Source organism: Thunnus albacares, chromosome 9, assembly GCF_914725855.1.
Source record: "Thunnus albacares chromosome 9, fThuAlb1.1, whole genome shotgun sequence".
Taxonomy (NCBI): domain Eukaryota; kingdom Metazoa; phylum Chordata; class Actinopteri; order Scombriformes; family Scombridae; genus Thunnus; species Thunnus albacares.
In genome coordinates this window covers 32136194-32280372 of record NC_058114.1, presented here as the reverse complement: position 1 = coordinate 32280372, position 144179 = coordinate 32136194, and the positions used below count along the sequence as shown (strand labels likewise).

At 39.8% G+C, this 144179-nt stretch overlaps 2 protein-coding genes and 2 long non-coding RNA genes across 19 annotated transcripts in view; 3 read left to right on the top strand and 1 right to left on the bottom strand.

The window, feature by feature from the left end:
- mcf2l2 (MCF.2 cell line derived transforming sequence-like 2) overlaps positions 1-29762 on the top strand; it is a 156543-nt gene extending 126781 nt beyond the window's left edge. For 5 of the 10 annotated variants that reach the window (XM_044362745.1, XM_044362744.1, XM_044362748.1 and 2 more), the window contains exons 28-33: positions 8428-8526; positions 11153-11224; positions 11653-11763; positions 12347-12456; positions 14691-14806; positions 26147-29762. In XM_044362745.1, the coding sequence (XP_044218680.1) occupies positions 8428-8526; positions 11153-11224; positions 11653-11763; positions 12347-12456; positions 14691-14806; position 26147 (509 nt within the window). In that variant the 3' untranslated portion in view covers positions 26148-29762. The remainder of the gene's footprint in view (positions 1-8427; positions 8527-11152; positions 11225-11652; positions 11764-12346; positions 12457-14690; positions 14807-26146) is intronic. The other 5 variants (XM_044362750.1, XM_044362749.1, XM_044362751.1 and 2 more) reach the window with 4 other exon arrangements.
- A 10033-nt stretch (positions 29763-39795) lies between these two features.
- ect2 (epithelial cell transforming 2) lies at positions 39796-97453 on the top strand. 6 transcript variants are annotated; one of them, XM_044361780.1, is made up of 27 exons: positions 39796-39881; positions 42941-43107; positions 45058-45137; positions 51071-51163; positions 54206-54388; positions 55255-55344; positions 56254-56361; positions 58057-58130; positions 59816-59946; positions 60061-60176; positions 60837-60899; positions 62779-63004; positions 63179-63352; positions 65695-65819; positions 68133-68252; positions 68368-68436; positions 68963-69073; positions 70465-70561; positions 70852-70933; positions 73085-73163; positions 73312-73431; positions 75159-75297; positions 79020-79174; positions 81118-81225; positions 83345-83479; positions 87544-88138; positions 95819-95907. In XM_044361780.1, exons 2-26 carry the CDS (start codon positions 42975-42977, stop codon positions 88105-88107), a joined length of 3375 nt encoding a protein of 1124 aa, XP_044217715.1. In that variant the 5' UTR covers positions 39796-39881; positions 42941-42974; the 3' UTR covers positions 88108-88138; positions 95819-95907. The 6 variants fall into 6 exon arrangements, with proteins under 6 accessions (XP_044217715.1, XP_044217714.1, XP_044217718.1 ...); XM_044361779.1 differs by lacking the exon at positions 39796-39881 and adding an exon at positions 41818-42191; XM_044361783.1 differs by lacking the exons at positions 39796-39881; positions 87544-88138 and adding an exon at positions 41818-42191 and having other exon boundaries at positions 95819-97453.
- Positions 97454-104080: 6627 nt separating this feature from the next.
- Positions 104081-114316, top strand: LOC122989244. 2 transcript variants are annotated; one of them, XR_006404989.1, is made up of 4 exons: positions 104088-104165; positions 106951-107141; positions 107283-107515; positions 113181-114316. It is a non-coding gene; the product is annotated as an uncharacterized LOC122989244 (long non-coding RNA). The 2 variants fall into 2 exon arrangements; XR_006404991.1 differs by lacking the exon at positions 106951-107141 and having other exon boundaries at positions 104081-104165.
- Positions 114317-124244: 9928 nt separating this feature from the next.
- LOC122989552 lies at positions 124245-126175 on the bottom strand. The gene is made up of 5 exons (XR_006405093.1): positions 125993-126175; positions 125205-125546; positions 124906-125088; positions 124621-124730; positions 124245-124378 (listed from the first exon to the last, which is right to left on the bottom strand). It is a non-coding gene; the product is annotated as an uncharacterized LOC122989552 (long non-coding RNA).
- Positions 126176-144179: the final 18004 nt, after the last annotated feature.

Sequence of the window (144179 nt, the reverse complement as noted above, 5' to 3'; positions counted from 1 at the left end):
CCCTCTCTCTCTCTCTGCTGTGTGTTCTGCTTTTTATCTTTCTATTTCTCCTCTCTCTCTCTCTCTCTCTCCTTTTTTCTCACCACACCTCATCCTCTACTATCCATTGTTCCATTCTGCCTCCTCACTCCCCTCCCTTCATCTCATCTCGCCTTTCAGACTGTTTTATTTCCTTTATGATGCATTATTGGCTCTAAATTATAGCACTGTGTGAGTTGAGCTTTATGCTATGATGTAGAGTTTCTCACCCACACACACACACACACACACACACACACACATACACATGCTGAGAAGACACAAACACACTTTTCACTGACTTCTCAGCACTGGTTAGCTGCTTCTCACTGATGAACACACACACACACGCACACACGCGTGTGCATCCCTGATGTCTCAGTATTTGTCAGCTGATTCAGGAGGTGTTGGCTGATCAGTTTGTACCAGGCCATGTGACGCAGTGTGTTTGCATCAAAGGTGTTAATTTCAGATTCTGGTGAAAGACATGTCATTTACACCTGATGTTAAACTCTGCACTGCATCTGGATGTGCTATAACAAACCTTCCAATTACATCCTGTCTCATAGCCAGGGTGGTGAGTCACCGGAGCAAGTTCAGGTCAAGTCTTGAGTCTGTCAGAGCAAGACCAAGTCGTATTTCAAGTCTTTTAGAGCAATCCTCTTAAGTCTTAAGTCTTAAGTCATTTGGGACAAGCCCAAGTCGAATGTCAGGCCATTTGAGACAAGTCTCATATCTGTCAAAGCAAGTCCAGGTCAGTTATCAAGTCAATTCAAGACAAGTTCAAGTGAAGTCAGCATTTCTCAAATCAAGTCTCAAGTCATTTTATACAAGTCCAAATCAGGTTTCATGTCGTTTGAGTCACCTCCCAGTGAACTTTCAAGTAAATGTCTTGTCTCATGTCTGTCAGAGCAAGCCTTAGGTCAAGTCTCAAGTCTCTCAGAGAAAGTCTCAAGTCGTGTTTTGGGGCATTCGAGTCAAATCTCAAGTCAATATGAAGAAGTGCTTCAGGGCATTTTATAGTCTTTATTAAGTCCTTGTTAGTTTCAAGTGTGGAAAGGTTTTGCTGTAAGTCAAGTCAAGTCTTTAAGCAGTCATGTCCAAGTCGGGTCTCAAGTCCTTATTTTTTTGACTTGAGTATTACTACATTCTACACATCTGGTATCTACCCACAGCGAAAATATTTCTACATGTTGCAATGACGTTGTCACCATGGTGATGTTGCTTCTGTCAATTTTAAGATTAGAACTTTAAACAAAACAATGTCAATGATGTTTCTTCCCATAATGCACATATTTACATCAGCACTGATGGCATTTTAACCTGTAATGATCTTTTCTTCCTGCTGTTCCGTGCTGCGTGCGCTTTCACACTCGTATTCAGACGCGCACCACAGTTTATTACCCAAGGCTGCGATCAATGTGCAAAATAAGTAATTGTGTGTTATGTTGTAGCCAAATTTTCTTCCCTTTCTCATCATCTGCCATCTCCCTGCGCCTCCCTGCTCCTCTCGCTGCCTTATTTTCTCTCCGTCTGTGTGATAATGATGACAGCAGTAGTATAAGCAGTTAGAGAGCTAATCCCACCACAGGGCACAGACTGAGCTGTGCTTGAAACGCAAAACCTCTCATAAAGACGTCATATGTCATCCCACTCAAACAGAAAATCAAACAAATGTGATGCAATATAGAATCGCTATGTTGTTGCTGCGACTTTGTTTATTATGCTCCATGATCCTTAGTATAAAAGGTAAATCCAAAACATAAGCTCTAAGAATTCGTCTTATTCTTGCGTAGAATTGACTAAACATAGATGAGATGACGTCCAGATGATGCATGAATATCAGGTTTCGATGTCAGGAGTAAAGCTTTTAGAGCTGCCAAGATGTAAACAAGTCATACAACGAGAAATGAATCCCAACAAATAACAGATACCAATGTTTCCAATGACAGAAGCCTCAGATCAGTCATTGTCACTGTCTTCATGGCTGACTTTTAAAAAACACTGCTGTGAGAAATGACTCCCTAAAGACTTGACTTGACTTGAGACTTGAAGGTAAAACTATTCAACTCTGGAGTTTTGACAAGGCAAAGTCTTGGAACAATACAAATGTGATTTGACTTGGACTTATTTCGATTGATGTGACACCTGACTTGCACTAACCCCAAAACTTAGTTCACATTCTCTTACCAGTTGTCTTTTCCTAACCTCCTCCTAACCTCCTCCTGGATCATTCAAGACAAGTCCAAATCAAGTCTCAAGTCTGTTAAATCACGTCTCCAGTAAAGTCCAAGTCTTCTGAGACAAGTCCAACTCAAGTCTCAAGTTATTTGAAACAAGCTCAAATCAATAGTCAAGCCGTTCGTCTCATGTCAAAAGTCTTTCAGAGCAAGTATCGAGTCATTTTAGAGAATTAAATAAGGAGGCAATTCTCAAGTCAGAACACATCTCAAATAAAGCTTCAAGTTATTTGAACATGCCTGATTCAAGAAGCAACTCATTCAACTCATGTCCAAGTCAAGTCTTGAGTCATTTTAGAGAATTCCAACTCAAGTCTCATGTCACTTAAGACGAGTTCAAGTCAAGTCACATAAGGGACAAGCAGAGACGTCTCCGCTTGTCTAATAACCTGTTTGTACCTGGCCCTGCTGAGCTGATTTCCTCCCTTCCATCCATCCATAGTCATTAATAAACAGATCACTGCTGTGTTCTCATGTAGGAGGATGAGGAGTGGGCTGGATGTGTTCAGTATGCTTAGCTTTGACACATATGGGTCTGTGTTTATTTACTGCTCCCGTTGTAAGGAAAATTAAATTAAACACTTGCACAAGCACATGTATTTACCCGTGCATGTATGTGTGTATGTGTGTGTGTGTGTGTGTGTGTGTGTGTGTGTTGGCCCTTTGGTTAAGGACGAGACAGATAAAGCTCCATCTGTTAGCTCTGTCCACATGCAAACCTGCTTGAACAGCTAACCAGGCCGACAGACTCGGAATGCTCTCCCACAGCGAGGTCACTGTGCCCTTCAGCCCAGACACACACACACACACACACACAGATGGATAGATGGAGCAGGAATAGATGAGTCTCTCTCTGATGTACAGATCAGAATACTGGAAGGCTGTACTGTACAGTGACTCTATTTTAAATAACTTTTTCATGGATGAACAGGAAGTTTAAATGGATGAGTGATTTGATTTAGCGTCTGTCTTTTCTTTTTTTTTGCTGGCAGGCTGCTCCCTCAGCTTCTTTTCATCTATATTCTCATGTGTATATATCCTTTTTTTTTTTTTTTTTTTTTTACCAGAATCCTGGCTCGTTCTCTCTTGTATTTGGCCACTATCGAGCAGCTTCACTTGCTATTCAGGGTTTATAGCCTTGCTCAAGGGCTATTCAGCCACAATTGTTAAGTGAGGGTAAAGTACGGTCATTTCTTCCTCCCAGACTGTTCCAGAGTCTGTACGGTGTGGTTGTGATGAAACCACAGTAGTTATAAAGTAAAAGTGGCCTGATAAAATTGACATAATCTGCCAAAATGACCATTTTTACCATTAATTCCACTGAGTTTCAAGGACCTGCCTGGAAGCAGTAATTTGACCAAATAGATCTTGACTCAAGGTCCACTTACTTGTTTTTTCCATAGCTTTCAATTGCATTTCACGCTCATGCTGCACGCTCAACTAACGCTAACTGAGTTACAGTTATCTCCATTCCATGAGTTATCTCTGTGTTAACTTATCAAAATCCACCTGCTGAGGAAGATTATGAGATACAGTTGAAAGCTCCAGAAGTGGATCTTGAGTTAAGATTTTTATGCTATATTATTCCTAATGCTAATACCTGATACATTACTTTTTTTTTTTAACACATTCTCTCTTTTTTAAGGCTGGGTATCAAACATCAATACAGACTGAAATGTGTTTGTATCATAGAGGGTTGAAAAAGTATGAAAAGTTGACATGAATGCTTTGATGTAAATGAGGAAACTTACTCTATGGTTTATTAGTGCTGGGCGATATAAATGATATTACTCACTGTTATAGACACATTTCCTCAATAAAAAAAAATGGAAGTTTGATATACTGTTAATAGTATTTCAAAGGGAGACAAAGTCTTCGTCAGAGGAAACTTTAAATGCTGTCAAAGGAAGCGACAGCTTAACAGTCAGAGACGCATCACACATGCAAGACATGAGGTTGATACACAACGCTGGAGAATGAGGGATTTTTAACTGAATAATTTATACTGACAAGATGGAAGATTTTTGTTTATTTTTGCAGAATTCATGCATTTAGATAGCCTCTCTCTTTGCAGATCATATAACATCAGGGTTTTGAATCTATTACAAGGGAATTCCAAGTGTAAGAAAATCATTAAGCTGAACAGAAATAGACTGACTGACTGAATTTTTTTTAATGAATCTTGACTGATATGAAAAACACAAAAAAAATTCTTAACTGTAGCACCTATCCCCATATTTTATTAAGCCAGTCCTTAATTTATCACTGACACATTGAGCAATTTGGCATATTTTGTTAAATGAAAAAAAAAAAAGTATTGTTTTGGTGTCTGGACCAAATATCAGGTATTGCACTGACACAGATATGGAACATCTTCAAACTCATCCCTACTACTCTTCTGTCCTTCCTGTACTAACTCTGGCTCCCTTTTGCTTTTCCCACTCAGCTGATGCTTCAGCCAGCCAATCAGGCCACTCGGCTGTTAACGCTAGGAAACGCTTCACCTTGCAGGGTCTTTCCAACAGGAGGTCGCTTCCCGCAGGTAACGGCATGACCTCGCCGCGTCGTGTGCTCGCTCATTGTCTTCATCGTCTGTTCTTTGATTTCTTTATTGTTGACAACAGTGTCACAGTCATCATCATCATCATCAGCGTCTTCGGACATAGTCTTCATCAGTCATTTATTAGAATGAAACAGCAGCAGCGTCCACCTTCTTTCTGCTTCAGTCTCAATTCTTCAGTCACATAACCACTGTTGTCCTCTTTTTCCCCTCAAATGTTATATAAATTTCTGTGTCAGCGTGTGTCCCGTCGTCAGGCAGATCTCTCCATTGCGTCCCGGTGCCGGCGGTGTCTCGGCATAATAAAGGCCATATCTTCCTCTACTCCCCTTTCTCTCCTTTCATCTGTTTATATCAGTATCATCTGCATCTGCCCACACTATAACAAGGAAAGTGTGATTTAGGAGAAAGAGAGGGACAGGGCACGGTGGAGGAGACAGCTTTTGGAGACAGGGAGACAGCAGGAGATAGATATATGGACAGACAGAGAGAGAGAGAGAATGTGCCAGAGTCCCGGCAGTGGTGACACCGCGGTGAGGCTAAATTCTGCGGCACAGCGCTGCACTAAATGTCACACTCTAATATTCAAGCCCTCTTGACATTTGGAAGGGTATTAACATTTTTAGAGGACGGGCCTTGATTCCAGGTCCTGCTTTCCATATCACAGCGGTCCGGCCAGTCTTCAAGCCACACGTGCCCCTGATGAGACTAGTAAGTGAGGTGTGGGGGGGGGGCGGGGAGGGGCGGGGGGGTCAGGTAGTGGAGTGGATTGACCAGTTAAGTAAAGATGTCCAGAAAACCCACAGAGATCCAACAACCTCATGAGGGAAGGAAGTGAAAATGAAATGTAGTAGTTTCATGGAATTTCCAACTACAACGCAACTGGAATCACTGTAAATTCATGATTTCATGCAAACTCAACACTTCCTCTGTGTTAACCTGTTGTCTTAATAAATCACTAATCACTAATTCCATCAGTGCAACAACAGTCATATCTATAACCACTGTGTCTTAGTTTTAACAGAAATACTGTTGTCATGGGCCGTACAGTGGTTTTAGTGGATGAGATGCATACCATACAGCTGCAACATCTGCAATGCAGCTCCGATCGGATCCACTGTTGTTCCATGTCCTTGCTCTCCCGTCAAATAAAGGCAAAATGCCCCCAAAAAAAATCTATGAACAAGAGGAAATCTTGCTTTCCTCCACAAGCTTTTCACTGTCTGTAATCTCCTGTCAATAAAACACAGCACAACACACCTGCGCAGATGTTTTCAGATTGAAAACCTTCGATGCACCAGCTCAAAGGGCGTAATCTCTCCTTGTAGGTTTCTAATGTGAAACATCTGCAGGACGGTTGAGTTTGATTAACACCAAATGAAAGAACTACAAAGCAAATGAAAGAATGAGACTAGTACATGGCTCTGTTGTTGTACTGATGGAACTGGTGGAAATGCAGTGTATATTATGTTGAATTTACCATGTGAGCCATTAGATTACAGGTAATTCCTCCCCCAACACTCAATATTTTTTTTTACCCGACTTCCACTGAGAGACACAGTCAGCTGAATCTGCCGCATCAATACATCCAGTCTTGTTAGCATATGACCAAGGCCGCGCATTGATTAGACATCTTGATGTATGTGAGAAGAGAAAGAGTAGAAGGAAATACTGTATATGGCCAATAGTATGTGGACACCCTTACTTTTTTAAAGCAATTTTAATGTGGATGAAAATCCCCAAAACCCCTGCAGCCAGGCTCCAACATGTAGTAGAAAGCATCAAATAAATGTATTTGGAATAACAACGTGTTATTCTAGCAACTTATCGTAGTAGCCTTCTCTTGTGCAGTGGGGTTTATGGGAGATGCAGCCTTAAAAGCTGTCTGTTATGCTGGACTTAAACTAGAAAAGCCATGTCCATTTTCTTTTAAAAGAAAGAATTCATGACACTGACTGCCATCTAGTGGTGCAGTGGTGTTCTAGTCCATAACTAGAACATAACAAAACTAAATTTCCCATTACTTTCCTAACCCTAAACCAAAAATTTAACAATGATCCTTGTAGAAATGGCTGATTTTCTTCATTTTGTCAGTTTACATTTGCACACATACAATTTATGCGCACGCTCCTGAGCACTGCCCTGAGCGATGAATGCTCTGTCTGCTGTATGAGATGGAAATCAATGCTGAGTCGATGGCAGGTGTCCTACCGCTGAATAGACTTTCCATTAACAGGAGTGCTCTCTGCAGCTTCCTGCGCTTTACTGCTATGTACGTCCGCTCAATAAGCCCAATGTGTTGGATCGCTAAAGACAGGACTGAAATCAAGGGCCACTCCGTCTACTCTGCTCTGTGACTTGCAAGCACCCTGACATTCACACCATGGCTCAGCTGTCTTTTTTTTTTTTTTACAGTGACACAATGAGAAGGATTCGGATGCCTCAATTAAGTCACTAGATGGCAGGCGCATCTACTGATGGAAAAGCTCCTTTAAAATAAGTGACAGCTGCTCCATTGTTGTGTTGCAGTGGTGTTGCGTCAGGTGTAATGAGACGTCCAAGCTTAAAAGTCACAGATATTCAATTAGTGATGGCTGACAGCTGTTTATATGAAGCCTAATACTTTGTCCTGAATTTGTCATCTCAATCCAATCTGACTCCTCCCTCGATGTCACTGAACTGCACATAGAAAAGTGTGTGGTAGAGTTTCATTTTCCCTAAGATGTACAGAACGTTCGCTGTACATCAACATGTCTTAAGAATTCATTTAAATTCAACAAAGTCAACAAGACGTGTTTGGATTGACAGTTGTTGGCTGTTTTAAGTATAAATGCATAGTTCAAGCACATGATCAAGCTCACATGTTGACCTTGTACTGAAGTCATGATGAATATATATATGTTTTATCACAAAACTGTCTTTCTTACGTATCCCTTTTGGCACACTCGACACACTTGGTGTTTTTGACTGTGATACTTCATTCTTGACTTTGGAAACAGTAGTTTGACTCAAAAAAAGAAAAAAAAGTCAACTCAGGGCTCACTTACTAGCTTTTTCTGGAGCTTTCAACCACACTCATGATCTGCCACAGCAGATGGAGTTTGCCAGGGTTTATGATACAGAGCCGTTCCATACTGAGCAAACTCCATCTGAGTAAAACCATGAGATGTGGTTCAACAGTAAAAAAAATCTAGTAAGTAGACCTTGAATGAAGATATATTTTTTAAACTTTCTGTCAAACTTGGTGTTTTTGTTGACATTGTTTCATGGATTCCCCCTCCTGCATGTCTGCTTGCACTGTCGTTACTTCATTGTTCATATTTTTAAGTCTTCTGTGAAGCACTTTGTAACTTTTGAGAACTGCTCAGCAGATAAATAACTGCCATTTCATTTTTAAGACTTTATGAGCTTTGTGTTTTGATGCTTGTCAAAGTTGATTTTCAGAGAGTCAAAACAATCTGCTTATTTTATTCTCTCTTGTAATCCTCTCTCTGTCCTCCCTTCACTTTTTGTCCCTTTTCACTCCTCGTCCTCCACGGTTTTCTCTCCGTTTGTCCCTCGCTGCCTCTCCATGTCTGTCCCTCCTTGCCAACCGCTCTCTGGCTGTAGAGCCTGCTGCTAAGGAGGCAGAGGTCCCCCGCCGCTTCTCTCTCACCTCCTCTCTCGCCTCCTCTTCCTCCTCCTCCTTTGCAACGCGACGCACAAAAGGTACCTGATTAGCTGTTCAAGGTCTTCCTGCCTCCACCTTTTTCTATATTTCTCTTGCCTTACACTCATTTTCTATTCTGTTCACATTCACCACTCTTACACACACACACACACACAGCCAGACAATAAATGTACACATATACAGTTGTGTAGCTCAAATAAAGGCCAATATGAACAAACATATTCTTTGCTTTCTACAACTTTTATCAAAAAGTATGTTTTTTTTCTGCTACAGCTTACAAATCTTCTCAGTTAGTACACAAAAGAGAACTCTATATGTGCATATACTGTACCCATCAGAATGCTGTTGTTTGAATGAATCTCTGCTGAGATGTGATGAAATCATTTATGACAGATCCAAGGTCCATTTACCACAATGTGCAAATAATAATCAATCTAGAACCAAACCATCTGCCTACTATTTCACTATTTCAGGGAGAAAGAAAACAAAAAAACGTTATGTCTCAAAATGATTGTATGTCAAGGGTATTTTAGAATTAGTTATCATACTTCATTTAAAGGGCAAAATTATCATTCAAATACAATAATGATAATACATGTGGCAACACTGATCACACATGAATTAAGCAGTAACATCACCATTACTGTGTCCCGTTTACAGCAGCCTGCGGCAGACAAAAAGAGCCACAAGGGACTTTCATCTTCAACCATGTTCTAGCTAATGTCTAATAATTCTTATCTGCAAACATGAACTCAAAATACAACCAAAGACCACTGTGGAAGACTTCACTGCTAACGTCTGTCAAATATCAATAGTTTTAGATGCTCCTGCCTCTTGAGTCAGCTCTGCTCAGAGGCTTGGAGACAAATTGACCATTTCTATCATTATTTTTTCTCTAATAAAACCATACATTTAAAAATCACTTTAATGTTAAATTCATTTTTGACTTCAAATAAAAGATTCCTAATTGGACTCTAAAGACAACATCCTCATACAATTGACATACAGTACACGTATAGAAAGGTTTATGTCGGTAGGATGAAAGCTAATCATTTATATACGTTCAAGGTTAATGTCAGGGTAGGAAGATAAAGACGCCACATTTCCTATTAAAAGATGAGTTTATGTTGGTTTACCCTACAAGTTACCCTTTTCCAAACACTCTTTTGCACAATTCTGCATCAGTCATAATGATAATACACATTGGAATTGAATCAGTAGTGAGAAATGTGTCTTCGTGTGTGCATGTATAGAGCGGGGGCAAAAAAAAGCTATTTTCTTAATACCTTCTCCCCATTTACTGTGCTCTTGAAATTTATGAGATGCATACAGAAAGTCAAGCCTTTACTGAGAATCAAAACATGTTCAAGGGGGGGAGAAAAAAGCAGCAAATGAGTAGACATACATATTCTTTTTAAAAAAGTGACGGTAAGGAAATAAGAATTTTGATAAGCTGACATTTGGAACGTAGGGTGACATTCAAAGTGGCAGTACAAGTGCAATTTACCGTAGGAATACAGATGAGAAGTTCATTTTCAACCAGGCAGGGGAGGGAATTAAAAACACAAAGAAGAGAGAGAGCTATTGAAGGTTTCTCTTGAACTCTCTCCATTCAGTCTGTTCTCTGCTTTGATTGTATTTCTTTTTCCTGTGTGCAGTCGAGAAAGTTTCAATAACATACGACCGATGAGAGTGCTGCAGGTCACCATGCCTGTATGTGCTGTGGGTTTTTGGCCTCTGATGTTAATTCTCCTCTACCTTGTGCACTAATGTCAGGCAAAAATATAGTATATTATAGTAGATTTATGAAACACGCACACATAACACTTATGTCATGCAGATTTACTATAGGCTTTCCTAATCTCTGCCTTTTATTTCCATGCACAAACTGAATTATTCAAAGAGTAATTGCATTTTTTTTTTTTTTATAACATGGGTCTTATTTTTGTAGATGTTTCATTTCAAAAACGTACTCACCAAGTTGAGACCTGTGAACATAGTGATGTCACTAAAAAGAAGCACAACACGATCAGTCAGACGATCAGGTGGATTTTAAACAAACTCTGACGTCAGCCAAACTTATTTGGGGGAGAAAGCAAAGGCTTATGGTAAAATGATTTAAATCCATCACAGTGTAAAGACTCACTTCCTGCTTCAGCTTTGACCTGCTGTACTTAATGTAGTTGAGCACAGTTTTCCAGTGCAACAATGGACTATGACTAACATTCCTGCTCACTTTTGGTTTCTCCCAATAAATTGGTTTAGATAATCTAGCTAAACTGTTGGCTTGTGTCTAATCTGTCTGATTGTCTGGTCACTGACAGACTTTCAAATTTGACAGGGTTTCCAGATTTCAGCAATTACTCCAGTGACTATGAGTACCGAAACTTTGAACTCTTTTGATGTTTACTGAGATGACTTTAGGCCATAAATAGGCTTGGCTTGGGCTTGGGTTTGTTAGCATTTCATCAAGTCTGAATTCAGTATCCAATCAGCTCCACTGAGCCACTGAGCAAATGTATTCAAATTAGCTTTCAGCAATTAAAGTGAAAAGTTTTATAACATAAAGTTGCACTGCTGTCTAAAGGATGTTTTGGGGTTGGATAATGCTTTTTAAAATATCGGTACTTAATGAAGCCTGTGGTTGCATGTGTTTCCGGCCAGGTCCCCTCTCTGCTAGCATTAAGAGCAAGAGACACGAGATAAAGAGTGATCCCACTCCATTTGGTTATGAAGGTACATGAATGTGTATGTAATGTGCAGGCTCTGAGCATGCTGGGCCTTTCACTGTAGCATGTTGTTAGGTTATTTAGTAACTTATTTTTGTGATGATTTTTTTTTATTATTATTTCTGGATGCTGTGTGCCGTGTGTGTGTATGCATATTTGTGTGTTTTTTCAGTTATCTTTTCCATGTCTTGCCTGCTGTGATTAGTGATGTGACGTGTCAAAATGACCACTGGATTGTTGTTTTGGTGTGATGTAAGGTGAAGTTTGTTGGGGGGGGGGGTTTGGCTTGTTGCCAGCTTGGTTGGTTTCTGCATGAGTAGACAAGTTGCACTGCTGTTTTCAAACACTCCACTTTGGAACTTTTGCTTTTGGTTGATGATGTTGAGTAACGATCATGATGAGGAGGATGGTGTAAAGCGTTTGGCTTCCCTCTAGATACTTTGCGTGGTGCTATGGCTGCAGTCAAGAAACGTCAGAGCATGACTAGCAGCACTGCTACTGCTGCTGGCGGCACCTCGGCCGTCCCCAGATCCACCTCCCAACCAGGTAACGACTGCAGAGGAGGACTCATCACCTCCAGCTGTTTTTGTGCTCGTCTTCATGGTGGAATTGATTTCGGTTACGTGTGTTGATTTGTTGGAGAGCAAATTGAGTTTGTTTTCAGAGTTTCTCATGTTTAATCTCATCTTCTTTCTGCAACAAATTGAATTCTACCCGAGAAAAAGTTCTCCAAAAACCTTAACGCCTAAATAAATGCACTTTCAATCAACAAGTCCTCATACCTGAAGAACAAAATACTAGCTGGTTTGTAATGACCATTACAAACCTAATGGCAACTAAAGCTAATTTGTTACAGTTAGGGAAAGATGATGGTCATTGTGGTCAAAAGGTCACGCTTGAGGTTTGTTCTACATGTTCTCAGGGTCATTCTGTGTGTGAGAAGTTTGGCTAGAGGTTTATATCTTGCAAATATGATGAAGCTTTCATGATGGTGTAAGACAAATTAGTTAAATGCTCAGTGACATTGCTTTCCTGTCAGTGAAGCACCATCACCTGCCAAGTGAAATAGTAATACCCCCTGGTTTACGGGTGCATTTTCATGCTTAATATGTGTATTGATTCTCTTCAGGCTGGACCCAGCGGCGTCTCCCTTCCATTGACACAGAGGACTTTGAGACGATCCCCTCCAGTGCAGAGGAATCCTCCAACTCCTCAGAAGAGGAAGGCAGCAATAAAAATGTAAGTAATGCTCAGGATTACGGCTCACTTTGACTGGAAAATGTAGAGAGGTTTTGAGCTGGATATCATTTGGAGCATTACTTGGATGACTTTCTAAAATGTATTCAATAGTGAAAATGAATAAAACCCAAATTTTATAATGAATTAAAACAAGACATGAGTTCAAAGCTTGGCCCAAGTGAAAAATGTAGCTCAACACAACCCAATCCAGTCCTACTGGGTCCCGTCAGCTTTCGCCATAAATCATCAGACTCCACGATCACTCACTGTCCCTCGACAGCTCTCTACTCATCCCTCGTTTCCTCTCCATTCATCTTTCACTCTCCCCTCTTCTCTGCTAAATCCCTTCCCGATCCCCCTGAAAGAAGACCCCTCCGTTACTTAATTACTTCCCATGGATGCGTGTCTCGTTAGCGGCAGTGCACTGACGACTTGACATTTAAGAAATGAGGGGAAAAGAGGGGAAAGAGGGCGGGGGATTATAGCGGCACTGGTCTGCTGGGTATGGCAGCCTTTCCAGATCCATTATAATCTGTGTGATGTGCCATAGAGAGCCACACAGGCACTCAGGCAACACACATACACACTAAGCATGTGAGTTGCTCCCGCGCATACAACGCTCTTTAAAGGAATCCACATTTTTGCATCATGCAATAGATGGCAAATCTTTTTTTTTTTTTTTTAATTTATTTTGTAAATTTGATGTTGTCCGGGTAATTCAAATTCAACCTGGGCTCGTATTTATAATAATTCTTGACGATTTCTGCCGAACAGAGTTAATTTTCAATGGAAATGAAATATTGAAAATGAACAGTCACACACTCAGTAATACCACTAAGCCAGGGGTTGTGCAGGCAACCATAAACACCAGCAGACGACTTAACTGAGTAACTCCTTCTCTCGCTATGAAGGTGCGTTAATCAGTGAACTCAACTCTCTGTGGTGTTCGAATGCAATCAAAAGCTCACACTCATCTAGACTGTACAAAACTACAGTACAACCCACAACCGTCAAGGGGGAGGCAGTGTGCAGTCGGCCTGTTGTATATGACTCATTGTGAATGCCTTAAAGCCGCAGTAACTCATACGTTCATATAAATAATGGGTCACATCACTAAGTGTAATGTGAAAGTGTTTCTCTTGGTGACAAACCCAGAGAGAATTTTCACTCAACTCCGAAGTTCCCCTTAGAGCGTTTTAGTATCTTTCAGTTAGTTGTTTTGGTTTTACAGCCAGAAGCTTTATTGGTTTTGTTCAGTCTTGCTGTTCTCATCAACCTTGTGTGGAGCACAGCAGACAAGGAAAAAGCCTTAAAAATCCACTGTACATTTCCTGTTTACCACCAAACAGCAGACACACATAGTTAGCTACTAGCTAGTGGAGCATTTAGCAGCTAGAGAGCCAAATGTTTTTCTCAGGCGTTGGTGGAGACCAAACCAGAGCTAAAGGGAGAGTGACTGCTGGACTTAGATTCATCAGGTGGACTCAGAAGTGTGTGATGTTCAGCTTGTTGTTGAGTTCTGCCACCAAGCACCCAAAACAACCTAATTATTTCTGTTTAACAAATCTATTCAGATTTCAATTGCAACATTTTGAAGTAAATCATTTTATAACTTAAATATTTGAATGAAACAAAGTAGTGGGGCAGGTGCTGGATACAAAAAACATTAAAGTAGATACAGAATCAGAGCTCCTTTTTCTTTAATTGCAACATTTCGATTGACTACAGGTCTTCCTCTGGCAAATACCCACAGGAAGGAAATGAGGCATATATATAGTCAAATAACATTGACACTACAATCATCTAATCACATGTGTCAAGACACCATTATCACTGCATTTTTCAACAGCTACTAGCTCCAAACACTGGAGGTAGCAATTCAGAATGATTAAATTGTGAAGCTTATATTAATATTAATATCATACTGTATTTATAAAAATTGAACAGGGAGATTCTGACCACTGAAAGTAGTGTAGATTGTTTAACTAGAGAAGAGACACCACTCTGTTTCTGGGCAAAGCATATTAATCAGGTTGCACTTTGGCTTTTGGGTAAGTTACCAAATTAACATTAATTAGAGCTCACATAATCTGCCACTGGTGACATTTGTCTTTTCAAGCAGAAAGGATTGTTAGCCTTGGAGTTTAGTGAATCCACACATTTTACCAGCCTGGAGTCACATCCAAAATGGAAGTGGTGAATGCAGAATTTGACTCAGTCCTTTCTTCCGGCAGGGAGACAGTAGTCGTTTCCGGGTGCAGCTGACCTACGAGTCTCGTGAAGCACGAGACCTCTCTCTGGAGACGGGCGACTTGGTCCAGTTTCTGGAGGAGGCGGAGAACGGACACTGGTGAGTTTCAGTTAGCTGTTAACTGTAGGACTGTGGAAAATCATTTTGTTCCCTCCCACTCATCGTTCCTCCTCCATTGTTTACTGACCTAATACTACATTAGAGACCTCAGTTCCCCATTTGTCATTTCAAACACATTTTTTCCTAAAAAGAGGTGCAAGAACACAGGATTACCAGTTTGTTCCCAGTGCAACAAGCACGTCTCACAAATAAGGCAAAAATAAGCTGTCTGACGTTACATTATACTTTGTTTATTGTGTGCCCTAAATAAACTATAATTGCAGTACAATGCTTTTTAGTTCTCCCAAGGTCTTTATATTTTTGGCTCAGCATTTCTATAGCTGAAGTATATTCTCCATGACAACAAAAGAAACATAGTTTGTCTACTATTATTGACTCTTTTTATTATTTTTTTCTGCTTACTTTTTAGATTTGTCCTTTAGTCCCAGTGTGCTCAGCATTTTGTTGTTGAAAAGCTTGTTAGTGTCTGCATACTTGATTTTTATGATTGGCTGTAGAGAGCGTCAACACTGTCAACACTGTGACATCAGCACTAATGAGCTTGTCATGAAAATGGAATAACTGGTGCCAGAGGTCAATATTCAGGTAGTATTACACCGAGTTATAGCACCCACAAATTACTCAATTTCCCACTGTCATCCAGTCGCAGAGCTGCAGCCCTGACACCTTGTGCATCCTGTAAGCACAAAAAATAGCAAAAACAGCTATTCTAGACTTGCAGATATACTGTAGAAATGCAGTATTTTAAATGTTTGCACAATAGGTAGTGAAGAAGAATACCCTCTTGGGAGCAGACTTAATAATTAAAGGAGAACACACATTTGGTTTGGAGACTTGATAATCAAGTGACGTCTGAGACAACTCTTTGATCAAACATATGCCAGTTGTCCTTTCCACCTCCTGACCCCTGCTGATTTGACCCCTCCTGTCTTGCCCCTGGATTTGCCTGGATCTTGTATGTAAATGCCCCCCCCCTCCTATCTTTTGTTTACCATTTGTTGGTCACTACTTTGATCCTTACTGTATAAAGTCTTTCCATTTCTTCTGCTCTGGGTCAGTCTACTGTATCAGACCAGCTCTGTGTCAGTAAGCTCACCGCATTTCCGGAATGCTATTAAACCACTTCCACCACAGCAAACTTTGAACAAGGACTTGAGTGAATTTTCTTCAACAGTAGACAAATGATTTCAGTCCCACCAACAAGTACAGATATTAATCACCAAATCTACAATCCTCCTTTTATGTGTGTAAGAACAAAACCACTCTTAGTTCTGTAGGGCTTGAATTAATAACATCTAGCAATGTGACAGTGTCTCCTTGCTCAAAGTAACCTGGAGAACAGTCCGTATAAAGATGAACATTTATAAAATATACTGTATATAGTTACATACAGTGTATATACTTTAAAGGTCCATAAGATCCATGAGAAGATATCTTTGTGGTTTTAAGTACCAAAAACCATCTCTATATAGTTTTACATCTCCTCTCCTAAGCTTCTCTCTGGAGCTCCACCAAGAACAGGCTATTTTGTGTCTGCTCGGTGCCCCTCTCTTCTGATTGGCTGACTGTTTTCTGAGTGATGCACTCACAGGCCAACCACAGGTAATGAATTGTAGCCTAGCCTGTAGCAAGGTAACCTCAGGGCTCTGGGTCAAACTCACCAGTAAATGGCGATGGCCACGGCTGAGGATAATCTTACGCACATTTGCTTCCTGACATTCAACAACTGTGCAGTGTTTCCTCCGTGACTGTCTGTCCTCTGCTCCACTCCGTGTATGTGTGTGCGTTAGCCCCGCCCTCGGGGGAAACACAGAGAGCAGAGGAGAGGACAGAAACTAGTGCAAACATAAATGACAGTAAAACATGCACATACATTGGGTAAATAACAGAAACATATTTGTTTTCCTTCAGGAGGTGCGGGGGGTCCTGTTTGAGGGGCCCCTCCAAGGCAAATGCTGAGCGTATAGTTGTTACCTCACAAAAGTCCAAATGGCTCGTTTAAAGGCACAGCGTCTGAATACGGGCTGTGTGCATTTCTCCATGGAGTGAGCATTTTGATACTTTCACAGTATTTATATAGCACCTAGGGACCGTCATGGCTATGTGTACAATAATTTAATTAAGTTTATTTTGCACTTACTTCTGAGCTTGGTCTGAAACATCTGGTGCAGCAGCTGTACAACTGGATGCATTTCAAATTTTCTCACAGCTCACTAATGATATTTTGGAACTCAAGACAGCTCACAGCTCATTTGGCGGTACTATTTGGTCATAAAATAAGGAATTGCACCTTAAAATCTGAAGTAAAGAATATATGACCATGCAAAACACTGCATGCTGGTACCTTACTGGCTGTGTAATAGTCCTTTGCTGAGCAGCTAAACGACAACTGTGTTAAATTTCCAACCAGGTGTCAGGGGAGGTGGCTGGTTTAGTGGCTGAGCTGTTGTTCCAAAAGAAAGTACAGGCCGCAAGTTTTAAAAGCCAGCACCTGGTGAAGCAATCACTGACTCATTAGCATTCATCAGCAGCCCTATCATCCACCTGCAGCTGTGTTATGGTCATTTTCTGCTATGGGACAACTCAGTGGGCCATATTAGTGTCGACGTTTCACCAGAAACCTGCTCAAATGACCCTAATAGCACTCTGTGCTACCTGCCGCTCTGCTATTTAGAATGCACTAATCATCCAGCTATCAGCTCATTGAAAAATTGCACCATTGTGGCCTTTTATTCATGCATTATTTGGCAACAAAATGAGGCAGTAGATTGCAACAGCCGTGGTGCCAACACACTTCTACAGAGCCAAGTTTTAATTGAAATTTACAAACGGTAGCTGTAATAACAGCGTAAATGGTGACATTGAAGCTTTGTCTCACCCTCAGCAATATGTTTCGACAAAACAGGACACACATCTGATTATCTGTCCCGGCCCTGCGAACAAATGACACAACTGTGATTAGATTGAGAGCTGTAGGGCCTCATTCAAGATGGATTTTCAGTGTCAAAGAGTGTTACAGGATATCACAGTGCTTTTCATTAAAAGAAACAAAACAGATTATGTTATCTTTGTTAGATTTGTAAATCATGCAAATTCATTCACATCTCCAGTATGTCAAATCCATAGATGTGGAGGTGGTCAAAGTCTTCTAAACGTTGAGAATGACGTGAGGATGCAGTCATTCTGTTCCTCTAGACAAAGCACTTGAACTTGGAGCATAAATAAAACCCAACAGAACAAAGAGAAGATGTGCTGCCTTGTTCTATTTCCTCTCACTTTATTCTCACAGTGGTGACTTACCAGTAATTATGTCACTTAATTGTTTTCACTGATGATAGAGTAAGCTGGTCTTTTTCATCGCTGTCTCATGCTGTTTTAATTGTTTTTGTACTTTGGTATTAGGGAAAGGAAGTTTTCATATGTAAGAGAAAATCAAGGTAAAACAAATCAGAACTTGAAGTACAGAAAAGGTCATTCTAGGTGATATCCTAGATATCCTATTTTTAATCTCGCCTTCTTTGATAGGATGGACAGACCCTAACCCCCCTGTAACCTAAAGCATTTGATTGGTCAACCTGGTCGTGGTCGTTTGAGGGTTTAGAATACTCTGCATCAACAAACTTACAATATATCCATTCAGTCTGGATTTAATGACATTGAATGGTGGTCTTTGGCTGATGTGAGGCATCCATGTTTGCTTGCAGGCACTTGCATACTATTAAGTGCCCAGTTGTATATAGCATAGCATAGCTTCCAGAAAAATCAGTTTCCAAGTCTTAATTGCGACTTTTGTTCATGTACTCAAGTACTATAACATTTTTGAGCAACTTGAACTTAATGAACGAGTGACTTAAATGTTATTCCTCTACATTTCATATGTATTTCATCTTTAACTAAACTTCATTTGAGCAACCACAGTTAAACTGTAGAAGGCGAGACTTTCAACACATGCATTAAGTTCATCGCTCTCTCACATACACAAACATTCTTTATGCACCTCTCACTCTTCTTTGAATGTGATACAGTGGCTCCATGTGTTGATGGGGCACACTATTTTGGGTTGAAAATGTAGATGGGTGATGGTGATGCTCAAGCAGTGCCAAAGGTTTGATTATTTTAGCGCTGAACAGGTAATTTGTTCTCCCTGTATCTAACAACAGTTTGCCAGAGTATGATAACTGTGCTGCCTAAAGTCAAATAAGGACATTTTATGTTGTTTTTTTTTATCATCACTATGTGTATTTTTTGGAGATGTTATCATTAGGAGTCACTGGCTCACAGGTAATGTAACTACAGCAGTTTATTTAATTCCTGGGCTTACTTTTGTTCTCAGTGGACCTCAGAAAATGACTCTCTTTATACATCCATTATGTGTCTGTCAAGGTACTTCTGTGAAATAATCATAACTATTTTCAGTCCATAACAGTACTGAACTTATATTTTTCAGAGTGTACATGTATACATATCAGTAGTGCTAGGTATCAAACCTCTTTTTCTCTCTCCCTTTCTCAAATTTCTCAAACTAAGGATGAAAATACTGGTAACATCATTTTGGTATTATATTGTATTGGGCCTAGCAATTTAAAAGAATTTCAAAGGATTCCCAACAGTGTGCATATTCCTGGCCAAAAGAACATGAACATCTCACAATGTCAGTCTGCCAGTGATATGTGCTATATATGCTGTCATACTGTAACAGACTGCCTACCTGTCCATGGCGTACCCTGCTCTAGCTTGTATTGGATGGAGTTAGATTGTATCAGCGTTGATGATATTATGTAGGCTTGCATAAGGAAAACCTTTTTTTTTTTTTTCTCCCCGCTTCCTCCACTATCTGTAATCATTACCCATACCATGGCTTCCCTGGTTAACAGTCTATCTAGAGTTTGGTCCACATTAATCAACCGAGACTGAGAAAGGAAATGAGACTAGTGCAACAACTGCTCCTCTGCTGCCCTGTTCTCTCTCTATAAGGATTAAGGGCTCAGCTTGGCTCATTTGGAATTAAAATTTCATTCACTTTAACATTACCCTGATGAAGCACTAGGAGATACAACAACAAAACATGTGACTAATGGTCTATTGCCAAATCAAGGGAGGCAGTTGAAAACACAATAGCTTCAGATGAATAATAAATCACTCTTTCATTCACCACACCACCGCCGCATCTCTCCATCCATCTATCCTTTTTCGGATGAAAAACAGCTGCCACTGCCTTTATGGAGAAACCGCCTCTGGAATCCAGCACTGAAAGAAAGAGTGTTTGGTCTCATGCAAGCTCTCTGCATTTTGGAAGTGACTAATACTCTGTTAGATAAAAGCTTGACTTGCTTTGAATATGCTCATTTTTCATCAGCTCATGCATATTTCAGCCCATAAAACCATCTCCTGTCGTCTCCATCTATGGGTTTTTGCAACTAAAAGGTCTCACTCACTCGTGCTCATCTCTCCTCCTCACATGAAGAAAATGAAGAATTCATAAGTCCTCCCTTTTTTTTCTTTTGCTTTTTTGTTGGATCATAGTTAATGTGCAACTGTACAGAACTTCACGCAATGTGACTGATGAACTTTGTGCATCTGTGTGTTATATACACCCCCGTGTATACTGTATGCATGTGCATGGGTGTGAGTTCATGAGTTTGTGCATGTCTCAGTGGAGATAAAGGCATGCTTTTTGTGATATCAACTTCTGAGACAAGTGTGTATATATTTGTGTGTTTGGATGTGTGTGATACTGCTGACAGTCACTTTTTTCAACACAAGCTGTAATATGCTTGCTATTGTACCCCTCCCAAGAGTTGGTTGCACCTTTCCAGATTTAGGCTGTCATTTCACACCCACAACACACACACACACACACACACACACACACACACACACACACACACACACACACACAGTGTCCCTGTCCCAGCCCCTCTGGGCTTGCTGTTGGCAATGTGTGGTATGTTTGTATAAGGGCTGAGAACACATTAGCACATCCGACCACATCCTGCCAACACTAAGCCACAGTACAAGCAGAGTAAAGAGGGAATTACTTCACTCTGATGTCTAATGCCAGAGTCTGGAGGCAGCTTCTTACATCCTCAAAGTCAACTTTTTAGAAGTTAGAGGGGTGCTGGTGGCTTAGCTGGATGAAGACTAAGATTACAGTTATGATTTGGGAATCATGAGTGATGGACAGAGTTGGACAGAGTCCATTCCAGACTGGGCCAGTTGCTGTTGCTGCTGGCAAAGTTATAAGAGATAAAATCAGCAGAGGAATTACATCCTTATTAGACAATTCTTCAGGTCATGGTTTACACCTAGTGCCAACACACAGCGCTGATGCAGGGTTTAGAGTTTAGAGAAGCAGTAAATGTGTGTGGTTTTAAATTCTAATTGTTTGCAGTAATGGAAATTAGGGAGGAAACAGACATATGGTCATAGGGAATATTGTTTTACAAGTTACCAGTTCATCAGGTTGCAGAGCAGAGCCACAACTCAACTGAAATACACTTTGCTTGTATGAAGTTCACTCACACATCCAACTCTGCACAGTTTGTTCTTGTGTCTCCATTCACCATTTCACCAGATGTTACTACTTTTTGCCTTTCCCTTGCAAACTGCAAGATGTCCATTTCTGTTTTGATACAGTCACACACCAGAATTTGGATTTTGGGGGTTGCCCAGTGGTGTAACTTATAAAACTGTGTACCTATCATTCATTGTTAACTGAACTTGTCAATGTATTTACTCAGTTGTGCTTATGACTGTGAATGACATGAATCATTATTTGATCTGTTCTATTCATAAGTTTTGATCACCTTTATGTCAGTTTCAGCTTCAAGAGCAGCTGAGAATCATGTTTTTGCTCACCTTGCTTCAGTGGTGTACAGGTGTACTGAATTGACTGTTGGGCGTGGTTGAACAGTACACCAAAAAAAAAACAAAAAAAAAAACTTTTCCAAAGCTGAGAAGAGCTGGTCAAAAGCAACAACCATACATATTTAATGCTTTACAAGGGACAAGTTGGTTTGATTCCAGGTTTCTCTCTCTCTCTCTCTGATTGTGTGTGTGGTCTATAATCCAGCTCTGCAAAACTAATTATGCCATTTAACTGACAAACCACTCATTTATGACTCTTTATAACCATCACAAATACATTTCCCTTTCCCGTCTAGGTTTTTGATTGAATCATGAGACTCCCAGTGCACCAGTGTTTACTCTGTCTCACACTCCCTAGGACTGTATTCTCTGTTTCAGGTGGTGTTATACAGTCACATGGTTGCACCTCACTTCAGCGCTTCTTCTTCTTCACTATAGGCTGTCTGGCTGTTCTATTTTCAGAGGCTGTTTCTAGACAGCAGTCACAACAAGACTTACAGTATGGAAGTTGTGTTGCTTTAGACTTCATATGAATATTAAGGATAATCTGTCAAGACCAGTTAAGAACATTTATTTCATTCTGTTTTATGTTCTATACTTGCCAAGAAGTCTGTAGTCTATATATTCTGTTTCATGTTTTAGTCTAGTTGCAAACCTTCAGTCTATCATGTCTGAGTCATTCAGTTTGAAAGAGATGTGCATCCTAAACTTTGCAAGATGTTGTGAACTCGAGCACATCATCACATACTTGTACAAAAAAAGTGTGAAATGCGTCAGATTTACAGCTGTATTTTACCAATCCTGTTATTTCTTAATGAAGTGTCTTGTAATGTAATCTGCTACTAATTATAGAGAAAAAAAAGAGAGTGTTCAGAGACAGTACATACAATGTACATGCACCCACTTCTTAAATAGTGTTTTGATGAAAGAACCACAGAATGATGGTAGGTTACTATAGGTTACCCCAGGAAATAGGTTAGAAGAGGTTGTGAGCACATGTCATTTTGCTTCACTTCATTTATGTATCCTAATGTGTTCATATTTCTTTTTGGGAGGGTTGTTTCTTTTGTTTTGCTCTAACCAGTGAGTAGCAACCGACACCATTTCCAGATGACACAGAGGCTGTGGTGTGGTTACTGGGAGCGGTTAAATTTAACGGTTTTCATGATGATAGAAGAAACATGCCAGTTAAAGAGTTGTTATTTCCATAGATCAACTTACAATAACCTGCCATTTTTTTAGCAGTATTCTTCATGAATGTGGTGAAGAAGCTACCTAGAGCAAGATCCTCAAGCAAATATTCAGTTATTTGGTTGGGAACTTTGTTCCTCATCTAGTTTGAATTGTATGTTTGCCTGTAAATTACAGCTACACAAAAGAGATATTTTAGATTTTTGCATGTGCAGACTAGAAGTTGACTTGGTGTTATCTTGAAATGTGTATTATCAGCATACATTGTTATTCTTTATTCTATATTATTATAAGTCCCACTATTTTACTGTTGTCGGACCTTCTGGCCTAAAATGCAATTTCTATAGCAAGTAAGAAAAGGTAGGGAGATAAGGGACAACATTGTTTCTTATCCCTTTGAAAGTATACTGTTTGTGAGAATTTACCATTATTGATGATTTTGCTTCTTGAAATATTACACACTGTTGTTATCCGGTTAATTATGTTAGTTATTTTGTATTTCTGTCATGTTTTGACCTTTGATCCAGAACTTCCTTTCTTATAAAGTTCTTTGTGTTCATATAAGTTGTTATTTTGGTTAAACAGGTACAGTACATAGCAAATTCCTTCTAGGTGACTATTAGAAAACTGTGTGGGACCTGAAAATAAAGTGTCACTGTATTGACTTCTCCTGTGAGCGAGTGAAGACCCTCCCCTGAATTGTGTTTCATGTTCTAGGCTAGTCAAGAACCTTTTAACAGAGAAGACAGGGCTGGTCCCGTCCAGTATACTGCAAACAGCATCTGAAGGAGGTCACTCATTAAGTAACAACCCCTGCTACTCCCAACTAACCACTGACAGCCTTGCTATAACACACTAACTCACCCAATCCTCCCTCCCCTCCTTTACTCCAACTTCGTCTATCGCTCCCTCGCTCTCCCTCACATGGCAATTTGGGCCGGGAGCCGAGGGACTGGGCGGGCCGCTGCTTTGGGAGAGGGAGGGACTGCTGGATAGGGTTCAGGTTGGATGGAAGGATGGAGCGGATGGGGAGCTTTGGAGTTGAATAATCAGAGCATGATGTGACTGATTGCAGCACATTCCCTCTACCACACTCTCCCTGTGATTTCTCTCTTCTTCTCTCTCTGGGTGCTGGGAGTGGACGTAGGAAGAAGAAAAATCATTTGAGGCCAAGATTTATTATCTGTGGCGTTAGACTGTACATGACATGTGACTTCTTTCCTCATTTTGGAAAAAATATTTTTTGTCATATCAGAGTCTACATAAGGTATTTTATGGAGTAGCAAAGGGTTCCAGAAGTAAAAGTCCTGTTCATTCTTTGAGAAGACAATTTTAGGTGGCTGGCTCTTTAAGACATTTATAACATTAAATGAATTATCAGGTTCTTTGATCAAACGTCAGCGGTACAAGACTGTGGATATAAAAGATTAGAACAGGAGAGGTCAACTACAACTCACAAGGAGTCATGAGAAACATCCAATCACTGAATGTAGAACCTGTGCCACTTATGTTTTAAAGTAAACCTATAAACTTTCAGCACTTTAACTCTAGTTTGGATTCTTTGTTAATTTTGGATTTTGGCAACTATGGCACTGTGTTTTGTTCCCAATTGCAGCAATAAAGCTTTGATTTAGGCACCTGAGGCTCATGGGTTGTAGTATTTAGAGCCATTCGCTATGCCAAGTTAAAAAAAAAAACATGATTTTTCAGAAACAAAGTTTGAATAATTAAAACTGCTGGCCATAACATAAACCTACGGCATGGTTAAAGAGCAACTTAACACCTTGTTTTAGCTTAAAAACTGCACTGAAACACTCGATCCTCCTCACCACCACCACCTCCCTGTAATATCACAGCTACTCTAATCAGTTTCTGATTTGTAAATCCAGATCAGAAATAGGATATTTTTTTTCTAAAAGTTACGATACGTCCAAGTTGGCAGTTGATAATATTAAAGTGTCTAAAACTGACTATTAAATGGATGTAGTCTTACACTGTCAAAGCTTTTCTAATGCTCACACACAACTCTGCAGTCATAACATGCCTGGAGTTGTCAGACAATGCAAGTTGTGAACACTGGAATCTTTCCCATCTTTACTATTCATCTTATATGGCGTGAACACAACATTAACACTGACACTCCCAATCATTAAAGCTCTGTAGAAGAATGTAGAACATGATGTTGTCATGTATAGGTGCATGGGGTACAAGGCAAAACAATCAAGTGATTTCATATTTAATTTATTGACTCAAAAATGAAAATTTATTGTTGAGTTACCCAATAAATGATCCAAGAGACTCATGTGTGTCTATGTTGAGGAGGGTTAGGGTTAGGTGAGGATGACAGTGAGGATGTCATTAAAAGGCAACTTTAAAATAGGAATTTACAGCAGGGAACAATACTTCTGGAACCAGTGGCTTCTCTCACTTCACCACTCTTTATGAGAGCTCATATACATACACTTTTTATATCAGTCTGTACCTTACATGAAACTTAAGTACTGCAATGCTGTGTTGATGAGTTCATGGTTTAGAGCCACAAACTATACTTTTTCCCAACAAGACAGCCACTCCTGGCATCTGTACTGTTTCTCGATGTTCTCTCTCCTCTCACTTCACCGTCCCTTCTGTCCTCCATCCATCTCTCTCCACCATCTCCTCCCTTTCACGCCAGCTTGAAGACTGATCTTTGAAGTGTCTGTTGTGGCCTTGCTTGTTTTGTTACGGAGCTCTGTCCGTCCCTCTTCAAAACAACTATCCCTTCCTTCTCCTCTCGTTATTTCCCTTCACCTTACTCGCCCTCTCTTTCTCTTCCTTTTATCTCTTTCTGAGTTTTTTTTTTTTTCACACTTGAGGAGGACAGAACTCCACGCTCTAGCAGTTGACCTTCAGTATTTTGGTTAAGTGGAGCCCATTAACAAAAGGCCCTCTTCACCTGTCTGTGTTGATTGCCCTTGTCTGACTTCCCTATAATTCTTTATGCACTCTCCTGGCTGATATTGTTGCAGATATTGAACGCCTCATTATTATGTCTCCTTGTTTTACACTCCTCTTAAAGCTGCATTGTTTAGTGTGTTATGTTTTATTGGCACTGCACTCCGGGCTGTGCATCCCCCTTTCTTATACACTGTGTTTGAATGCCACAGTTTATTCATATACCCCATGCTTGTTTTGTATATTTATTACTATGAAATCAACTTAGTTATGAAGACAACTTATAGCATTGAAGCTGACTTGAATTTTTCTTTTTTTTTTTTCCAGATATCTTCAGTGATCTGTGCACAGCAGCACTCTCTGACTCGGATGAAAATGAAGCCAGTACCTGGGGAGATGTGTCTCAGGACAGCAGATAAACATGGAAGACTGTTGTAGCTCATTACGTTGGACTGACTACAAACATTTTCTATCCTTCAATGGATGTCAGACATGGCAGACAATTCTTACTGTAGTTTTTCAAATGTAGTTCCCTAAGCTGGACTTTTAAATATTGACAATTATGAGTCTTCTCATTGTAGTTCTATATATCGGACTACAAATATGGCCTGCTTTTTTTTTTTTCAACTGTAGTTTTTCATGTTTGACTCACTGAAGCTTCTCAGTGGAGCCTCTGGACAAAGCTGGAACCTTAACATGCCTGAATGCCACAGCGGGAAAGCCATATATGACTTTTAATTCACGGAAGTACCAGCTGTCATCTGTGGAGAACTGAAGACTGCATGGATGTGCACACTGAACTTTACATCCTATGTTGGATGAATTCAGATAACGTACTGTAGTAACACAACTACAAATGCAATTTGTGAGTGGTTGGGTTGGATACCTGCAAACTCATCTGCAAACTGCCCATCTCTGACATGGATAACCTTTAGGGAAAAGTGATAAAGTCCATGTGCTGGTTGTGAACAGGCCTTGTTTTGCTGCTGTGCTGCTCTGAAACAAAACTCTGTCCAACCAGCTTCTGCCTCTGCTGCCCTGCTTCAGCTTTTCAGGTTCAAACTACAGACACTTCATTATAGCTGCAGCCTTCAGTAGAACCTAGAAGTTGTCTTGCTTGCCTTTCTTCGCTCTGGTAGAGCACCCACATAATGTCATCACATTACATCACATATATTATCTGAGCGTGCCTGTTCTCACACCCTGTACACTTGTGATCTGTATAAATTGCTCTACAAAGCTGAGAGATATCTCACTTTCATATCTGGATTTATTACCCAGTGCTCTTGAAGAGAGAAAACTACTTTTACATATGGTTTACTCTCTCTGGAAAGGACGTGTATTATATCTTCACAGCTATTACAAAATGCTAACAGGCTAAATGATATTCACTGATGAGATATTTTGTTTGGGACTGCAACCAGTTGCTAAGAGACCATCTAGCATTCTTTTACGGAACACTCACAAACTGTGTTGATGATGTTCCTTTAGTTTTTATGTGGAAATGAATACTTAGCTTCCATTAAAAGCACAAATGTTCCTACAAGCTGCCTCTTTTTAGTCCAAGAAGATTGTTTTTTTGGTCAGATATTTGGTCAAAATTTCCATTTTACCATATTTTGTTTTGACTTGATTTGGCAAACACTTGCCTAATTACACATTGTGCAGACATGGAGTTACATTAACATTCATTTGGAATGGTGTTTTTGGTCAAATATTCACTCTCCTTCTAGCTGTGTCGCTAGCTTTGTTTGGCTGCTGCCTTGTGCCACACAGGCAGCGTACAGCTTGTGTAGCGTAGCTTATTTTTCCTCCTGCGTCCAGAAACAATGCTGATGAGAGTGGTGATCCCAAATAGTAAATTTGCAGTCTGGAAAACCAAACCAAACAGCTAAAAGAGGCAATAAAGCTTGAGAGAAACTGCAGTCGCGTGCAAATTCTCTGAGGGTTTGTTGCTACAAGTGACCCCTTTCACATTACAATCATGATAAGTGCAGCTTTTAAAAAATCTAAGTTTACAATGTCAGAGCTGCAATCTTCCTCTTTCAGCTAATGACTGCTAAATTACTTTCCGGCAGAAAATACACGTTGAGAAATAAATCAATCATAATGTGTTCCTCAGATTATCTTTCTTCATGGAGAGTGAATAGCAGACGGAGGCAGCCAAATGGCTTTTGATGGAAATTAAGCATCACTGCAGCACATCTCTTTTTTAGATGAATGGGGTGCTGGTGTAAATTATGTTTCAGAATACAGATTTGTTTCTGTGACATGTTATGCTACTTGGAGTTATCTCTGCATAATGGGATTTTCACTAGCAAGCTTTGATTCGCTGCATGCCAGCCACCGCTATCTAGAGACAGGACATATTCAAGCATTGTTTCTGATTTGTGTGCATGTAAACATTCAACCTTATGTACAATAAGATAGGGAGGGAGGATGTTGAAGAATATATCGACTTTATCCCATTGTGAGTAAGCTCAATTTTAGTGGATGATATTCAGAGCATTGTATTCATTCATGCACACAGATCTCTTCCTGTCCTGTTGATTTATCTCTGTGCCCATATAGCCTCAGCTCGTGGCTAGCAGTGTTCAGAGACCAGATTGATTGTATTCTCACCTTGAAATTCCTTGAAGGATTTGCGCGCCGGGTTGTTTTTGCTCAGTCCAAGCAATAGTTCAGCTTTGTAGCGGCGTTATCTGATTCATGAGAGTCTTTTGAAGTCCATGCCAAAAGCCCTTACACCAGTGTTTTTGTTACTGAGATATTAGCATTTGTTAGCAATTTGTGAGCGTTGCCAGCACAAGTCAGGTGGGCTGAAAGGCATTTCTTTGACAGATGGCGCTCATGTCCTTTTTTCTAGAGTAAACTATATAGTGGGAAAAGCCAGGGATTGCAAGTGATTTTTCAGGAAAAGCTTTTTTAGCGAGCAGCACCTGAGCTGTTTCCTGACATCGATTTCACCTTTTCACAGAGGAAAATAGCACCGTACACTGAACAGCCCTTTGGAACCTTCATTCATGCAGGGCTGGGAGGACATTTTAGTAAATGTAAATAAACATCAGTGTTAGTCTAATATTGCATATTTTTGTGTGTAAATATCCATTTTCTGTATGACTGCTGTATTATTGCACACACTTCTCCCTCAGAGGCTTTTTGGCATTGTAACGCATTTCTACTGACAGATGGAAACCTCTGGACTATTGACTGAGAAATCCTTTCAAAATGTATTTACAGATAGATGCCACATCACGTCAAAGGAGGAGGCTCAAATGTTTCATATTTGTAACAGTTTTAGATGACAGCTCCTTTGATGTAACTTATTATAAATGAACAACAGACCAACTTGATAAGAAAAGGCTTAATATTTTATGTCAAAATGAGCACTCTGACCTGGACAAGCAAAAGTAAATGTGTAAAAATTAATGGATGGATGATGCAAACATGTATGTATGGATGGATGGAGGATGAGGAGGATGATACAGGGACGAATGGATGGTTTGTTTGATTGATTGGTGGTTGATGGTTGAATGGTTGGGTAGATATATTCATGGATAGGTAGATGATTGGATGGATGGATGGATGGATGATGGATGGATGGTCAGTTGTATGACTGGAAGGATATGTAGTTGGATGGATGGATATTTTGACACTGGGTTACCATCTGGAACAGAGGGCAGAACTCTATTAAAGGTCATATACATTGATATATTACACTGTCTTTAAAGAAATACACTCTTGAACATACTGTACATTTTGTGTATCCTATGTTAAATGAAAAATATTGTATCTTTGTAAAGAAAAAGTTTCTATTGTGCTGCATCCTGCTGCAATGTAATTGCAATTTCACCATATTATAGAATGTATCGAGTCTGTATAAAGTACAGTCTGTCATTGTAATGTACATATTGCTTCATTGTGATAATATGCATTTACAACATGAAATTTGTTATTGTGGTTTTTTAAATGCAACTTTAAATGCAACCATAACTTGGATGCACACATGTATCACTTCATGTTCAGAAATTAAGACATTTCCCATCAGCCTTTTTTACTTCCTGTTGTGAAATGAATGTTGTGGCCTGAGCAGGAAGACTATTTAAAGTCAGATAACAGCTCTTGATAAGAGCCACCATGTATTCAGCAGGTAAGCTAACATGATTAAAGGGTGTTGTTAGAAAAATGGAACTGGAACAATGCTAAGAATTTGATTTTTTTATAAAAACAAGATTTATGAACATGAAAAAATGAAAAACAATTTTTCTGGCTTTGTCTATCACAGCTTTCCCCTTTTGCTGTTTCAGTATCTTAGTAAGTTTTTGCTGGAGGAACAGCACCTTCCTCCCATTTTGTTCCATCAAGTAATCCAACACATTCACCACCAAACTTGACCTGGTGTTGTGCACACATTGTAAATACACCGAGCTGATAGCAGCTAAAGAAAGACTAAAGAAAGAAATTAGGTCCAATTTAGCATCACAGTTCTATAAAAAAAACTGAATGCATATGATAACTAGTATTGTGTAATTAAATAGTACTTATGAAATTTGTCATATTCTAAACGTCTACAGCTGCAAGTCTGTTTCTAACCTGCTGAATGTGTCAGCTGTTTAACAGTCACGTGTGTTTTATGCATCTGAGGAGATCATCTTCCACTTTAACCAGCGCACATGTCTAGACGAGATGAATAATTGCTCATGAGTCACATTCGTCTCATTATATAATGCTGCAACCTGAATCATCTTTTTACCTCATTTTCTTCCAGGCACATGTGTAAATGCGTGATTTAAACCTTTGGACACAATATTTGACCATTTACTACCAAATACTACAAAATGCATGTCATTTTCTCTGCAGTCATGATCCTTAAAAATATTTTATTTTTAATTTTAGTCATGGTTTCCCATGAACATTTCAGGGCACACAACTATTTAAGAAGGAAAAACTGCTAAAATCATTTGCATTCATGTGCTGTAAGAATTTAGTTTTTAGTGGTATTCAAGACGTCCAGACATCAAGGGTGCAATCATACCACAATTTCTTTCATTTTTGACTTTCTCTGTGCGTGGGTTGTCATTTTAGACCTATGAACAAGACTTGCACATGTTGAAACTGTGAATTTGGCGTGCCCGCAAGACAGCGAGAAAACATTGTTGCTTTCCTATCTGCTCAACAAAGATTTAACTGTACAGACTGCGATACTCAGCTTGCACAGGCCCCGAGACTGAGAGAGAGAAGAAAGCACAGTGAGAACTGAGCAGATGTGATCTTTTTCCAACACCTCGCTGTGTTCTCTATCTCCCAGACAAGACTTGTGTCAAGAAAAGATGGGTGTTCAAATGAGATGTTATTAAAGCCTGTGCCAGCAGGCGCTGAATTCACTTGCTGTCTGAGAAGAATCCTCTCTGCAAGTCGTTGCAGCTTGTTTTATGATGATTTAAGACTGTATTAAAATGAAATGTAATTATTGATAGTTGGGTAGGAAAGGGAAAGAAATGGGAGAGGAGGAGGTATCTTTACTCTGTTTTTGCTGCGGACACAGCCATCAAGGTGATAAGTGTAAATGACTTTTCCGTATACGTTCAAGTATGTGATGAAATACAAGCGTCATGAAAAGCCCTGGTGTAATTCTGTTCTTTTGTCAGTGATCAATGGCTCCTCAGGTATGGTAGAGCAGCGCCTCTGCATCATTACCATTCCAGCTGGGCCTCTGCTCCCCCGTCAAGGGGAAGAGAACAAGCTATTAATGTTAGACTTAAAGCATAATGTATTCTCTCTGTCTGTGACTGGCGCTAACTTTTTTATCTGCCTCCCACTGCCCCCTGATGAAACTATAATTTAAAGAGAGCAGACGTGTTAAAGTCTTAAATGTTCCAGATTGTCTGTTTGGCCTCAGACGCTGACATGATGGGTTGTGGCTGTTGTTCACTTTTTGACACAAATAACAATAATGTACAACTACTTTGACCAAATAATGTTACATTTTGTAATAAATGCAGTATTTTTTTTTATAATAACAAAGAATTATATTTAAGATATAGTATCAGGATATTAACAGTGAACACATTAGCAAAATGCTCACTGTCAATGTATACCATTTGTTTTCCTTGATATCCTGATATGCGCTCCTGATAACCAAAGCATGATTATATATATATATATATATATACTGACATATAAGTATTTGTGGGTAACGTGTTAGCAAACAGTTGCCCGTTAATTGTTGCCCAATTAACAATTACTCTATTATTGATTAATGTGTTGATTATTAATTCATTGATTGATCATTTTGTATACAAATTGTGAAAAACGCGGACCACAGTTTCCTAGAGTCCATGTTAACATCTTCAAAAGTCTTGTCTTGTCCAACCGACGGTGCAAACTTAAATATATTCAGTTTACAATCTACAGCAAATCCTCACATTGGAGAAGCTGCAGCCAAGAAACGTTCAGCCTCATGCTCTATAAATGATTTAAACAATCAATTGTCAAAATAACAGCTGATTAATTTCATCATTTCAGCTCTACAGTGAACACATCGAGCAGACACAGAGCAACATTAGCATTCGTTGAGCCACCTGGCAAATGAATTTGAATTGTGAGAAATGAATGTGGAAGTACACAGAGAGTTGAATTTTCATTGAGGATAAAGTAAAACAACATAAATTCAAATTAGGTGATTCAAATTCAGTTTTTTAATGCAATTATTCAAGTTGAACGATTCAAATTCAAATAGAAATGATCAAATTCACTTTCTAGTGACACATATTTCTGCCAATGCTTCACCTTCCTTGTTATCTGCTGATGAAAATCATGTAATATGATCAAAAGCTCCACTACTAAATGTACCTTGTGGTGAGACTTTTTTCTGAAATGCAATTACGTTGTCCCCAATACATATTTGGAATAGCAAGTTAGTATGATATAAATATATTTTGTGTGAGACAGGGAAATGATTTGACTTTGCCTATCAGAAGCACATCAACTGCTGCAACAGCAAGCTGTCATTCAGGACAAAAATACATTTTCACCGTGTTATTACATTTCACAGAGAGGTTGTTAGTCAGTAGAGATTCTGGTTCCAATAGAAAAGAAAGTCAAATACGGGGCACGTCTGCTGCTGATGTTTTTTTGTTTTGTTTTGTTTGTTTGTTCGTTTTTATAGTAATTCAAATTCTCCATCACAACCTTGAACCTCTTTGCTGCCAATCCATTACTCTAAAAATAACCAGTAGCAATATCTCCTTTTTCACACTAATGTCATCAGCCCAATAAACACCTGATTCGGGCGTACTAATAGATTAATGTGTTCTTATATACACTCAGAAACACACTATAGATGCACAATAGACCTGTCCAGTATTTATAGAGAAGCCAGATTGTAGTTGAGTCATAGGAGCAGAGAAACAGGTTGAGAGGGTAACATGGTGAATATTTAGCCATTGCAATAACCCTAAAAGCTGCATAAGGAAGGAGTGTGTGTGTGTGTGTGTGGATGCTGGTAAGCAATACAATCAGCACTGACTTCAGAAGGTAAAGACAGAGTTTCTGAGCATATCTTTGCATTATTTGTTCAGCTCTCTGAGGCAAATATTATGAGACCTTTCACCACAGAGTTAACAAGCTAACAAACACTGTAGATTATTGTGCTGCTTTTTTATTTGTCATTCTCACAAATTCTCTAATATCATTAAAGTCATTGAGTCAAACATTTGTAAATGCCAGCAAATCAATGTTACAGTAAGTGTGATAGCTTGGTATGAGGATGAAAACTATTAGTAGCCTGAGTCTGAGAATTAAAGCCATATTTCCCATAAACCTGTTTGCTTCTTGCCTGTAATTCACAAAACGTCCTAAAGGCCTGGTCATTAAAAATGGCATGAATCACAATGGAATGATTGCAATCACTGGATCCACTTGTGGGGACAAAGTTAATCCCATTGATGTCTTATGAAAACTGGATACAGTGTTCTAAGACGGCGCCCTATTCATTCATATGGAAGTTATTCACTGGGTTCGTAGTCTGAAAAAGTACTCGATCCTTGTGCTTTGGAGACCTCTGACAGGGCCAGCTGACATCTGCTGGCTCGCTGCACACATGATGCCATGAACATCTTTAATGATGTGGCTCTTCTAGAGTTTCCACATTTTATTGGGCTGAATAAATATCATTCTGAATGAGATGTTTTGGGGTGTTTGTGATTTTGTTTGTGTAAAGACAGTAATTGTAGAATGATGGTGTGTGGACCAGTGTGCATCACATGACCCTGCAATATCAACTACAGACACTACACCTCACAGTCTTGCTATAGCAGTACTTCTGGGGGTTGTTTGGTTAATTCATAAAAATGATTTGTATCCAGTTTAACTTTGCATTTTGCATTCTGTTAACCACTTACCACAGTCCACTTTTATTTAAACTCCTCTATCGGAGTATAAACTGCTCCAGGAGGCAGGAGTTTTAGACAGTTATAGAGAGTAGGTTATACAAATAGGACAACCTGTCCTCAAAAGAAAAATGACAGCATAGGTTGAAAATTCAGCCGGTAAAAACAACCTATAGTTACATTTTTATTATTTTATTTTATTACGTAATTGTGACCCGGAGAAGTGATGCAGTTCAGATGACGTCAATATAAGGTGACTTTACATTGATTATTTTCCTTATTAGTAGGAGGCAGGTTGGGTGGATCCTTAGATAGATGGCAAAAAGTAGACTTAACTGCAGGAGACCGATGTTGGCTTACCATTTCCAACCGCAAGTGTCACCTTTCAACTGCAAGTCAGGACAGTTTTTGAAAAAAACGCAATTACAATTGTTGTGATATTTACTGTTGCCATGTCACACCATAAAACAATTATTTTTTAACAGTGATTTGTAACAGTTTTGGAAGGCACCGATAGAGGTGGCATACTAGAAAACACTCCTATAGGTGGAGTGAAAGGTTCAATCAACATATCTGGTCATATAATTATGAGGATGTGTTGAAATAGGTATATGTCTCTTATTGACCCATATGTCACCAAGCTAAGTTATGGTTCAAGGTTCAGTTTTATTGTCATGAAATACACAATTGCACAATGAAATGTGGTTGTAGCCCCCTCCACGCTACACACACAAAATGTATTTTCACTTAAAATATTAGAATAGAATAAAACAATAAAATTGGGAATAACGTAGAACAAACTATATAAAAGTAGCACAAAAAGAATACATTAAAAAAAGGAAAAACTGTATTATATTTACAAGGAATATACATACAAAGTTTTTCTTATAAAACTGTATGTGCAAAATCAATGTAATATGCAGGTTATAGTGCAAAAACAGTTAATACGGAAATGAACTTCTCATTCTATGTGGAATGGGGCAAGACACATTCAATTCCAGTCACAACTTTGTGGACTGTCATTGTTAGCACGCTAGTCATGCTAGCTACCCTCCACTATTTACAACCCTACACTACCCTACAACCCTACACTAAGTTTGAAAATAAAGGGTGTGACAGATCCTAACTTGAAGACTTGTTTTGGTTTAAGAGTCTGTAAAAAGTTAGAAGTAATTCAGAGCAACTAAGACATACTCACAATCATCTGTCAGCTGCTGTAGGTAATGGTAATACATTGTTTCATGTATGACATGGACTGAATTAATACAGGTCCACCACTTTTATCCAAATCTGTGACACACTCTTTTAGCAACTTTGTGAATAAATCTTAAAAGGAAACTCTGAGCTGATTTGTTGTGCCATTTATGGGACCCCTAGCAGAATCCTCAAACACCACATCAAGCAGTGCATGTGCGCTTTGACTTATGTCTGATTCATCTTCCTTCGTCTTGCAGATAATGACTACTTCCATCAACACTGGCTGAACCACTGATTGTCTTCTTTTTATATTCAGAGGTCAGAACACTGTCCAGGGCGCTGCTGTTTACAAAGATGCATATTCAGTAGAGACTCAAATTTTCACTCCAAACATAACTTCAGCACTGCATTGCAGTCATTTGCAATATCATCCAATTTCTATTCCAAATTGTCTTTATTGGTATGAATAGAAGAAAATTATTCTTGCCAAAACAGTTCACATCATCCCAAAGCAAAATTTAACTTAAATTCCCAATAGGAAGCAAAGTAACTGAGGTAGAGAGAGATACTGCAAAGAACATCAGTCTTGATGATATGATGAAATACAGGAGATGTGCCACTGATAGTCTGTGTCCCTCTGTGATGTGTACTGGCAGTTGTACACTATATAATGCATAGGTACAAACATCCCCTGATGAAGACATAAGATGAAAAGGAGAATTTTACATACTGTCAATTTGTATGTCCCATGAGTCATCTGAACAAGAAGATGTCCTTGGGAGATGAGATCACTTTTGAAGGTCGCAGCTCTCATGGATGACTAAATACTGGAGAAGGTTATGAGTAAATTGCTGTAGAATATATGGCAATATTTATCCAGTGCATCCCTCTCTGCCAGACATAGGAAAAGCTTAACATTTATAGACACTATTCTCTCAGCATAACATTTTAGGCTCATGATGTACTTGCCTTTTACCAACGGCTAAGCATAAAAAAACTGTTGTGACACAAGCTTCATTGTTCACCTAATAGCATGCGTAACTTACATGTACATGGCGTATTAAATAATATCCACTAGGGGGCAGAGCAGGCCTGAATCTAGCCTAATAACCAACCATAATTACCATTTTAATTCCCTTTATTCAAGTAGTGAGGGACCTCTGTCCTGATGACATCATTTTCAGTAGACATGAATCTTTGGTAGCAGTTGTTTGTAGCAGATAACATTTTTCACATTGATTAAAGAAATATGTCAATTACATTTAAAATGTTATTGTAATTAAGAAATGTAATTAAAATGTCTTAAAACAACCCACGGATGCAGGAGAATCCTCCAGAGACGAGAGTTGAAGACTTTGCGGACAGGGGCTTCTGTCAGACATTACCAGTCCACCCTCACTACTTGTTTGGGTCTCCCAGCCGCCTCCCCTGCTACCCGATCCAACTCACCACCAGGTGATGATCAGTTGACAGCTCTGCTCCTCTCTTTACACGAGTGCCCTAGATATGTGGCGGCAGATCTGATGACACAATTATAAAGTCGATCATCGATCTTTGGCCTAGGGTGTTCTGGTACCAGGTACACTTATGAGCAACCTTATGCTCAAACATGGTGTTCATTATGGCCAATCCATGGCTCGCACAGAAGTACAGTAACAATGCACCACTCAGGTTCAGATCAGACAAGCCGTTCCTCCCAGTCATCCCTCTCCAGGTTTCTCCATCATTCCCCACGTGAGCGTTGAAGTCCTCCAGCAGAACTATGGACTAGCCAGGCTGTGCCCACCCCCCCCTGGGCTCCACCCAGAAACTCCATGAAGGCCGGATACTCCGAACTGCTGTATGTACAAACAACAGTCAGAGTCTTCCTCCCAGCAACATGTAGTTGCAAGGAAGCGACCCTCTTGTTCCGTGGGGAAAACTCCAACACTGACTTGTGAGTATCCCCTCACCTGCCCGGTATCTCTCACCCTGGGCAACTCTGTAAAAGAAGAGAGTCCGGCCCCTCTCCAGGAGTTTGGTTCCAGAGCCAGTGCTGTGTGTAGAGGTGAGCCCAACTTTATCTAGTCTCTATCACAACCCAGGCAGCCATAGGGATGTTTGTCCTCCAGGAACAGCTCAGGGCTTACCAGTCACTATGGTACTCTGAATTGCCACAGCTGTATATTTGAAGGGAGAGGGCTGTTGTAAAGCTTTCCCTAGAGCTCAGTGTGTGCCTCAAACAAGGGGTGCAAGACAAAGAGGCCTACCACACCTCAAGCTTGGCCTTTTCTTACCTAAGTACTTCCACTTCCCACTGACACACCTGTTCCTCCTTCCTCACCTATCATCCACGAATCCACTAGAACATTGTCTTGCTCAAAGTAATTCCTCATAAAGATCAGAAAGGTTTCAAACTAACCAACAGGTTAGCCAGATTTTATTTTTGAGGTAAAACAGGAAGTAAGTGTACTCAAGATTTCGTTAAATAATCCCACATTTGGGGGGAAAATGGCATATGCTACCATTCTCCAATGAAAAAATATATTAATAAATAGAGTTTGGCTGATTTTACCAGCTATACCACTGTTTTTATATCTCTATGGTGTTTCTCCTTATGTCTCCCTCTTCCTTCCAATGTATTTATATTTGTGTGTGTTTGGTGACTGCGAGTCAAAGAGCAGAGGACTGCGCTGGAAATATAAAGGTTTTAGGAAGTGTAGAGAGGACAAAGCTGCATAGAAGGAAGATAAGGTCTTGACAAAGCTTTGTTCCGCACAGCGAACCTCCTGAGGGCTGAATACAGAAAGCCAGACAGAGATTGTGTGTGTGTGTGTGTGTATGTGTGTGTGTGTGTGTGTGTGTGTGTGCATGTGTGTGTCAGTAAGATGACTGGAGGAGCGGTCCGACAGCCTCGGGAATGTGACAAGCATACTAAGGATTTCACAAAAGTCACAGTAGAAGAAGAAAAACAGAGGAATCGCTGGAAGTGAATGTCTTCACTGTCCTCCAGACCACATGCCGCTACCCAAAGGGCCACTATGAGCGTGTGCCTGTGTAATTTTTTAACTTTGTGTCTGTCTGATTGCATTATTGTGTGTGTGTGTGTGTGTGTGTGTGTGTGTGCGTGTGCGCGCACAGGCTTATCATGTAATGTGACAGTTGTATCTCTATTGTTAAAAACCAGTGCCCTCACAAGGACAAAGATATGAGTGGTTGCATCCTCAAGCAGCTAGTTTAGGATTTGAGTTTGGTCTGAGCGTTAAGATTAGAATTATGATTAGTGAAGGTTAAAGGTCAAAGTCGTGGGAATTGTTTTTTTGCCCTCTTGCTTCCCTAATGTGACACATCTCTAGCTAAAACAGGATTTTGCAGCAGATTATAGCATAGTAGGACTGTTTCAAAGATTAAACAAGCTAGTAAGTAAAGATTTGAGACATCAGAAACTCATTATTCCAAAGGTTGTACCATTTCTAGCAACTGGGACACAACCATCTTATCCCTTACACTAAAATGCTTTCTAGTGCTAAGGGGGACTGCAATTTGGTGGTAATTCTCTGTGAGTCTGTCACTATGAATGACCGCCTTGACATTACATGTAGTTATTTGATTCATTATTGATATAATATTGGTTGGTGCAGCTTTAAGATTATCGCCAAGCTGCATAGATCACATGCTTGGCTGAGATCCGATAACAATGTGAGACCACCTCCAGACATAGTCTGGCTGATCTAATTGGAAAGCAGAATACCTGCATTAACACCTGCAGGACAGACTATCAGACAAGACATCCAGATACAGATACATGTTAATGCCAGGTGGAAATGATATCTTATGTTTGTTTGTTTTTGTGAAGCGCCACAAATGTGAAAAGGTTATATCTCGTATTTGGCTGCATGGATACATACAAAATTCGGTTTGCACAATCTTTGGTCATGACTTAGTTGATGCATAAAATTTGGTAATGATTGATTAAAGTGAACATCGCTTATTAAAACAAATCAACATTTCTGGACATTTCACTTTCCAAACTTCAAAAAAAAAAAAAAAAATCACCTGGATGTCCTCCAGAGCTGAATTTTTTTCAGTACATCCACTGAATTGTGACATATTTCAATTGGTGATCAGATGTTTCAAATGGTGAGTCCGCAGTGATATTCAGTGTCTTACTGTAATTTGTACTGTAAGAACATTTTCTATTTCACCCAATTTTTGAACAAATTTCACTAAAATCTTTGACAATACACTGGAGAACAGCAGGTTGATGTGGGTCTTTTTGGAATTGTATCCCCAACAGTTAAATTGTTATGATTTTTTTAAGTTCTGTGACGTCCCTCTCTCTGACTTCTGCTTTTGAGGTTAGTTTGGTTTCCTGGCTCAGGATCTAGTGGGCGGGGCTGGGGAGGGCATCGGGAAACTACTTGCACCTGGATAGTTGTGGCTTCCTTGTTCTTCTTTCTCTTCTCTTCCTCCCGGGCCTCCACAAGCTAGATGGAGTAAGGTTTTGTGTTTTGTTTGCATGCATGACACACACTTCATTCATCCACGCATTGCATTCATTACTGACCTATCTGACTAACATTATTATTATTATTATATGGTCACCTGTTCAAATCCAGCCTGCCAACAAGGTGTGTGCATCCTCCTGTGTCTGCCCATCTGTTGTGAACTCTTGTGGTTTAAAAGTTGTACAATACATGTATGTCAAATTATGTGCTTGAATCCCACTTACCACCGCTTGCGGCGGCTGTGGCTTATTACAATGAATCTAAATTTCTAGACATTTCACAATCCAAACTTCAAAAAATCAAATTAAATCATCCGTACATCCTACAGAGCTAAAATTTCTTTCAGCACATCCACTGAATTGTGACAAAAGTTTGCCTCACTGCAACCTATGGTCAATTCAGAAGACCATCACTATATTTTTTCATTATATTTATAAAAACAATTGACTTTGCTCGGCTTTGTGAAGCCTGAAACCCGCTCGTTGCTGCTCACGGCTTTAATTTTGGCCGATTGAGCTGCTTCCACTCGTTGAGTGTGAAAAGGTTTGAACCCACAGATTGCTGCTTGCAGCTATATTCTATTATTGATAGGATAACTGTGCAGATACACCTGCTTCTCAGAAGTGTTGCAGTCACCTGCATGAATGCATCAGGGTGTGTTGTCTCTGAACCAGCAAGAGAGTGATTTTTATAGGTATGAAAAAAAGACTCTTGATTCTGTTACAGATGCTTTTCAATCCTCATAAATAAAATGAAAAATTTACTTTTAGGATTATCAGGAGAGCAGATACCATTAAGTACCATTGGTTTATAATATAATTGAGACACCACAGGTCTCTAGGGGAATATTATAGATACTGACAGTAGCACCTCATGCAAATGTGAAATCAATGAAAAAGAAACAATTCAGTGCAGTAGCCAAGGAATATATTATTATTGGAATAATTCTGAATATTTTATTGATTTTTCAGGCTCAGCAATATCACATTTGGCTTGTTGTGCTGTGGAACATGCAGGAAGAAAATTAGCCAGGTCTGCAGAGGAAATGTCAGGTTATTTGGAAAGCAGTGATTCTGATGAATGCTTTCTAACAATCTTGAGAAATCTGCCCTTGGGTGATGATAAACAACATCAATAGGTTTTACACCTCCTTTTTTCATAGTTTTCAAATTTTGTAGTTAAACTATCTAGGATATAACTTCCACAGATTATCTCTTTAATGTAAACTAATCCCAGGTTGCACTGTCGCCTTCGGGTTCTGGTAAACTATCTGACTACAATATTCCTAAATGCCACTTGCAGTGGTGTATTCAGGTGCTGCTGTTGGAGAAAATTGACCTCATAACAAAATACTAACAAACTCTTGTAAATGTTGCCTGTACAGTTTTATGTCATAAATAGAGCATAAACTGCTCTTTTTTACAGCAGCATAATCTTGCAGAAGGCATGTAGCCTAACTGTTGAATTCAGTTCTTTTTATTTATTTTATTGGGATTTACGTAGGTCTAAAGGCCCACATACTGGTTATACAGTTTGAAAAGGAATAATATAAACCTATAAATTTCATTATAGCTACAGAAAACAATGAAGCTAAAAAAATCCTTCTTTGTGAATCGATAGGCTGTATATTTTCATTGAGATGGACTAAACTGTTTTTAGATGCTTACACAATTAGTTGATATAAAATGAAATTTCTATATTTCAGTATACTATATAAAATATGTAGGCTATAGGCTTACGTATACGTATACTCTGCGGATTCTTTTTCGTCTCAGAAGGTAATAAAAATATTTCCCACAGTAGCTGAAGGTCTCAGGTCCGGGCAGCACACGCAGCGCGCATCGTGATTTGAATGAAAGGACCAATCAGCGGCCACGCCGGGCGGAAGTCCCTGGCCTGCCCAATCAGCGCGTGGCCCCGTTGTTTGCCTTGCTTTTTGAATTGAGCTCTAACAGCAGGCTGACACCTTCTCTGTGCTGCTATGAAGTAAGTTAGCTGTCAACAAACTAAAGCAGCCGCAGTTCGACAACTTGGACTATCTTCACGCATGGAGTGCAACATGCATTGATATCAGATTTGGGACGAAACGGAGAGATGTTACTGACTTTTTAAGGAGTGTTTTGGACCGAAGGGGAACTCCCGTTGTGATTGTATTGTTGACTTACTAGCTCGATAGCTAGCTAAGTTAGCTGGAGAGCGTATTTAATACAGGTTAACTGGTTCAGCTGCCAGTTTACCTCCACAAGCTACAGCTTTTTGTTGTTCTTTTATCCAAGGTACCAGCCACCAAAGAGGTCGGTAAGTTTCATTGAGTTTGTTTTTATTGTGCCGTTACAAACGCACCACACCAAGCAACTGGCGTTAAACGTTAGCCATCATCAGGTAAATGACGTAAAGCGAAGGGAATTTGGTGTGGTGAAAGCAGCCAACTTTAACTGGGCTAAAATAAAGTTGGATACAAACTTAAATTCTCCTCTTGGCCTAACAATTTAAGACATGCAGTTATTTTGCCCTATGTGTTATACGAAACATGTCTAAAGAAACACAAGAAAACTTTTTATGTTCGTATGTCGTCTAACCTAATTAGCTTTGTTTGGAAAAAGCATACCAGTTCATTGCTGGTTTGACGTTATAACCGCGATGCTTTTGTCCTCTGTTAAAATCATAACCGTAAATATTGCAACGCCTTAGTCTAACCTTACACTGAGGTTTACTGTACATACAAAACCTCTCTGCATTAACAGGTACGTTTAGAATCTGTTGTATGGCTGCTGTTACGTAAACAACAGATAGATCGAAAGTTTCCATATCAGTATGAACTTTGAATACACCTTGCATACTTTTACCAAAGTTATCACAGTTCACAAATATGTTGCATTCTCTTGAGTTGAATTATCAGACTGGGGCAGTATTTGTATTTGAAGTTTGGTCTGTTGCTTTTAGTTTGACAGTTGTCACCCTGTTCTTCCTTGTTGCTATGCTTTCTCTCTCCTCTCTGCCTCACTGTGTTCTCTCTCTCTGTGCTCATTCCCTGTAACTTTTGATAGTTTGGACAGTTTGGTGCCTCCTTAGCTTCTTGCCATGGCTGACAGCAGCATAGTGACTTTAGGGACAGCTCGGAGTCTGCTGGTGGATTCTTCAGTCTATGATTCGAGGATCGCCGAAACCACCAAGGACCATGTATTTCTGGGTATGGCATGCGAAGATGGGGAAGGTCAGTCTGAGAGGGTCACCATCTTATTTTTCTTTTCTTCTTACACTTTTTTCTAAATATACAAACCATCATCTGGTACTCTTGTAAAAGCAATTGGAGATACACTTCATATGACCTTCACTTACAATGTAAATCACAACCAGGAGTTTGCCACAAAAGCAGAATTTCTGTATTTTGATGTGACTTTGAGTTGTATCAGAGGTGTTTCTAATATTAAGTGTACACTCATTAATATAAACAGGGTGGACGAAATATTGTAAACACCTCCATATATTTAATGCAGTACAATTTAACATCACCACAAACTACAGCTTCCATACACACTTGCAACACCTCTCTACAACAGTTTCCACAAAAACTGAGCATTATTATCTTCATGAAGGTCAGGGCTTTTTGATGAGACTGCATTAGTTTTAGCTAGGTGGATTTGCTGCAGTGTTTGATCCAGGATTTTCTGTCTGGTAGGTTGGCACGGGGACAAATGTGCCCATTAGTACTTTTCCTTTTTTAGTAAACTCCTTTACTTTACTGTGCCATGAGAATATTTTATCGGTATTTTTCTTTGTAAACTTGAAAGTTAACGTCAAAGAACTTAAAAGTTTACTCTAGGAAGCCATATCATAGCTACATTGTTGGGATACTTAAATTAATTGTCAAAAACAATTATCACATTCAAAAGTGAAACTATATTCAGTGATTGCTGCCATGAGGTTTTCTGCTCATGGTATGACAAACTGCTGGTAAAGCTGGGTTTATACACAAGGAATCCCACCATAGATACCTTGGGCAAAGTGTTGATTTATAGTTGAGCATTGGATTTCAGCCATTTACATCACCACTGCAACACGATTTTTATTTTATTCCCTTCAGTAACAGTTTTTCCAGCCTGTGATGTACTTTATCATAGAGCGAGACTTTCACCCACCTGAGATCCACATGCTTACAGAACTGGAGTTAAGTCAAGGTAATTTCTCCATGTCACATTAGTGATTAGGAGACAGCTGCCTAACGACCTGCCTAATGATAGATCAAAGTCTAGATCAGACTCAACGCTCTTTGTGAACAGTAAAAAAGACCAAATCCACTTGCTATCTTGTGTAAATATTAACACGATAGACGCGGTGTTCTTTCTGTTACATTCCGTCTTTGGTTGAGTGTCAGTTCAAGATCCTTGTGATCATGTTCAGAGCCTTGCATGGTCAGGCACCTGCAGTAAAGAGCTACTGAAGCCATAAAACACCAGTAGGAATCTGAGGCCCTGTTTTCACCTGGCATTAACATGGGTCTTGGGTGATTCGATCACAAGTGGACAGCTCGAAGTACAGGTGTGAACACGCCCAAGATGCAATGAGATCCAATCACTCAGACCACATTCGGAGATGGTCTGGGTCGCATGTGGCCACGTTCTCTTAGCCTGGTGTGTAAATACGCACAGCATCTGTCAATGGGGAGACATAGCAGCAGGGGGATCACTGCATATAACTATATTTGTTTTATATATATATGCTCAGACCCAGTGCTCTATCAAATCAATAAAATGGGCATTTTATTTTCGTGGGTGAACACACAATGCATTGTACACTTATATTTGTTTATCCCACACCACAGGCAATCCTGGCTCAAACACAGTTGTTTGTATGAAATACAATATATGAGTGAGAATATCTTTGCAAAGCAACTGTTTTGTCTTAATCAGTGATGGAGGTCTGTTGTGTTGCTGTCAAATGGGAAAAACTCACATCACTTCCCATGACCTGATCCTTGATCTGTCTCTTTCCCAGTTCGTGTGTGTGTGTGTGTGTGTGTGTGTGTGTGTGTGTGTGTGTGTGTGTGTGTGTGTGTGTGTGTGTGTGTGTGTGTGTGTGTGTGTGTGTGTGTGTGTGTGTGTGTGTGTGTGTGTGTGTCCCACCGTGTTCACTCTGACTCTCTCTCTCTCTCTCTCTCTCTCAGATATGCTGCCAAAAGTGGAGACCAGGGTTGTTCTGGTGGGAGAAGCTGGCAGAAATGGAGCACTGGTCAAAGCACTGCAGGTATATCATTCCTCTATTAACCCTGAAGGTCCGCTGCGGTCCACTGGCTTCTATTAATGTAGCAGGCCTCCTTGATCTGGGCTTGTCAACATCACTGCTGTTCTGTTAGATATATAGGACACAGAAATTCTGTTTTGAAGGGTGATACTGATTCTTCTGGGTTAAAACCTGTCATTAGATAAGTGTTCATTGTTTGTCAAATTTGCCAGAATATCCCTGAAACTGTATTTGAGTATTCAGTATTTCACCCAGATGTTGTTGTCTTAGGTGGGAAATGCCTCTGAAATATAATAACTTTGGGGCATGAAAATAGTGTAATTCCTACTAGCTGGTATCTACATGCTCTAGAATACAGCTTGCTTACTTGGTGCTGTATTCTTAACTGAAGAAGGACCTACTTTCAGGAAGCTATATTGTTTGAAATGAGATGGATGGTTACACAAGTGATGTTGTGAATTGTTCAGCACTTCTGTCCAATGCAGCCGAGCCAGTCTCAGGAGTATTTTGGACATTTAGAATATGAAATCATTGCGGTTTCACCTAACATCATAGACACCATGGACTGCATGTTATGATGTCTGCAGTAAATGCCAGTGTAACTATGTTGCTGCAACGAAGTGCATAAGTTATTCCTGCCATGAGATCACTTAGTCTGACATCATTTGATGACAGGAGGTTTGGCTGAGATAAGTTGTGTTTTCACTCTTATCTTGTTCTCTCTGCTTTAGGCCAGGCTTACTGACCTAAATTCAGTGTAGCCTTTTTAATCCGATATGCCAGATATGATCACAAGGGTGACAACATTGATGTGTTCACACTTAACAATGACTGTAAAGTTGAGTCTTTGCTCAGATCACTCCTGTACAATATTATGAAAGCCCTTTGGTAAATATAGTGCTGAGTGCAAAATGATCTTTTTATTCTTACTTCATTGCATCTTAAGACTAAAGGTCCTGGCACTTCAAGCTAACCTCAAAGCATGAGCGTCAGCCGATCGAAGGTTTTGCGTCTCCTCACAACGGCTAACGTTTTCTGTTTTGTTCTTTTTAAACACACACAAAAACTGAAGTTGAACACAGCTGGAAGGTTACAGCTGGTAGCTGACAGGTGTGTTTGTTCTGTGCCTGTGTGAAAGGACATAAGTAGTCACTAGGAGTAGTCACTAGTAGTAGTAGTCTTTATTTGATCTCCAAATACCACAAATACAGACAATACAATTACTTTACAAAATAAGAAAATTATGAAGAAAATAAACATCAAGAGTTCTTACCAATATAACAGCACAGATGTGAAAATAATATTGGAACTAGTCAACCAATGAGTTAACTTAAAAACAACACATTTGTTTATCAGTTATTTGTTTTCTTCTCTTTTTTTCAGACAGAACAAGCAATTTGCCGTTTGACTCTGTTAAATTGTATGGGTATGACATGACATAAACATATAAAAGAGAAGAGAAACCCTGCTATATCTCTTGTGGCAGGCGCGCCACCATCTTGCAGTACTATAACCTGTGACATCACAGGGTTGGTTGGACTGGCTGAGTTCCACAGATACTACGATAGAGACAGTGAAAGATGGAGACTGGGGAGTCACAGGACATAAGAAGACAAAAAGGAGGCCACTATTGTGTTTCTCTTGGATGTAGGCCTACAAATGAGTTTTGTAGGATTAAAGCCAAGGACAAAACAATCCATTTTCATGAACTGGTACTGAAATGGAGAGCAGTACTGCTGCACTGTCCAGAGGCACTGAAGAGAGGGCCCTTCTGTGGGCACTGAATCCAGAACTAAATAAGCATTTTTGATTGGCCGATGTCATAACCAACATGACCATAACAATAATAAATCAAGAATATGAACCAGTAGTAGCAGCAGAAGGCCAAATAATATATTTATGCATATGGCAGTTTTTCAGTATTTCAGTCTACTCTAGTATTTGCCTTTTACTGAACATATAGTTTAAATACTGTCAGTTGATAATCATTCTCTAAAAATTAGTATTACAGCACCTAGTAAAAACAGAAAAAACTAAGTAAAGACCAGAGTAGAAATTAGACATTAATAAAAAGAAAGTGTGATTTCAATTGGAACCCAGTAATGCTTCACTGTCTTCACAACAGAACCAACCAACCCTTTGACGCAGGCAATGACGTCAATCCAAAATTGCGGCTTGTTCAGTAGGTAGAAATTACAAAAATGAATTTGTCATATCTGTGCTTTTAACAACTTTTTAAAATCTGATTTTAGGCAAGGTGGTTTTCTAAAGCATTTGGGCACTACCAGTGACAAAGCATGCATGTTTCATGTCCCCTTTCATATTGACTGGTCAGTTGCCATTTTTCAAGAAAAAATACCTAACATTGCCTAACTCCAGATTCTGAATCATGAGGATTTCTTGCTCTTCTTTGTCTTATGTGAATATCTTTGGGTTTTGGAGAGTTGGTCAGACCAAATAAGAAATGTGTCAGGAAACTGTGCCGAGCATTTTTTCACTATTTTTCTGACATTTTATGACCAAACCATTAATACTAAATAATTTGCAGATTAATTTTTAAAAAAGCCCTAAATTACAGTTCAATTTTTTTGTCTCATCATTCCCATAAATCACTGGTATTAATGACTAATTTCAAATAATTCCATGAAGACATTACAGATGCTTCATATAGCTACAAAGCACTCACTTGCTCCAGACTCAGTTGCAGTTAAATGTCTGGGGGAAAGGCAGGATTTTTCCACAAGTAATGGACCTGGGAAGAGATTGTGTTATGTTTGGCTCAATATCTTTAGCTATTATAATGTCATATTTTGTTGTTTTGATAGCTGTTGTATGCAGAAAGGCGTAGCTTTGTTAATGGCCACTAGACTTACATTTCTGCATGTAGAGACTTGTTTAGCCGACAAAAGAAACTGAGCTTTATTTCCTAATTTAGTAACATTGTCAAGTTTATGTAAGAGAGAAATGCACACACACACACACACACACCTGCCTGTCTGTGGAGATAAGGCATGCTAATACAGGTGTCTGGGTGTAATATTTGGCAACCCACAGAGCCTTCACAACCTACAGTATTAAAGTGTAGCTTCTGCATAGAAATGAGTCTTGTGATTTACGTTAACTGCTGGTGGCTGTGGCTGATGTGTTTACATCCCCTCCCTGACTTTCATACTATCAGCCCACCAGAGATTATCAGCTCACTACACAACTCCACTTCAGTTTGAGGGCTTTTCATGGAGTGTTTGTTTGCGCTTAATTAATACAGGCAAAAGAGAATGATCTGGTTTTCTTACCTCGCTGATGAGGAGGAAATGTGATCATTGTGGATATTAACGGATCTAATTGTGAGCAGGACACCAACAGCAGACTACTGAAAATGGAAACTGCTCATCTGTGTCTTGGTTGGTGAAATTTGAGGCCATCTGCGTACTCCAAACAAAACTGCAAACAAATGAGGTTGGGCATAGATTGCAATTTTTGTTCTTGTTACCAGCCTAGATGTTGTTGCTCACATGGCAACCCCTACTTTAAACTCAGGTGTCATGAAGTTTACCTCAGCTTATCATTGGGATTTACACTTTGTTGGCTGTTGAAGGTCAACAACGCTTTGGTCATAAACATTGAGATATTTGACTGTACAAGTTGAGGAGTCCCTGAATGCGTCATAAGTTTTGGTCTTGGGAGGAGGCACAGGTTCAGCCTGGCCTTCATGTCTTCTGTAGGACACATGTTCGTGCGTAGTATCCAGCCTCAAAATGGGGATACAGCTCCTGTGACTTCATGTCTGTTTGTTAAATGCCGTCTGCATGAAACAAGCAGAACTTTTGATGATGAGTCACAATCATCAACTGGAGGTTAGAAAAAAACAGTGTTTGTTTGGTCAGCCTGTGCGAGTGTGAAATAAGCCTAATTTAAAGTTTGTGTGAACTGTATCATCAAATATCTTTCTTACTCAGCATAAAGTAGTTCCACTACCAACCAACATTGTGGTGTTTCAGAGGCACAATATATTCAAATTCACAGCTTTTCAGCAATAAGATGTTAGATTAGTGAACTACACTGTCAAATTCTTTGTGCCAGTGATTCAGTACTTGGCTTGGGTCAAACAGTCTGTATCCCTTTGAGTCATTCTGCATCTGTCTCAAAAGCTGGCCTTGCTTTTGAAGCTATTGCTGAGTGATCGTTCTTCTGTTGTTTGAGTCTGCAAGGCCAAGTGAGACCACGGTGCAGTTCAGTTTTCTTCTTCAAACTGTAGTCAGTTTGGATTCACAGCAGTTATAGATTTCAGTGGTGACCCAAAATGAGGCAAAAACTCTCAACTTTAAGAAGTTTGTCCATACAAATGTCTGCTACTTGTCTGCTTTGCTGAAGTAGCATTTATAGTTGACAGATTTAAGGCAGATAATTCCTTTTTAAAGGCCAATCTGAAAAAGTATTGTAAAGTGGTATGATAATTATTAGCATCACTATAGGGCTGTTACTGTGAAATAGCTGCAGGCATATGACGCCCACGTCATGTTGACAGCTACTGGCTAAAGGCAATATACACAGATAACAACAATCTTACAACTTCATTGCATGTCACAATGTGCAAGATGGGTCTAAGAGAGCCTTGGTTTCCATCTGCATCAGACTTTATGATGTCAATTTTGAGGCATGTCACACATGTCAACACTTCTCGTCATCCTTCTGTGCCACTCTCATGTTTGAAAATATAGCAAAACAATAAGATTTTGCTTTTGCACCGGCACTTCTATGCATAGAAACACCCCAAAAGAAGAGAAGAATATGAGTAAAAAGGAAAAAGAGCTGTGTATTCTGCATCATTTCATGTCATATTCTTTTCCATTGGTTGGGAGACATGGGTTGTGTGATTTTAGCCCTAAATTTCTGACTCTGTCAGAATTCGACGTAGGCTGTCTTTGGTGTCTAAAGCTCTAAATCAGCTGTCGGTGGACATGTCTCACAGTGAGATCTAGGAACACCGGTTTTTGATTGACAAGACTTCACCGTGTTTCTCTCATGATTGTCAGCTTTTCTATATCTCATTGATGTTCATCAATGATGGAGCGACATCACCAAGAAAACTCCAGGTTAATGTTATATTTCATTTAACTAAACAAAAATGTACCTCAAGCTGTTGAAGCATACTGTGTAAAAATGTGTATACATTTTCATGGGGATATTTATATGTCTGTCAGTGCGTGCTCGTGTCCGCTCCAGTAAGCAGCATAGTTTTGTGTCTTTGAGTATCGCTATGTGAAGGTGATTTGGAGGCGTGGCGGCAGACTAAGTGCTGTGAGAATGACTTCCTTCCCAGGTCTCCAGAGTCCTGTCACTTCTGAAGGCTTCCTGCTTAAATCACCTAATTCTCCCTGCCGATCTGCAGCACAGCCACATCCAAAGACATCTGCCGACAACTCCATCAGAGTGCTCCCGATTGCCTGCCTGACCGCCCGCCGCCATTGCTCAGTCAATCCACAGAAAAAGAAGCCCCCCCCCATCATTTCTCCACGTCCCCTTCCTTTTCTGTCCTCTCTTCTCTTCCTCTTCTCCTTCTCCCTCCCGAGGGCTTTGAACTTTTATATTAATTTTTAACAGAAATTCTCTCCTCCCCAGCCTACCCCCTCCGGAGCTTGATATTTGTTTGAAGTTACTGTCTTTCGACATCGCAAGGACACAGACCCAGCCCCATCTCTTCCTCGCCTCCTCCTTCCTGCATCCTTAAACCCAGCCGTCCACTCTCCCGTCCTCATGTGGGGTTAATATGTATGAATTTGTGTCTGGCTTTCTCTCTTACTCTTTCTTTATTTCAAGTCATCTCTCAACCCTCTGTCCTCTTTGTGTTTCTGTCCTTTATCTTTTTTTTTTCTTCCACTCTCCTCCTTTCAAATGCCAGTGTTTGACATCCACTTCCTGCTGGTTGGTTTTTACAGGCCATCAGAGTAATGGAGGTACCGGTGGTAAAGATAAGAGGAGGCGAGGCGGGTGCCGAGGAGAAAATGATGATAAAATCTATAGTCAATATGGTACAGTACAGTTTCTGCCTCTCTGTATGACTGTCTGACACTTTGATGGGAAGTTGGGGGAGTGCTGCATGAGTCTTAATTCACACTGGGTACTCACTCAGTCATTGTGCATGGCCAAGCCACTGATGTTGAATTGATTTGTGGGTGAATACTTAAATGTAAGTAATTTAACACTTGATGTCTGGATTGCTCTCGAATGGAGATTTTCACTCAAATGTCAATGCAAGTTTCTTGGCTGAGAAGTAATGTTGAAGTCATTTAAAATCCTTTCTATTCAGCTTCATGACATCTGATATTTAATATTTAGCTGTTGATACAGAAGTTACAGTTGCAAGCAGCACCACAAAAATCTTTCTGCACACAAAAGATTTCAATGGACGACCCTGGAGTGTGATCAATAGCAATGCACCTAAGAAGCTTTGATTTTTGAGTGTCATCTCCTGTTAAAGGAATTGTTAAACATTTTGGGAAATATACAAGTATACTCTCTTTCTGAGAGTGAGATGAGAAGATCAGTAACAGTCTGTCTTGTCTCTACACATCTAGAGTCAGGATGTGATTAGCTTAGCTTAACGTAAACACTGGAAGTTTGGGGAAACGACTTACATGCTGTATCTCATTTGTTCACTCTGTATGGTGACTTATCCAGTGACATATTCCGACGTAGACTGGATGTGTACAGATATTCATGGTTCCCAGATGCAGTATTCTTATAATTTTGGTGATCCTCTGACTTTTCCTATTGAGCCACCATGAGGCTCACATTTGTGGTTTTGAGTGAAATGTCTCAATAACTGTTAGATTCACTCAGGATGAATTGTAATCAAATTGGTGATATCTAATTTTTCACCTAGCGCCATCATCAGGTTAAATTTTTAATTTGTTCAATGCTGACCAAATACCTGGAAAAACTAATGACATTTCTATCCTCAGCTGTACTTCGTGTTAAGTGCCAGTTAGCAAATGTTCATCAGAATGATAGCTTGCTGACATTAGCATTTAACTCAAGTCACAGCTGTGCCTAAGTACAGCCACACAGGGCCTCTTGCATGGCAGTAGACTCTTAGTCTTGTCACTGTCTGTATTTATGTACAGATTTAAAGAAGGAGATATAACATGTTAATTAGTGAGCTGTAGCAGTGTTGGTAGGTGTATTTTTGAACCTTGGACACAGCCAGGCTAGCCATTTCCCCCTGCTTCCAGTCTGCAGCTCTGAATTTAACACACAGACATAAGATTGGTATTGATCTCTTCATCTCACCTTTAGAGAGAAAGCAAATAAATTCCTTTAACGCATGGTCTAAGGAAATGTGGATCCTAACAGTGTAATAACAAATGTGGTTCTAACTGTGTGTGTGTGTGTGTGTCACTCCGCCAATGCCTCTCCACTTCTTTTGCCTTTGTCCTATGTCATCTACTGGAACTAATTCTCCTGAGGTAATTTGTTTTATGGGCAGGTTTACAGGTAGCACGATAATTTCACCCCTCCAGCACTGCCATCTCTGCCCATAAGCAGCCTGGCAGTTAGTTTGTGATTTAATTTCTGCTCTCTGTTATTGAAGCCATTGATTCAAACAACTCTGCTCTGATTCAGAGTAACGCTTTGTCTCATCTGAGAGGGCAGAACTGATTGTTTTCATGCAGCACTGAACAATTTTTTTTGCTGTATGGCAGAGAGAGAGAATATGATTGTGTCTACAGTATGTGTAAGAGTGAATGATTGTACACTGCAGTCTTTTCTACACCAATTTCTGTTGATGGATTGAAGACGTCTGCAGTGGTAGTAAGAGTTCCCCCGACCTTGGTATATTGACTCTTTGATAAACTGTTGTATGAGGAGACACGGCCCCTCTTTCAGATAATTAAGGAAAGTTTAAACGTTTTACAGGCAGACAATATTACACAAAGGACAACTGTATTCAGAGGGCTTGTATAACAGTTATAATCTTGATTTAGATCATTTAAAAACACTTCTGATGTAGTGCACTGACATTTTAGTAAGGAACTAAGTTGGTATTAAAACCGTACAATATTTAGTCTCAAAATAGTAGCTAAGGTAATAAAAATTGGTGGTGTGGCTATAGGGATAGCAGTGATGGTTGGTCCATCACTTTGGTTCACACTGAAATATCACAAACACCGCACAGATTACATGAACTTCTGTACATTTATGTCCCCAATGAATGAATCCTTCTGACTTTGGTGATCCCCTGACAAGACTCTTAGTCTTGTTCTTGTCAGCAAATCCTATGAAAAGACCAAAACCCACCAATGAACTGATCCTACTTACGAGTATTGTCTATGTAACCAAAGCCTGATAGCTTATTCCCTTGTGCCATAGAGCTCCACCAATGAACACAGCAATTGTAGTTTATTTCAACACAATAGACACAATGATTCCTTCTCCTTGAAATACTCTCTAAAGCAATGTATTCGTATATAGATGAAAATAATCCCGCCAAAATGCATTATTTCCTGCAGTTAAGTAACGGTGGCAAGAAACATGACGGCTAATGTTGTTCCGTATATGTTGGATGTGTAAAGAGGCAACTGTTTGCTAACTTGTTAGCATAACAACTTAAGGCTATAGTATATCAAACATGTGCAAGTTGTTATGGTGGCCAAGAAACTCTGCTTAATGCAGTTTTACCAAAGAAACAACATATTTGTGAGTCTTTATTTAATATATATGTCTTCAGTATGGGCCACAGACAGTGTAGAGAAGTAGAAGAATATTGATTAATGGACTAAGACGTTGGTTTTGGTCTTTTTATGGGGTTTAAAGTAGTGCCAGTATTCTCCTTCAAATCTAGAGGATTTTTTCCTAATTTGTAGACATAGCAGAGAAAATTTGGCACAGATTGAAATTTCCTAAATTTTAACAGGAAATTAACTATGAAATGAAACTAACTCAATTAACAAGGTCTTTTATTCATGCTCTGGTAGTTTGCTGATTAATTATGCGCTTCTGAATGCTATTTTTGCTTTACCAGTCCATCATGCACTGCTTCATTACTCCGTATTATGATTCCTCCCATTCAGGACATCAACACCCCATGCATAATGACAAACAACATCCAGGAGATTGGCGACGGAGAGAACACTGATTTCGAGACAGTGTTCGTCCTCACAGATTTTGATTCTCCCGACTACAGCTACCTCTACAAACGTGACAACCGCATTGTTGGGCCTCCTGTTGTGCTGCACTGTGCTGCAAGGGAAGAAGTAAGTTATTCATTCACAACATATTTTTGGGGGCATGAAATGTGTCACAGACCAGATTCACAGACATAATGCTGTAATTAAGATGTAGATTAATTTGAGTATCTCATAGTGTTTCTCACCTTCTGGCTTCTTAAACCTTCTCAACGTGGGATTCAAATAAAAAATTCATAGCTTCACTCTGAAATTCTGGCTCATGGAAATAAAGTATGTTGTCTGTTTGTCATGTGGGGAGGGCCCATCAGAGACAAGCCTGAGATAAACCTTGATTTGAAAAAGCAGGATACAAAAAATGTATTATGGCTCTGAACAGGATGATGAACAGGAGCTTCCTCTGCCTGCTGTGCTGTCTGTCTGCCAGAGGCTTCACACAGGATGCTAATGTCGAACATGAACAATATGCCCTGACTGTGGCTGCTATCAAGAAGACAGAGCACTCTGCACATTTGTCAGCTGAAGACAGCGCACACACACACGGAGGTTTAGACTGCATTGCAGAGCATCATAAATATGTATATCTCTTGATAACAGGGGGAATGGTGTTAGGCCATTTTGCAGTTTTTCACCCATGTCAGGCATTTATCTGACCTAAAAACTATTAGGTGTTGCAGTCTCTATTTATTTTAACCATTGTTGTTTCCCTACTGTGGATTAATTTATGTGGTCATAGTTTATCTTAAAGACATTTATGTATACAAACGAAAAAATCCATCGAAAGTTAGTTAGTACTCGTAAAATATGAAGCTTTAGTATTTGCATAGTTTCTAGCGAGTTGTTAATCATATTGTCAAAAGACAAAATGACATGTAGTAGCATTAAAATGTAATTTTGTAATTTATTTTAACATTTTTATTGCACTTGTTTTTCAGCCTCTACCGTTTTCATGTCGCCCTCTGTACTCTACCACCATGCTTAACCTGTCGCTGTGTTTCACTGGCTTCAGAAACAAAGAGGAAATGGTGAGTTTATTAATTAAACATCATGCAACTTTAACTTCTTCTTTATTAGAGGATGATATTTTAGGTATTTTATTTGTCCTTAATGTTGTAGAAGGATCTTTGTTGTTGATATTGACTCAAGCTTTTCTAAACAACAGAAAAATCTTTTTGGGAACATCATTCTTTTGGGGAAGTTTCATATACGTTTGTCACGTATATGACAAATGGATATTTGATTGATTTTAGTATGAATAATTGTAGTGGAACGCTCACAAATAGGGTTTCTACATGGCGGGAACAGCAGTATACACTGGCACAGTGTTTCTTCTTAATCTGCTGACCAAATATCATCTAACATGTCCATATCTTCCGTGGAGCTGTTTTGACTAGCACTGCTACTGAAAGTTGATGATAAACACATACATTTCCTGTAACTTCTTAACAGCAAAATCCTCTCGTGGCCTACTGGATGAGAGGCAGACTGCATACCTTTGTTGCATGCCATCCCTCTCTCTCGTTTGTCGTCTAATAAGTTTTTAATGTGAAGCAACAGCATCAGGAAGTGTTGGGTTTGCATCGGCAGTAACTTCACACAGTTGTTTCTGCCATATGTTTTCTGCTATTATCTGCCACAAATGTTTCTGCCATTTGTAACAAAGTAGTTCATAGCAAGCCATGTTGTCTCTGTTTTATTACTGTATAGTGGTACTGTAATACATTTCCACCCAATGCTATGCATACATGGTATCTAGAAACCAGATGCATACACCATGGTCGCTTACACTCATTTAATAAGGGACTATAATAGTCTCTTGTAATGAAATACCTGGTAATATAGATTAATAGCAGTAGAAGAAGTCATATTCCACTTTGATATATCTCTCCCTCTTTGTGCTAAGCTTGTGCTTGCTATTTTTGTTGTCCATGTAGAAGAACTTGGTGAATCTGGTTCATCACATGGGTGGGACCATCCGGAAAGACTTCAGCACCAAGGTTACTCATCTCATTGCCTACTCCACTCATGGAGAGAAATACAGGGTTTGTACATCTTTACTTTTTTGTTCACTTTGAACTTGCAAACACTTTTCACTGTGTTTATCTGACATTAATGCCACTGTGCAGTAGGGCTGGGCTATATTGTTCCAAAGTGATATCTCAAGGTTTGCATACATATTATAATATTTATACACTCTTTGATAAAATGCTAAGAGGTGGATATATTTTAAATAAAAACCATCAGATAGGACAACTGCACAAATAAATTTTAATTATTGAAATTTTAAGAAAGAAATTAACGCAAAAAAGACCTACAATAATTATCACATATTTAGGTAACCATAATAATGTTGATTATTAGCCCTAATGTTCAGAACAACTGAATAGTTCAATATTCTTTGGAATTAGTGGAACAATCGAAGCCCCAGTCCCAATTGTTCAGATTTTTATTAATTCTTTCTCCTTTCTTCAATACATCTGACACCCAAAAATGCCAACAGAGCTCTTTCTGAGGACAGTGGCAGGAACAACAAAAAATAACAACGTAAATGTTTGTTTTACTTCTATAGTGTTTCTGTTTCATTCACTCAGTGTTGGTGGGCCAGCACAGCAAGAGCAATGGCAGCGCTGCCCAAAATCTCAACAATCCATCAAGATCAGAATAGGGCCAGCACACAAATGCACAATTGAACTGAAAACGGAGATCGATGTGAAACTGAGACGAAAGAGCCAAAATGAAAATTAAACCCAAAACATTACCAACTCAAAACAACCCCAACAAAATAACAAAACAATGGGGAAACAGCAGTCGGGTTTGAAAAGCTGGAACTACAAAACCGGTGATTGATTTATTTATTCTGGATTTTTATTGAACACCACTTCCCCCCTTCTTTGGGTGAACGAACAGAATGAGCAGGAAATTATGTAAAGTTCCTCCCAGCCTAGCTTGACTCCCAGTGTGTCTGGGTCTGATGTCAGAAAGTAGTAATTTATTTCCCATTTGGATCCTTTTTTTTAAACAGAGTTCAATACAAGGTCTTCTCCAGAGGGATAGATGTAGATAGTTAGATGGATGGGTGGATGAATAGATTGACACTAGTCATTCTCTTTGCTCCTCTCTGCACAGAGGAACAGATGATTGATGCTGTACTTCTTTCAATCATCTCTGGCAATGATTTTCTATTTAAACATTTTTTTCCCTTCTCTCTCCTTTTCTCTCAGTTGTTGCCTTTACTTCTTTTCACCTCACCACATCCCCTTTTTCGCTCTTCAAAGTTTTGTGGAGGGAATGTTGTGTTCTAGCAGAACAAGTCAAAATGCAATAAGGACTTGTTTGCTTCGTGACAGGCAGACGAGGCTGTTTTCGATTTGAAAGTGTGAAGCTAACTAAAAAAAAAAGTTAAAACAGAAACTGTTTCAAGCATTGAGCCTCTCATTCTTGTTTTTGTATTGTGCCTGAAGTAGAAACTGTTTGTACCTGTCATATTCATATTATGATTCTGAGTGACAGAGCAATCAGGAGTAATGAAAACAGACTGGCGAGGTTGTTGTACCATGAGCATTGATAATGGAATTATTTAAAGTCTTATAGTGATAAAATTGTGCATAGATGCCTGTATATGTTATGCCCCTTCTGTCTGTTATTATGCCTCTCTGTCTACCTCAGCTCTTTGTTGCACATTTACTTATCATTTTTCCCTATCTTTTACTATATCTTATTGTGTCCTCATCTTTTAGCTGGCAGTGTGTATGGGGACACCCATCCTCACTCCATCATGGATTCATAAGGCCTGGGAGAGAAGAGATGATGTGTAAGTTGGAAACCATTGTCTTTTTGAAAACTGTGTTCTAGCAGGGTTTTTTTTTTAAACTGATTTAAACCAATTTTATTATTTAAAAAAGTTTTTATATATATATATATTAATATATATTAATATAATATATATTAATATATATATTAATATAATATAATATAACCAAATGTTTTTAATAAGAATAGCTTTATAAATAATAGTCTTTTTATTGGCAACTTGACATCACAACACTGACATTTCATCACCTTTTAAGTTGATATGTACTGTATGTGAAGTAAAGTTGCAGCTGGACAGCTAAACAATGAGATGAAACTCACTATAAAGCTCTGTAAAGCTGAGGGGAGCTGCAGAGTGGCTGATAATTCTCTGTAGGTTCATCACTACGAGTAGCACCTCTGACATCACACATTTTTATTATAAAAATATCAATTAGAGCTGCTTCAATGAAACATAATGCAACATGTAGCCATTTGTCACTGACACTGCTTTTGTTTTCACTGTTCTCCAGCTGTTTGGGGGACAAATTCCTTAAAAAAAAAAATTGGCAGTGATTTGTGATATTGGGCTATATAAATAAAATTGGCACTACTCAGGAGGTGATACTAAATGTTTTAGGTACTTTCAAGGTTAGCAGCAGTGCTGGACAAGTACAGTAACCATTAGGGATGTCAATGATTATCAATTAATTGCTGTTAATAATTTAATTGATTAAAATATATTAACCAATAATGCAGGAGACAAGGGACATGTAGTAACTCTCAAAATGTAGATTTGATGTAGTACCCAGTTGTGCCACTAGGTTGAGCCTCTTACTGTTTAATGAGATGAAGTTACAGGTGTGTTTGTTGTTGTCGTTTAAGTGAACATAACAGAGAATTACTACAAATATCAGCATCACTTCTTACATTGTTGTCTGTCCCACAGACACTAACAAACGGCACATAAAAAATGAATCTGTTGTGCCTTTAATGGTGTATATCCAAAACTGGTGTGATTTAAGGGCTACATTGTTTCTAAATGATCCCAAACGTATCTTTGACATATCTGAATTGCAATGTCTTGTTACTCACATACCAACATATATACTGATTCTGATAAAAGCTATAGTTGGCCAGTAAGGTTAGCCATGCCAGTGTATCAGGCTCTGATTGCTTATGATTACTTCTATATATTATATGTCCCCAGAAGGGATCATTTCTTACTGTTATGCATAAAATATGCTTTTCCTATCATTCAAGTTTTCCAATAATTGGTTCTGATAGAATTAGACTAATATATGATTTAAGTGTTGATTGAATCACCCATTATTATTTTTATTAATTTGCACCTTCAGTACTGTATTTAATCATCCAATTTTCTGTGGCTGTTTCCTTTTTATATTCCTTTTAGGATAGTTGCTACATAGTAGGTCCTCTGTTTAATGATAAATTTCTTTAAGTAAAATGTATCCTTCATCCTCATCAAAAGACCAAAATTGCTCTAGTGTGAGCCACATTGTCATAATATATGCTTGATTTACACACAGATCCTTTGAAACAATAACAGCAACAGAATCAACTATATTCAGGACACTGTGCAGTTGACAGTTGTAAGACCACCTTGCACATTGAGGAATTAGAGTGATGATAGAACAATGACATAGTTTGACAGTAAACTCATTTCTCTCACCTTCATGTGTCAAGGTCATTCCATGCGGGAGAAGAGGCATTTCGAACAGAGTTCAAAGTGCCTCCGTTCCAGGACTGCATCCTCAGTTTTTTGGGTTTCTCAGATGAAGAGAAGGCTAACATGGAGGAGAGGACTCTCAAACACGGTCAGTGCCTCAGCACACGGGGATCTGTAATAATATTTCTGCAGCAGTGTGTATATATGTATGAATGCATATGTATAATTTTTCAAACCATCTCCATGTTTTTCTGTGTCTCAGGTGGCAGCCATCTTGAGGTTGGAGATGAGAGATGTACACACATGGTTGTGGAGGAAAATTCAGTGAAAGAGCTTCCATTTTCTCCCTCCAAGAAACTCTTTGTGGTCAAACAGGAGGTAAGCTTTCAGTTTTTTGACACTATTTTTTTTTGGCTGACATGCCATGTCTCTTGGTAAAAGTTTCAAATTTGTTATTGAATATTGATGGCTTGTAAATGAACATTTTGGAAGTTAGACAGAAAAAAAGCCACTAAACATCAGAACACTTCTGCAGAACTACAGTACAGTATACACAAAAGAGCTTGCTCACTGCTGCTTCTAAAGACAAACAAGTTTGACACCTCCATGATGCCAGTCAAGTACTACCTCGACATATCAGAATGATCGGTACACTCTGAGGTTCTGTTACAAGATGATGTAGACACAAGGGGGTCAAGAGAAAAATGAAGAATACTCATCTCTAAACAGAATGCCAAATGATCATCTGATCAAGATTCCTTTTGGGTTAAACCTCAATCAATACAACCTCTGCTCCCCTTCTCTCTGTCTCTGCTGTCAGAGAGAGAGAGATCAATAGATTTCTCCTTCCAGTGGATGAATAATTTGAACCAAGGTAGAGTGGTGGTTTAGTTGTAGTCATAACCCCACAATCAATAGTCTTTTCTTTACTCTGCTGGTTTCCTTGGTTTTCAAAGGGAAGTGTATTTCATAATACTATCAGAAGTCTGTTTTTCTGCTAGCTCTGTCCTAAAAACAGTTTTCTCCCTTCTGTGGCAGTGGTTCTGGGGAAGCATTCAGATGGACGCTCGAGCCGGAGAGTCCATGTACCTCTATGAGAAGGTGAGTTTAGGTCTATTCATTCAAGCCAATTTACATACCTTCACCTAATGAAATGCAAACAACACAAATAGGGTTTGTTTTTTTTTCTCTTTGTACAGTGGAAACATGTCTGTCTGACGTGGATCACGTCTGTCAGGGTCAAATTGATCACTATAAGCGTTTTTTTCTTTTCTTTTCTTTATTCCCCATGCAGATTACAATCTAATTGACACTATAAGCAGTTTCCACTTTATTTGTATAAGAATTACACAAAAGTACTGGAGTAACCGTGTCCTTGCATTCTCTTTGTCACGTTACTCTTTTTTTAGTCAATCAATCAATTAGTGCACCGACATAAAATTAATTGGCAACTATATTGATAATCGAATAATTGTCATTTTTCAAGCGAAAGCACCAAACATTTGCTGGTTCAAGGCTCTCAAATGTGAGAATTTGTTGCTTTTCTTTGGTCATGAATTACAGTAAATATAATGTTTTATTGACCAAATAATTAATGGAGAAAATAATCGACTGTTGCAGCCCTACACTTTTATGTATGTTGCTCCCATTCCTGTTTCAGTAGTTTTCATTTCTATTTATTCAGTTATGGTGGGCTCAAAGCAGATTTGGAGCTATAGTATTATGGTCTGGCTTGGTAGCTGAGAGTCTGGGTTCAACCTCATGTCCACTGGATCCAGCTGGACCAGGTTCTAGCAGCTTCACAGCTCTATCATGTCCCCTTTGTGGTTCAAATGTCTGTTGGTAATGTTTCAGAGACATTTTGTCTGTTCTGCAGCAGACACAATTCTAGTATTATTTAAAGGTTTTGTGCCTACATTCATGTGTTTGTGGCTCAGCAGGTAGAGTGAGTTGTCATCCCAATGGTTAGGCCAGCACCTTGCATGTAAGCTTGTATCATGTGTCTGTAAATGGGTGACTGAGAAGCAGATTGTAAAGCACTTTTGATTCAAGCACCATATAAACGCAGCCATTTACAAGCATATTGAATACATGTTGGCAGCTTATTATGATTGACATATATTTTGGTTGCAATTTATTTGGTTTAATTAGTGTATGCAGCACACTGGCTTACATTTCTTTTGTGTCTATTTCCTGAATAGTGTATATTGGAACAAGACAAATAAAAAAGTACATGTTCAGCTAGAGGTACATAAAGATAAGTCAGTGTCAAATGAAAGACATAACTGAATGTTAATTTATGTTGATTATCAGGAAAGATGGCACTTATATACATACAAAAATGAACTACGTGCTTCAGAGGCGCAAGCTGTTCAGTGCAGATATCAGTCTCCTTTAGTGTTTTTTTTTTTTTCACAGTTTTTTGCCCTTGTATTGGAACTGATTTTAACTTTCAGCAAATGCAAACCAAACATTTCTTGCTGCTGCTACTTATTAAATCTTTTAAACCTGTCAACCTCTGGGGGGTTTTAATATGAAGCAGCTACTGAAAATGCAATGTGCCTTTCACTGAGATCAGCAGTGCTAATGTTCAATAAAACTTGGCCAACACAACAAGAATGGAAAAAAATCAGTTTTCAGTTTTCCAGGAGGAATGTAGCATGATGAAACAACCACACCGAACTGTTGGATTAAAACCTGCAAGTAACAGGCTCTTACTGTGGCGGGTCAAACCAATGACCATGCTGTCCCGACCTACTGAAAACCATTTGCGTCATGGCCACAGCACAAGATCTACTTGTTGTGTCTCACGGCTTGGCTCATCTCAGGGATTGGATACTTCTCCCAATCAGTGTTACCCAACTCACCTCACAGTGGACATACTTGTCATTTTTCCAGTTTGATACATCATAAGTTGTGAAACATAAAGCTTCTTCTTGCTTTCCTTTATTAATTGTCTCATATGTATGTTGTCCCGCAGAACGACAGCCCAGCCATGAAGAAGGCAGTGTCTCTCCTCTCCCTCACCACCCCTAACAGTAACCGTAAACGAAGGCGTCTGAGGGACACGCTGGCTCAGCTCACCAAGGAGACTGAGATCTCCCCCTTCCCTCCACCACGCAAAAGGCCATCAGCAGAGCACTCCCTGTCCATGGGCTCTCTGCTAGACATCTCAAACACTCCTGAGACATGCAAGGCCTTGGCAGGTAAGAGCAAAATGATGGGAGAGTGGAGAACACCTGCTTGATCCAACCCTCAATCCCTTTTTCTACCATTTCTGGTATATACTGATGGAATAATTTAGCACTTACTGAATTTGGTTGTCTCTCTCTGATTCATAAGAGACCAGTAACAAGATGAACCCCTCTTCTTTCCAAAAGACAGAGTAGGGAACAGTTCAGGAAGAAAAGGAGACGATACTATGACCAGGAATACGATAAGGAAAACCAGGCAAAGGAGGATTAGGTCAGACAGGAATGAGAGGAGGAAAAGGTCCTACCTGAGTACAAGTTCCCTTCAACAACCAGAGGAGCAGCAGCCAGGAACTTCTGCAGGTCAGGTTCTGCCTCTAGAGTAGGACTGTACTGATATAGATATCAGGCCAGTTCATGGCTTATATAAAGTAGTAAGTGACAGAACTCTGTGGTAAAGATAAATAAGTTATGCCCTAGTTTATTCAGTTTAGTGAAGCACTGTATTATGTTCAAGCCAACTGAGTGTAGTAGAGTAAAAGATAGCTTGACTGTGCACTTGTGCAGGCAGAGTATCACCTGGAGAAGTGTTGTCATACTCAGAGGGTGCTGAAAATAAAACAGCCTTAAGTCCTTTCTTCCTCTTCCACTAGGAGGTGTTGCACCATGACAAGGATTAGATAACCATGAAAGTATTCTCCACCTTACATCAGATAAATGGCAAAAAAGTTCTCAGCTCTACAGTAAATTGCCAAATGCATTGTTACATTTGTTACTGCCGTACTGTCAGTGCTCACAGAAATCTGACAATTTGTAGTGTTAATCAGTAAGTCAGTTACTAGTAATGTATTCATTGTGTAATCAGAGATACAGTGTTTTCTTACGCCTGGGACACACAGCCTGTGTGAACCTCAGCAGTGCGCGTGCGTCGCTGAACCGCTACGTCTCGCACACTTGCAGCATCCACACAGACAGCGTTGCTGCTGTGGCGCCTCTGCTGCCAGCTCTTTGATAACGGCCATCAATAATAGCATGTTTCATATCATTTCATTATAAATTTCATTTATATTTAGTTTAGACAGAAAAAGGTTCATAAGCATGTGTATGGTGGTGTCTGGTTGGGGATACTCCTGTGTCAGCCACATACGCTCCTCACAAAGAACGGGTTTTTTTTTATTAATTATATAAATCATTCCGCCAGTTAAACCCCTGCTGTCACCGCTCCAAGTGAAGAAAATCCCTCCAGACAACACCAAGTTCCTCAAACGAGCTAAACAAACCTCTGACAAACAAACCTCCAAACTGTCAGGAGGGAAACTGACAACAAATAAGGAACAACACCAGATCTCTGCCTGGAAGCAGGTGGAACAACAGGCAGGAGCCCCAGTTTGAACTAATATCACAGAAAGCGAGCAGGGGTCGAGAAAAGAAGCTCTGCGTGTCACCGACTCTCCACGCTGGAGTTCCCCGCCAGAGAGGCTCCCTGTCCTGGCTTGCACCACGCAGGCTGACCCGCAGTGGTGACACTTCATGTCTGTGACATATTCTACAGATACAGACATTGAAACCATAGTGAAAGGTGTAATGTTAATATGATTGTCAACAGGTCATTTTCTCTGTCTATTTTTGCTTAGAACTGCGCGCATCACGCCGAAAAAATAGGCGAGACCCTGAATCTCTAGATGACGCGACACAGCAGCCACACGTAACACGCGCGTCTCACTCAGGCTGAGTGGCTGTTCTAATCTGTTAACATGGGCGCCAAAATGAAAAGCAAGAGGTTCCGTTCACGCAGGCTGTGTCCCAGGCATTAGGCAACAAAAGTAGGATTGCTGGGTGAGTGTATAATGTGAGAAACAGACAGCTGAAGAATACATAAAAAGTCTAATGGCAGAAAACTGACCATTTGAAAATTTAGCAGGAGGTTAATGTAAATTAATGTAGAAGTCATTAGTTGTCTTTAAACTCGCATTAAAACGGAAGTAAGTGCAGTTTTACATCATGGGTGTGGTTAGCTGGTTGGCCAAAGTCACATTTGATTGGATGAATTTTTGTAAATGCCCCTGAGTTTGAGATGAGTCATCAACATCAACATTTGAAACCATTTTACTGGACAGGGATTTTGATGAAAGAATACTCAAAAAATATTAAAACTTATATTTGGCATATGACAAGAAAGATAAACGAACAATTAACAAAGGGACACAGGATTAGAACTGAGAAATGTTATTTTTCATGTCATTGTATCTTTAATTATGATGGAAATGCACTAACTGGACAAAATTAAACCCTGTTTGAACATGAGATTTGTTTGTATAAAAATAGCTTTTGGCATACACACCTGTAAACAAACGTAGTGTGTAGCTTTGTTTGGGTAATGTTCCATAGAAATGATAACAGGTGTGTGAGGAGGTGTGTTTCCATCTGTTGAGGTGAAGCAAATACATGGCCTTCCCAAGTCCCAGTGTCAAAATACATGCACCTGCAATTTTAGGGCAGATAGGCAACCATGCATGTCATGCACCAGTAGTCTGAAAGGTAGGTTTTACTTGGATATTTCGAAAATTCTGTACAATTTTGTCATTTCGATTCAGGCCTAATTTCATAAGAATTCCTCATCGTGGACAGACACCTGGCAGTGTCTATTGGTGCTTTAGCGCCGTATTAACAGCTTGCCTTCCTCCTTGCTTGTCTTGTTCCTCCAGAGAATTCGAAGCCATCCAAGAGTTCTACTCCGGTTCTGTCCAAGCAGTCAGCCAGGTGGCAGGTCTCCAAGGAGCTCTATCAGACTGAGAGCAACTATGTAGACATTTTAAGCACCATACTACAGGTAGCTGTGTGTGTGTCTATGTTCGCACAATGAGCATGTTTCTAACACTCACTCACAGGTTGGCCAGTCGGTTGCCCCTGACAACAGTTTCAGGCTAAGCTACAATCATTAAGTGTGTGTGTGTGTGTGTGTGTGTGTGTGTGTGTGTGTGTGTGTGTGTGTGCGTGTGCGTGTGTTCTCACTTGGCCTGTCTTATCGGTTGGTCCCAGCTGAGAGTCAGACAGCTGACCAGTGAGGGAGAAAATGACCTGCCTGACCATTTCTCTTTCTGTCTCCCTCCCCTTCAAAATCTTTCACTCTTTTTGCTTCTTTTCTTCACTATCTCGTTTAGGCTTCCTCCATTTTGATGTTGCTTCCTTTTCATTCACTTGTTCTTTCCCCCCCCCGTCTCTCTCTCTCTTTCTGCCTCAAACATCTTTCCTCAATTTTTGCCATGTCCCTCCCTTGTAATCTGTCTTCTCTGTTGTATTCGACTGAGTTTACATCTGGGTTTAGCTGTTCCTTTTCCTCATATAAAGCAGAAAGCTGGCTGGGTAACAGAATCTGAGAGTATAAGGGTAGTCCATCAAACTTGGTGTGGTGGACGTCTCTCATAGTGCCTCTCACCACATGTTGCTCAATTCACCTTAATAATGCCCCTGTAGCTGCAGCGCCATGTCATTTATCAAAGGAAAACACAGTTGAGGCTGATTCCATAATCCACACACTTAGTAATCACTGCATGCCAGGCATGAGTTGTAGTGCTGTTGATTACTGCAAATGCTAGGTCTTCTTAGTCAATCAATTTTCATTCTTTCACCTCAGAAATTCAGCTCAAGCATAGTTAACTGTAACTGAGTGCAGCAGTTTCCTTTTTTTTCATCTTACAGCCATTTACTGAGGAAGCAGATAGTATAAACTCCTGGTCAGATGGGCAGCAGACAGTAGACTGCTAATTGGATTTCATTTTTCAACATGACACAGCAGTTACACAGGCTGACTGCAAGAAATTTGGTTCAAGTTAAATTGTGCTCCGCCTTTTTTTCTTCTTCCACAAATGTTGGTTGTTAGAATTACATTAATCAACTTGAACAAAAACTTATTTTGTTTTATTGATTTACAAGTGTAAGTGCAGATAATATGATTCAAAGTCCTGTAGTAGATTGAACACGATCCAAAGCTTACTGGTGGGAAACCAAACCAAACCCAGCAGCATAAAAAAAAACAAATAAAGCAGAACAAATCCAAAAGGGACGTATATCTGAATAAACCTGAGAATAATTAGTCACAAGCCTGAAATGCAGTCAGCCTGAGCAGACTCAGGTGGTGCATCATGCTGGGAGCACCAGTCAACTAATAGCTGCGGTTAAAAAGACTAGCAAACACATACATGTGTGATGATTTTACTTGATACATCAGAGAGTGAAAAGGATTAAAACAGAGGTGTATAAAGCTTGTCCTTGTGTGTATTTTAGCAGTTCCTCAATAAAAAGTGAGTGAAATGTAGCCACCACACAATAAATTTTCTCCTGTAATAATATGGGAAAACACCTCACTTTGTCCTGTTTCTACCCTTTCTTCACTGTTTATGATATGTGAGATCTAGTAGCAGTCTATTAATGCTCAGGATCAGTCATTTCTTTATGGGCTCTGTTACAACTAAAGAACACTGAAGGTGCAGTAAAGTGCTGCATGACATTCTGTCTCCAAAATTAGATTTTTCCAAGAATGACAGTTGGTAAAACTGTCCAATGAATGAGTTACCTGTCAGTCCATATAAGGTCATATTAACTGCTCCTGCTTTGTTTTCTAATAAGTCATGAAAATGAAGTAGCCTAGAACCAAAAGGCAATAATTAAGTCTTTAATCTTTCTTTTAAAATAAAAACCACATAGGGCTGCAACTAACAATTATTTTCATTATTGATTCGTCTGTTGATCATTTTCTCGATTAATCGATTAGTTGTTTGGTCTATAAAATGTCAGAAAATGGTGAAAAATTGCGATCACTGTTCCTAAAGTCCAAGGTGATCTTCTCAAATGTCTTATTTTGTCCAGACCAACAGTTCACACCTCAAAGATGGTGAGTTTACTGTATAGAAGACTAAATAAACCAGAAGATATTCACATTTGAGAGGCTGGAATCAGAGCATTTGGACCAAAATAGTTGACGATTAATTCAATAGTTGACAACTTGTCAATTAATCAACTAATTGTTGCAGCTCTATATCTACATCTAACTACATGTCTGAAAAGTAACCTCAGATGCTAACATGGTGTTGTTAAATTACAACACATGACACACGCATGTTCTCATGTCTGTTTCTATTTGCAGCTTTTCAAGCTTCCACTGGAAAAAGAGGGGCAGGTGGGTGGACCCATCCTGGCCCAAGAAGAAATTAAGACAATATTTGGTAGCATCCCAGACATCTATGAGGTTCACACCAGAATAAAGGTAGTGTGTTCTCAACAGTTTCTATCAGACCAAGGTGGAGCAAATGATTGTGATGTGTAGTCTTCGAAAAGGCATTGTTGTTTGTTGATTTTCTGTGTTATTGTTTGTTCATCAGAGTGACCTTGAGGAGCTCCTGACAGACTGGTCAGAGGACAGGAGCGTAGGAGACATCATCCTCAAATATGTGAGTACAAACAATTCTATACTTGAATGCAGATGTTGAATGTTTCTATCTATCTCTCTATCTGTATCTGTATCTCTATCTGTATCTGTATCTCTATCTGTATCTCTATCTGTATCTCTATCTGTATCTCTATCTCTATCTGTATCTCTATCTGTATCTGTATCTCTATCTGTATCTCTATCTCTATCTGTATCTCTATTTCTATCTCTATCTCTATCTCTATCTATAATTGTATATACAAGAAAGTAAATGCATGAGGTTGCTGTTGCCATTACACACTCAGGTTTAGATAACTTTTTCAGAATTCGACTAAGGTAAAAAGTGGATTTATATTCTATATAGGAAAGTATCTAATCTGACAAGCAAATATCAGAAGCCGTCATTTTTGGCAGTTGCCAACAACTGCTGGAGACGGTGGAAGCCATTGATCAGGCCCTGCATGCTTATGTGGATGGAGCTATGGCATTGTGCTTGCAGTATTTGTGAAACTTTTAACAAAACAATCAATCATTTCCTCTCTCCCCAGTCTAAAGAGCTGGTGAAGGCCTACCCGCCGTTTGTCAACTTTTTTGAAATGAGCAAGGAGACCATTGTTAGATGTGAGAAACAAAAGCCACGCTTCCACGCTTTTCTCAAGGTATGACTTTTCCAGTTTGTACTGTATATGTGAATTTGCCTGCCTTATACAGCACAACAGATACTTATTTCATAAGAACACGCACCAACTGTAAATTACAGTACAGTGAAATGTAGACTTCATCCAGAAAACACAACTGATCATAATAGGGCTGAAAAATGAGTCAAGAAATGACTAAAACTGACATTATTAAGCTCTAAGGGACCTGATTTAACCCACATTGGTATGATTGGTAAATTAATTCCCTCAGACAGGCTGTTAAGTTCCTTGTGAATGCACCTTAGAGCACACCATTAAATCACTGTCACTCAGTTTTTCTATGTGGCTTCATTTCAAACAGATAAAGCTGAGTTGGTATTGTTACACAGTTTGGGTGACAGTAATAACTACAAGTGCTCAGCCTAAAGCCCCGGTGAGGCCAGAAAGTGTCTTTGACTCAAAGACCACAATCAAATGATGGGAAAAAAAAAAAAAAACTGCAGCTGGGGGCACGGACTCAGATGAAGAGCTGGTTTGAAAAAAAGTGTCGATCAGGTCATGGCTTTAGTGAACCTGATGCTGAGGAAAAAAAAACAAAGCTAAATGTAGTGTTTGAAAATAGGGCACTGCTAAGAGAGTGGTGCGTCTCCTTTGGGATCATTCAGTTTGTGTGTGAGAGAGAGAGACACTGGCTGAAGACAATATAACCTGAATGTACAGTATGATTAGATACAGTTTGTGACACATAAATGCTGTTTTCACGATGTTTGTTTACCAGCAGTGTATAATGATGAGGTCGACCCTGAAGCTACAACTTCACCCTTGAGCTGTAATGAAGTTTCCTCTTTGCTTGCCGAGCAGTAGTCTAATACAAAGGTGTAAAACATTCCGCAAATGCAGTAATAGAATAACATAAGCCATAATTGTGTTATTCAATTGATTTCTTTATATTGTTAGTCAAGAGATGTGAAGCTAAAATGGTTCTTAACTAAAGGGTCGAATATGTTCAATAGTTTCAAACACAAAATCCATGATTTTCTTCTCATTGCTCCGTACAAAGAATGAGTAAGATGACCATTAAACATGAATTGTTATTGAGATCATTGTGACACTTAATCGTGATAATGATCTCAGGTGAAATCCCCCAGCCCTTGAACATAATAAATCAAAAGTAGTGCAGTATTTTTTGCAGGGCTGGTTTAGTGATGTGTTATTTATTGTATTTTTTTCATTGGTGATGTATGTGCTGCCACCATTACATGAAACATGTTAACTTAATGTCACTGTGGGTTGTTCATTCTGAAGTACACACCCTAATGATACTTTGTAAAGTGAAGTTTAGCTGGTGATCAGCATGCAGTGCAGACTTTTGTTGCCTTTTTGTTGTCATTTAACACACTTTGACTCTACAGATCAACCAGGCCAAGCCAGAATGTGGCAGACAGACACTAGTGGAGCTGCTCATCAGACCTGTGCAGAGACTGCCGAGTGTAGCCCTTCTTCTTAATGGTAACACACACACACACACACACACACTCATGTACACCCCCCATTGTTAAAACAATTTGAAGAAAGAAAAAATAAAAGTTCATTCCTTGTGCTAATTACCTCCCTCCTCGTCTTTCTTTCCTTATCTTCCTCCCTCCACACCTGGCTCCTTCCTCTGTTATCGCTGCTTGTTACCTGTCTGTAATTTCTGTTGCTCTCTATTCTCCTCTTCTCGTCTTTCTCTACATGATTTTCATCTCACCCCGCTTGTCTACTTCTTACCAAACTTTCCCTTTCTTCCACCATTGCAGACATAAAGAAGCATACGTCAGATGACAACCCAGACAAGATAACCCTGGAGAAAGCAATTGAGTCTCTGAAAGAAGTTATGACGTGAGTTGGCGCGACCCGACCCTTTCTATTGTGATGATCATAATGCAACACATTGTTTGATCACTTCACCGCCTCATGTGAACCCTCCTCTCATATTAATAACATTATGTAGGTTCAACTTGTAATGACTGACCATTTCTGAGTCAAGATTTAGCAAGAAACAAGTCATGTTTCTACATTTTTTTGTTGTTTTTTTGATAATACGCTCTTAAACTTTGGTCATATTCAGAGCTGTGTCCCTGCATGTTATTTAACAGTATCTGTGTGTATGAACAATATGAAACATGCAGTTGTAGAGGATAATAAAAAGGATACAGTACTAATACAGTAAATTATTACACTACTCAAAGGACATGGCTGGTGATTTTCTATATTTGTACTACATTATACATTTCTCAAAGAACTTCACTACAAAGTCAAGAGGTTGTGACATGTAGCACAACAAGCTAGTGAAGCTGTGCAAACAGAATCGTTCGCAGTGGTGTCTGCCATACTAGGAAACTCATTCCTGAGATTTTATATACATATATTTATAATCTTATCGCTGTTATTACTCTTTGGAGCTGTTTCTAAACAAGTTATGGTAACCACTGTCTTCAGGGATGAAGGAACATGTCACTCAGTGCAGCGGTGTGACTCCTTGATGTGTTTTTAATAGTTTTTGGACAACAACAGGAGTCTACGGCACAGAGGAATAAGATATATCAGACTTAGGATACACACTCAATACTTATAAGTAGGATGAGTTTGTTGTTAATTTGGCTCTGAGCATGAGATTTGTTGACAATAAGAAAAATACAGAAGATGGCCAGTCAAATCCTTTAAAGACACAGTGAGTTATCTCTTGTTATGTGATCAGGAAATGTAGCAAGCCAGTAGGAGAAGGTCATACACACCCACCCACACACTCACAGAGGCTTTGGGACGATTGGTTTTTGACAGCTAAACACACTGTAACTTCTGTTTCACTACTTCAATCTGGCCATTTAAATGCAGGGTTTCCGCCAAGAAATTAGTGATTGCCCATCCTAACTGCTGCTCTGTTAAATTAACTCTCAAACTGATCACAGTCATTTATGCAAACAACACAGAGCTACTGATACAAGCACACTCTGTTGGGTAAAACCTGTATCCAGCTGCTGATTAAACTAACTCGAGCCTGGTGCAGTGCAGGTCAGACATCTCTTACCTCCCCACCTGCCTTGCCTCTAATTTTCCCACTTGTTGTTTTTTTCCCTCGACTTTGAGACATGCTGCTCTGATTAATCAACAGCTGCTGCAAAGCAAACATAAAATGTAATAGATCAATCAATATCACCTGCTGAGCTTAATCAGACAGAAACCAGGGCGCCTCAATCTGTGATCAACTTGGTTACTAGATGATGGTCTCAACAGTAGGCTCACTTCTTAAACTCGTGGTCCTGCTCCTTTTTATCTGGAGCTTAACCTCTCTCATAAAAATGTGGTCATTTTTTCTGACACTCTTTATTTCAAGCAAGGTGGAACGTCTCTACGATAATACATTACAAGAAACTTTGCGATGCTGATCCAAAATTGGTACTTAATAACTTGTCCCCTGTGTTTCCTTTTTTACTCTGTAAGAGGATGGGGACGTCAAATAGTGCTGACTGTTGATATTCTCCTTTCTTTTACCATTTTCCATCTGATCTCACTTTGTTTTCATCATGAGTAATCAAGGATCAATATCAGGATATGAGATAGTTAGATTTGTTTTTAATTATGTTTTTAAAAGAGGGTTATTAGTTCTTATTTGGTAAATAAACACTATTAGAGAAATTAGATCGCTGACAATTCTTCTGTCAATTTTACTTACAAATATTGACTATCCTGTAAAAGGTTGGAAAATAGTTTCAAATTCCAATCACAATTTCCCAGTCTTTAAACTGCTGACCAACACTTCACATCCAAAGGATATTCAATTTACTATGTCAAATAGAAATAAACCACATGTCCTCAGGTTTGAGAGGCTGAAACCAGAAAATGTTGTGCATTTTTCTTGATGTACAACTAAAACAACTGATGGATTATCAACTTATCAATTTGTAGATTAATTTTTTAAAGACTACTGAGACGAGCAATAATGTAATATATATATAAATTTAATTTCCTTTCCCCCATCCTCCCCACCAGTCACATCAACGAGGACAAGAGGAAGACCGAGGGCCAGAAGCAGATCTTTGACGTGGTTTATGAAGTTGACGGCTGTCCTGTAAGTTTAAACATTGTTATTGTTTGCATGTCTGTTGTTGCGTAGACCAAGTGCTACAATTTTATTCATGTCATCCCAGATGAAACTTTTATTGATTTTTTAATTTCACATCTTTTTCTTCCATTCCTATGCTTCCTCTTCTCTGCAGGCCAACCTGCTGTCCTCCCATCGCAGTCTGGTTTACCGAGTAGAAACAATCGCTCTGGGAGACCAGCCATGTGACCGTGGTGAACATGTCACACTCTTCCTCTTCAATGACTGCCTTGAGGTGAGAATGCACATGCACGCTACTTAAACCTTTGACCATCTTCCACAGATGTGTTCTGTCTAACCATAGTCTAATCTGAGTGTTAACCTACAGCCCTGGCCCATACTTTGAAACAGTTACTGCAGCAATTCAGCAAGTAATATTGTGAAAGATGAATTTAGAGAGTGATTAAAAATTGAAGCAGCACAGGACGAGACATCCTGACTTTTAATCCCTCGTACAGGTCGAGCTTCAACAATGCTGGATCCTACGACACCTTCCCTACCTGTTTAACGCCCCCATCTTTCATCTTTCATACTCAGGGTCATTTTGTCAGACTTAACAAAGCTCCTGTCAGAGCCACAGACCTTATTTAATTGTTTTCACAGGCTGAGAAGTACTCTCCATGATGAGTATACTACACTGGTGTTTCATGAAGTAGTTCATTTTTTGAACAGTGTGTTGCCAAGCAATCTAGCTGTTTTCTCCTTTTTCAATGAAGCACTTACATGTAGTCGAGTCAAAGTAAAGAACAACTGTGCTCCGGTCTCTGGAGTCAACAAAACACGTGATTTGGGGCGGCTCCAGTGTGCCGTTTGCATGAGGTGTTGCACCTTTTTCTCAAATTCTTCAGGTGACGTTTGAGTCTTGAATGATGGTCGGTGGCAGCAGGATGACATTTGTAGGTTCAAATCACGATGAATTTAGATCTATATGTGTGAAATTTAGAATTTAGTGCGGTTTGACCAAGTTTTACCACATTATGTATATTTAGAAGCACAATAAGTTGTTGCATCAGCTGGAAGGCCTTCCTATTTTCACAATTTTTAACTGTCCTTTAACTAGTGATGTTAGGAAAATATCTCCCTGAATACCTCTATCTCCTGCATGTTTCTTCCTCTGTACCTTGTTTGTTAAAGGAGGCTCAGTCTGGATCTCAGCGTGTTCTTAAATACATGCTGGGATTCATGTGCACAGCAGTGGTTAGGAGGGAAGGGGCCTTTTGCTGAGTAGCAAGATTTAGTATGTGATCAATTCATGTGTGTGGTCTTATCATTTGCAGACACTGTGTGTGTGTGTGAGAGAGAGAGAGAATTAGCAAAGGGACAGCATAAGAACAGGGCAAGAAACAGACAGGTGGGTGGCTGCGCTGATTCAGGAGCGTCAGCGATGCCTCCTAATGAGCCTCTGTGTGTGTGTGTGTGTTTGTGTGTGTGTGTATGTGTGTGTGGTGAACAGCCAGACAGACACACATGTATTCCTGACAGCATACCATGTACTTCTATGTGTATCCTTGAATGAATGTTGTGTTTGAGTGGGTGGCCTCACTACTCCCCTTCATCATCACTAATCATTGATTAACTCTTGCATTCATATAATCACACTCACCCTCTTCACCCACACAGTCAAAGTAACAATGACCTGTGATGTAGTGTCCTATCTTATCCTCTCCCACATCTCTCTATTCCTCCCTCTCTCTCTTTCTTCCTCTATCGTCTTTCTCAGCTTCTAATTAATGTGACGTTAATGAGTTGCATCGTTTACCTCTATGAAGGCCTCATTGATTTATTGCCAAGTAACCGTTCAGCAGCTCACCCCACACACACACACTGCAAAATGCACCCACACTGAATTGCAAGGACACACAGACTTGTACACGTACAGGACGTTATTTAGAAATTGCCTTTCTTTACATTTACTTCCAAAGTTGCCATCTTATTTGCTTTTGTGTGTGTGTTTGTGTGCAGATTGCCAGAAAGCGACACAAAGTGATCAATACGTTTAAGAGTCCGCTGGGACAGACGAGACCACCGCCCCCGCTCAAACACATTGCACTGATGCCGCTGTCCCAGATACGAAGAGTGCTGGACCTGCAGGACACAGAGGGTAACACAACAACAACAACATGCACACACTGCAAACATGATCTCATGAAGTCACTGCTTAGCACTTTCCCTGTTTCTTCCTGAATCTGCTATCTGTGTTTTGCAATACACAAAGGTGCTAAAAACACCCTTTTGGAGTGTCTGTTAGAAAGAATAACATGATAAACCAAAGATAGAAGTCAAATAAAATGTTTATAGTACAGATTGCATATCTTCTGTCAGTTAGTGAAGTAAAAATGTACTTTTACTAAGCCGTCTAATTCTAAAATCCGCTTATACAGTGAAAAAAGAAGCAAGAACTGAAGGTATTTTTTGTGTATATCCTTTATTTTTTTTGAGATACAAAAACGTGAAACTACTGATAACCTCCATTGCAACAGAATACAAAGTGGTAAAGTGAGATCCAGTTCCTGTTTTATATTGAAACATTTCTGTCTTTCATACAGACAGAAAAGCTCTCTGCCTTTTGGACTGAAATGTTCCTACAGCACATATTTAGTTTACACCATGCTGTTAGTTTTGCTTTTAGAATAACATCAGTAAATGAACAGCTATTGGCACACAATGTTCTATACTTTTCTTACTGTTAACTGATCTCATGAAACAACCCAAACCAACAATGAATTGATCTTCTAACAAGTATTGTCTGTGTATCCAAAGCTTGGTGTATCTATATCTATACTATATTTATACTATACCCACACACTGTCCTGCTGCCAGAAATACTCACTAGACCACCAAATGTGCATCATCCCCATCTGAAAATAGTTCCCAACAAATGTGCTATTTCTTCCTGTTTGAGTAACATGAAAACCTACTGAAACTACAGTGACCAGATGTTTTAGGAAACCTTTTGTGGGAACCATTAAGCTTTGGACTGAGTGCCATGGACAGGGTAGAGAAGTCAGAAAATATATCAGTGTTTTCATTAAGTTTCAACACGCTGTATCCTAAATGTATAGCCATCTGCTTATTTGAAGACTAGTGCTGCTATCACATAATTTTACTATGATACAGGGCGTCATTAAATCCGTTTTAATTTTTCCTAGATCCTGTTTTTTTTCCCCCCAAATTCCATGTTTGCGTTTTAATTTTTCTGAATTCTGTGTTTTATGATTTAAGCACATTTTGTCATCAGAGTGTCTAATCACGTGGCGGATGGATACAATGTCAACAATTTGATAAGAAAATATTCAAAATTGAATCACACATTGAATGAAATGAATATATATCAATGAATTTGTAATGATGCGACACAACATTGCACTATTTTTTTAATCAAAGAAAGTGCCTCAATACACAGGACACTCAGACGTCAGCATGAAGAAGTCAGAGTGCTATTGCTTGAAGTAATCCTTCACATTTTTGCGAGTGATCTCACTGTGTGCCATAAGAAACAATAATCACAAAATAACACTGGCAAAGCGAGGCTTATAGTGAGGGGATTTGAGCAGCGATTTGCTCATCCTCCCAAAGTCAGGGTGAAGCCACCAACCAGCTGTAGGGATGAGTGTGTTAGGATTTTATCCATACCCTTATCAGTCCGGTTCATACTCTCACTGCTTCTTCTTCATTACTAAAGAATTGGGGCTTTTTGAATAATATTTTAAGTATAAATTCAGAACAGGATTAGAAGTGATTTATATTTTAAATATAACTTAAATATTATTTCTACAGTATCAACAGTAAAGTTTACAACAGCAAAGTCACTATATAAACTCAATAATATCTCACTGGAAACAAATCAAAAATGTCAATAAAATGAATTAAAGCTGCAAGCAGCGATGATCGGGCCCTCGCACCCTTGCGCACGTCGGGGTGCAGTGGAAGGGCTTTTATTGCAGGCATGCAGATGTGTTCAAAACATTGCATGAAGGAGTTAAATATCATTTCCTGTGCAGGTCGGAAAATGTACATTCAATCTACAGCAACTTCCTGCTTCATGGCGAAACGTCAGAGTTTGACACGTCGCCACAGCAAAGGCATTCAGTGAAAACTCAAGATTTTGATCACAAACTAGTCCAGATGACACACAGTGGTTTTGAAGTCGTTATGATGAATTCTGTAGGAGGAGTTTGTTAAAATACAAGGCATGCAAAATCGGCACTGCTAGGTGCTCGGGCCCTAATAATATTCCCATCATCAAAATAGTGAGTGAAGTTTAGAAAGAATGAAGAACACATACATCAGTCCTCCTGATCTGTCGTCCTCCCTCTGGGGAGGAGAGGCTGGTTTGAAGAGGGGGGGGGGCTGCTGTCTCAGCCAGTAGCTAAGTTTACAAGACTTTGCCACAGTTTAATATTCGTGGTAAACTAAGCTAAACTGTTAGGCTACATACAGACTGCTTTGATTTTAGCTTGTTCATAACAATTCTCTACAGAGAAAGCAGTTGAAAATATCCCTTTTCTACATGTTTATGCTTGTTGAACAGGTGTTTTGATAAATTACTCTCATTGGCTTTTTACTCGCAAAGCTTTTCTTGCACTTTCAGTAACGAGCGTAGTTATCCTCAACTGGAGTAAAACTTTATCTTTCACTTCACACTCTGGGGTGTGTGTGTGTGTGTGTGTGTGTGTGTGTGTGTGTGTGTGTGTGTGTGTGTGTGTGTGTGTGTGTGTGTGTGTGTGTGTGTGTGTGTGTGTGTGTGTGTGTGTGTGTGTGTGTGTGTGTGTGTGTGTGTGTGTGTGTGTGTGTAAGCTGATACCTGCCCTTGGTCAAAACTCCAACACAGACAGCAGAGGACAGAAGCAGTGCATCTGTAAATGTCACCTAAATGCAGTAGAGACTCACAGTATAGGTTTTTTTTTTTTTGTCTGTTTTTTTCTGGTCATTTGGCTTAGGTGCTGTGAAAAAAAATGCTAGGTGCTGCACCTAAATCTTATAATGGAAGGGAAAACCTTGATTTTTATAAATTGCATCCACATTTTGGCAAATTCCATGATATTTTACATTAAACAGTTGATTCCATTGTTATTATGAAATTCTGCAATTCATGGGGAACTAACTATGTCAGAAATGGTGAAAAGGGGAAATTAAATAACCAACAAGAAAATGCCAATATAGTTTGGAGTAAAAACGGTAATGAACTTTTATTCAGGTTTAAGAGTGAACGACAAAGAGGAGCTAAAAGATGTGAAGTGGAAATTATATTTTGTGATGGCCATGTCATACAGACAGTAAAGAAAAAAAAAGACAAATAATTTTTATGAACAACAGGGTGAGATCTTTTTATGGCACTCATAATCAGGAGGATTAAACATCACTAAATGTTTATTGGACGAAGAGATACACTAAGTCCTGGAGTTTGTCCTGCTTAAAGACCGCTCCAGCACCCCACATTCCAGGATGCAGTATATCAAGCTAACAGGAATAAACAAAATAGTTTGGTGTTTCCTTTATTTTGTCCACCCCTGTATTTTCATATGAGAACACATTGTTTAGAGACAAAAAGTAATGATTGATTAATGATTAAAGTTGATTTGTCTTCCACCACTTCTGTCTGCTCTTGTCTTCCCATCTGTTTCTCTTCCCTTTGTCCCCGTCCAACATACTTCCTCTATTATCCTCATCCTTTTCTCTCCCGCTCTATTCATCTCCATCTCTCAACTGGCCAATCCCCCTCATCCCTTCTTTCCCTCCTTCTTTTTGTTTGTCTTTATCATTTCTCCTCCCTCTCTCTGTCTATCACTGTCTGTCCTCTCTTGCCTGCTTCCTTCCCTCCAGAATGTGTGAATGCATTCGCCTTGGTCGTTCGCCCTCCGACTGAACAGGAGAACTTGTTGTTCAGCTTCCAACTGGCCGGAGAGGAAACGGTTAAAAGCGCCTGGCTGCGAACACTTTGCCGCCACGTCGCCAACACCATCTGCAAGGCTGACGCGGTGAGAAGACACACACACACACACACACACACACATACACACACACAGAAAACAAAGTAGATAGTTTGACAGATCAGCAAGCGGGGGGGGGGGGGGGAAACTGTGATAGCTCTGACTTCCTCAACAGCAGTTTACACTGACTGACTGAATATATCTAACTTTTTTCAACTCTAAAACACACATTGGTCCCAGTCTCTTCACCATCCTCAAGCCCAAGGAAAAGTGCTATGATCACAAGTTTGGTGCTGTGGTCAAATTTGGAATTGTAAGCCCAGAAAAATGTTCAACTACAGACATCCAGATCAGAATACATCACTGTAAAAATAAAAAAAAATTCCTCCCAGTAGCTGTTCTAAAACTTTTGGTCTTCTCACATGATCTTAACCAGCAAACGTTTTTGTCAACTACTGATTCCAAGGTCAAGTTGGACGCAGGGTGGACGCTGCCCAGCTTTGTTGAACAAATTAATCTATCTGAAATGAAACTCAATTCAGTGATAATGACATTTAAACATCATTTATCTCACCAAAATGCAGAGTGAGAGAAGAAACAAAAAGATAGAAAGTAAGAGGGAGGAATAGAAATTTCATATGCTTGGACAATCAAGAGAGGGAGCCTGCATATGTACAGACAGACAGAAGTGAAACTTGAACTTGAATGAATTCAGTGTAATTCTCTGCTTTATCAGTCAAGTGTATGGAACTACACCGCAGAGTCTTCACCTTCACTGAAGGCTGAGGCGCTGGTTCAGAGCTGGACTTGTTTCAACAGTTTGCTTAGCAAGGCTTTGGTAAAAGGCAATAGAGAGAGCCAATGGGGTGTGAATTAGTGGTAGGGAGGATGTAAATTTGCCCCAAACACTAACAGTGACCGACACTGTAAACCACTGTAGTAGGTAGTCTCAATCACACTTTCAATCACTCAATTTTTTTGCATATGTATTATTTATGTCAGAGGTGGGGTGTGTGTGTGTGTGTGTGTGTGTGTGTGTGTGTGTGTGTGAGGTGGAATTATTTGTGTGGGGAAAATATAAATTAGGCAGTTACTGTCACTGAATCAAGGAAATAAGTAGTAACCAAACAAGTAGATTTAGTTTTTAAAACAGGCTCAGTAATTTCCTAAAACAGCTGGTTACTATAGATTTTAGCAAATGTCACTCAAACAGGAGGAAATACTGCATTTGTTGGGGACTATTTTCAGCAGCGGATGAATCTAGCAGGACGGTGTGTGTGTGGGACTGTCAGTGCAACAGTGTGGTTCATTGATGTGTTTTTAACAGTTGAGCTCTGTGACACAGAGGAATAAGATATATCAGATCATACTTGTTAGTAGATCAATCCACTGTCGGTTTCAATCTTTTCATGGGATTTTTTTGAGAGAATGAAAAAAAAAACAGATATCGTCAACCTTTTTCCTTTGATGGTTTGGGGAGTTACTGGGAAACACACTTGTTATGGTCTGATTTAAGCTTACCGGATCCCTGTAGACAGATGTATGTATTTCTCCTCCATAAAGAGCAAAATAATTACTGAGCCCACTGGAAGACATGGAGGTGAAGCTGTCTGCTGTATTTAGCAGATCAAGCAGCAGGGGGCGATGTTGGCCTCCAGTCTGTCTGTCGCCTCACAGCTGCATTCCTAATGCTGTTTTCACTGGGTCAGCGCTGCAACGTGAATACCAACGAGATAGAGCCCTACTTGTTAAAAATCCCACTGCAGAGTGAGGAGGAGAGAGAAATAAAGACACTGTGTGTGTGTGTGTGTGTGTGTGTGTGTGTGTGTGTGTGTGTGTGTGTGTGTGTGTGTGTGTGTGTGTGTGTGTGAGAGAGTGAGAGAATCCTACTTCAAAATTTATCTGCATTTATTACATTATTTGCACACTTCAGGTCATGATTTATTAAATGGAGATTAAGTCTGTGATGTTATATTTTGTTTCATAACCAGGAGGACCTGATTCAGTGTACAGACCCAGACTCACTACAGGTCAGCACCAAGGATATGGACAGCACCCTGAGCAAAGCCTCCAGGGCCATTAAAAAGACCTCTAAAAAGGTAAAAAAAAAAAATAAGAGAAATCTGTTTCTCATGATCAACTTCCTCAGCTGTACCATTTCCATTGTTCAAAACCACAATACTTGAAGTTTTCAAATATGCAAACTATTCTATCCAGAATTACACAGAAAGTGAATGACATTATGCACAAGACGTCTAGTGCAGATGTCCCACTTTTGATGTAATTGTATAATCATTAAACAATGAGCCAGGATTGGAATCTGCCTTAGATTTTCTTAGTTGCTCTCTCCAGCTTATCTAGAGAGGGCAGCTAAAGGATTTGAATGTTTAACTGAATATAAGCATGATACTGCCTGAAAGAATCTTTGGAACAAGCAGATAAAGAATGTGACATTGTTAAACAGCGTGAGGAAAAAAGGTTTATCTGACTTTAAAGCTGCTTGAGGAAATGTTTGAGGGAGCAGTTGAGAGCAGTGAAGGTTAAGAGGTTAAACAAAGGCTACAGGACAGACTGTTTCATCATTCTACCAATTTCTCTTTCTCTCGGTGTTAGAGTTATCTGGCCTTCCTCATTCACAGTATGGTGACTTTAAAAACAGCCATATGTGCAGAGGTCAGCTGTTATCTCTGCAAGAAATATATTTGCTCTTATTCTTTGTGCATGTGACTCCTACTTAAACAGATAATAGCATATAATAATGATGATAATAATAATAATAATACAACTGGCAGAATGTTTTGCCTTTTATAAATAGCATGTCTTGTCAGATTCTGATCCTGCTCCACCTTGTGGAAGCTAAGCTAGCAATGATAGCTGTAGCAAAGAACGAGCATTTCCTAGCTGTCACGCAAAGGTGGCCCCTTTGAAATTAAAATGCCCTCTCATGTCTTCCCTCTGTCTTCATTTATCTGTTATCCCTTTTCTACTCTTTTCTACTCTTTCTACTGTGATGGTGGTTGTCCGCGTTCTCCTTATGTATAATAATAATAATACTACCACGATGAGAAAACCTTCGCCAATTTACTCAGCCATAACTCAGATTACTCAAGTCACTGTATATGAGTGATTATTTCAGCCCAGATTCAAAATGTGATAAAGTACCTGGTTAAAAATTTCTAACTTAACGAGATCAACGCATGAATTTAACAACTTGAATTTTTGATAGAGCCCAGATATATCATTATATGTTTAAGATCATTTAAAAAGTGTCTCCATTACACAGTTTATCCATGAGAGAACAATAACAATAGGGCTGCCTCTTTTCATTATCGATTAATCTGTCAATCAGTTGTTTGGTCTGTAAAATATTAAAAAATGGGGGAAAATGTTAATCACTGTTTCCAAAAGTCTAAGATGCAACTTCAAATATTTTGTTTTGTTTTGAACAACAGGCCAAAATTCAAAGGTTTTAAGGTTGTTGTCATGGAGGATAAAAGAAACCAGAAAATATTCACATTTAAGAAGCTGGAATCAGAGAATTTGGACTTTTTTTCATTTTAAAAAAATGACTCAAAAGGATGAATTGTTTTTTAAAATAGTTGGCAATCAATTTAATAGTTGGTAACTAATCAATGAATCATTGCAGCTCTAACTGACACGTCTATGTCCTGCTTATTTAATATCTTTTTACTAAACTAAATTTAAAATAGAATTAACAATGTTTATTCTTCTTATACAATTGTGATCAGATTTTAAAATATTCTCAAATATCTATAATGGTATTGGCCTTGGTTAATACTAGTTAATAAATAATACAGAATATGACATAAGTTAAAGACAATATATTGGCATTACCAAACTGATAACAATATACACTCAGCTATGACTTAATCAGGTACAACTTGAAAAAACCTAATGTAGTCTAATCCAACAGCCCTGCAATAAATCAAACCTTCATGAAGGTTAAAATGTTCAGTTTTTGTTCGGCCTTCTCTCTGTTTACTTTGTAAGCTGTAGGTTTTGGTGTGTTTGAAATGTATTGAATTATATACTGAGTGGTTTTTTTCCACTCATTGATAACAAGGGCGTGGAGTGAAAATTAAATCACCAAAAATCCAGGATGTTGCAAAAATACCATGTGGCATTTATGACCAAAACATGCTTACAAAACAAAATTATTGATTACTAATATTCTGTGGTTATGTATGTGTGTTTTAGGTGACAAGGGCATTTTCTTTCACTAAGACGCCGAAGCGTGTGATCCAGAGGGCCTTCTTGGCCAACAGTACTCCAGATGAGAAAAGCGAGAGGCTGAGTTGTGAAAATCGCATCGGCAGCAGCTCCACACTGGCTGTAAGTCTCTCTGTTTATTTGCCTGTCTGAATAAATAATCAGTCTGCCACCTGGAAGACAACATGAGCTGTACTGATGGTAGATACACACTAGGTTAAATTGTCTCATTTCTATTATGCATCTATCTGCTTGTCTCTGTCAGGACCCACCTAATACACAAACAGACAGTTTGTAATAGCATGTAATATTATATCACTCACAGAAAAAATACTACTTGCATCATGAATATTACCTTTAATGATCAAGATAAGTTTCCAAAATTTCAAATGTGTCTACTTTGTCCCCTTTATATGAGCAGAATAAGGCAGTTCATATTGGGTGGGTGTTGGCTGTCTCTGTGGCATACCTCATTTCTTTTCTATTTTCTCTATTTCTTTCTCCTTTTGCTGAGAGCCAGGCAATTGATCTCTTCATCAACCCATGATAGAACGGTTTTCAGTCAGTGTCAGTCATTTTGATCTAACTTGATTAATAATAATAATAATACATGATCCTCATATAGTGCTTTTCAAAAACTGCTAAAGTTGGACTTTGGGGTGGAGAGAAAGCTAGTAGAGGTGGATCTGGAGGCCGGTAGGAGTTGAGGCAGGATGGATTAAGACCAGGTTTTTTTAGGACTGGGGAGACAGCAGTAGTTTTGAAGGCAGATGAGACAATTCCATGGGACAGTGAGGAGTTTTAAGGGAGGCAGATAATGTGGTGCTGAGGTTGTTAGCGAAATCATCAGGTGAGGTGGGGTCTGGTTCCAGGGAGAGAGCATTGGAGAGCAGGTCTGAGAGTCGGAGGGGATCGATGGATTTTGTGTTTTGGAAGGTTATTTCTCTGAGGAGTTGTGGACGTGGGGTTGGGGATGGAATAGTGAACTGGATGAGCTAAGAATCTGACAGAGGAAATGGGGACGGATGGATGTTGAGTACCAGTAGATTGACAGAGCAGACTAGGTCAAGGCCTTATATGGCCTTTGACATGGGTGGGGAAGGTGATGTGCTGGGTGAGGTTGAAATTGTCGAGTTAATTGATGAATTCAGATGCAAACTGTGAGGAGAGAAATGAGGCATTTGTGAGGGGTTCAGACAGTGCAGACAGGAAAGATGGATTAGGTATGGTTGGCCAGTAAATGAAGATGACAGTCATTGAGCACATGGCTTTAAATGCTAGGAGTTCAAATGGTGAGACTGTGGGGAGGGTGATACTGTGATCCTGAAATTTTGATTGAATAAAACAGCTAGACCACCTATGCGACAAGAGGGACGAGGTTTGCAGGTGTGGCCAAAACCAGGGGGAGATGCTTGATTGAGGGAGAAGAAATCATCGGGTTGTTGCCAAGTGTCTGTGAGCAGGAGAAAGTCAGTTGAATTGTCCAGGACTAGTTTATGTAGGATGGGAGTTTTGTTGTTCTTTTGTCAATGTTCAATGAATGGGGGAACGCTGGAGAAGTCTGAGGTTATCTAGTTTGACAGTGGAGGGGGGATGGTGGGAACATGTAGTTTGGATGTTGGATACCGGTTGGATATTGGGTTAGTGGAGAAATATAGATGGCTGGGGCTGCGATGAAGGTATCGGCAGTGGCGGAGGATTCCAGCAGAGCAAGCAGCATTAAGTTCATTGGGGGATAACTGGTAGTTATTGTTGAGAAGCAGGAGTTCACGGAGAGAGTAATGTAGGTGAGGTGAAAAGCTGGGCTGGGGAAAAAGAAAGAAGGGAGACCAGGTTGCAGCATAAAATAAAAGGGGGAGTAAGGTTAATAAAATAAGGGAGGGCTGAAAAGGTCCCATAGCAGCAGTTGACAAGTGGGTCAGTCGTATGATGTAGCATTAGCACAGAACACAAACAGGAATGACGTTAGCTACCCATGGTTCTGATTATTTTGTATGGTGAGGAGTGCAGCCAGGGAAGGAGATGTCCAGAAAATGTTGATCCAGTAAGTTAATATTGATAGTCCGATGAGGGATAGTGTCCAGGGAAGGGAAATATACCAGTGAGACTCGGGGACAGAACCAGCAGGGCAGCTCTGCTAGTTAGCTGGCAAGCCAGGTGGAGCTAACGTTAGCTGGTTAGCAGGGAGGCTGGGAGAGCAAGGCAGCTAGGAATGAAGGCAAGGGGACAGGGAAATGGCAACAAATCTGGGACAATGACAACAGACGTAGAGAAGTCAAAATGCAAGAAAAGATGAGAATAGAAAACAGGGAAGACAGACAGAGAAGCAGCAGCCACACATGATGCCAGCAGTATTCTCACAGGACACAGGAAGTCAGCGGTAGATTAAAAAGCAGGAAAAGGACTGCTGCTCTTAAATGTGCTGGAACTTTTTTCCTGTTCTTTTGTAGAACTATGTGTACTTTGTGTAATGGCCAGTATTTGAATGGTTCATTCCACAACAAAGTTATGTGATAGCAGAGACCAGGGGCCAGATGCGTAAAAATAGGTTTACGACTAGGTTTATAAATCTCAGTCATTGTAAAAGTGGGCACATATTCCTTTTCTACTCCTACAGTTAGCCATAGGTGGATATAGATTCAAGAGACTTTATTGCCATTTGCCCAGGCACAAGGTACATGCACATTGGAATTTCTTGTGCAGTTCACTCAGTCAGGTTAAAAAAAAGAAACAATTTTACAATGAATAAAAACATTTAAAGAGAGTACTGTGAAGTACCATCTTGTACTGTGTATATAGATATGCCCTTAAGACCAATTTATAATTCCCATATTTGCATAGCCACAAGGGTCCACATCATATACATTTTGTCATCTTACCATGCCAGCAAGGGTTCACATGGACCATCAGCACAAACGTTATGACTGAACAGACAAACTTGTATCAGCAAGTCAGTGTATGCAGACCCCCAGTGTAGTAAGAAAGATAAAGAGAATCCCATGGACGTCCTTTTCTATGTCCATTTTTGAGTATAACCAACCCCTCAATCAAATTTATTGTTTGTGAATTAGTTTAATTTAGTGAGGTTTCATGCAGTTTCACAGATTATGTTGCATCAGTAAGGTTCTCCTGTAACAGTAGAGCAGCCGTGGTTATGCACAGTTGTGGCTGTTTGAGGCACCTATACTGTCATGAATTCATCAAATTTTCCTCTAAACAATAATTGGCAGTGATTTTTGTATCAATTGTTATCATCAGTCATCAAAAATCAATCAGTCAATTAATGATTTGATTTACATGCTCGTATCTAAACAAATTTAACAGCTACATAATGAAGGATAGGTCCCTGGACAATTTGAGCTCAACAAGTTGTGAAATCAGTTCATAATTGTCAAAAGTATTTGTGTAATTCTTCAGGTAATTCCTAGTCAAGAGTGGAAGCAGAGTGTTTTATTTTAAGGAATCCTTTTTTGCCTCTGGCACCTCCTTAATACAAATAAAACAGGTCACGAAAATGAATACTTCATCAGTGAACAGTAGGAACTCGAATGGAGCAGCAGATACAAACTTGGCTAATAAGGACCAGGATATGAAATATATTTTACTCTGGTGGAGGGCTGTGTTTTTATTTCTCTCTTTTCCTTGTCTCTGCAAAATGAAATTTGGTCTTATCATGCTCATGTCTTTTTTTTTGTTGTCAACATTAAGTGTTGCCTCTCCATGTCTTGAGCAATAGACATGGACAGACACATGTACAGCTTTACACATATTTGTGTTTTGACAGAACTTGTGGAGAATATTGTGCTGATTAAAAGAGGACACTTAAGAATTCTATTATCAGAGATTTTTAGCAATTGAAGAGGGCAGGCTATTATTTGTTGTACAATTAATGTAGTATTTCAAACTCCTTGTTTGTCATTTTAGATTTTCTTCTTCAGATGTTTTGTCTTTACCCTTCCTATAAACTTGAAGCCTGACATTCTGGGATATTCATTCTCTCCCTCCCTTCTATACTCTTTCAGATCAAGACAAGTGTTTCTGTCTATTGTTTTACCTGCTGAGGATTTCCTCTGTCCTTGTATTTCGTCTCAGCATGTTTATTCTCTCCTTGTCTCATCTTGTTTTGCTTCATGATATGTACATAAATCCTTGCTCCATATGTGTCTCCCCTCTGTTATGTACTCTAGATGTCTCGCTCTGCCTCCACGTTCAGTTTGAGTGATTCTGCCAAGAGCAGTGCTGTGGTGCAGCGCTCTAACTCTCTGGACCACCCTCCAGTCCGAGCCAGGGTCCCTGTCTGTATACGTACCCCTTGCAGCCCAGCCCACAACCCCGCCTATTGCCCCGGCCCCAACACTGCCCCCCATGGCAACCAAAGCCTTGGTCTCAATTATTATCCCAAGGCCTTAGAATCCAAGTCCACCCTTTACACTCCATTATCAACCCAACCAGCAAAACCTCATTCCAGCCTCCCCACTCCCCAACAGTCTACCTCTTCAACCGGTCCCACCTCCACTTCCATTCCAGCTGCCCGAAACTCCACTCAACTCAACTCTAAAAGCTCCCAGCCAAAATCTGGCCAGCATATGTCTAGACACCTTCCCTCTGTAGGGTTCCAGCTGAGGGGCCTGGCTCCTCATACTGTTGATGTCAAAGGCAGAACCTTTTCTGAGTCACGCAGGGATCCCCATGTCCCCTTGGACCCACGGAAGGCAGTCCTGACCAGTCCTCGCAGGGAGACTCTGCTCTAAACCACCGCTAAGCACAGCCCTGGAGTCTGATGTGAGCAAACATTATTGTGGTCTAGTCTCAACTAGGGGTGCACCAATACCATTTTTAATTTCAAATTCACCTTTGCTACTGACTGTGTACGCTATACTGGCTAACATTCAGTTAACAACTGGTGCATTCCTAGTCCCAAATCAACTCCTTAGAAGCTGAGACCCTGTGACAGTGATAGATAGATTAATAAGGGTCTGCTCCACAGCTGAACCCTGGACCCCAGTGATTACATATGAGGGGGTTAGAAAGATTCAAGAAGTGTGAGTATAATGCTTCTCTCCACTCGAGATTGGCACAAGTGTAAAGGGCAGAGATTTTAAGGGTTGATTTGGAATAGCTCTGTTCCTCTGGATCACCAGGGTTACTAACTGGTGGTGGTGGTGGTGGCTGGGAATATTCACTAGGTGGCTGCTGTCAGTAATGGGCTATATACAAAAGGGTGTAATGGAGCTGGGCTGATGTAGAGCTGTGGCATAAGAGACTTTTGTCCAGGTGGAAACCTGGTTTTCCTCTGTGGCTCTCACATATCGAATATTTGATTTTCCTGTCAGATCAAACATTACCAAGGCAAGTTGAACAGGTATTAGTGATTTTAAGTTGGTTAGGTATCTTTGTTCAATCAAAGCAGTGCTAACAAAACTTAAGCAAGTAGTTGAAAGACTAATGTAAGTGCCCAGTGAAGAAAATATCAACAGTAAAAAATCCAAATGTCAAGTCATGCCTTTAATTTTGGATGTTATGCTCTCTGTGTGTTTTGGCTAGTTTACACAAAAACAACACACTAGAATTAAAATGTCAATGTATTCATGGGAGCCAGGCTGACTTCTCATCTGAGCTTTAATGCGTGGTGGCAGGTCACCTCTGTTATCTGTCCTACATTCTAACCACCTCTGACGGCTGAGTTGCTGGGCACATTATGTGCTATATTCACCTCAGCCATTTAACCAGTTCCCAGTCGTATGAACACTGCTCTACCTGTCTTAAAAGGAATTCACGCTTGAGAAACAGGGTTTGACAGAACAGAACAGCACTGTTATCTATTTTGAGATCATTAAACCTTTTCACAATGAACCGTACGCAAACCTTTTCATTGCAACCTGCTGACAAATACAAGAGTTTAGGAACTGTCCATTTTACACCCATCTTGTTTATTGATGTGATTTTTAAACATTCATGTGTACCGAGGCTTGTTAGTGAGGTAGTCAGATGGTAATCTATACTTATTTCTCGTTAGATGAAATTGTGAAATGAATTCACATCAGATAAACAAACTTTCATTATCTCACAAATTAAAGGATAGGGTCGAGTTTTTTTCAAGTCTGTCTTTAAAACAATAGTCAGGTGCCCAAATGAACATTGAAACAGACTTTTCTTGCTCATCTTCACTCCCATACATACTGGCCTTTAAGAGATCCCTCCCTAATGTGCTCCCAAAATGATGGCTGAAAAATCCACCTTGTCTTTTTAGGACAAAATTCCCGCTTTGCATTTCCCTGTACATTGTTTCCCTGTTGAGCTGCAGTGGAAGAATAGTGACAAAAGGAGAGAAATTTGTACTAAAAGGACTTGACCTTTAGAAGATATACACTTGATTTGACTGACTAGGACTGCTGAAGTATCATATTAGCTTCAGAAAAACCTTGTGAATACATTCTTGCATGTAAGGGGGACTGTGATTTCTGATTTTTTCCCCCATCACTTACATTGACAGCGTATTGTGAAGAACTCTTTTAATAGCCAGTATTAATGAGAGGAACTAGGACAGCAGGAAAAAGCTGTTTCAATGTTCATATGAGTACCTGAACATTGTTTTAAGACACTTTGAAAAATGTGAACCCATCCTTAAACAAGTAAATATATCAGGCTGAAGTGATACTATATTCATTGCCCGTACGATTAAAAGGTGACTGTAAAAAGGTTGTAGTTTTGCCCCTTCAGAGTGTGGTAGCTTACCTTGCGAGGCAGCTGGATTCGTGAGGTCACGTGAGAATCCATCTTGTCAGGCTTCAAGTTATGGGCTTGTGGCCAAACCACCAGTGGTTCAGACCAATCAGCGTCCTAGAACTACTGGAAGCTACGGACATGGTTTAGGTGTGATGACAGTGAGAAGCGGTGCCCATGATAGATGGTGATAGACAGATGGTTCATCATCCAATCACCTGCCAAGTATTTTTTGAAGGTGCCTGTTCTTTTCCAAACAGCTTTTAAGGACTACTTCTCAGATGGTTCTGTGTAACAAACCATCTGGCTCGTCGGGTTATGTGGTAGCTATGGTCCGTTTACATTCATGAATTCCAATCGTTAGCAGTTGCGTGGGATAGTGGGGGAAAAAATCAGTAAAACATCTATAGAAACCTGCTTGTCCATCTGTATGCTCAGTTTGTAGTAAACCAGTGTTTCCCGTATTGATGAGGCACTCCACCTTGCCAAGTAATGACCACCCCATTGACATTGAACACAACAAAGGCTGCCTAGTAACAAAATTAATCAAGAGACGAAATACACTAGGATCTGTCAGATTGAGATGACTAATGAACCAGAGCGGCATGTTGCGATGTTGGGGGAGGAAAAAAAGAGAGCCTGAGTAAAGACCATCGGCTCAATCAGTCACAATCAACTGAAGATGTGAAGACAAACACACCGCACAGGCAGTGTCAATATCTGCACTCCACACATTCAGCCACAGTCATGTCTATACTCGGTAGCATTTTTGCAGCGCTTACAGTCCAATACACATCTGAAGAAAATTTTGTGTGAGCCGTTGAGCTGGATTTATACTTAAATATGGTTAGTGGGAGTCCCACAGATATCTCCAGCGTAGGTTTTGATAATAGTTTAGTGTCAAATTTCACCTGTTGATCAACCACAACACTAGACAGGTTTATTGTACATGATCAGGCTGCATTGTGCTTTCATTATATATAATACATCATTCTTTCAATTACTTGTGATACAAGTTGCAGTTGCTTTATGATGTTTTCTTCATTGTGATGGAGAGTGGTGATTGTGGTGAGCAGAAGGTTTGAAGTGATCCTTTCTTTAATTTGCTTAGACAGCGTTCAGACTTACATTAGCTCTGCGTGCGAAAATGCAGCCCCCTTATTCATTTGAATGGGGGGAGTGTGTTGACACAGCAGGGGTGCCAACGCAGAGAGCCCCTGCAAAAAAAAAGTTGAACCTGGTTCCACTTTTACTGCAATGCAACGTGGCATCATGTGGCAAGGCGCTATGTTGGCCAATGTGTATGTGAGTATTACAAACCGCTGTGCAGTGCTTTAGCATCTGATGAACCTATAAATGTATTAATGTGTAGCTCCAACAACCCCCTGCTCGTCAAGGTGCCTTTGTACCTGTAAGAGAAGTTTCTGCGGTGTACCTTCCTTCTCACATGGCATTACCACACTGCTTTCCTCCTGCAGTCTATCAGACTGTTGATACTGGTGACGCTCCCTCAGGTTTGATGTACAGCCCATGGAGCTGGTAAAAGACTGCTGTAACAGTGTTGTGATCAGCCCCTATTAATTCGCTCCAATAAAAACCACATCTGGGTAAACTTTAGTGTTGAGAGTGAGAACACCTCTGCATGACACCAGCAATATATCACTGGAAGCAGAGACAATCTGTTGATGTGTGTGTGTGTGTGTGTTTGAGTGTGTGTGCTGACTGAATCTCAAATGGAGGCATTTTCATGCACACTCACACAAAACAAGTGTTCATTAGCAGGCGAGTTTAGTTATGGCAGGTGTGTAATGAGGGTCAGATATGTTTGCAGTGTGACCATTGCTCCCCTTAACCCCCTCTCCAGTGAAAGCAGCATGTTAATCTGCTCATTCATTCAGCCCTTATCATCCTCTGTATTTCTGAACCCCTCTAGCACCACTCACTAACATGTAATCAAGGCCGCCATTCACTAGTTACCATTCATCTGCTAACACAAACAGAGGGAGAACGAGCACTTAATGTGCGTGTGTGTGTGTTCGTGTAAAAGCCAGGTGGAAAGCTACTGAAGTGTGATTGTGTTGGCAAAGGTTGCCTGTCTCGATTAGTTCAGTGCCAAGGTTTGGCTTGGAAGGCAGCGAGGCGCTAGTAACAGCGTTTGTCTTTGTGTGCTCAGTAATTAAAATGAGGCTGAAGCACATAAACCAACCTTTTGTCCTTCATACACACCCACACACACACTCCTGACTGCAATCTAGATGCTCACTTGACAATCTGTCTTGCTGCACAGGCTTTTAAAAGTGCACCTTGAAAGGGAGTTCGGATTCTGGTGTGGAACTGAGCTGAATGGCTGAGTGAACATGACACATACATTAACACTAGGGGTGGAGCTGAGTCTGAATACGGCATTCGGAAAAGCACAAATAGTGGGTTTTTATGAATATTAAAATTCTTGGTTTTTGGACGGTAAAAAAAAAATCATGTTAAATACCAGCATGCAGGTCGCTATCTCAATGTCTCTCCTCTGCTCCGCTGTTACGTCTATCAACAGGTCTCAACGAGGGGAGTCACATCCACCTGCTACATGACGCACATTTCTTTATTTTGACATCACTCCAGGAGTAAGGGGTGTTCCCCAGAGATAAAGCTGAGCTACTGACACATGTGAAATGCTCTCAAGGGACTCTCCGTAACCTGTTGTTCCCTGTTAGGTTGTAAAAAAAACAGGCAATAAATGAAAAGTGCAAAACAATAGTCACCTCTGACATTCTTCCCTACACCTTAAATACTGTGCTGTCTCTGTGTTATAGATGTATAAATATCTACGGGTCTGCCTATGCAGTATTGCACAGCTGAGCTTTACATTGCACTTAATCAAAGGAACTGCTGAGGAACTGGGGATTGCAGAGACATTACTACAACCAAGTGCAACAGGTCAACAAACATGAGCAGTCTAAAGATCAGACAGGTTGTAAACAAACTAACAGTTTTGTCAAATTAACATAACCAAAAATCAGTGAACTCAAATTGGAAAACTGTACGCACACCAGTGTGCTCTCTTTGTATGTGAAATTCAGTGTCTTTTGAACATGGAGAAAATATTAAGTGTTTGATGCGATGATCTGTCTAAATTCAAAATTCACAGTTGATAGGAGCAACAGGCAAAGCCGTTTACTTAAAATGGAGGAAACTAGTGAGCCGTGAATGAATAAACATGACTCCAACCAATCTGAGAAGCAATGAACAAATCCAAAGTCACCTGTTAGTAGCCTTATAATTAGACTGAATTGCCATCCTCATATTGATGAACAGATGGACATGATTGACGTCTATAATTCAGCTAACCTGTTAGCTTGTCACTAAAGAGAGGTAGCGTAATTACAACAGTGATGTGATTTCATGCTGAACACAGCGCAAGTATTTTTCCACACAACAGCAGGGCACAGTGAAGTTGGGTAACTCACTGACAAACAGCTCACTATAGTTCCTCATTCTTGTTCCATTACTTTCTGCAAATTTTAAAACTGATACGCTGACAAAAATATGCAGAAAATGACCGTTGACTTTTTTTAAGTGAGAGCTCTAGTGTACATACAACCACATTAAGTACAGTAGGTCAAAGTTGAACCAGGAAATGCGTCTGTAAACTGAAGGATGGAGTAAAACACTTTATCCAAATCAATTATTGTTGTGAATGCTGGAAAGCATTCTCAACCTATGTTATTCTATAACCTTTATTATTATTCCGCCCACTTTTTGGCACCTATCTCCTTCCACATTGTTCAACCTAGAAACTTCATTCAAACATCATTATGTTCAGCTCAATTAGGACATTATTGCTATTCCTTTTCTCATTCATACCCTTCATACTTTCTGAAATATTCAATGTTTTTCAGTGATTTTGCTTCATTCAAATGAATGGACGGAATGTTCAAATCCTCTTCAACCCAGTCCACTTTCAACTTCAACTACTTCCACATACTTTCAGCTAGAGACTTCATTTCAACTTTAAACAGGTCACAAGACTTTCAACTACTAAAATTGTATTCATCTTTTTGATATATGTTTCACGTTCATATGTTTTCACACAATCACAGTTCAAGTTTCATGAAAATTTCAGCCCTTCTCAGGTTTTTACATTAGTGTGTATTGCATGGAATGTTCAGACCGAGAGTGCGTGATGTCACTCCTGACATCAGGCACTGTATAGGCCTGAAGATTTTATCAAAAATCTTCAAGACATTATCTCTTTACTCCCACAGCTTCCACTCTACAAGCATAATTTATACAAAAAAAATGTAGACAAACCTCTCTCATCCAGTGTTACTTCCATTAAAATAAGACTCAAACAAAAGCGCCAAGAGTGCTGTCTAACAATCTCATAGACTCCAATGTAATCTGAACTGTTCATCTTCCCTGTTAAAAAGAGAGATGAGGGTGACATTTGAATTGAGATAGCTCCTTCATTTTAAATCACACAAACACATATCCCACATGAGTATCGCTGATGAAGTCTCGGGACGCGTATACCCAAGAAATTTTTTCGATGTGACTCTTTGTTTTTGAGTTATAGGAAGTTGCTCGAGGCCTGTTTGTTGCTTCTTTGGGTTATTGTCTCCCCTTTGACACAGGGCTGCAGTGTCACCATAGCAACCTGTCACTCAGTCTCTGTTCTGATTGGTGGATTGATGTTCAGGTGTTTTTGGCAGTTGGTCCTTTTTAACTGTCAGTAGCATTCAGCTGTTTCAGTTTTAATTCACAATTCACACATACCTCTGTCATCCACATACAAAGGCTTCATCACCTCTCTCTTCTTCTTCTCCTGCTCTTATTCCTATTCTTTCCCCCTTCTCCTCCTTCCACCTCCTCTGTCCTCCTCCTCTTCTACATCTTCTGTCCTCCTCCTCTTTGTGCTCCTCTTCTCTCCTCCTCTTCCTTCTCCTTCTCCTGCTCCCCTTCCTCATCTCCTCCATTCGTACTTTTTGAAACTATTAAATCCAGGTGATTAAGGTTTCCTGATTTGAACTTCCATTTTCCACTTTTCAAAATCATTCATACTCCTCCAGCTTCTTCATCCAAAGTAAAGCCAGCAATGCAGTTTAGTGCAAGCCTGTCAACTCTTCATACTGCATCAGCTACTTTTTTTTACATCTTCAACTCTCCTCTACTGATTCATACTCCATTCAAACCTTAAGATGTTCCACATATGTTCATACATTATGAGTTTTATTCAACTTTATAATCCCATTCATACTTTTTGAAACTATTCAACACATTTAATTAAGATTTCATGATTTGACAACCAATCTCCCACTTTTCCATATCATTCATACTCCTTCAGCTTCTTCATCCAAAGTAAAGCCAGCAATGCAGTTTAGCGCAAGCCTTTCAGCAGCCAGTATTCACAACGCAATTTCTTCAGAAATTGCCTTTTCTAGTTTATTTTACTGTTTGCCTTTGTTTCCCTTCCAAATAAACATTTCTAATGTGGGGGTTTGGTTTTCTTAACTGCTCATGTTTCTTGACTCATTGGACCTCTCTGATGTAGCCATTTTCTTGGATCTCAGCAATGAACATGGACAGTACAACATTATTATTACCAATAGGGAGGATGGCTAAAAGCATGGAAGCGAGAGCCAAGTTTTAAGTAACCAGAATAATCCTTTAACATCAAAGTTGGGTTAACATTTTATCCCAGGTTTTTCTCACTTCTCCTTCATGCTCTTTTTTTTTTTTTTACAGGCACACCATTCCCCCTCCATGGTCAACCTGCCTTCCATGTTTGAGAGAAAGTACCACACATTCAGTCGATCGACAACCCACCTCTTCTGAGATCCAGCTGCTTTGGACAACCAGCAGGGGCCAATTCATCTTTTTTATTGCCACCTTTGCCATGACTGCTGCTAACAGCAAGATCTGACCAGACAGGTCTGTGTGTATAAAATTAAAGCTACCTGTAAAGTATGGCAAACAAGTATTTGTCCATACTGGAGCTCTGCACTGATTATCCACATCCAGAAGACGTGGCATTGAACTATATTGGAATACTGCACTGAAGCTAGAGACATATATCAGTCTGATATGTGGCAGTATCAGAATTGTCCAGTCTCCAAGTGCTTCATAGCTGATACTTGGCCAAGTAGGATTAAAACCAGTTGTTCATCAACTTCTATCATGTGACACATTCAGCTCAAACGAGTCTGTGTTGCTGAGAGCTCACAGGGAAATATATTATCATTCTTGATCTGACAAGGCAGTCTGGTGCGACTTTTCCGAACATGTACAATCCTTGAATTAAGACTGTATTATCAGGCACTAACTGGAATGGTACTGCACCATGCTAGGTGTAATTGGTGTGTGAATATCGCCGCTTCTGGAAAGGTTCGCTGTACCCTGACAAAATGAAGGATGCTCTGCTCTTTGTCTGCATTTGTTAATGGATATTGATTTGTTATTGTGCTTTACCAGACACTTGTTACATTGTTTTGTTCTTATGATGCCTGCTCAGCTTGTTAGCATTGTTCAGTGTGTTAACTTTAATTGCAGACCAAGTAAACACCAAGTCTGTCCTCTGGTGTAAATACTAGTTTTACTTCACTGTGCCTTGGTAAAGTAAAATAACATTTAATTTTAAATGTTGAGGTATATCTATTTAACAAATGCAGGCTGCTAAGATAGTTGTGTTTTATGTACTAGTAAAGTCGAAAGGTTGACCTCTCCTGCCCTTTACTGCGTTGTGGCTTTTTTATTAACTTACTCTGTGAGAGACCTTTATATTAACTGACATTTAATGTTTTATTGTAGTGGGGTAGACTTAATTTCACCTAATATAATAATATTACTTATTGTAAGTAACCCACCCTCTTAATGTAAACTTGGCCTGCAGCTTTTATAAAGCTTCTATTTTAACATGTCTGATTTAAGAGGTAAGGTTGAGGAGAACAAAAGCACACAGAGACAACTTATGTTCTTCTTCCCTGCACACCCGTCCACGTTTTAAAAGATCTTTTTACAGTGTCTTTACTGTGTCTGTGTGTATGTTCAAGAAGGGATGCAACATCAGTGTGCATATTTATTCTTGAATAATAAATATTATATTCGTTTTCTTCTTCTCTCTTTCTATTTATGTTTTTTCCACTTTTATATTTGTCGTTTCTCTGATGCTATTTTCATTGAGCTTCAGTCGTCTCCTGTTGTTTAATCTCTGTATTAAATGCACTTAAACGTGTACCTTAAGATTTAAGCTTTTTCTTACTCCTGTGTATGTGTCCTTTATCAACAGAACATAAAAAAATGATTCGTTCCATTCATTTGTAGGGGGTTCTGACTAAATATGTAGTCATTTGTGTGAAAATAAATTCTTTTATTTCCTCTTGATGTCCTGGAATAATGTTTACTTTGTGTGTATTTGTGTGCCTGTAAAGTCAAACAAAACACTCCAAAAAGTGAATTTCATCATAAGAAAATGCCAATTTTAATCTTGTAAAAGCTGGTCTCAATTCTGCCACAATGGCAGAATCTTGCAATCTTGGATATAATCGATAATCCACCAATTAAGCTGCTTCAGTACATGTTTGATTCGTGAAATATTCTTGGAGCTTCCACTTGAGTCTTGGATCTTTGAGGGCTTGTTGCATACATGCATATGCATACTACTTTGAAGCAAGCTCATGAATGCTCCTCAGTACTCGTCTGTACTTCTTGCTCATTTGATGTAGGAGTTGGTTTAGAAGTTTCTGGATCTCCCTAGACAAAGTGCACTTTCCCAGTTTCCCTTCTCTTCATAAATCAGAGCTGCTGTTTAAAATTCACTTTTGAACCAACAGAGTCAGTTGGATCTTTTGAAGAAAGTAAACCCAGTCCAGAAATACTGACAAATGGGTCAAATTGGGTAACCAGCAGGTATTTTTTAAGGGAGAGATTGCCTGTGATAAGATGTAAAAGTGCCTGTATAATCTTGTAACAATGAGACCAGGGAGCTGGCTCATAGTACCATGGAAATTCTCTTTTTAATGCTGTGATTCTTTATTGATCAATGCAGAATAAAATAGGTTAGCTTCCCTCTTTAGGGAGGTCAGAATCATTTACAAACTAGTGTCTTCAGGAGTCAGTGTCTTGCTCCAGCACACGAGCAGTTTCTCACCATGGAGCTCGACCTGCCCTTTACCAAATGTGATTGTACCCGTTAATATCAGTATCAGTTCTCATTAGCAGTCACTTACATGGATCAAAGGCTAATTCGGGTTATTTTAAACAGCAACTTTGCACTAAATCTTGTAGAGAGGAAAAGCTTTGCTGTGCTGACCCTCATGTTAAATGATTAGTCTGTTGCACTTCTGGCTGCATCACAATTTGGTTATACGTAGGGTAGATGGTAATACTTGACCACACTCTACTGTGTTAATTATCATACTGCAAAGGATGTAGCCAGTGTACACAACTTCCACTAAATCGCAGCGCAACCTGGATTATTAGCCAAAGTGCAGTTACTCTTGATAGGTGTAATGAGTCGCCAGTTTGAGCTTCTTTATCTTCTGTAATATGTCATTCCAAGTCAAACAAAAATAAAAACAAGACAGCTGACAAAAGATCATTTTCCCAACAAGTCCTCCAAATCACTATTTGCATAAAAAGCGTTCTCTGATGAAGCATACTGGCAGCTTAAGTCTCACAAGTAGTGGTTGGAAAATGCTTTCCTGTAGCTGTATAGTCACTAGTGACAGGCCATTGTAACTATCAAAATTAATTTATCACAATATCTATTGTATATTTTATCAAATATCAGCCTTGGCCTTAAAAATCTGCAGTGCCAGCAGGATTATTAGACTGGCTGCAGTTACTCTTACTGTTTTTCCCCCATTATAACAAGTAATCACTGTGGAGCTCTCATACCTCAAAGTTGTTGAGAGGGTTGCTGTTCATTACACACACATACACACAAGAGGCCAATCAAAGTCTCCACTGAGTCAAAAAGCAATTAAAACTTGCTTTTAACATAGCACATCCCTGCATCTGATATCCAATTATCTATTGCCAAGTATATTTACTGTATTAGATATTTTAACTATCAGGGCTTTATTGGAAAGTAGACTTTCCATGATACTCTGATGTTGTGAAGCTACAGTGCCTAGAGGGGAAAAAAAACACATGATCAAACACTTAGTGGCCTTTTTTATAACCCATAACAAGTCCCAAATGGAGTCACAGATTATTTACATCTGCAGAAAATCAAAACTGTCAATTACAGTTTTAGTAATCTGAGTCCCATATATGGGAGCACATTCATAGATGGATTATGACTTTGGGAAATGAGCATGTACTCAGGCCCCTGGAGCCAAGGGGGGGTTGATGGTCTTAAAGATTTTGTTAAGTGGTTCAGAATATGTGTAAAAAGACTCAGTTTGCAGGGGAATAGTATGGTGGCCCTGAGGTGTGAAACACAATGACATTTCACAAATCATGACATGAACTCTGGATTGACTTAGGTTTTGTCCAATCACAGCCAAGAATTGCTCTCCCTATGTGGTTGTGCTTGCCAAAATCTTATGTTTTCTGAAATGTTGTGTTTTCTGAAATTTTGTTTCGAAATGTGTTTTGTGATATGTTGTGTTTTGCACCTCAGGGCCACCGTAGAATATGCCTAAATGTAAATAACAATATAACACAAGTAGCCAATTTAATTGCTGGTTTAGCAGAAAGTAAGTAACACTACTGTTAGTGTCAGCAATCTAAAACACACTCTTAGTGGGTCTGCAACACAAAAACTTGGAACAGGAAATAGTGATTAGACTGAATTGATGACTGAGAGTACCAGAAGAATGTATGACCATTAACCATATGTAATGTGGTGGTGTAATGTGTACATAGTATGCATAGAGCAAAAAACTGTGATTAATGTCACAAAATAATCAACCTAATTACAACATAGAGTATGTGTGTAGGTTACTTGGTTCTGTGTGCTGGGAGAGGGTGTGATAGTGAGTTCAGTACACTGATGTGTTTGCAATGTTCCAAAACAGGCTCTAAATTACTTTCACAAGTATCTGACAAATATCAAAGGAAGGCTGCAGGATGAGTGCTTCCTTGATAGTTATTAATGTTCATGAAACTGAATTAGGAGGAAATTAAATAGCAGAGAATTTTAAAAAGGGAAAAAAGGGGATTTCTGAACTTTGACGCAGCTAAAACGTTGTAACAGTTGTAATTAAAAAGGGTGCCACATTTCTGTGCAGTGAGTTCACACAGCTCCTGCACAGCCAGACCTCCACTGTGTCCTCTTGCCCTTAGCTTAACTATAATCACATTAGCGACCCCAGAGTCGGCTGACGTCCTCACACTGAGTCGAGGTGTTTTGAACGGTGAGCTTTTAATTTTAGCCACATTAGTGTTTGTGTCATGGTGGCGGGCTGGCAACAGAGGTGCTCCTGTTTTGTCCTCTTCACATGCAGCCTCTTCAAAGCATTAGGAGATAATCTGTGTCTCCTGGATAAAGCGCGGGACGTGCCAGGCTGCCAGCTAGCAACTGCAGGTGGAGTGCCATGCAGGCCCGAGGCAAGGCGAGACTGGGGAATAGCCATGATGAAAAGGCACCTCTTCATGGAGGACACTCACTCTTTTCATATTTGCCTTTGCCTTCACTTCAAAGTGCCTCTGACTGGCTGTTAAGGGCTGAAACGAAAAGGGAGATGAGTTGAAAAGAGGATGTAGGGGGGGCTGGAGCTGGAATGGTAGGGGTCTGCTGACTCCAAGGAACCATCCTGAAGGACAGTCCAAAAACATGCAACCTGGATGCAGACTGCTGTGAATATACAGCGCATTATCACTAAATACTGTGATTGAGCAAGATGTCTTCATTCTCTGTGCATGAATATGAGAGAAACACATTTCCCCACCACAAACGGATTACACAGAGGACACACGGCTGGAAAGAGTGAGCAGTTTGACATTGAAATCCCTCAGTGGAGAGTGAGTGTGTGGAGATTGGACTCATCCACATGTGAAGGTGTTTTCTACTGTGAGAGAAGTTTTCATTTTCAGTAAAACTTCTTCTAATTTAACCATGACACAAAAATTATCCTAACTTTCAGCAAATCTAGTTGAAATGCTGGGAAACACTCAACCCCGTATGTTTAAAAGTGATGTTTGATCTCCGAAGCCAAGTGTAGCCGTGCCTCCACTATTATTATTGTCATTTTAAAGCCACTCTGTGTAGAATTTTGTGTGTGATTATAATGGCATAATTTTTCTTTAGCAAAAAAATGAAGCAGCACTGGTGAGAATTTCAGTTGATTACAGACATTGTCATGCTTTGCTACTGCTACTAGTCATTTTTGAGACTACCAAAGTCTGAAAAAAATTTTCAGAAAACGGTCCAAAAACCCTAAAGTGGCTTTACTTAAAAAGAGTACATTTGTCACATAACAGTAGTACTGTATTTCTATCAGACTGTCAAGGCCATCTTTTCCCGATTTCTCATCCAGGTTTCTTCTTTAAATGAGTCAAACAGGACCTCTCTGAATTTGCAGTGGCCTGTAAATATCAGCTTGTTTGGTGAAACTGGGCACTGCAATCTTACGGTTGGTGGAATCATTTGAGGCCAGGTGAAGGAGTTATTCTTCGATTAACAAGACTGAGAGTCTACAGCCATGTTAGCATCTCTGTGAGGCTGTACTGTGTCTACACTATGACGTCTCATTTTTTAATGTAGCTGAATTCACTATATAGTTGCATGTTCTCATTTACTTATTTTTGTGTCTCTGTTTTCAGACAATGGAAGAAAAATAATATAAAGATATAATAACTGCTCAGAAATACATCTACAATGAGTGATCACAGAGAATGTTGGGGGCGACAGAAAGTCCTTCTTTTGGAAAAGCTACGTTTTTGGGGCAATAAGAAGTTTTCATTGCTCACAATGAAAATGTTAACATACTGATGTTTAGAAGGTATAATGTTACCATAATTAACCTTTGTAGGTCAGCGTGTTGCATGTATGCTAACATTTGTTTGTTAGCAATAACCACAAGTGCATCTGAGGCTGAGGGGAATGTCATACATTATGTTACATCATCTAGGAACCAAGGATGTCTGCACAAAATGTTGTGCCAATCCAGCTAGACTACAAGACTAAACTAGAGGAAAACTCAGTGGATCACCAAAGTCACTAGGAGTAGGAGTCTGTACAAAATTTCATGGCAATCCATTCAACACTTAAGGTATTTCTCAACAACTATTGGATGGACCAAAGTGGTGAACAAGGCTGACTGAACATTGCCATCCCAACAGCCATATCACCAACATGGCTCAAAATAGCAAATATAAACTAATGAGATGTGACCACTGTGTAATGGTGAATGATTAGGAGTCTGGAAACAATAGGGGAGCAGTCACACTCTGACCTGACTCCAATCAAGATTCAGGTTAAACAAGTGGGAGATATGGCCTAGTTTTCCAGTGTTGTTAACAGTCTCAGTGCCTGTGCTTCTATGAGACTGTGTGGAGTATTGTAAGCAGTCTGAAGTCTTTGCTGATTGAGAAATCTGCCTGAAGGCATAAAACCAACTGTAACGTCTGGAGGAGCAGTAATAATGGTCTCAGGCTGTTTTTCATGGGTTCATCTGCACCCGTCAGTTCCATTTAAGGAAACTCTTAAAGGACAGGTTCACAATTTTTCAAGTCTTCACAGAACACTCAGGTGCCTAAATGAACATTGAAACAGGTTTTTCTTGCTATAAACATTCCTCCTGTTCATACTGACCATTAGAAGATCCCTTTATAATGGACTTACAATGTAAGTGATGGGGCCAAAATCCACAGTCCTCCTTCTGTGTAAAAATGTATATAAAAGTTTATCTGAAGCTAATATGAAGCTTCAGCGTCCAAATGAGTCAAATCAAGTAGATATCTTTCAACGTTACAGTCTTTTTAGTGTCAAAGTCCCTCTTTTTGTTACTATACTTCCACTGCAGCTCAACAGGGAAACACTGTCTGAGGAAACACAAAGAGGGAATTTGATGCTAAAAAGACTAAATGTAGCAGATATCCACTTGATATGACTAACTCAGACTGCTGAAACCTCATATAAGCTTCACATCAACTTTTCGATGAATTTTTGCACTAAATGACTGTGTGGACACCACCCATCAATTACATTGAACACACATTTGAAGATCTTTTAATAGTCAGTATGAACAGGAGGAATGATTACAGTGAGGAAAACATCTTTCACTGTTCATATGGACACCTGACTGTTGTTTTAAGACAGACTTAAAAAAAAACTGTGAACTTGTCCTTTAATGTGACATACATGTACATGCAATGCTATTTTAGACAACAGTGTTTTTTCAACCTTGTGTCAACAGTCAGTTGTGAAATGGTTTTCCCAGTTTGGTGTGGAAGAAATTGACTGGCCTGCACAGAACCCTGACCTCAACCCCATCCAACACCTTCAAGATGAACTGCCATCTGTGAGCCAGACCTTATCACCCAACATCAGTGTTGGACCTCACTGATGCTGCTTAGTTGCTGGTTAAATGGGAGCAAATCCCTGCAGCCAGGCTCCAACATCTGCTGGAAAGCATGATACAAGGGTGTCCACATACTTTTGGCCATATAGTTAATGTCAAAAATGTTTGAACCAGTGTGGAATGTATCAGCTGCAGTGTTCCTTCCTTAACCAGTGCATCCTGGGATAATCCCCAACCCATTTTAACCCTGAATAGGAATTGTGTGTGTGTGTGTGTTCACTTGCGTGCATGTGTGTGGCTCCTGGTGGACTATGGCTGACCTTCAGAGCATCACTAGGCTGTATGAAGAACAAAGCTCTGCAGCATATTGACCTGCACTGATCTACTTTTCATCGCTTTTTCTCCTCCCCTTTCACAACCAATTGCTTCCTTAATTGGTTCATTGAACCCCTCCTTCTACACACAATCATCATTGTTGAGTCAATGTTGCTCATTTACAACAGCTGGAGGCCAGACACCACCCCCACCAGCAGCTGACCAGAAATATCACATTCACTTGAAGTCAAATGAATGACCAGAGTGTGAAATGGAACTGAATCTTCTCTGATATTCCTGATGCCAAGGTGAGATGTTTAGGGATAATGTTTTTTTTCCTCTTTGTTCTGCTCATACTAGCTGTGTCTTGATTGGTTTATAAGCCAGACTAATGATGAACTAGCTACTCCCTCGAATGAGATTTAGGATCTCTGATGTGGTATTCGGGTATTAGGGCTGCACGATTAATCGAAACAACCACAATCTCGATTCAGGCTTGTGTGTGATCTCAGTTTTATGTGACAACAATTCTGCCGTGTTTGTTTTAGGGGAGATCCATCGCAAACAAACGCACCTAAATCCCCCTAAGTTGTACTGACAAGAGTGCATTACTGCACGTGACAAACTGCACAGGAAGAAGGGGCAAGACATTGATGTAACGTGTGTTTCTTCAAAATAATAAAAATGTGTGAGAGTTGGGGGAACACGTGATGGCAAGGAAGTACAATATATCTATCTGCCCTGAGCTCTGACAAAAACACTACTTGTACAGTAAAGTGCAGTCTGCTGTGTGGAGCCGGTGTTGTGTCAGTCTGTTTCCCTGTCAATGTGTTTCCTCTTACCTTAAAGGATAGCGTCACAATTTTTCTTTTATGTCCTTTAACTTGCACCAAACCTTATTCCTAACCCCAAGTGCAGAGGTGGCGCTATGGGAAACACAATTCCAACAGGACGGAAGCACTATTAGAGGGGGGAACAGACTTCAGCACAAGACCGGATTCAAAGACGATGGTGATGGTTAACAAACACCTACGTTACTTTGTAAGTAAAAGTAACATTGCAAATTACTACCCAAAACGTTGTAAAAATGCCAGAAAATCTCAGCAGAAAACCTCATCACCTGACCACTCAAACACCCAGAGGAGCTTTAAAAAGACTTCAGAGGCCATGATTTATTACCTGATGCTAGCCAAAAGAAGGGATTAATGTCTTACTGGACAAACACTACTTAAGGACTTCCCGCAGATGTTCTTCATGTTGTGCTGCCTGCTCTAATTTTACATTAATGTTAAGCGTCAAGCAGCAGTCGAGGCAGAAATGTGAAAAATTTCGAGGCCAGATTTATGATTAAGCTGAACTATGGAATAATACATGAGCCTGTCAGTTTGTTTTAATCAGTAACTACTTCATTTTAAACAGTCTAGCCCACAGAGAGGCTACACACAGGACTGAAGCAACTCTTAATACCTGCTTAATGAATCAAATATTGTGAAAGCAGTCACCCTTTAAAGGTGGAGTCAGTGATTCTGGAGAGAGATTGTTCAATAAACTTTCTGTCAAATTCAACAAATATCTCCTCATGGTCCACTAGCTGTCTGTTCTGTGTGTGCACTGAAAAAAAAGTCCTCTGACAGTGACAACACTATTCCAGCCAGTCAGAGGGGGGTGTTGGTGCTCGTTCACAGGACAGGGGGAAGTCATCAGAGCAGCTGTCTGTGTGAGGACATGACAGTATCCAGTCTCTAACAGCCGTTGAATAGTGGGAGAGAGGTAGTGGTCAATTCACATGAAAGTGTTTTCTCATGGAAGAGATACGCTTCCATTTTATTAAATGTGTCAATCCACACCGAATCCAAGACAGTCTCACGGAGGCCCGCTGTGATTTTTTTATGCTCCAAGTCTTTTTCTGTTGCGTTTAGTGACGCGTAATCTGAGTAGGCAGCTGTTTAAATCACACAAATATCTTACTGTATATGTGTTTTCAACTTGTTAACCGTATCAGTGATTCAATAAATACAAATTTCTGCATAAAGACAGTATGGGTTACAATAAATGTTTTATCATTAAAAAAATGGTGTTCCTAAGAACTGTGGGGGAAAATCATGATCTCATATTTGAGTGGAAAAAAATCGACCTGAATGCTCAGAATTTAGTGTTTTGTGATTGAACATTTACAGCAAAGGTTTGTAAAAACCTTTCAATGTCAAATTCATAGAGGCTAGATTCAAATCTTTGTTGGCTAAAAGCAAGACCAATGTTTAACAAAGTGCATGTGAATAACGGGTCAGAGGGGACACCTGTGGAGCAGACTTGTTAAAGCTGTGATGGGGGACAAAATCCACAGTCTTGTTCTGAGCAAAAATGCTTGAGCTGATGCTAATATGATATGTGCAAATTGTTTGAATATGCATAACTCAATTACCGTATCAACTGAAATCAACATGACAAGGGCCTTTAAACAGGTGCTGCCTTATTACCTATTCTTAGACACCTGTATCAATAACTAGTTTTAATACCATCATTAATTCAGTTTGTTGGTTGTTAGTAGGGGCTCTGAAGCAGACGTTGAACTAATATACATTTATAACTATTTTTTCTGACTAACTTTGATTGTGGCGTATTTACATTATCGCACTTTTAAAGATAATTTTGCAGCATTTGGCCTTTATGACAGTGTAGATAAACAATAGGTGGGGGAAAAATATAACAGTGGTCCGAAACAACTTCCCTGCGGTATTACACAGTCAAGCTTTCTTATTGCAGAAAAACTGCCATTAGAAAAAACATTTTGCATTCTATTAGATAAGGATCTAATACAGTGAAAGGAGCTAAAGAGCACTGAGCATCAAGACTGAGACAGCAGAAAAAAATGAGAAACATGAGGATTACCACTTGAAGTTGTTTTATCAGACTAACCTGTGCCTTAGTAAAGCTGTGTTGTTTTATCAGCATATGCACATTGAATGTCCTCGTCTCTAAACCTGTAAGTTACTAGTTTTTATCCAGGTGAATCCTGAATACAGGCAACCCCCACACACCTGTCTGTGCTATAGAGCAGGTTTCATTTCCAGCTTTTGTTGATCCTTCTTTTAGGTTTAATTGGCGCTTCATTATGAGGATGCCAACAATAACTCCTCAACACACCTGTCAATCGGCTTGGGTGGCATTTGCACAGCGAATTCTCCTCAAACGGCGAAGCATTGTCACAACAAAGCTGTGGCTCCTGAATCAATTAATGGATTTCTTGTGGTAGCAGCTGCCAGGTTTCTCCCAGGACTGAGAAGGTATTGTCTGTCTGGGTCTCTCTAACGAGGCCCAGATGAATTAACATGGATGAGAACTTAATTAGGACAGACTCCTATTTTTCTCTGCCTCTGTCACTCTCTCTCACGGCACTGAAATGTTGTCCTCCTCTCTATCGCCAGGCCTCTCGTTCTTTTACAGCTTCATCATCACTTTGAATGAATCCTGTGGCAAACTGACAAAAGTGACACAGGACTGTCTACTGGACCTTCAAAGGGAGAGGGAGACAGGAAGACAGGAGACGAGGGGGACAAGGAGAGAGATGTTTGCAAATGACTGTGGATCGATGTCTCAAATGAAGAAAAATGGCTGCATGGCACTGAGGTCTTCCAGCTACTTATGAGCCTTTAAACAGGTGAGAAACACTATCGACATCCCGCTAAGCTGAGTGTTTACTCACCACAGAGGACATCAAAGGCAGAGAGAGGCTAAGGTTATTTACATGTTTTACCATAGTAATGATAGGACGAGGGCATTCAGTTCCCGCTTCAATTCTCTTCGCTTTTTCATTTTTCTTTTATACCGTGACTGCGCGTTGTGTGCATATATAAACTTTGTTGTTCTGGCGTGTTCTTCATGATAAGCTCGGTGCTCAAGGGAGATTGCAAAACACAACACACCCCTTTCTGTTCATCAATGGATCCCTCTTTCAAGTTTGCAGCAAACAGGCCAAAATTAATTACCGTCAAAATGGAGATTCCTTTTTGTTTTTGTTTTTTTTTTTTTCTTTTCTGCTATGGAGCACATGTAGCTCTGTTTGAAAAGATGCAGAGCAGGTCGCTTTTCACAAGGCCTCAGCTTCATGTATGTGACATTAATTTCTGCACAAACATATTTGTCGAGAGCAATAAAGTGGATGGAGGGGATGAAGGATGCTGAAAGAGATGCTTTCCCTTGAGGTGACGCTGTGAACGTAGAGCTAACCAGATGTCTATTTACATAAGCTGGCTGTGCCGTGTGAATACAGCACATGCTGTGCAAGCTTAGATGCTGGCTGGGTATTTACTGCAGGTTATAGGACCTTAAGCTGCTCACTGTGTGATTTCAATGAGCGTCCCCTGAAAAATGACTTAAATCCACTGAAGATCTCTGCTTGAAGAAAGGAAAACAACCGCTTACCAGGGTTAATTATAATAATAAAAGCGTTTTCTTCATATTTTTTTTTTTTTTTTTTTGTCAAAACACACTTTAAGAATAAAATGGCTGCATTTGTATATGAATGCTAAAATGTTCCTGTCTGTCCACTGTGTCTCCATAACATTTGCTGGTTAGGGTCCATGTAACTGATGTCAGTTCAATTTTCCATATGAAAAGAATCAATAATAGAGAATTGGAAAATCTACCTCAATTTTTGTATTTGAGAAAATGAATTCATATTTTGGAATTGTTTTTTAAATGTTCTATGAACTGTTAAATAGAAAAATGGAAAAATCTGAGTTACTTTATTTCTATTCATGCTTTGGTTTGCCTGAGAGGGCGGGATCAAAGTCCACTTATTTCTGATTGGTCAGCAGGACAGAACACAGAGCGAATTTTAGACATGACCAGAATCTACCTGGTGAAATCTACTGGTGCTAATTCCCTACAAAACAATGAATGGAATGAGAAATCCAGTCTGAATGCACCATAAGACAACCCTGAGTTTGACCAAGTCACTGGAGTCTCTAATCTCTTTCCTCGAGCCTCTGGCCAGGCTTCACCACATACAGCCTACGTACAGCATCTTACTCACCACCTTCAAATGTGAACTACAGCAACGTGAAGGTCGCAACAACTGCACACCTCTTAAAGCTTTCCTTTTAGCAGAATGGTCTCAAATCATTCTCTAGTCATAATGGACAGATATATAATACCAACAAATGCTGGAATTTCCCTGTAACAATCAATTTTTAAACACTCAAGGTCACACCCTTGATGTCCATCCCAGAATGCACTTCACTGCCTGCAGCCCTTCTCTTGTTAGAAGCACAGAGCTGATGCAAGAGGAAGACTGCAGCATCTGAAGACAGGACCGTCTACCTGATCAAGTGCACTGAGACTCCAGACGAGGTTAAAGGGAGACTAGAGTGACACAGAGCGACTGTGTGTGTGTGTGTGTGTGTGTGTGTGTGTGTGTGTGTGTGTGTGTGTGTATGTGTACATGAGGCGCTTTGTGCTGTCAACCCAGGAATGATAGAATCTTTGGGTCTGCTGTGTGTTTGCTTTCATGATGAGTCATTCATTAGCATTCAGTGCAAGGACTCACACAGACACACACACACACACACACACACACACACACACACACACACACACGCTTATGTGTCTCCTCTCCCTCTACACACACACACAAACTGTTCTACTGTTCCACCTGAATACGTGAACACACACCAGATCTCTTTTTCTCTTACTTTTTCTCTTCAAAAACAATATTTTTTCACTCTGCACATGCCTCTCTTTAACACACACACACATTCATGTTCACACACATACTGGTGCTTTTCAGCTCCGGCGGAGAAGTGCGAAAAGGTCAGTGCTCTCAGGAAGTGGCGCCACTGCTGATGAAAGTGGAGAGGCAGCAGATGAATTGACCTGTCATTGGCTCAGTGCTTCAGCTTCAGATGAGCTCTAACTGATGGGGCGTCCGCTCCTCATTTTGCTGTTTGTCTGTTTGCCGTAAAGCATACAACACACCATGTTTCCTCGAAAGGTCTTTTTCTGTCTGTTTCTTCTCAGCAGCTGTATTCTTTTCTACACAGTGAAAGGAGCCCTGAATGTAAATGTGACTCTCAGTTGACACTGAACATTTAGACCAATATAACTGTCTGCTATCAGGCTTTTGTCATCTAGACTGAAGGTCTGCAGCCCGGCTAGTGCTGTGAGAGGTTGAAATGCTCCTTAGCACAGTACTGCTGCAGCTTTATCAGTAGAGGGGGTTTAAATGTAAAGCTTGTCCTCCGGGTGCTGCTACATTAAATGCCATAAGGTCATTAAAATCAAAAGGGCTCTTTTTTTTTCTGGCATTTGATTCTGACAGGGCTGCTTTTAGGTTGGCCTGTATGTGAGCTAAGTAGTGGCCTAGAGGAGTCTCTGCCGTCCAATGCACACGTTAGATTGTTAAAATAAATAACGTAAATGTATCTTTTTCTCTCCGTTTCATCCCTCTGTCCAGACTAAAACAGGATTTTTCAAGCCTCAAAACAAAGCTTTTCATTTCCAGTGTATAACGCTTAAAATGTCAGCTTGGTGTTTCAGTGTGTTTGGGGAAAACTGAGCATGTGCAAAACTGTTGAGGATTTTTTGTCACCTCAGACCTTCTCTGTGATGGATCATTTGAAATGTCCATATAGCTGAATGCACTTCAGAGTTGCTGTCATTGAACTGTATTTATGTTCATTTTGTCAAGAGATGTTGCGATTATAAAATAATGATTTGATCATCTCAGTGCAGCAGCTTGAGAGTGACTGCTGGTTAACAGGTAGAGTTTATGAGCATTGATTTAATCACTATTTCACACTTGTTCTGTTGTCTGACAACAGAGACAGAAAAATATGTAAATGAAAACAATATTGTTTATTCAGCTGCATTAAAACACAGTAGCTCTGAATGGAGGTATAACAGGCTGTCACTTAGCAGAGTAACCGGCTGTGTCTGTCCAGTCAGTCGACTGTGTGGCAGCAAAGTTAAGAAGACAACTGTCTGACTTTCTCCATGATTCATTTTAATTGTCGATAGCTGATGATACAGCATAGCTGTTGTCATTAATCTACATTTATGTTGATTTTGTCAGACAACATTGCGATCATAAAAGAATGATTTGGTCAGTCAGGCTGTCTGTCCTTCTTCTTACCAGATATTGGCAGTGATGCAGTTTAGTTGTTTAAGAAGCAGAGGATGTTCAGATGTTTCTCTGTGGTCAGAGGTCTCTACTAAAACAACCTGGAAATGCTGTGTGGTAGCACAGTCAGAGTAGTCTGACTGTGTGTTCAGACAGAATGTAAAGTGATTCATGGAGGTGGCGTGATTACATACAAAATCAATGGAAAAATACAATAAGACACAAATTCACAGGGGAGGTGCAAATTGATGCGAAGACGCATCTGTGTGAGTTGAAAATGCAGATATCTCAGAGCTTTATGAATGTGCTTCATAACGTACAGAGACGAGAGAGGAAAAAGGAGACTGGAGGGAAAGAACAGAAAGAACAGGAGTCTCTGGTGAGTCCTGAGTTCAGTCAGAGGCTGAACTGAACACAAACACACAGAAACTCTCCCACAGACACAGTCGGTGCTTCTGTTGCTAACTAGCTTACAGCTAATGTGCAGTTGGTAATTTGGCTGTTTGGGGCAATTCAACAGAAGCAGTCCAGCGGTAAAACACATGCAAATAACATGAGGTGAATGTTGTTTTTTGAGATAAGACTGTAGGGGGGCTCTCTGCTGATGCTCACTGTCATATCATTAACCTGCCTGCTTATTTTTATGACCCTGCAGTTCATTTACTCACACCTCTGTATAAGAATCATATATGAATCATATATATGATATATATGATATATGATATATGATCCACACTGGGATAAAAACTCATAACACGAGTGGAATGGGATAGAAATAATACTGTATGTGCACAGATTTGTAATCAGCAAGTCAGTAGGTTTAACAAAAGATAACCTATAATAATGGTGGAAAAAAACAATTATCTACATCTTGAATTTAAAGTGAAGAAAAGGTGTCCTGAGTCGATCCACAGGATGGAGATCAGGATCAGTCCAGGCATTTTGAGTTGTAGGTATCAGCTATAAAGCGTCTACTGTCCCAAGTCACGTCACTTGACTCAGCATTGGTTGGGGCTGAAGACTATAAGTTTGAAAATGAAAACCATCTGGGAGTGTGGAGTTACAAAGAAGTGAGGTTACCAGACATCTGTAGCACGCTCCTCATCTCTGTTTGAAACTAGAAGCTTGAGTTGCATTATGGGTAATGTAGGTGCCAGGTTTTGACAAGGAAGAAGAATGTGTGGAATAATGAAGATGATATATCTGGTTCTGCTGCATCGATTTTGATCCTTTGATGAACTGTCCATCATGAGTCTGACTGTTATAAGAGTGCAGTGCTGAATCAGTGGAGTACTCTTTTAACTGATTCTGGATACAAACTGCACCAAATATCAACTTCAAATCAAAAATCAGTGTTTGCATTTAGAAATTAGTGGAACCTTGGCTTTCATACATACGTATTGAGAAGTTGAGTTCAGTCTTTTTTACTCAAACAAGGACTGAAACCACCTCTGACTGATCTGCTGCATCATCTGGTGATCCAAAGCTCCAGTACTAAATTTCATATATTTTCAAATTTGACTGAAACCTGGAAGATCTCAATTCTTCAAGACGCAAACTTCCTCACAAATTAAAAGCCCCCCAGCAGGAAATAAGATCATATATACCAGATGTATGATGCAGAGTCACGGTCACTTCTCTGCTTCCATCTTCCCTTCACTACTGCAGCAGCTCATGTTTACAGGGTGAATAGGCAGTGTTAATAATGATGTTTTCCACTCATTTACTAATTGTGTCTCATCAAAAGACACCCAAGCAGTCCTCATCAAAATGCCTGTATGCGTGTATGTGTGTGTGTGTGTAAGTGTGTGTGTGTGTGTGTGTGTGTGTGTGTGTGTGTGTGTGTGCATGTGTGAGTGAGATGAAACATAAGGATGCTAATGTCTTATTGATGATGTAATCCTGGAGGGGCCTATTGAAGATGTTACGTCTCACCACAGGGGGACGGACAAAGAAAAGGAAGAGAGGGGAGAGGCTAAGTTTAACCTTGATGTGGTAATGAGTCTGGACACCTCTCCTGGTTGGTAACATCATTTGACCTTCCTGATATTTATCCATCATGTTTTTATAGTTTTGTACACAGCGGTCCTCTCCAGCCTGAATCTGACTCTCTGATGGCTGTCTGGTATTCAGTGAGATGCTCTGTTTGCTGCCATCAGACACATGGCACCATTTATTTTTCAAAATCTGTTTGTTTTCTCAGGCAGGACCTGTGGGAGGATAAACATTTGTTCAAATTCTTCTGAGGATACTGAGCCTGAAGGTGGCGCCATTTCACGTGTAGCATAAAATGGTCAAACTGTAACTCCGAGGAATTCACACTCGACTACCAGAGAGCCCTTTTTAACCGTAATCTATGCTGTACTGTCAGACTCTTTGCATCAATTGTAAATGCATGTGCAATGTGTGGTGAAGTTTGCGAATCTGCTGTTAATTCTACTTGGAAAGCGTTGGTGATCAGGCTGTTCGGAAAGCAGATGTCAGTGTGGAAGTCAGAAGTCATGAGCACGCTCACTGCTGGCTGAGGAGCTGGGAAGTGAACAGACATCCCAAGATGCATTTGGCTCTGGCTCAAACATTCATCTCAGCCCAAGCATGAATGTTCATGTTGGCCAGTTTTCCGTTTTCACAGCAATCAGATTGTCAGAGGAGTTACAAATAAAAAGCCATGTTGCAGAATCACCTTTCAGCCTGTGCAGCTGCAGCACTCTGTGAAAGTTCACATCTTCATAACTTAACAATGTTAGTAATGAAATGATTCATGACAAATAATTGATAAATTGTAAGGCTTCAAATTATAGTTACTCAAACTAATATGAGTGTCTCAACTTAAAAAAATGCATAACAGGCAGGGAATATATTGCAACAATAATTAAAATTGTGCACTAATTTTAATCCTATTTAAACCCACTAGAATTTGCTATGAGGTTTGTTTGCTTGTTTGTTTTATTTATGTTTGTATTTTTATAAAGGTTTAAATGGAATGATGCTTTGCTTAAAAATATATATTGACCAGATATTACACAATATCTGGTCAGTAATTTTTTGCAGCATAAACAGACAATTCAATTGAATTTTATTATCACAACACATACAAACTTATGTTAATTACTTGGTATTATGTATGAGGTAGTATATATTAAATAAGTACATTGCGTCATCGTTTCAAATGTAGGGTCACCTCACCATTTTTATCTCTCATTAGGTTGAAGTCTTTGACCTGATCCCTTTTAGAGTTGTTTTTTATATGTACTGGATTTTAGTCATGCTAAACAAACTGTCCAGTGTCACCACAGAGAGCAGCCTTCACCATTGTGTCATGTATCTCATTTACTTGTCATGTTTTTTTAATGTTGTTGTTTTGCATCAATTAATACATGATGAATATACTGTACAAAATGGACCATATGAGTAAAACAAAACACACACACACAAAAAAAGAAAGGACGTTATTAAAAACTGGAGTATTAAATTGTCCACTTTTATATCTAAAAGGTCAGAGAGACATGTTTTGCATTAATGGTCTTGAGGAGCTTAATTTAAGGTGTTATGAGATGTGACAGCATTTGTCTGGTATTCCTAATATCACCTTTGTATTCCTTGTTCCTAATAATGTGGTCTATACATGCACGAAGACTACAATACCCTGGAGTATGATGTTGTGTCAGGGATGCACAGATGTTTATGCAGCTGGGCTAATTGCTTGAATGTCAATAAGTGTTCGTTCAATCTGTTTGCCATGTACACTTGAGCATGGGGTATAACTGACAGCTTGTATGTAGTTAAACAGAGTTAAATAGTGCAGATCCTGGTGTGTGAGAGTTATGTTTTGTGTATTCAGTGTTATGTCTATGTCAAGGACCAAACAAATCAGGCACATTGCAATTTAAAGGTTTCATTTATCCAAATTCCAATTTCCATGACAAACACATCACTTCAATTCAAATGTGAACACATTTAACATTTAGGAAAAATAAAGCAGCTCTTTCTAACCTCCCATGGACTGAGGGAAACATTTATACCTGTCTGGCCAGACAATGAAGACAAGAAGGGGGGTAAAAGAGAAATACTACACATAACACAAAATTAAAGAAATAACATTAACTGTAAATAGTTTCTATGTTTAACTTTGCTCTGTATAATTTAACATCATTTATAGTGAATAGAACATATGAAGTTATGACTTAAGTTTTGATCTCCCCCCATGAATCCTGATGAGTTGGTTCTGACCAGTTACCACACCTGTGTATATAGGTAAGTCAACCCTAAGCTCCTCCTTTTGCTGGAGGAATGCCACATCAGGACAAAGGTAACAAATAAACAGAAGCAGAGAGATCAGGGGGGTATTCCATCAACAATGAAATATGCGTTCAACTGAAAAAGCTGGTTTGAATTAATGTCCACTCTCACTTACAGCATAATCAACGTCTACTCAAACCAGACTTGAATAATCTTGTGTACATGGACTATATTAGCAGCCCAGAGCAGTTGATTGTCAAAAAGATGATACTTTGTCTTAAAAAGAAGGGAAAACTAGAGCGATGTTCTTCTCAGACGCAGAGCAAACCTGCTAATGGAACTATATGAAGAATATAAAGGAGTCTTCATCAAAAAGGGCAGTAACACCACAATTAACAAGGTGAGGGAGATGGCTTGGCAAAAATTGCTGACAGATTAAATGCGTAAATTATACAAGCCTACTTATTGTTTTAGTTTTATTTGTTAATAAATGAACATTCAGATCATCAGATACAGACTGTGGCTGTGGCTATATTATCAGTAGTCTAGATTATATCAGATGTATGTTAAAAATTATGGTAAGGGCCAATTTAGGAGAACTGACATAACTGCAATGCATGTGTCAGCTTAATTCAGTGAAGTGTTTGAAGCCTTTCTGATCTAATAAGCCTATATTCATTCTTCTCTGTTACATCTCAACAGGACCCATCTCAACAGCCAAAATAGAATGTGGCAACAACTGAAAATTAAATGCAAAAACATTTTCCAGAGTGGTAAGTAGTTATAATGAAATGTGAAATTTATTTGTTAAAATAGTTGTTGATCTGTAAATATGTACCATATTCACCACCAAAAAAAGACAGATGCCACTGCTACTGGATGGGGACCTCCACTTGAGGACTTCATACCTGTAGAAGAGCTGGTGTTGAGCTACAACCGGGGGCAACCACTAACAGAGGGAATAGAAGGGGGGACCTCCTCACACAGCAATATGTGCAAGGTATTGTCTACTACGTTTCTTCAACAGGTATCAGTCTCTCAATGGTAAAAACTTACGGTAGGCCTATATCTTTCAGTGAATGGTGACACTATATACCCGCTAGATCCCCCAACTTAAGATGCTCAAGGCTTACCTGACCCATGAGTAAGTAGTCCTTATTTTGTAAAAGCACTGTGCATCTTATCTTTCTTCTTTTGCTTTAACAACTGCAGTGTTCTTCTGTTTGCAGGGAGATGGCGCCAGCATGTCTAGGGCCCTTGATAAGGAGACTATTTCTACAGTCACAGAAATGCCATAAGTAAGACCTAATTTGAAATGTTTTGGATGTGTCTGCATTCTTCAAATTATGTAAAACCACACACCTTGCCGCAGGACATGAGCGGAACAACAGGAACTGTTCATATTGCTATTACCATTTACATAATCAGCTACTCGTTGACACTCTCACTGGATGTTCGATTTACAAGCGTTATCTCTGTAGGGGTCCAAGCTGGTCCCCTTTGCTATCTCTCTTTAGAATGTAAAAGAAAATTTAAGACTTTGTTTTGCTGCAAGAACCTTCCAAGACCAACCTGACTTTTAACCTTTCAAATAAGAAACATCAGAAGATCAATTACTTTGTTTTGAATTTCACTTTGACAGAACCTCACTGAGGAAGATAACGGTGAGTTTCATAGACCTTTAGAAAAAATGTTGGGATTTGCAAAGTTTGCCTTTAACCTCAACAACAAAAGACGTCAGTATTGACGCATCACAGTGGAGGCTGTGTCAAGGGACATGGATTTATGACACGCCAGAGACACTCACACATCCCTTCATGGACTCACTCAAAAAGAGGATTTCAAAAAAGGAACTCTTTTTTGAAAAGGACTTTAAGTACCAACACAACACTTCTTCAGAGTTGATGAGATTAAGACAATCTTGCCAGGGGTCTCTCTCTGTCTGCCCCCTCTCTCTTTCTCTTCTCTCTGTGATAACACACACACACACACACACCTACCCTCTCTGTCTTTATTTATTCACCCTGGTGTGATTTCCCCAGATAAAGACACTTTCCAGACACCTGTCTGAAATTAGGAAGTACATTCCTGAATTTGAGTTCATTATATTCTCTCAGTGTTTCCCCTGTATGCTTTCAACAGCGCAGTACAGTGGTACAGCACCACTGTTAAATGATGAACGACAGTGCTGAAGTTTCACATTGTACATAATAATCACAGATTGGAGCTAGTAGGGAGCGAATGGGATTTTTGCCTCTCTGTCTCTCTCCTCTGCTCTCTGTCTGTGGTCTGTGCCTGTTTGCACAAGGGCAGGGCTGAGCGCGCTCTCTCTCTCTCTTACACACATACCCACAGCGGACAGCAGAGAAGAGAGGCCACAGTGGACAAGATGAAACAGACTAGGTTATACTTTACTTGAGTGGACTACGACTGCTCGCTGCCATTAAGTGCAACAAAATCTGGCAGTAAGGGTGATGGCACAAGCAATTTCTCAAACAATAGTAGAACAAGCAGACATAAACTAAAATACGACATCTTCCACTTCCAGCAGTCAATGCCGGCTTCCCTGTCATCCACAGCCACTATGTTTTACAGCTATACAGAGCCGGATATCCGTTATCTGTTATCCAGATATCCCCTGGCTACACCGAAAGCCCTGAAATATTGGCCGTTGCCCCAAGAGGCTAAATCGTCATCAGACGATAGCTTATAGGTTCTGAGATTGTCGGCGCTGTAATTCTATATTGGTGCATCTGTAAAAAAATAGTGTACATTTTCTGTGTTGAGGCATTGCATTCTTCGACATTTACTACAACTACAGCTATCTGGGCCCCCATAGCCCCTCTGCTGTCAAAAGCTCCTGTAAATAACGCAAATGAATGTCTGGAACAATTCTATGGTAGTTTTAAGTTATTCCACCGCCGATGTGCGCAAATACAGGTCCTGGTGTGAGCTCTGTGTGCACACAACAGCTGCTGGAAAAAAATCCTAGGGGGAAGACTGTCTGTTAAGCTAAGTTTGATTCAATGCTAGTTAAGAATGTAATCATTTTGTAAGCCGGGCCGCTAAAAGACATTTGCCGGAACTGTTTTACGGGATTCTGTTTCCGCCTGGTAGAAATTCTTTTACACACAGCTAAATTAAGCTTGACAGTTAGCCACTACAGAGCAGGCTATTTCAGTGGTATAAGTTACCTTGGTTACAGAACAAGGAGTCATATAAGCCACAGTAATGGAACAGAACTCTCACTTAAATTAGTGGACTTATAAAAGTAAACTTTTTGTTGATTGTTTTAGGTTTTTCCAATACGAGGATAAAGGTGTGGCAGAGGAGAGCATCATCTTTCATCACTGTGGATTATGGAAAATATTTGAACAGAAAAAAAAGAAAAGAAAAAAACACACAAGCAAAAGACTGCCTGGATTTGTGACTGATGCTTCAGCACCTATCACTGTACGCGGACTTCACTGACCCAGGTAACTGCAGGATATATAGAAAGGTAAGGATCTTCAAGTGTAAATGATTTTTCTTTCATTTCATTTGCTGGGTCATACTGCTGACTGTAAACCAGCCTGATGACTGCTTTGAAGGCGTCCTGGAGTTGTGTGTTGGATGGTATATGTTTTGCATTCAGAGGTGTTTGTCACACTCACTGCAGTGGTATTCTTGTTTTCCCGGTCTGTCATGCTGTTCTATCTCACACAGGCTCTGCTCTCTACTGGACGCGGTGGGTAGTGGCACTTTCCAATCACACATATGTATTCACCCACTGAAATTTGCATGTACGTAGCCGGCCAATCAGGACGTGCCTACCGAATATGTGTGTCCCACACAGTATATAAGGAAGCGTCTTCGCTGCCTCTCATCCTCTTTTCTTCGATGATGGTGAAGTTTGCCCACTGATCTGTTTTCTCTGCGGATGCAATCGCCGCTTCAAGAAACTCATCAGAAGCCCATCATGTCCCAGCCTTATCACCACCACCAACCTGCATGTTTACTGCTTTGAGTGTCTCAGACGGGAATAGGCAGAGAGCGGTGTTGGGCAGCCGCTGACCTGCGTGGGCTGCCGGGCGCTCCCCAGGACCAGGCACCAGCAGTGGTGGGACTGATACTGGTGCTTTGATGTGATACTTTGCTGTGAGGAGAGTGAACAAGAGTTTGACACTGATTTCCCACGCCGACTGACGATCCTCCATCACTACGACATCACCACAACTGCTGCCAGTGCCTGCGTCAATTGACGACAATAACAACTTCTCAATGGTGTCTGGGACATTACTGACCTTTGGGAATCTGCCGCCAACTTCTGTTTGCCAGGATTTCCTGAAAGTGATGACCATGGCGCTGGAGAGAGTCAGGCTTACACTGCCCCCACTGATCCTGCTGAAATTGGTAATCTGGCTCCATAAAGGTTTTTACGAGCTGGCTCACCCGGCCCAGCCATTCTATGTCTCCTCCTCCCTTCCAGACATCTGGCAGTGCAACAAAGTGTCCTGGAGGGAGCTGCTGAAAATGAAGGCTCCAGTAGTGGGACTGGTGGACTTCCTGAGAGTGCAGGGCTGTGACATGCCGGCGGGGTTCACCGCACCCTCCCACCATGTTTCATGTTCTTTGGACAGTCATATGAGTGATTTTCATGTTAATGCCTCTGTTCATGCATGTGTTGAAAATGTTTTGATTAAAACAAAATACGAAAATACGAAAGAGCACAATCCACTCCCCTCTTTTCCACCCCGCCATCCATGAGGCTGTGGTGAATTCGACTCAGCCCGTTTCACTCATCGGATCACGGAGGCTGTGTGAAATACACACACACACACAGCCAGTATCCCTGCCACTTCTCCCATGTTGGAGTCAGATGGCCAGACTAATCGTACCACTGTGTGCAGTGAAACCATAGCACTGTGCCCATTCACAAGTGGTATATTAGGCGTGATGCTGTCAGAAAACACATCTCACCGGACATGACGACATTGAGAAACATGTCTGTTTTCTGCTGTGCTCGCAAATGTCATTTTCCACCAGACTGGCTCAAACAGCTTATTTCTCAAGTTAAGAGTGATGTGTCTGGCTGCATTATCTCCTCTTTGATGAGTAATTCGCCTCACACACACACAAGCTGGAGAGAAGGGAGTGTATGTCTTTCACCTTTCCCTTCAGCTGTTTCCATACGGAATACAGAAGGGAACAAACACAATGACATAAAGCCAGCCGTTGTGACAATTTCAGGTAACGACCTCACTGCCAATTCAGCTCTTTCCACACCGGCCCAAATGGGCCAAACTTGCATTTATGGAAGGTTTGGCGCTGGAGAAGGCCAAATTGGAATATTATGCATTGTATGTGTTTTGCCTTTCAACGGATAGTTTATGAGTACAACAGTCTACTGTTTGGCTACTCCCTGGCTCCCTGTACTTTCTGAAGATGCGCTGCAACTGCTGCGCAACCAGGGCATGAGGGTGTTCTTTTACCTAGACAACCTCATTGTCATGGCCAAGTCCAAAGAATGGGCCATTTTCCACACAGCCCGGTCATTTTACATCTAACCAAGTTAAGGTTTGCGATCAACAAGAAGAGCGCCCACCAGCCACACCAACAGGCAGGAGTTGTACGCGATTCCACCAAGCTACGGGCTTTTCTGTCAGAACACAGATGGACAGCCCTAGAACAGGCAGTTCACAAACTGCAACATGGAGCAACAGTGACAGCAATGACTGTCAGGTGCAGGGGCTCATGGCAGCAGCCCACCCTGTAGTTCCACTGGGGCTATTGCATGTGCGCTGCCTGCAAAGGTGGTTTGCCAGTCTCCACTTGGATGCCAAGAGGCACAAGCACGGCCTGGTTACCATTCCATTCCATATCATTCAATGCAGGACGACCTGTAATACTGGGGGTCAGCACAGCATCTATTGTCGGGAACACCACTGGGTCAAGTGACCTCCTACATTGCAGTGTTCACAGGGGTGTCCCTGACAGGGTAGGCGGGCACCTGCCTGAGGAGAGCGATAGGTAGTGTGTGGCCTTCAGGGGAAAAGAGACACATCATCGACCTTCTTGAACTTCAGGCTGTGTTTCCTCCAACACTCCAAGCCCCTGGTACAGGGGAGACACATGTTGGTGAGTACTGACAACTGCACTACATCAACAGGCAGGGCGGAGTCCAGTCCACATCCCTGTTGAAGATGGGGAAGAACCTGTGGCTGTGAGCCTCAGAGCACCTGTTATCTCTGAAGGCTCTCCAAGTTCTGGGTCTGGAGAACATGGGCGCCGACCTCATGTTGAGACACAGGCCCCTGATGGACAAGTGGAGGCCTCACCCAAAGGCGGTGCAGCAGAGTTAGACCCAGTTCGGGAAAGTGAAAGTGGACCTGTTCGCTGACGCACCCACTGCCCCCTGTGGTTCTCCCTGACACTGCAAGATGACACACCCCTAGTGGACATGTTTGCACATGCACCATGGCCAAGAAGGCTGCTTTATGCCTTCCCTCCTCTTTGTCTCATTCCCCCATTGCTGGAGAGAGTGAGACGAGAGTGATTGGTGGTCAACCTGATAGCCCTGGACTGTCATTTGGCACCGTGGTATGCAGAGACGACTCAAATGTTGGCAGCCCAGCCCCTCCTCTATTCTGGGGGGCTCTGTTACAGGAAGCAGGTGTGATAGGCATGTCGCCAACACCAGGCCAACCTCTCCAGGCTTGGCTCCTGAGAGGGACAGGCTAAGGTGGGCTGGACTGTCTGCACAGGTTGTACAGATCATCCAGGTGGCGAGAGTGGGATCCACCATTGCTGTTACAAGGCAAAGTGGTTGGGATTCTAACACTGGTGCAGGGAAAGGAGGTTACATCCCCTGGCTTGTACAGTAGGAGCTATACGCTCCTTTCTGCAGTATCTGCTGGAGAAAGGGCTGTCTCATCCCACTATTAAAGTGTATGCAGCAGCCTTTTTTCTCCTGTCACAAGTGTTTTGGCAAAAGACCTGTCTTTGCCCACCCCCTTGTGAAATGCTGGGGGTCAGGAGGCGATGCCCAGTGATGTGTGCCTCTGCCCCTCAATGGGAGCCACCATTGGTGCTCAAGGCTTTGGTGAAGGATCCCTATGAGCCTCTGGAGTGCTCCTCTCTGAAGGCATTGTCATTCAAGACAGTTTTGCTGCTTGCATTGACCTCAGCTAAGAGAGTGAGTGAACTCTGTGCCCTGTCGGTTCACCCCAGCTACATGCTGCTTTGTGGCGACCACAGTGGTGCTACTCTCAAACCAAACACCTCCTTTTTCCCAAGAACATAAGGAACTCATTCAGGTTGAAAACAACACAGCTGGATGCATTTTAAACTCCACCCCATGCAAAGGACAAGGTGATGAAATTGCATCTGCTATGCCCAGTACATGCGTTGGCATGTTATGTTGGATGCACGGCGACCATTCAGTGCACTGAACAGCTGTTCATGTGCTATGGGGATGGAGTGGCCCGGATAGCCCTATCCAAGAAGCGCCTGGCTAGGTGGCTTTGTGAGTGCATCTCCCAAGCTTATAGGCAGGCAGGACCCTCCCACTGTGGTCTGTGGACCCTCCAGTGTCAATAGCCTTGTTTAGTGGGGCAAGTGTTAAGGACGTATGCATAGCAGTGTCTTGGTCTATGCCCTGTCCATTCATACAGTTTTATCTCTTGGACATCAATAGCTCCTTTTCAGGGTCTGTAGTCACAGGGGCAACTCAGGACTTGTGAAAAGGTAGTGCGAGTGCCTCAGGGACTCAGGGAATGAAGTGTGCAGGGTCTGTTGCATGTCTTTTTGACCCCTGCAAGGTTAGGCTATGGTTCCACCCAGTTTAATGTGCATGTTAACTGGGTTGGGTTGGGCCCCCTACTTTTCTGCTGAAGTGGCCTAGATGATAAAGTAATAAGAGGGCCGCAGCAACTGACCTATAGCCGGGTTGAGATCAGTGAGGCTTGGTCCGATGACATGTTGCGGCAGAGCATACATTCATCTGGCTCCACCCCCTGTAGACTGTGTGAGATAGAACTGAGGGTGGAGCCCTCTACCTATGGACCCTGCTGCTCCTACACTGTCCGCTGAAGGGGTTGTCGGTTGAGAGGCAGTGGGGATGCTCCCAGTGGGACACACATATTCTGTAGGCACATCCTGATTGGCCGGCTGCGTACATGCAAATTTCAGTGGGCGAATACGTGCATGTGATTGGAGAGAACTATTACCTATAGAGTCCAGTAGAGAGCTCGGCCTGTGCTTATAGAACTAGGGTTACAATATTGTAACCTTCGTTCTCACTCTCCCTGTGTCTCTTCTCTATGTACATGTGCATACATGTTCTCTCCTCATTTTCTCCTCTCTCCCTCTGTCTGAAAATGGATCACATTTGCAATGTTGTACTATGATCTGTAACAGGGCTCAACACTAACTTTTTTCCGTCATTCACATTTATCTTAATGCTGGCTGCATAATTAGATATTCATTGTAATGCAGACTGCTTATTATACTAAATTTCCCTTTCATATAGGGCTCAAAGAAGCCCTGTAAATCTAAGTTTAACTACAACACGACAATAGTGCATAAAACATTGTGGATAATCAGTTGTAAGGAGTTGAAGTGCACAGTGACTTCAGGCAAGTACTATGTAATTCTTTAAGATATGCCATTCAATCTGACTTAATGTTGGAAATGGATACATGTTCTAGAAGGACAATGAGCTTAAAAAAGTAGGTCCATGCCTACTAGACGTAAAGGATATCAGTCGTCCAGCTGCTTTTATATGTTGGCTGTCTGGCATGTTTAGAGGTCAGCCAGCAGTCCATGGCAGGAGTGGCATCAAATTCCTCAGCAGAACGCCCCTCCAGGCTGATCTTCATCAGGTCCTCGGTGGTGAAGACCCCAAGGCAGCTTCTTGTCTTGTTCTTAATGTGGTTCTTCGCAGAGAGGCCTGGCTCTTTCAATTTCATTTAAACTCTTACCATTAACTTATCAAAACCAACCATAGAATACCACACATAACCACTCAGTACTGTTGGCCTACCTTGTAATTGTGCCTGTAGGGATGCTATATCAACATGGTCTCCCACAGATCACTGTAGGACTTGTCCTTTGAAATTGTGGCTGACCAGGATTTTCAGCCCCTGCCACTCATCCTGGATCGCAGCCATGCTGCACGCTGATCTACAGGATTGAACAGACTAAGTGAGTTTGCAAATATGCAATCATAACATTGTCTCATATGGCAATGCAGTGTCAAATAAATTCTTATTGCTCTAGAGGCTCCTTAAAATGCCAGATCTGCCACATCACTATTAACAAAGGTGAGAAGGCTGGCCTGGTCTTCTGGCTATGTGTCAGGGTTTAGCACTCTGAAAGATTCCACTGGGGTCTGGAAGCCCTCATCTTTCAGCAAACCACCAAACCTGGCTTTAAGATCATCCACGCTGATGTTGATGTCCGCCTCCATGTGCTGTTTCAGCTGGGGATTGGTGAGATCCGTGAAGCCTTTCAGATTACCCTTCATTGTTATTCCCTTTAATAGAAATAGTACATACACACAGTGAAATGTCTGGCAATTTGTCTGTCTCCCTTTTTTAAAAAAAGACTTCTTCACTGCATTTCCCTCCTTATCCTCAAATCATTCTATTGTACAACAAATACTTTGATTCTCACATTGAGAATCTGTCTTAATCATTGATTTCTCTTACATCTTAACACATCTGAGATCTACTCTCATCACCCTGCTGCTGAGCAAGCATGGTCTAGATCTTCTCTAGGATGCTTCCAGTCTGGTCTGGTCATTGTCTTTCTCAACTCTGATGTGGCTTTGGGGACGATCAAGTCATTCCTTTGCAGGGTGAGGCTAAGTGAGGATAGCTCTTCAAACATGTCTGTGAGAAAATGGCAGAATACACAGAAGAGTGATTGCCATCTGTCAATTACTTGATTCTGAAAGTTCATTTGAGATTTGAACCTATTGTTTTTAAACTACTGGTATTAAATTTACTGTGTAAAACTCCTTTGTCCATCCTTGAACTTCTGCTGTTGTTGATGCTATGGCCAGGTGCTCCGTGTGCTGCAGAACAACAGAGTACTGGCCTTCGTCAGTGGCAAGGTCCTTGTCTTGTCCATGCCACAGGAACACTTTTTGTAAACATGAGGGATCCAGCGAGTTCCCTTGACACTAGACGGTGTGCAAATATCCACACCCAGCTCTTGCCCAGAACCATAAAGCTCTTTTTTGGATTTTCTGCTGACGTGATACGTCTTCCATATCAGATGCAGAAGATTATACACAACAGACACCATTGGCTCTTTCTTTTGAATGGTCAGTATTGCCAGCTCTAGCCTGATCAAGAAACAGAAAACATTTCCTTGGTAAGTATCTTCAGAAAGACCAAGTGTGCGCACATCCAGGCAAATTATTCAGGTGCAAGACAAAAAATATTTCATTGCAGGGTACAAAGGAGTGATGTCTGCACACTGTTAAACTCCCAATAAAGAGGTTTTTTTCTGTTTTTAAAAGAGAATAAAACTATTTATTGGGAGATTAAGAGTGCTTGGTAAATATCTTCCAAACAATTCACCGTCCCTCTCTCCCTCTCTTGTGCCAACAGAAAACAATAATTTTGTGGTATTTTCCATTCCAGCAAGCAAACACACACACACCACACACACACACACACACACACACACACACACACACACACACACACACACACACGCTATTGTTTAACATTCACTGCTAGCAAATAAAACTAAATCATAGAGAAACATTTTTCATTGTTTACAAACCTATGTGGCATACAGTGGATTGGGATTATATGCCTCCCTGCCTCTCTCTGCAGGTGGGCAATCATTCCCCCATTGTGACCCATTTTCACAGAGGTCCCATCTGCCCCGAAGGAGATACACTTCTTCATCAATGACCCTCCATCCTCCCTTGGGCAAACAGCACGAAATGTGGCCTTGGTGGCATCTAAATGACAACAAAAAACAAACAATTATACAGAAGTCTTTATGACAAACTAATCATCCATTACAAATGATGATTAAGATTAAACTTATACAAGAATAAAACCTATAAAGAGAAACAACTTACCAATGGCATGGAAGTGCTCAAACGTTTGTTGTCCGACGGGGAGATTGGCTAACAGTAAGGCCCAACACAAGCGCAGCTGCTTGCTGTTTTTGTAGCATTTACTGTTAAAAACAGTTTGGGCTCCTGATGTGATCATTGTCGCTGGAGGTAATTTTCTCCAGCAGATTGGAGATGTGGTATGAGGTACTTGCCATATTGGTGTTGTTACTCGTTAGCGTCCTGCTAGCAGACTGCATTCCATCACTATAGCACAATACTAACAATCTCTCTGTAAAGGCAGATCATGGAGACATTTTAATTGTTCATGATCTAATATCATCATATCACACACTCCTAGGCAGCAGTGTTAATTTTGTTGTCTAATTTTGATTTATTTTTAGCCTTACTCTTCTGACAAAAATGTATTTTAATCAGTCATTTAATTTTGTTAGTTGTATTCAACAAAAATACAGACACATTAGTCTAATCTTTTCATACATTTTTAATTCTCCTCTAAGCATTTTGACGCTAAGCTGTTGCCCCCTTTGTTGTGCACAGTTAGCATGGTTACAGGAATCTGTTAGTGAAAAAGGCAGTCTTGACTTGTTCACACACTGTGTCCATGTTGCTCTGCAGTAGTACAACAGACTGACTCTCCTCAGTAAACTGTGTGTTGTAGAACATTCCTGCCCACCTAGCATTAGCATTAGCACATCTACCTGTGCTCTCCACTGCAGAGCAGCTGATCATCTACTCACCTGTTTACTAAAACCCTGGTCAGTGTCTGGGATTAGCTTGAGAGGAGAAGCTAAAATGTCAGATAATGTGATATTTCTTTAATGAACATCTAGAGGAAGATTTAGATGGTTGACATAAATCATGGAACTTAACGTTAACATTGCATCCACATTCACAGCATTTGATGATGTTACTTTAGCTTACCTTTTTGCTGCCTGCGTGTTTTCATAATTTGTCCAGCTGTTTTGCTGCTGTGTCTCTTAATTTTCAGTGGATTGTAGATGGATTTAGTCCATAGTTCTGTTTCTTCCAAGAAGTGCCAACATCAGATAACATTACTGACAGAGAACATTACTGAATGCAAAATGCTTCTTATTAACAGGAGAGCAACAGGTTAAGTGGCTAAATCACCTTCTGAACAAGAGATATTATTGGCTGCTGGAGGAGACTGTTTTACTAATCAGGAGCTACGTTGTGTGATTCTGCAGATTATACAGCTGCTCAATAAGATTTGCATTAAAACCATAGTTGAATTTGTCCATTTGTTCGCCTTTCAGATTACTGTTGAGTTTTTATTTGTTGATCTGAAAAATGTCAAATATTTCATCATAATTCTTGTTTTAAAAATGTATGTAATGCTTTTTATTTAGCTTTAGTCCCATTTTTGTCAACAAGCTTTTTTCATCATAATTTTTGCTGATGAAATTGTGTAGTGGGTCTTAAATTAATAGGGCAGGTGTCCAATTAATTTAGCGATTGCGGGTAACTGCTCACTTGGGATGGGATTAAACAGAGATACTGGTGCTGGTATGATGCTGGTGTCAACAGCCACAGCTGGATAAGGATGTGATCTCTGAACAAACAGGAAGCGTCCGTAATGACTGCTGCAATTTTTGTTTGTGTAAATAAAACTGTCAGGGAGCTGATTACAGAGCGAAGGTAAGGGAGTCAGCATTGGGCCTCTACCTGAGCCATGAATATTTGATTCCCTCTATTGTTCAGGAAAAAATATTCATGAAATCAGGAGAGCTTCACTTCACCTGCCTCCCCTCCCTCCCCCTCCACTCCTTCCCCCTCCGCCCCTCAGCTTCTCTGACCCTCTCACGTTTCCTCCCTCTCTCTCTTTCTTCTCCCATCTTCCCTCACCTCTCATCTCCCCCTCTCACTCCCTCTCACTGTGGCTTTACATCTTGGCCCGGCTCCAATCTCCTCTCCAGTAATTGCCTCATCCTAAAACTTTCTGGAGAGGAGTAGAGGAGCTTTGTGCGCTCTTTTGTGTACTACTGACGACACTGATTGTTCACAAATGAGCTGGCAGCATATTCATTCAGCGAGAGGTGATAAGGAGGTGCTGCCAAGGGCCAGAGGACAAGAAGAGATAGGAGGGAGGAAGAGAGAGCACACGAAACAGATAGAGCAGATGGAGGATGGGGAGGTGTGGAGAAAAAGCAAAAATGAGGGGAGGAAAAAAAGGAGAGAGGGGGAGCAGATGTGGTACGGGGGGAAGTGTGTGAGCCAAAGAATTGCTTACTTTCAGAAAGACATGAAATAATCAAGGCATATTCTCCCAGCAGCACCAATTAAACTCCTCCAAAGAAACCATCTTAGTCAGGAAAATGTCTATATGTCAGTGAGCATCCTCAATCCCTCCTTTGTTCAATGCTTTGGGGCTGATCTGTTTGTTTTAAGGACAGCAGATGACTGGAAATCTGACTTGATCCAATTGAAGTTGTTGTTTTTCTTCCAAGAAAGATTTCATATGCTTTGAAAACCAAATTTGTTATGCTAAATGTATATGAATAAATATACAATTGCGTGAAGATTATCATCTGCCACAAATCATATTTTTAAAAATATTTTTTTTCATCATCTTGGGGCAGCTGTGGCTCAGGAGGTAGAGCTAATACAAGAGGTCCACTAATCAAAAGATCGGTGGTTCGATTCCCAGCTCCTCCAGTCCACATGTCGATGTGTCCTTGGGCAAGATACTTAACCCCAAATTGCTCCTGATGGTTGTGCCATCAGTGTGTGAATGTGTGTGAATGATTAGATGTCTTCTGATTGGCAAGTTGGGACCTTGCATGGTAGCCCCTGTATCCATTCAGCGTATGAATGTGTGTGAATGGGTGAATGTGATTTGTAGTGTAAAAAGCGTTTTGAGTGGTCGGAAGACTAGAAAGGCACTATACAAGTACAGTCCATTTACCATTATTTGCTGTTTTAAATAAGATTTTAATACTGAGCCTGCCAGGGGTCATGTGGATGAAAAAGAATACTGATGTGGAAATCTGTGTGAAAGGATGAATAAACGGAGGGAACAGGTTGGTAAACCATACATGTATGACAACTGAAACCTCTGTTCTGCCCTGTCCTGCTCTCTGTGATCACCTATTAATGCAGCCCAGTTCACAATAGGCCTATAGCTTTTCTCATTTCCATTTTTCTGCGTCTGTTGTCTGATAACAGAATATGGAATTCAACCGCAGTTCTTAAATACTGCAGTCAAGCAGTCATTAAGCTGTTGAGCTACAGATAAAATCATGATTTTTATAGGTTAACAACATCATTGGATGAAATAAACCCCCAAAACAGCAACTGCATTGAGATCAGTGATTGACTTTTAATTGATATAATTCATGTACATCCAAAGAATCTGTTACTGGAACACAACACAGAAGCATAAATACATGTTAAATACATGTTTGAAGTTAATTTATAATGATGTGGCAACAGATACTTGTTGCTGTACATGAATATGACGACTTTTTGTTGCCTCAAAATTTCTATCACCACACATACATAAATATCAATACAGTTGATCTCATAGCACAACTGCCGTCATTAACCTGTATTTTTGTTTATTTTGTTTGACGATGTAGTGAACATAAAATTTTATCTGCAGCTCAGCAGCTTGGTAACACCTGCTGTTCAACATAGTCTAGTAATTATGAGCTGCAATCAAATTTCATACTTTCCATTATCTGACAACAAACACAGAAAATATGTAAGTGACACCATCATATCATATATATCATGAATTCGGCTGCATTAAAACACAGGACAGGGCAGAACAGAGGTTGTAACAGGTCATCTCAGCTGTGTGACAAAAACTTCACAATGTGTGATTTATACAGATTTATGATGTCAGTGTTTTTGTATATTTGTATAACTGAATTATGGAAATTAATTGGTCAGTTTCTGAATCCAAGCTTAAAAGTACCATTACGTTTTTTGTAAACAGTTATGTTTACATTCACTGTTTCTCTCAAAAACACATTTGTGTATCCTCAAGACCTAAGACATGTATTAAATGCACTTCCTGTGTTGGAGCATTTCTATATTTCTTGGCATGTTACAGCCACCAACTGTTGATCAATAGAATAGTGTGGAATCACCCGTGTGTGAATGTACAAGAGAAACTAATAAAACAGGAGCCCACAAGTAAAAATATAAGTCCATAGTGCTACTGGTGGTCAAAAACTCCACAGGATAACTTCAAGGGAATGTTCAATCTCAACAGAAACACTGACTTGATTTTTTTTAATCTTTTTTATTTTGTTTAATCTTTATCTAATCAGGCAATCTCTTTTTCAAGAGAGACCTGAGAACAAGAAATATTCATAAGACAAAAACATAATCAACAGACAGAAACAACACAACCACACAATAAACAAGGAATTATTAATAACAGTTACAAGAATCATCAAAACATCAGATGATAAAGCTTTAAAATCTCCAAGGGGAATTTAAGACTCTAGTTTTAGGGCAATTTGCAGTTCATTCCATTTAAAAGGTGCAAAGTACCTGAAACCAGTTCAGCCAACATTAGTGTGAACATGAGGGTCTAGGTATCTAAGGTTAAGTAGTTACTGAATCATCTGCTGTAGTTACTAGATTTAAATGAGAGAAGAGATGTGAGGTAGTTTGGAAGCTTCAACAGTACAGCTTTATAGATGAATAACATGAGATGGTTATTTCTTCTTGACTGTAAGGAAATCCATCCAACCTTGTGATACAGAGAACAATGATGAGTACGAAATTTGTCATTTTTGATAAAACATAATGCACTATGGTACGCAGGGTTTAACTGCTGAAGTGTAGATGTGGCAGTATGACAATACAGAATATCTCCATAGTCAAGGATAGACATGAAGGTTGAGTGCACAATAGTTGTACAGTTGGAAGAAGACAAACAACCTTTAATTCTATACAAGAAGCCTAGTTTGAGTTTTAATTTCTGAGTCAAATGTTGAATATGAATCTTGAATGATGGTCTGCTGTCAAGCCAACTTCCTAAGTATTTGTATGACTCAGCAAGAGTAATAGTTAGAGTCACTGATGAAGGTGGAGAATTTTAAATGCTTAAATGCAGAAAAGACCAAGTACATGATTACTTGGTCTTTCCTGCATTTAAGCATTTAAAACTAGAATATGAAGTGATAATTGGAAAGCATCAAAGACAAGTCAGGGCCTGGGCTAGCGTGGAGCCTGGGGCATATGAAACTGTATCATCTGCAAATAATGGACACTTAAGTATTGATTAGGAAGAATTATTTATGTATGATAAATACTTTACTGCTATGAAAAAATTACACGATTGACATTTTTGCTAAAACTATTATTCTATTAATTGATAATAGCAAATTTCGTTTTCAATATTGAGTAATCATCATATTTTGAGGATTTCCCTTTGATTAATGTCATTGTAAATTCATTCTTTGCATTTTAGCATGTTGGTTGAACAGAAAACATTTTTTTCACATTTATTTTCACATTTTACAGAATAAATAATAAATTAATCAAAACCAAATTTAATCAGTCATCAATGAAAATAACTGTTAGTTGCACCCCTAGGTAAAATTTTTGTCATATTGCCCACCCATAGGACTCACTCAGAAGGCAATATACACTGCAATGAAAGCAAAATAGTTTTATTCCTTGTTTGGACTTATCAGTCTTACATGCATATTTCTTTAGTGAAGCAATCTTTTCATACTACTGTAGTTGCTTTTAATACATTTGACTTTTTTCAGGATACTTTCCTGTTTCAAGATGTGATTCTGTATTTTGTGATTATTTCTTCAAAGAAGCTACTCTGATGTGAATCAGGTAAAAATAATTGAATTCAGCAAACCCATCAGAGATAACCTTGGAGTGTCTATACAAGACTATAAACTACTGGCATGTGAAGCATTTAAAAAATTCTTTAAGATAGAAAACTCTTCTTTCCCTCTGTGCTTCGTCTTGGGAAAATGTTTTCAATTTTATACACACACATACATTTTAAATTGCGTAGTTCATGTCTTACATTAATTGCCCTGTGGACCTGCTGTCACCACTAGTATTCCGGCTTTGATTGCCCCAGCCATCAATACTGATTACTGCCAAACCTACTTCCCCAGAGTGAATTCATATTCCTGTGCTCTGTTTTGTCTGAATAAGTGCCCCAAATTGGCTAAAGGGTTTAGACTAAAAATTGAGTGGCTGTTTGCAGCAATTTTGGTATAATGGCCTGAGTCATAATTGCAGGTCATGTGACGCACTTGGGCCCAGAAAGACTTTTCCCCATATACAATCATAATAGAAGAAATGGCTGTAAAACCATGACAAAAATGTACTGATCATCACAAGCACTTATTTAAGATTTACAAAGAAAATTTAACATCAGTTGCAACAATAAAAATACTTTACCTTACAATTTATTCACTTATTTAATTTATTTAATTTATTTAACATTAGCTGAGAACCAACAATGTTACCTGCTAAAATTCCAAAACACCTTTATTTGCTCCCACAATTAAAACATCATTGTCCAGACACAGTAACTGAGCATCAATGCAATTCAGTCATGTATAATAATAAAAATCAGACAAGACAAAGCAAATAAAAACAGTATAAAAGAGGGAATTTAAAATCATAAGCAAGAAATTAGATAAAGAAAAAAAAGAGTTGTTATTTAACACAGTTAAAAAAACAAACAAACTATTAGACATGTGCTATGGGCCCAAAAATCCTGAAGCTGTATCTGCCTGATGAGTGACTTTCACTTGAATGAATGGGGCACCATCTTGAGACATGGTAGCCATTTTAGGACATCTCAAACGCTATGCATGTACAGAAATGGCTCCACTTTCATCAGTCTAAACTGTAGTTTGTCTGCCTCTGCAGGATTAGACTAAGATTTAACAGTAGCCTCAGCTGTGGTTTGAGCTAAATGCTGATATCAGAATGCTAACACTGTCATGTTAGCATTTAGCTTAAAAAAATCTCTTGCTGATTTTATTTTGAGTATGTACATTATGTTACGTTGTGGGTATATATTTGATGGTGTTTAACATAAAAAACAATGTAAGTACATTAATCTCTACTAGGGTGATAAGTGATATAGCACAACATTATAGTTTGTCTAAAACAACCTAGCAAGGTTCAAACCACTGACTCTACATAAGTATGGATGACTTGCATCTCTACTTCCTACTGCTATGCAAAAGTGAAGCCAAAATATTTCTTTTCTGGGAGCTGCCATCTTGCTTGTGTGATGTCATTTGGAGCCAGAGTCTGCAGTGGAGTCAAGCGGAGATTTGTCACACCCCCTTTTTATATTGTCAAATAACTAAGTAAAAACAAACTTATTAGAAATAGGAGCACTTGAACATACTTCAGCGTGATAAGAACTACCTAAAATGAGAGAAACCATCTTTGAGAAAAATGTATTTGATGTGTACTTTGATTTTTTAGTTTGGCCCATGTCCTATCCACTAACATTTAGGGGGCGGAATTTATGACCTATACTGCAGCCAGCCACCAGAGGGCAATGGAGATGTTTTGGCTTCACTTTTGTGGAGCTGTCATGACGTCCATATTTATATACAGTCAATGGTTCAAACACACTCAAAAAACCTTTCTAGGCTTTTCATTGTGCGTTTGATTCACACTTTAGTTGTTTGAGCCCCGGGCAGACTTACAAAGCAGTGTAGCTGACAATGCCAGTATAAGACAATTGAAAACACCATTATCAGTTTCCCTGCCCGAGTTTCCTTGTTCCACTGCTGAAAAGACGAAGGCAGGATGTTTAGCTGGATGTTTCAACACTTAAGATGTCTGTTCAGATGTAGCCAGTCAAAGCAACCTTTCAAAGCCCGCTTAAGGCTCTGTGGTACAGGAATGTACAAGAAGCTGACTTCCTCCTCACTTTTGTGCTCTGAAATGATTATAAAGTACAACTTCGCCTTTTCATTATGTCTGACATTTGACAGGTGCACACACACACGTGTGCTTGCACACGCACTTCACTGCTGTTCTAAAAAAGTAGGTTCAAAAGAGCTTAAGGTATCTGAATAAAAAATTAACTGCATTTCTTTGATCTTTTATCAATGTTGCCTTAGCATTTATGTGTATTGGGTGAATGAATCTACATAAATGTCTGGGCTCTGGATATACTGTGTGTATACTGTATGTGTGTGTGTGATTTGTACAGTGAAAAGAGGGGTATAAATATGATTATCCACTGAGTAACAATTATTCAACTTTGCTTTTAATGCTGACTGCACTCATGCCCCTGAGCCCAAACACCTAGATAAAGAGACCATTATCCACCATGAACTCTTGGACTGCTATATAGCTATTACATGAATCAGTTTGTCAATTTCACTGCGATAGTGGTACATCTCTTAGTTTACAACACTTTACAAAGCTGTAACTTCTTACTCAAGCTTAATTTTGTAATGCTGCTTTCTAATACTACTTCTACTTATTGTGCGAACACCATGGATGCCTTCAAGGAGAGACTGGATCAAAAATACCACCGAAGAAAAATGAAACTGGAATGCACAAGGATAAGATGGAAAAGATTTAAAATATCCTTGAATTTCATGTCAGAGGAGATAATAGAGTGGCAAACCAGCAAACAAAACTACTCAAATTAAGAGAAGAGGTCCCTGAGCTGAAGTCACTGATAAAGGAGAAAGACAGGAGGTTTGAGGACCTGGAGAGGAGAATTGATGACCTGGAGTTTTATTCACATGAGGATGATTTGTTGATAAGTGGACTTGAAACCAGGCATCGGTCTTACGCAAGGGCCACAACCAGAGATTCCTTAGGAGAGGACACCCCACGAGGCGAACTAAACATGCTGGAACAGCAGGTCATTCAGTTCTTCAAAGTAAAGATATAAACATTCAAAGGGAAAGTATAGCAGCTTGTCACACACTTCCAAGGAAAAATAGTAAATCGAAGCCAGCCATTATATTGAAGTTTGCAAACTGGAGACACAAGATTGATCTGCTGAGACAAGCAAAAAAGTTGAAAGGAACAGATGTGCACCTGAATGAGCATCTCACTAAGAAGAATGCAGACATAGCCAGGTATGCACACTTTGAAAAAGCAAAATAAAATACACAAGTACAATGGACAAAAGGGATTAATTGAATGTTTGTTTGTTTTCTTTTTCTTTCAGAATTAAATGACGGACTCCAAGAGAGATTATTTGCTGGACACGAGAGACATGATGCGATAGTAAGACATGTCTACTTTACTTAAGCCCTTTAAAAACTGTGACTTCAAAACATTTGATTATTCCAAAGACAGAATGTATGAAGTGGAGAATGACATTGACCCAGAGATTAATTTTTTCCACACTGTGCACAGTGACTTTAAGGACCATACTGAGCAACAATTTAATGTTAATATTAGGATGGCTGGAGTGCTATTATACAGAAGCCTTAACAGGAATTTCTCAGCGATACATGATTATTTCAGGCAGTTCAAAAACAAGTTTAGTGTAATAGCTGTTTCTGAAACTTGGTTTAATGAAGACAGTAATATAGATTTTGGTATACATGGATATGAAATGTTCTCCATCAATAGGAGGAATAAAAAAAGGTGGGGCTGTGGCCTTATATGTTGATATTACTCTTAAATATAAACAACTACAAACTATGTCAAAAGGAGTAAAATATATTGTGGAATGCGTTACAGTCAAAAATCAAAGCTGAGAAAGCCAAAAATATAATTGTAAGTTGTGTGTACAGAAACCCTGGTTCACCTATAGATATACTGAAGGTTCAGTTAATTAAAATGTATGAGAAGATAATCAGCAGAAGGTTGTTTTTGTAAGTGGTGATTTTAATATTGATTTATTGAACCCACATGGTCATAAGGGGACTACAGACTTCATTAACACAATGTATTGTGTAGGTTTATTTCCAAAAATTGTCAAACCAAGTAGAATAACAACTCATAGTGCAACTTTGATTGATAATATATACACTAGTGTAATAGATGTCACAATAATCAGGGGCCTGCTAATTAATGACTTAATTTACAGTGAAAGTTTATAAAAACGGGCAGATGATCATTTAAGGGAAAATCCAATTGGTTGGTAAACAAACTCGGGATAATGTGCATGTTGATGATGTTAATATGGCTTATAATTTGTTTTTGACAACATTAAATGAATTGTGTGAAAAAAATGGCCCCTTAAGGAGATGCAGTGACAGGCTTAAATATGAGGACAAGCCATGGATTTCTAAAGGTTTATAAAATGAATACAAAAAGGAAAACACTCAGAAGAACAGAGGAAGCTGAAAAAAAGTATAAGGTATATAAAAATAAACTGACAAGTGTAATTAGAATCAGTAGAGAGACATATAGTAAATTAATGGAGGACAATAGAAATAACATAAAGGTACTTGGAAGGTAATAAACATTCTAATTAAAAACAACAAGGAAATCAGAGTATCCAAATTACTTTGTAAAGAAAAGTAATATAAGTATGAACAATAAGAAAGAGATTGCAAAGGAATTCTATGATTTCTTTGTAAATGTGGGACCAAACTTAGCAAGAGATATTACTGAACCAACAAATGAGGCTTAGTGAAAGTTCAGTCAGGAAGACTATCGTTTACATGCCAGGCATAATTTTATTGCTCATACCTCCCTATCATTCTCATTTCTCACGCATTCTCAGTCATTTCCTAGTTGTCAATGCACAGGGGCATAGTTTGACTTTCAGCTGTCATCAGCTGATCACTTCTGCCCAGTAGCACGGCGACTCAGTTTCATTGTTAGCCTATCATCTAGTTGATGTCTGATGATGTCCTTGTCTGATGATGTCCAAAGACCCTATGACTATCATTTCTATCTGTATATTAAACATTATCTTTTCTCATTCAATTGTCTCCTGATTGAAATATGGAAGATGTGGAGTAACTGGTGGACAATAATACAGTAATAAGTAATAATAAGTACAATTTTAGCAACTTGTACTTAACTTTACTATTTCCATTTTCTGCTAATTTATACTTCTACTCCACCACACGTTACAGAAAAGTAAGGGTAGCTTGTCATGTTTTAAATCACTTTAACTTTTTTTAACAGAATATTTTCGTAGTATCGATGCTACTTCCACCACTGCATATTTGTACAGTTCCTAGTGTCTAGCCTCCTCTCTGTGATGGCAGGTTTTTTACCCTCAACAGCAGCCACTTAACATGATGATGGCACATTTAAATTCCCTTCATTTTCCAAGATTATCTTGAGTCAGTTGCTTTGAGTTGCATCGTCCCTATATGACTTGCCCGAAACCATTAAGTATCTGTGACATGCCACGTAACTGTAGGACAAGTAGAGACATAATGTCAATGATCTGACTCAGTAATGTCAGTTACACAGTATGTGTTTTATTACTTATGAATTCAATTTTGATCTGTAAGGCAAAGAATATGGTATTGCTTATTTCAAAAGTTGCATAGTGTCCCTTTTACAGTACTGGCGGGGCTTCTCCCATGAGGTCATTTTTATTTTTATGTAATCCCCATTCAATGTATTTACACTGAGTAAATACAATACCTTTTTATATAGTAGTTTTTATTGGTGGTGCCAGAGTCTGCCATTCCTGTGCTGGATTCAGATCTAATTCACAGGAAATGATGCAGCATGTAATACAATGCAAATTTATCTCATTGATATCTGCCTCAGTATTTACAATTCACTCTCTTTACGCTGTGTCAGAACTGTATTAAGTTACTGCTAATACTTACCTAACATCTGCACTGTAAACTGATACACCAGCTGCTCTTATGTTGTATTTCTGTGTAATTAAACTGCACTCCATGTTACTATGGTAACCAGGGTGTCACCAAATCAACCGGGACCTAAATCTTAAGAATTCAACTTTCAAGTAACATCTTGCTCACACATACAGATTCTAAATTGTATTTACAATCAACATGAATCTATCTTTAGCATTATAGTGTTTTGCACTGAGCATGTAATTCAGACCTTCTGTTTCAGCTATACTGGCATACAGTATAGCGGCAATACTGTGTGCCAAACTTTTCCTGCTCTTCTTAACTTGTGTATGGATTAGCTCCGTGCTTTGCACCATATTATGTACCTTGCTTCTGGTGTTGATTGATTGTGTATTCAGGTTCACTTCACAATGACACAATGATCTGTTTTCAAGTATTTTAGCACATATGTGTGACCGGGAGATAAGACAGCCTTTATTGAAATCTCAGCCCTGGTCAGTCCTGTACTGTTTGAATTGAGGGTCTAAGAATAAGAGGATGTTGCATTGCTGTACAGATTGTAAAACCCCCTGAGGCATATTTGTGATATTGGGCTATACAAAAAAAATTGGCTTGACTTTAAAGTTGGGGTGTTCTCTCCAGAGTTTTCTGTAGTGTATCTGTCTACCCGTTAGCCCTGTTAGACTGATGACTGTCCAGAATGTGTCCCTGCAGATGGATTGACAGATGACTAATGAATGAAGGGATGGATGTAAATCATTGTGTTGCTTTAAAGAGCATCTACACTTTGTCATCCGAGCCTGTATAAATACATCAAGGCACTGAACAAGCTTTTGGTCCTGCTTGTCAACAGCTGGATGGAGCTGATGATTCATCTGACCAATTTCCACTGATTAGTGCATTTAATTACTGTGTTCCTGGCACCATTTCGGTCAGTCCCCACCGTGCACTCTGAATCATACTGAGAAACTGTAAAGTTCTCAAAACTGTGAAGTCATCCTGGTAATTTTACCTACTGATTTTCATGAAACCACAGAGTTGCTTGTGTATTTTGCCCTAAATATCCAACCAGTATGAGTACAGTATACATACATTTGATCTCAGCAGCAACCAAACGTACCAACCCACTACTCACTGGCAGTGTCATTCATTCTGGGTAAGGACATGGGTCAAATGCCTTCAGTGTTTCTCATTCTCAAACCTCATTGGCTGTGTTTGCATGTATGTGTGGAGGGTTTCAAGCTAAAACTACCTAATATGGAATAGAAGTGGAAAATTAAACCCTTTACAGTAACTGACTTGTCATTCTCAATGACTTCTAACCTGAAGCATAAGTGCCAGATATGGAGGTTGTTTTGGTTAGCCACATAAACCTGCAGCAGTCACTAGAGAACCATCATTTTGTACCAACATAAATTTATTTTGTTTGTCATACCCATGTATGCACACACCAGTTTAACATCTGTTTCAAAGAGTATGCAGATTGTTATGAGTATAATACATTTACAGCTAAACTGCATAATACATGTTATAGGGGCAAACCTATCAGTATCCATGGTGACAGATACTTCCTGCTCATGGTCGGAAGTGGAGAGTGCATCCTGAACTTCATTTGTTTCATTAGATCCTCCTGCCCTCCAGTATCTAAGGTACCATACTGCACTAATCTGCACTTTATGACTAATGTGCAATGTCCCAATCCTAACCATACCTTAACCATGGATTATTAGCCATAATCACAATCTTTCCCTAACTTTGACTATCCCATAGATAGCAGATATTGTAGAGAGTGAGAATGTGCAGAATGTTTTTGGATTGTATGGAATTTATTGATTTGAGAAAAGGTCTGTGATAGCCGCCACATATTTTTATACCAGATTTAAGCATTTGGAACATAAATTGGGTATTTGTCTTAGAAGCTCCATTTGTATAGAACCACCTGGTTTTGTTGCAACTTTTAATTTGATTATTTTTCACTTTTTACCTTAATGTGCTGCTCTCCCCTCAGGGATGGACTTTGTGATACAATGCAAAGCCAGATTACTTGTAATTTGTCACTGTGACGCCTGGGTGCACAGTGCTAACAGCATTTTCCAACACTGGACAGACTCAGTTAGGCAGTGCAACAAACACAACTGGCAGTGTTGGTGGTGGAAAGATGATCGAAGATGGGATCATGTCCATGTTGTTGTACTAGAAACTCCTGCTGGTTGGTCATGGCTCCTCTGACGGAGAATGGGATGTAGGGACCTCTCCTAGACAACACTGGTTCCAGAGTGCTGAGAAGTTGGTTGTTGAAAATTGTGTGTTGAAAATATTTTTGTGTGTATGTTCTTGTTCATCTGAACACTGAGGGCCCTGTGTAAAACCCAGTGCTGGGCAAGTTACCTTCCAAATTAGTTACTTTCATTTGAAAGTAACAAGTTACTTTACAATATTACTGTCTGTGCAGAGTAATGTGTTACTTATTACACTACTTTTTCCAACATTAGTTTACCTTAAGAATGGTTTTGACAAGGATTTTGCTGACAAGCTTACTAAAAGCTGATGATTCTACTGTTGACAGAAGCTGTATATCTTTGACAACATACTCTGCTACAAGCCTCCTCACTTCTCAGGGTTCAAGCACAACAGATCCAGAAAAATCTAACTTCTGTTGCTTCAGTTTGCTTGCGCTCTCATCCTCGGCTTTTCTCTTCTGCTTGCTAGCAACATTGTCTCTCTCGGTTAGCTTAATGTTAGCATGAACCATTTCCAGGTGTTTCTTCAGGTTACTTGTGCTATTTCTCACTAATATGTTGTTGTCCTTTTCTTTGATAAATTTAAAGTAAAAGGAGTACACCCATTTCGAAAATGTAGAGTCTGCAGCCATCTCAGCCATTGAATTTTGGCAACAGGAAATTTGGGGGATATTGTATTGTAGCAACGGCCCTCATTTCCCACCACGGGTAGGTGCAGCAGCTTGAAGTCATTAGTGCATTATTTCTGCTAATTTTCTACAAGTATTTAGTTTGGTCCTCTTGACAAAATCACTAAATGGCCAGTTGAGTGAAGGAGCCAGTATAATCTATCAGAAGTGCTTTTTGGAGGGTTTTGTAGCTTTGGAAACTCACTCCCCCCCACACTTTCTAACGTCGGATTAGTGGGGACTGTCACTGACAACTCTCCGAAACCAGCAATCTGACATTCATGCTGTGATTGGCCAGCTGTGTGGTGGTGAGCCAAAAGACAGGATTTTCTCTCTCTTGGTATCATTTTTCAGTCATGACATAACTATTTCCATCACTTTTTATGTAAACAACCAAATGCAACACTATGAATGTCTTCCAGGAGAGACTGTCTGATAATATGTGCCATTATCTCTGTATTTAAATTATACCACACCTCCCCTGATGTCTGTGCCAACCGACTTTTGACTCCGCCTTTGAGCATGGCCATCTTGAACAACATTTTTGATTTCTGATGAGGTTGGACATGTCTAAGATCCAATTTACAAAAAAATACCAACAACTTGCTTTAATCTGCTTTATATGAATTAACCTATTTGGTATTCCCTTATCTCCCACCTATGTACCAAAACACCCCACAGACAGGCAAAGCCAATTCCAAGGTCAAGAATATACCAAACATCAGAACCCTGCTTGCACGGTCATTGTGTCCCCCATGAATATAGGGCCCATTATCTTCATTCTGTATTCTCTATCTTTATAAAAGTCAGTGGAGGCAGGTTTTTGAAGTCATTTCCTGTGCAAGTGAGGAAGTAGGCCATTTTAACCTAACCAAGATCTGTCTGTGATTTAATTTAATAATACAGTGTGAATACTGGTCATGAAAGCAGGAGGATGGGGGAAATTAAACAATTACATACAGTCATGCAGGTACCTAATATTAGTTTGTCCTGTCCATTAAGTTTCTAAGTGGGAGATAGATGATGGATAGATGTCCAAAACCTGTGCCTTAATATACTCAGACACAATAATATCCCCTCCTCTTTGTGATCGAATATCTCAAGTCTACAGCAGTGCTATAGGCTGTTGATGTTCCTGCATATATGTGCCTGTGTGTATGTGTTTGTGTATGTGCATGTGTCTTCCAGGCAGATTCAAAGGTGTATCTCAGTGCCAGCAGTAATCCCTGGTGATTTACTCTGGCTGCCAGCAGGTAGATCACACTGAAAGATAGACTCTGGCTCGACTGTACCTCCCTTCTTCTGAAGCTGTCCACAGAGAGAAGAGACAGTCAGACAGAAAGACATGATGCATTCATACCACAGGCAAAGATATGAAATGTGATCTGATCATATCTGATAGTTTGGCAATGATGTGTCAAGGATCAGAGAAGCATATTGAAGAAAGTCATGGACAAAAAATATTTAGCAACTGACCAAGCAGCCAGCATTTTAATTTAAACAATGTCTATCACTTTGTGCAGACAGCACCATAGGACTAAAATTGCTCAATATACCAATTTAGGTGCTTAAATTGAACAAATTGCATTACTTTGAGTTAATGATTTGTAATTTGAGTTTACAAATTAGGGACACATTTATCAAAAGTTTTTCCCTCTGACATTTACACAGCTCTGTATTTAAATGTGATAAACATTCAGTGGAAAAGCTATATGTTACTCATTCTTCATTGCTTCAGTATATACCACATACCATGCTACTCAAGTACTTCACTAGCATATAGTCTGATAAACAGCCCACAATATTTTACATTAAGAAAATACAAAGCTCTGTATGAGAGCATGTCTTAATATGTGACATTTCATAAGCCTCACCTCCATCCCAGCTAGTGCTGGTAAAAAATGAACAATTTTTTTCTGCTGGTCCTTTTGCAAGTTTGATTCATACCGGGTCTACACTGCCTCCAGGAAATGGACATATGCTCGAGAACTTCAAAGCTCTCGCTGTCTCTCGCCTACAGTGCTTTTATATGTCACCAAGCTAACTGCAAGCCATATACACGATAGAAGTTCAATCTTAAATAGTGTTATAAACTCACTCAGTACTGTGTGACAAAGTTTAGCTTTAAAGGATAAGTTTGGTTTTTTTCAAGTCTGTCTTAATACAGTTCTGACCTGCCATTATGTATGTGGACATGGGTCTTAGTCGCTGTAACAGTTCCTACTCTCCATACTGACTCTGAAGCTGTTCTCTTGGAACATGACTACACTGTAAGAAATAAGGGCCCTCCACAGCCCTCGTTCTGTGCATAAATGCATTCCAAAGTTCAGCTGATGCTTCAGGAGCCTGACTTAGCTAAATCAAGTCCATATATTCCAAAGTTAGAGACAGTAAAAAATTCCCTCTTTTTGTTACTGCGGATTTAAGTTCCTCGCTGAACTGTGGTGGAGGGATACATTCTAGTAGTGGTGTGTAAGTCTGACGTTATCCGGCTTTTACTACTCAGGACGTACGCTGAGAAAACTTTGAATGCACCTATAAGCTTGTTGTCAGTGACCAATAAAACTCGAAGAGCAAGAGCAACTTGTGTTCTTGGACACTAATATTTTGGTAACAACCCGCTCCAACTCTTTTTCAATTAATTACTGTAAAAATACACACATAGCATCAACACAATTATTACATTAAGTAAAACATTTCTTTATTTCAAGTTATCAGTTTTATGCAGCCTACAGCTTAATATTTTGTGCCACCAAATACCTGAAAAGTCTAAATACTTCAAATACTCAAAATAATTGGAGGTCCAGACACAGGTATACCAAAACAACACAATACAGGAACTTCCCAGCACTAACCCCAACATCCACCTGTAGGTTCTGAGTCTACTTTTCCTTGTGAGGAAGGTATCAGAGCTTGGTTTATCTTTGTGAGGAGTGACAACACCAGACCCCACATATAAACCGTGCATACTCTGCATTCTCAATCATCTATTCCCTGTGACTCGGCTAACCTGTAGTTTCGTTTACAACCTTTGTAACCCAAGTGGAAAAAAGATAAAATAAAACATCCTGAGGTGAGGAATGTCAAGGTTCAAACATTTCTGAGGCATGTAATGTAGAAAGTTTGTGTGCATGTCTACACATGTATTCCATAAATACTCCATCATAACACTCACACATTATTTCTCCTCTCATTGACGCCCTGTTCTTCCTTCCACATTCTCTT

What these genes read in the sequence shown, in the direction of transcription:
- ect2 (XM_044361780.1), top strand. Translation starts at nt 42,975, where the DNA reads ATGGCTGACAGCAGCATAGTGACTTTAGGGACAGCTCGGAGTCTGCTG. An exon ending in GGAGAGGACTCTCAAACACG is followed by an intron (nt 59,947 to 60,060) that starts GTCAGTGCCTCA and finishes TCTGTGTCTCAG; the next exon opens with GTGGCAGCCATCTTGAGGTT. An exon ending in GGACCTGCAGGACACAGAGG is followed by an intron (nt 75,298 to 79,019) that starts GTAACACAACAA and finishes CCTTCCCTCCAG; the next exon opens with AATGTGTGAATGCATTCGCC.